We start from the raw sequence: 122,555 nt of genomic DNA, 5'->3' as shown, positions 1-122,555 counted from the left end.
CATTTTTCCCATCTGCAAAGTGGGTGGATGACCTCAGAGCAATCCTTCAGGACAAATTCCTTAGCCATTCAAACCTGGTTCTGGGGAAGGGGTGCAACTCTCCCACCTGTTAAGGGGCTGCTCCCCACCTGGACCAGGCATGTCTATAATGGATGCTAGAAGCTTCCACCAGATGCCTGGTCTTTTTGGACTCCAGGACTCCAGACACAATTTTTTTTCAAGACAAAGCAATATGAAAAACCTGATGAGTTTCTTTCAGAGCTCAAGCTAGATTAATTTACAGCACAAGAATATGGGGCAGTGAGTAACGGGCTACAAACCAGGGCTGCGACCTGTGTTCCCTCAAAGGATACCCAAGCTCGGGGCTCGGATTGTGAACACGTGGAGTTGATGCTTACTCATCTCTTCTGAGCTTCTTGTCTAAAAAGGGGAAACGGGGGCTCAGGTTGGGGAAAGAGCTTGCACAGTAAGTCAGAGTTTCGAGGCATCTTCCTCTATGTTCTGGTGTCTTTTGTCCCCAGATGTCTCAGTTATACCCCCGTCCTCTCTTGTTTCTGCATTCATTTCTCTTTGGCTGTCTCTCCACAAAACTGAGTTTCCCGAGGGCCAGAGAGCAGGGTGTATCCATCTTTGTAGGCCCCTCGTGTTCAGCCTGTCTCACACCCTAGTAAATGTCTATTAAGAGAGACTGATTAGCCATCTTAAGAGGAATGTTAGGAGAATATCCATCCTGTCTCTCACATCTGTGGGCTCCGCAAACGTAATTAAAAGTTTTCACTTCTACCAAAAATCTATTTGCTCCTTTTTATTTTTTTTATTTTTTTCTTTTATTTTATTTTTAAACTTTACATAATTACATAATTGTATTAGTTTTGTATTTGCTCCTTTTTAGAAGAGCCATAGTATAGACATTTAGCCACATTTTCTGTGGAGATCATTGCCTCAAGCGTTTTGGAGCTAGAATGCAGGAATTTTTTAAATGCAAAATCAAATAATACACAAGAAAAGCTAGTCTGTCTGGCTCCCATCCTTGGTTGCTCTCTTCTGTAACCAGCATCCGGCTATACAGACAGAGGGCCGTGGGGAGGGCCCTTGGGCCTCTCCAGCCCCTCTGATTACTGAAACCGGAGCCGCCTGGGGAGGCCAGGGCCTGGCAGCAGCTCTCGCAGGGTCCTGCCTCTCCGTTCACAGAGAACGTGTCTGCGCACGAGCGCTCCCAAGCCACCCTGGAGTCCCTCCAAGGACAGGCCTGGAGGCTGGCCAAGGGGAGGGTGCTCCTGGAAAGGACACATCTCTGGGAAGCAGAACCATGGCATACAGGCACACACACACAGATGCTCACAGGATGGCCAGATCTTCCAAGGTTTCTAGAGAAATTGTAAATCTGGATTTTTACGTGTAATAGCTTAAATTTTAGAACGCTCCCGAAAGCCAAGCCCTAACCAAATGAGCATCCTCACAAACCGTCTCTGAGGGCCACGATATGCAGCCTCTGGTAGAGCCCAGCACATCGCACACACGGCCTAAGCAGGTGAGCTACCAGCCTGCACGAAGCTCATTGGGCTGCACATGCCACGTGTGCTTATCCAGGTGCACATCTTGCGCAGGATCGACAGGAGTCACCCGACATTTGCACACGGGGGGACGGGGGCGCCTGGCGGGCTGCCGTCCATGGGGTCACACAGAGTCGGACACGACTGAAGCAACTTAGCAGCAGCAGCTGTCTCCTAGGACGTCCACTTTCCAGCTAAGGAGACTGAGTGTCAGCGGTCTCCAGGGCCACGTCGCTGGTGGCTGCCTGGTGTTGGCTGCCCACTCACCTCCGGGATGTCTGCGTGCTCAGTTGTGTGCAAATCTGCAGCCAGGCTCCTCCATCCATGGGACTCTCCAGCAAGAATACTGGAGCAGGTTTCATTTCCTTCTCCAGGGGATCGTCCCGACCCAGGGATCGAACCCCACGTCTTCTGTGTCTCCTGCATTGCAGGTGGGTTTTTACCTGCTGAGCCATCAGGGAAGCCTGAACTGGAATGCCGGCTACTCTGCACCCCCCTAAACTCGGCTCTGAGTTCAGGGGCTGTGTGCCGGCTACTCTGCACCCTCGTAAACTCAGCTCTGAGTTCAGGGGCTGTGTGCTGGCTACTCAGCACCCTCCTAAACTCGGCTCTGAGTTCAGGGCTGTGTTCTATTTGTTGTTGCATCCTCATCACCCAACAGACTGTACAAGGTGTTTAATAAACACTTGTGGGATTGCCTACAGGCGCACAAATGCATATAGACGCAAGCGGATGTAAACCCACAGAGTCACGCCCCCTCGCCCCCAGCACCGCCCAGGAAGAGCTTACCGCTGCGGAGCGCTCCCAGAGGCACATGCCCACCCCAGCTCCCACCTCCCAAAACAGGCCTCCCCAGTCCCCCAGCTTTGCCCAAAGCCTTCGCATATTGTTTCCTGGAAATCTTGAGGCGGCTGTGGTGTTCTTTTCCCCTAACTCAGGAGACAACTCAGCAGTTCTGTTTTTCAAAGTCTGGGACTCATAAACCTGGAATCCTTTCTTCGATTTTTCCACTAGAATTTTCCTTGGCTGGGTGCCTCTCCCCAGGGCCCCGGCCAGGAGGTCACACTCAGAGCGCCCTCTGCTGGGCACCGTCCTCCCAACCTAGTGGGCACTTCCAGAGCGGGTACCTGTCCAGTTACAACTGCTTTCCAGATGGGGACACTGAGTCAGGTGGGAGCACTGCCGAGAGGTGCTGGGGGGTGGGGCTGTGGACTCCCTCTAAGCACGTGCCAGGGCGTGCTACTACTAAGCGCTTTGTGATTTTTTTTTTTTTTGGAAAATAATAGAAGAAAGAGCTCCCAGAGCTCAGACATGGCAGAGAAAGGCCCTCCGCTCTCCCCGGGGCCTGCATGTGGAGCAGATGGCAGAGGTTGGGAACCTGTTCAGATTCAACTTCCTCCTTGAGTCCCCACCGTGTTTGGTAGGCGAGGAAATCGAGACACAGAGAGATGCTGGGGGGAGGAGGGGGCAGATTTCTTGAGCATCTGCGGCGTGCTAGCTGTGCTGACAACCTCTCGTTTAATCTTCCCAGCAACCTTGTGAGGTAGGTGGTGGTGCTTCCGTTTTACAGATGAAGACAGAGCTGAGTGAGGTCTCAAGATCAGAAAAGAAGGGGAGAGCTGGGATTGTATCCAAGCCCACTGTTTTTTTGGCCGTGCAGCCTTCTGGATTTTTCCCATTTGGCTCCCGAGGGCCCAAGGCGGGGCCTCTGTGGCTGGGCTCATCAAGGCAAGGTTTCCGTGGCCCTTCTGCTCGTGGAGGGAAGCCCTTCTCCTCAGCCCCTTCCAGAGGGCAGTGTTGGGCACCCTGGGGAGATGGGTTGACCGGCCCCATCAGGCTTCAAGCTGAGAATTCCAGGGCTTGGAGGAGGGTGCTGGCAGCTGTGCCAAGGCCCCTTAACTAACAGGGAAAACAGGATTGGATGTCTTTATAAACTGAACTTGTGAGAGGTTCCAAAGGGTAAGGGTTTTCCTGGAAAAGAAAGCAGGTCCTGGAAGGTTTTTGTTTTGTTTTTCTTCTTAATGGGGCCCTAGTTAATGACTCAAGGAAATGAAGAACACATTTCACCGGGAATTAGTCACTGCCCTTCCCAACCCTCCATCCTGCTGCCCTTTCCAAAGCTTCCAAAACTTCTCACTTCCGGCAGGAAAAAAGCCAGACCCCTTGTTTTGTTCATCTTTGGTCCGGCTTGGCCTTAACCTCTGTGTGTCGCGCTGAAGGAAGCCGCCCAGGGGTCTCTGTGCACTCTTCCTTCCGTTTCCCTGCTCGGCATTTGCTCTCATTACTAAGACTGCATTTTGGCTTGTCCTGATCTCAGCCATTCTTTAAGAGCCAACTAAGAAGCTGCCTTCTTCATGGAGCCTTCTCCACTGTGCCCAGGGGGAACCATCTTGCCTTGTGCTAACGGATGCCGGCAGTAGCCCTCCTAACCATCCGAGACCCTGGGCACACGTGAATGTGTGCTGGGGGGGCGGTGCACCGCCCGGAGGCAGGGAGCTGTAGAAAGAGCCCTGAGATTCTTTATTCTCTCATCGTGTCTGACTCTGCAGCCCCAGGGACTGTAGTCTGCCAGGCTCCTCTGTCCATGGGATTCTCCAGGTATGAATACTGGAGTCGGGTGCCATGCCTTTCTCCAGAGGACCTTCCCAACCCAGGGATCGTCTCATGCATTGGCAGGTGGGTTCTTTACCACTAGCGCCATCTGGGAGGCCCATAGAAAGATCCCTGAGACCTCCTAGTCTTTCATTAGGAGATTACGAATGTGTTGAAGACAGCTGCTTCTCAAGTCAACAGAAAAGAACTTTACGCAGTCTACTTGTAGAGTGTGAGACGTATCTACAGGGGTTTGAGATGCGGAGGCACATGGACTCATCTGACACCCACCGGAGACATTGAGGAGATGAGAGATGAAAGTTGTATCAGACAAGACAAGACAAGGAAGAGACACTGCTGCTCAGATCAGCCTGAACTCCCAAAGTCAGTGTATGCACAGGATGCCATTCCTGTTGACTAGACAAGGGACAGGCACAGGAAGGGCTGACGAGAAGGCCTCTCTGGCCTGTCCAACAGGGGGACGGGTACCATTGATTCTTAGGGCTTCAGAAGGGCTCACCCGTGGGATACAAGATCATGTGGTACTTGTGTAAGGCTGAGAGGTCCTCAGAGCTTGGATGTGCCCACATGAAAGTCAGCTTTAACGCCAGCTTAAGACAGGGCCTTCCCTGGTGGCCCAGGGGTTAAGAATACGTCTTTCGATGCCGGAGACAAGGGTCTATCCCTGGTCAGGGAACTAAGATCCCGCATGTTTCAGGTCAACTAAACCCGTGCGCTGCAGCTGCTGAGCCTGCTCGCTCTAGAGCCGTGGGCCACGCGACAGACACCGGCACGCTGCGACGAAGACAGTGCAGCCAGAGAGAGCCGTCTCACCACAGGACTGTCCAGGACGTCTCTCCTGCTCCCCTTACTCTCCTCTTCTCGCTGCCGACCTTAGCCCTGGAGAGGTCAGAGGTCAGAGGTCAGCTCGCAAACTGGGGAGCGCAGTCTGGAGAAGGGGAGGCGGCGGTCCATGCCCCCATTCCCAGCTATAGTGGTCCCAGCTGCAGCAAGCCCTGACTGGGAGAAAAGACTGGACTTTAAATCAAGTTTGGATTTTGCTTTTGCATGGGACTGATTCAGAGAAGGCGATGGCACCCCACTCCAGTACTCCTGCCTGGAAAATCCCATGGACAGAGGAGCCTGGTGGGCTACAGTCCAAGGGGTCGTGAAGAATCGGACATGACTAAGCGACTTCACTTTCACTTTTCACTTTCCTGCATTGGAGAAGGAAATGGCAACCCACTCCAGTGTTCTTGCCTGGAGAATCCCAGGGACGGGGGAGCCTGGTGGGCTGCCGTCAGTGGGGTCGCACAGAGACGGACACGGCTGACGCGACTTAGCAGCAGCCTCGTGGGACTGATTTTCAGAGTTTGTTGAGTGACTGAAGGGACCACAGGAGTTTCTTATGTCCTGAGAATGAGCAGATGATCAGAAAAGTTGTAGGATGTGTGAATTTTTATCAAAGGTCAGGAAAAGGGCTTCTCTCCCTTCCCTCTGCACACACGTGTAGCGCGGGGTGGGAGACAAAGGGAAGTTGCTTATGATTACGAACTTCAAGCCTTGTTCACTGTGGGTGTTGATCACATTTGCCGTTGTAAATGGGTTGTTGTCTTCCATCGTGTTTTTCTAATTGGTGGTATTTTCTCTATCGCTTCCAAACAACAAAGTCCCTGTGCGCCCCTCAGGTGAAGCCACTTAACCATTGCCTGAACGTTCAGCTGTGTCTCAGGCTTCACATCCTGACCTAGCGGAGATCTGACGGCGCCTCACAGCCACAGGTGGAGGGACTCAGTATCCAAGCACCTTTCCTGCTAGTCACTATGCCTGCCAGTCAAGCTCTGCACATGGCTGGCTTCCTTCTGGAGTCTGGGTTTCCCTCTCTGTGTGTTTCTGTCTTCTTTTAAGGACCACAGTCACATTGCAGGAGAGACCCACCCTCCTCCAGTATGACCTCATCTTACCGGGACTAATGACCCCTGCAACAATCCTATTTCCAACCCTATTTCCACTCTGAGGTGCTGGGTGGGGGAGGATGCCGACGGATCTTTTAGGGGAGACACAGTTCAACCCACCACATCTTTCTTTCTCATTTTCCTAAGTTTGCATTTTCTCCTGCCTCCCCCAGGTGTGTAAACGGCGCCTGCGGCAGCCTGAGCCAAGAACCCCGAGTGAAGCTCGAGTCCTCTGCGCTCAGCAACCCCGTCCCAACACCTTCAGCAAGCTCTTTCAGCCCTAGCTCCAAAAATATCCCGAACCCATCCGCGGCTCTTCATCTCCACCATTCTGGTTGAAGCTGCTTGCACTTCTTGCCAAGACAGCTGCAGTCGCCTGAGCCGGTCTCCCTCCCTGCCCCCTTTTGTCTGAAGCGGTCTTAGCCGCTTTGTTTACTGCTCCCTACTGACAAATCCAAACACCTCACTCCTGCTTACAAAACCCCACTGATCTGCTCCCTCCCTCCTCCGACCTCATTTCCCGTCGCTCGCTTGCTTTGATCCGTAGCCTGCTTGCAGTTCCCTGGGTCACCGGCCTCCTTTCTGGAACGATCTCCTCTAGGTCTTTGTGAGACCACCCCTTCTTGTCTGAGACTCTCAGCTTAAACGTCATCTTATTTAGTGACATCTAAGAGAACTTCCCCAACCGCCCCATCATCAAACCAGTCAATCCAAAAGAAAATCAACCCGGAATATTCACTGAAAGGACTGACGATGAAGCTGAAGCTCCAATCCTTTGGCCACCTGATGCGAAGAACTGACTCATTGGAAAAGATCCTGATGCTGGGAAAGATTGAGGGCAGGAAGAGAAGAGGGTGACAGAGGATGAGATGGTTGGATGGCATCACCGACTCGATGGACATGAGGCTCCAGGAGATGGTGGAGGACAGGGAAGCTGGCGTGCTGCAGTCCCTGGGGTCGCAGAGTCAGACACAACTTAGCGACTGGACAATGACCACAAAGAGAACCCCGACCACCCCATCGAGAGCAGTCACTTGGTTTTTCTCCATTGCTGACCTTTAATTCCCTGCAGAGAATTTAGTAAATAGATTATTTTTCTCATTTATGTGGATATTTATTGTCCTTCTCCCCAGAATTCCTAGGAAAGCAGGGACCTTGTTTATCTTGATTACACCATCTAGAACTGTGTCTGGCACATAGAAATAACTCCGTAAATATTTACTGAATAAATAATCCTGCATAGACGATCTTTGTGTATGAACTTTTTTCTCCCCCTACTTTTGGGAATTTATATAAATAATCCAGCAGGAGGAAGATTACTGGATCAAGGGATGTAAACATATCTTGGCTCTTGGAATGTATCGTCAAATAGGTTTGCCAAGATGTTGGGTCAGTGTTCATTTGTTAGGCATCCTTCTGAATCCCCAGTGCCAAGGCAGTGATTTCTGGTATGCGGGGGAGGCAGGGAGAGAGGGCATGTGCCAGAAATGGGGGTGGGGGCAAGTCGGAGCTGGGGTCGGGGCCTTCGGTGGCCGCAGCAGCAGTGATCAGCCAGCCGGCCGGCCCCTCCCCGGCGCCTGTGTGCAGGGGTGACCGCCTGGCCTTTGCAGGCCAGCCTGGGGCGGGCAGGGCTTTCGGCTGTGTGAATGTGGGTCTTGTGTGGGAGCCATGGTGGGCAGAAGGTACCCCTGCCCTTCAGGGAGGCAGGCCTGGGGAGCTGTGAGGGGTGAGAAGCTGAGGACGCAGAGCGGGGCTCGGACTCAGTTCTGGAGGCCCCTTGCCTAGGCTATTCCTGGGCTGGAGCTTTCCTGCTCGGGACACTGAACACCAGGAAATACGAGTCGCTCTACTAAACACCCGCCTACAGGGACACAGACACCTGTCTCAGGACTTTCACGCACAGCCAGGCCCGTGCGTTTGTGCCTTGCCCGGTCTGGAAGAATTGCTACAGGAGCTAAAGCAGCAGTTGTCTGTAAGATTCTCGAAATACAGGACCAGACGGGCATCATCCAGGCTGGGCCGTTATCAGGCCTCGTCCATATTCCTCATGGGACTGTAAGCTTCCTGAGGGCAGAGACCAAACTTGAGGCAGAATTAGTGCTAATGAGTCAGCCTGTCTGAGTTCTAAATCCCTGCTCCACCACTTACTGGACCAAGCTATTTAACCTCTTTGTCCTTGGTTTATTCCTCTGTACCAAACTCCGGGGGTTGTTTGTGGATTCATTAAGCAGATGAATGTGACCAACACCTCCCAGTCCCTAACACAGCAGGCTCTTGGTGGTAAAAGGGTTAATTGAGGCCCAGACCTGCTCCGGCCACATTCTACAAAGGCGATTTAGTTTTCTTTTAGCATTCCCTACCTCCTCTTTTTTCTCAAGCCCTCTTTCTCTTTGAAGCTCTGTGTTTCTCTTGTCCCCAGAATCCCTCGGAGTTTTCTGCAAGGCCTTGGGCACAATGGTTCTCAACTAAAGTGCTGGCTGATAACAGTTGCTTCTGTTCATGCGGGAATCCCTGACTTTATGGAACAATCTGGAACCGTGTTAGGTCCAAGAACCAGCGCCACAGGCATCACCTGGGGGAGACAGAGTCTCCGGCCACCCCAGACCTACAAAATGAAACTCTGCATTTCACGAGCTCTAGAACAACACTTCTTTAATTTTAATGTACCTATGATATTTTCCTGAAGATGTTTAAAATATAGATTTCGGTACTCCCTTCTAGGGTTTCTGATTCAGTCGGTCTGAGGTGGTGACTGAGAATGCGTATTTCAGCACTTTGAAAATCCTGCTGTAAGACTGCCAGCCTGCGGAGCCAAAGGAATGAAGCTCTAACAGGGAAATCTGACAGACTGGGGACGATGGCGGTAGCAGACCCTCTCTCAGTCTTTCAGAAGCTCGCCAGGCAGTCTTTGCCGGTGGTATCTTCACACAAAGATGCTTTTGATTGTTAATGCCATTACCACGTTTGTTCAAAATTCTACGGCTTAAAAGTTCTCTCACTTGTTTGATCTAATTTCATCCTGCAACAACCCTGTCCATTGGGCCGGCTGAAATGAGAACCTCACTTCCAAAACAGAACAGACGCACAGGAAGCTGTGTGACTTAGAGACCGCAGCCAGCTGGCCCCCACAGGGCAGCTTTTACTTCTTCCCCATGGTAACCACTTCTTTCTCTGTGTCCATCTCTTACACACACACACACACGCTGTAGTCACATGGAACAGGCTGTTGCTTTAGCTGTGTCTGACTCTTTGTGACCCTATGGGTGGTAGCCCGCCAGGCTCCTCTGTGCATGAGATTGTTCAGGCAAGAATACTGGAGTGGGCTGCCATGCCCGCTCCCGACCCAGGAATAGAACCCGTGTCTCTGAAGTCTCCTGCATTAGCAGGTGGGTTCTTTCACACTAGCGCCACCTGGGAAGCCCAGTCAAACGGAGAGGCTGCTGTGATTTCCACACCCAACATCTAATTACGGAGCAAGCCACAATTTGACCTCTGCCTTTAGAGTTGGTAGGAGCTGGCAAGAGGAGGAGAAATGACCACCAACCCTGTCCCCTGGCCACAGCTCCTTTCTCTATTCTCAGAAACGAGGGTTCAGTCCTGACTCTAATTTCCGAAAGCTTCTATGTTTGGAAAAAAGTTTATTAAGCCATATAATTCTTTCCTCAGCTCCCATTTCCTTGTCTTAGTCAGCTTCAACCCCCCTTTCCACCCACCCCCAGCAGTGTCAAAACACTCACACACGTAGACACACACATCTCCAGCCAAATGAAAATCACTCTTTCCAGGACAGTTCTGGTTCCTCTCATCTCATCTGCTAGCGATGTGAGCCCTGGACCCCAGCCCCTGGCTCCGGACTCTGCCCTCCTGCCCCTTTGGCTCAGCCGGTGGGAACAGACCCCAGGTGCTGGTATGGGGAAGCGGAGCCTGGCACTCTGGTCCGGCCCTGATTCCCTTGTGGGATCCTGGGAGAGTCCCTGCTCTTCCCTGGCTTGTTTCCTCCTCTGTGAAACGGGGAGAGCTTGATTAGATGATCTCTAGGGAGGCTTTAACTTTAGGACTTTATGATTCTGTGTAGGAAGCTCACAAAGGAAAAAGCGTCACCTCTACTGGTAACTTAAATTCCTTGAGGCAACGTAGGAGGACCTGCCAACCCAGAGTTCTGCCAGCTGTGTTTTCTCCGCGTGGAAGCTGATTCCAGGATCCATTTTACAAAGCTCTGACGTGTTCCCACTGCCCCAGGACCCTGTACCCAGAGCCCTCATCTGCCTCACCTGCGGTCCCAGCACAGGGACGGCTCGGAGCCTCCAATGAACACACATCGCTGAGACCCAGGGAGGCAGAAGCTTTGCCAGGATTACACAGTGACCACGCTACTCTCCCTTCCTGTGTGGGAAAAAGCAGTCAGCTCAGAGGCTAGAAGCAGGGTCCCTGGAGCCCCAGAGATGCACATCTGAGCCGTGGCCCTGCCACTTGTAAAGGTATGAGACCCGGGGCCAATTACTCAGCCTCCTGTGGCCGCAGCTGTTTCCTTCCTAAAGATGATGACCATCCTCACACGATGGGTGTGAGACGTTGAGAGGATACTCCACGAAATGCAATCGGCAGGATGCCAGGCAAGAACCTTGCTGGTGCATCCCTTGTCGTGGGCCAGGACTGTATTGTCAGCAACTGCAAGTTACACTGAGTGTGCCAGGCCCCGTGCCCATCACTCCATGTGCAAGCTCTGTGTTACCTCACTTACGTCTCACAGAAAGCCTCTCAAGGGGGAACTGTTTTCGGATGTGAACACGGGGGCTTGAGGAAGGAAAGCAGATGTTTTCCTTTCTATCAACGGTCTCTCAGAGCCGCAGGGACGTTGGACATCACTGGGGCCAGCCTCCTACTTTGAATGCTTCTGCGGCATCCCTGGACGGCGGAACTGATGGGGAGCCTGGTCCCCCCTGGAGAGCCTAGTTTATGTTTGAACGGCTCTGGCTCCAAGAAAACGCTTCCTTACAGAGAGCCCCACTCGACTTCTCCGTAACCTCCGCACATCTGCACCGTGGGAACAACGCTGAGCAGAGTCAGAGGCCTCGGGCTGAGCAGCGCCGTGACCACGGCAGCCGCTCTTCTGGGCCCGTTTCCCAGGTGAGAATGAAGGAAGTGGAGGAGGTAAGCTCTAGGTCCTTCCTATTTTGGACATTTTAGGATCCTATAACTCCTGATGGTGTAGGTAATAGACAATGTGTCTGATTATAATGACGGAACCAGTGAAGGAGGGGACACCAAGCTCCAAGGAGCAGATCAGCTTCTGCCAACATGTCTGTCAGGGTGGGCACCACGCCAGCTGAGAAGAATCCAGAAGGTTCTTAGAAACGGAGCTCTCAACTTATCCTCCTGTCCTTAAAACCCTGTCCCTCTTCCCTCCCATCTCTTCCTACCCGCCACCCTCTCTGCTTCATTTTTTCCTTTCTTCCTCCTAACTTCCCTTCTTTCTGAGTCAGAGGCATAAAGGGATAATTGAATCTCAACTCAAAGTTAAAAAGATCAGGCCACTGGTGACAAGGTACTCACATCACATTAAACCCGCAGAATCCATCTGATTTCAGGACTAGGAAAACCCTAGGATGCAGAGTTGCTTTGTATCTCTGAGAACCTTCCAGATTTGGCTGCTAAATTTCCAGCTCTGAGACAGAGGTTTTCAGTCACAAGGTCAATGCATGGACTTGCAGGGGCCTCAGAAATAGCATGCGGATTTGTGTACTATGCGCACACATGCATCTTAAAGAAATTGTTTTTGGCTGCACCTTGCCGAATGCGTGATCTTAGTTCCCAGTCCAGGGATCAAACCCATGCCCCCTGCAGTGGAAGGTGAAATCCTACCCACTGGACTGCCAGGGAGCCCGCGTGTGCATTTTCTAGGAAGAAGGGTCTGAAAGGGAAGAGCCGCCCTGACAGCTGGGCCCTGGTGTCCTTTGGACCCGGCCTGGTCCTCAGAGTCTGATGTCACAGAACATCAGCATCAGACCAAATGAATCTTCACACAAAAAAAGACTGCTCCTTAATCATGTTTGAGCAGAGGATAAAACAAGCACGTAATCCAAATCACGAAAAGTGACCAAATATCCCCCTTTCCCGTCTTACATAAGGGTGACTGCTCCTTCTTTTCCTCCTAATTAGACAACAACCAGTGCCCCCCAATCACAGGATTACCCCTGCTTGCCGGCGGCATCCAACCCGGAGCCAAGTCCACTTCCCTGAGCCCTCCCCAAATAATCCAGCACAAGCCCAAATCCTATAACAAGCTCTTTCTAACATCTTTTGAGAAGCTCTGGAAACTCAGCTTTGTTTAATCACCATCAGCTTCTGCCTGGTTTTCAGCAGTAGCCTAGCTGGTCAGTTTTTACCATCGCCTCATTTTCAATGCTGCAGTTACCGTTGTCCTTCTAACAGATAAGACAGACCACGTCACTGCTCTGCTCCAAACCCTGCCCTCTGCGTAGGATTAGCAGCACCCCATCCGTGACCAGCATGCTCTTGTCCCTGTGACCTCTCTGACCTCAGCTCCACCAGCCTCACCTCTGCCTCATCTGCTCCTGCTACGTTGGCCTCCCTGCTCTCCCCGGAGCACCCCGGCTGAGCTCCTGCCTCAGGCTCGGGCATGTTCCCTCTGCCTGGAACACTCAGTCTTCAGATCACCACGTGGCTCCCTCTTTCACCTTGCTTGAGTCTCACTGCTCCCTGAAGCCCACCCTGACCTCACTGCTCTACTACGACGCAGCCCCTCTCTCCACCACTCCCAGGCTCCTTTGCTCTGCTCTGCTTTTTCTTTTTCTCACAGCTCTTTTATCACCTGATATTCAAACTCAGTCCCCTAATGACTGATCATTATTTACCATGCACCTCCTCTCATTGGAATCCAAGTTCCACAAGGGCAAGGATCTAGGGAACTGGAGCCCAACCTTCGATGACCAGTCAGTACATATTTTTCTGGATGTTGCTGAATAAATTAGCATCACAAGGGCTGGAAAGTAAAACTGAGCATGACTTTGGCTTAGATCCCTCCCCGGGAAATCAGGAGTCAGGCTGCCCGCTTTAAGCTTGGCGGGTTGTCAGTTCCACATATTTTCTTAAGACAGGGTTTCCTAAACTTCAAGTGTATGCATGCCAACCTCATGATTTTTGCCCTAGGAACAACCTAGACTTTTATTTACTTAAAAACTTTTCCTTAAATAGACTTTTTGACAAATACATTTATTTTCAAAGAAAATTTTATATCATGGCTTTGATGTGCTAGTTGTATATTTTTTTCTAACACATGTTAAAATAAGCATATAGCTGTTTACCACCTAAATTGTCTTGCTTACCTCTAGTGGAAAACTGCCTTATGCTTTTTCCTTTAACCAGAAAAGTCCCCCATGTCTCTCCATGTGCCGTATGCTCTGTCGTGTCTGACTCTTTGTGACCCCGTGGACTGTAGACCTTCAGGCTCCTCTGTGGAATTTTCCAGGCAAGAATACTGCAGTGGGTCGCCATTTCCTTCTCCAGGGGATCTTTCTGACTCAGGGATCAAACTCACATCTCCTGTGTCTCCTGCATTGCAGGTGGATTCTTTATCTGCTGAGCCATTGGGGTATTCTTGCCTGGGAAATCCCACAGACAGAGGAGCCTGGCAGGCTGCAGTCCATGTGGTTGCAAAGAGTTGAACATGACGTAGCAGCAAAACAGCAGCATACCTCTTCAGTTCAGTTCAGCTCAGTCACTCAGTCGTGTCCGACTCTGCGACCCCATGAATCTCAGCACGCCAGGCCTCCCTGTCCATCACCAACTCCCAGAGTTCACTCAGACTCACGTCCATCAAGTCAGTGATGCCATCCAGCCATCTCATCCTCTGTCGTCCCCTTCTCCTCCTGCCCCCAATCCCTCCCAGCATCAGGGTCTTTTCCAATGAGTCAGCTCTTCGCATGAGGTGGCCAAAGTACTGGAGTTTCAGCTTCAGCATCAGTCCTTCCAAAGAAATCCCAGGGCTGATCTTCAGAATGGACTGGTTGGATCTCCTTGCAGTCCAAGGGACTCTCAAGAGTCTTCTCCAACACCACAGTTCAAAAGCATCAATTCTTTGGCGCTCAGCCTTATTCACAGTCCAACTCTCACATCCATACATGACCATTGGAAAAACCATAGCCTTGACTAGATGGACCTTTGTTGGCAAAGTAATGTCTCTGCTTTTCAATATGCTATCTAGGTTGGTCATAACTTTCCTTCCAAGGAGAAAGCGTCTTTTAATTTCATGGCTGCAGTCACCATCTGCAGTGATTTTGGAGCCCAGAAAAATAAAGTCTGACACTGTTTCCCCATCTATTTCCCATGCATACCTCTTACCAGCTTCTAATACACTGTGTCTCTCTCTACCTTTCCAAAAGTCCTCCAGAAAGCCTCTGGAAGTTCCTCCAACTCATATGCTCACTCACTTCTCTGAGCTCCCTTTACATTTACAGGAAGACATACATGCCTGACATGTGGACGCTGACATGCCATGCAGTCTTGTCTTCCGTTTCATAACAAAAGATGATAGCGTTTCTTCTTGGGGCTCTGGATAAAAGAGGCATTAAGGTGTTTGACTCCCCTGATGCACAGGCCATCCAAAGGATGAAGAGGCTTGTCCCAAGCCCCTGCCAGGGTTAGAATCCGCCAGCACTTGTTGCAGAGAAGGCAATGGCACCCCACTCCAGTGTTCTTGCCTGGAGAATCCCAGGGACGGGGGAGCCCGGTGGGCTGCCATCTCTGGGGTCACACAGAGTCGGACACGACTGGAGCGACTGAGCAGCAGCAGCAGCAGCAGCAGCACCTGTTGAGTCCTTGGAATGTGTTGGCGGTAAGCCAGGCACAGGACACAGCAGGAGAGAGAGGACCCAGACTTTGCCCACCTGGAGCTAACAGCGAGGCCAGGAGGCTGGCTGCACACCGAGCAAGCAAATAACTGCAAGAGCCTGAGAAGAGGAGTACAGGGTTGAGGAGGGGCCCCAGCTGTGAGAAGGGCCACAAAAGCCTCCAACAGGACGTATGTCTAAGTCCTTAGGAGTTTGCTGAAGAGGGGCTGGTGGGTTCTTCAGCGGAGCCAGGCTCACTCACAAAGGCCTGCTTTGAAGTTTGGAAGTTCAGCTGCTTTGTGAGTTAATTAGGCCGCCGAGGCCGACCTACTTGAAACAGTGCTCAAGGAGAAGGCGGAGACTCTGGGGCCGCGGGGAGGTTACTGCAGAGGTCCTGACGCCCGGCCTTCAGCAAGAAGGTGACCGGAGGCGCCGCAGACCTGCTCTGGGGGCCCCTCACCCCTTGTTGGCAGCGAGTTGGGGCATATTGGACACAAGGGTTGTTTTTGCCAAGGGAGTGCCTTCAACGTGAGTTCTGACATTTACAAAAATAAATCCTTAGTTCCTTGAAGCTGGAAAATCTTAGTTTAACTTACGAGGCACAGTGCAAGGCCTTGTGTAGCTTCGTGAGGCTAACTGGTAAGGCGCGGGTTTCTCAAAAACGGGATGCATTTCAGTCACTGCTGCCATTCCATCCAGGGTTTGTTTCCTTGTGACACTTCAGCGGGGCTGGTTAAACTATAGCTAAGGAAGAAAGACACTCCACCTGCGTCCTGCCTTGCTCTTAGGAAATCAAACCTGACAAGCGATGGGATGGGGCAGTGAAGTGGAAGAGGGAGGTGTTTGGACTGTGAGCAAGCCTTGGGGTTTGGTCTCCCACTCTGGCCCTTACTAGGCTGGGCAAATTGCTTCCTTTTCTGAGCCTCAAATTCCTCATCCTCAAAGCCCTTTGGGTCCTTAGCCTCCAAGTCTTCTTGGAATGGGGGCAATAATAATTCTCGTACTCCATGAGATTCTGGAGACATTAAATGGGAATGAATATGAGCACTCTTCCATAAGATCTAAAGTGCTGTAGAGTATCACTTACAAACGAGCCTGCTGTTAGAAATCCTCATTAATAAATCCGGAAGGGAGGCTCAGAGACCTGGCTGGAGCAAGAGCAGAGGTGTCTGGATTTCCACTAGGTTTCTCCTCAACAGGTGGCTGCCCGGGGGCCTGCCTTCCAGGAGAGCAGGTTCCAGGGGGAAGGAGTAGGCGCTGGGAGGGTGGGGAGGGGAGTAGGGCATCCGCATGGGGTACAGAGAGGCAACAGGAAGGGAGGCGGCCAGGACAAGGCTCCTACCTTCTCAGGTTGCTGAGGGCTTTGAGGGGCGGCCTTCTGCACCTTTCTCAATTTGCCTGTCTTTGTGCAGCTGCTGCTGACCTAGCATAAAATAACACGCTTTTCCGCACATTTTGAAAGCAAAGTCAGGCTTTAATGATCGGTTTTCTGTTCCATGGTATTTTCTTTCAAGCAAAGGCCATGTTTTTGTAAGAAACTACATTTCAGTGGGGCTATTCTTTGTCCCCGGCAAGCATTCCTGAGCGGTAGGTTTCAGGAGGGTTCCAATTTATTGCTTCTGGTGTCCAGTAACCTTGGAATGAGTGTCTGTCTCCAGGCCCCCTGAAGGACATGCTGTTTCGGAGAGTTACTGCTCTTAAATTGTTCTCTAATAAAAGCAAGTGTCCCCCATTCTAAGTAGAATGAACTTTCCAAATAAGACCAGCTGTGAATGTTGGGGGAAAAAAAGAAGAAACTTCAACAACAGGAGTCCATAGTGCAAACTGGATGCAGCTGACCTTTAGGCGTTTTCACAGCCATTTAAAAAGATGTCTTCAGTAAACTCATCTAGATTCGCTAAAAATCTCTGGCACGATGGACACCTGGAGTCTGTAGGCCAATATTCAATCCAGGTCGAGGAATCTAACGGGTAGACGTACCTGCCGAGGAATAATGCAAATGAATCACTTGTGATGGTGGCCACAGATAGAGAAGAGCTGAGTTCAATTGAGCCAAGCTGCTCAGGTGCCCAGGGGTCAGGCTTTTGGCCAAACTCCTCTGAACTGGCATCTCCTTAGGAAGGTCCACAAACCCTGGAGATCATGAGCTGCTCGGGGCTCCCATGGTTAAAGGCATGAACAACATCTGTTTCAATGTCTATTTTTCAAAAAACAGATAATAAAACATGTATCCAAACACTGTCCTCCTTACAAACAGAACAGTCTGAGGACTGAGAGGGCAGATGTGGTAAAGGGGGAGTCGATGAGTGAGCCCAGATTAATCGTCAGACCTGGGCACTCAGTTGGTTTATCGTCAGCAAGACCTCAGCTACCCTGGTGGTTTTGAGGCGTTCTTTGTTTTAAGCTCACATTATTACATGTAGGCTCCTAATGGTCTGTTGGTTAACAGCAGGGCACGAAAGAAACATGTAGCGGGTTTAAGAATAAATTGCACTCAGTTTTGGATGGAAGATCAGAGACTCCAAAATACAGGTGACTTACTTGAAACGGAAGTTGTGTTTTATCTGCAGGGCCTCTTTACCCATGATTAAGTACTGTTTTCTTTTTTCCAGATTGGCGTTGGAGCAGCTTGTCTTTTTAATGAAGGTGATTTCAGCGTCTCTCTCAGCAGCAGCTTCTCCTGAGAGACACACAGCAAGGTTATCACATGTCAGTTTTCAACTCATTTGAGCATTCCTGTTCCTCGTGGCTATTCATTATTCAGTATAAATTTCCATCGACAGGCTAATGGCTATTGGCACTGTCCCTGTGGTTAAGACTTCAGACTCTGGGATCAGGCTCCCCAAGCTAAACCCCGGCTCTGCCACTTCCTAGCTGTGTACCTGAACAAATGAGGCTCAGATTCTTCATCCCCAAAATGGGCTTCACAGTAAAACCTACCCTGCAGAACTGCTGTGAGGTTTATTAAAGAGCTTTTCATTATTTCATTGGAACCAGGAATTAGCAGAACCTTTCCAGAGTTGAGGGGCTTCCCTAGTGGCTCAGCTGGTAAAGAACCCGCCTGCAATGTGGTAGACCTGGGTTTGATCCCTGGCTTGAGAAGATCCCCTGGAGAAGGGAACGGCTACCCACTCCAGAATTCTGGCCTGGAGAATCCCATGAACTATTCCATGGGGTCGCAAAAAGTCAGACATGACTGAGCGATTTTCACTTTCTTTCTTTCAGCCACCTCTAAAGACGTCTTCAATCCTCCCAGTATTCAGGAAATATTCCCTGATGCTCTGTGTCCTAAGTACATATTTTCTCCTCATCCCCATTACACTTGAGTTTCTATCGTCATGTTTCCCTCCACATGCCTGACTTCTCTGCTAGGCTGGAAACTTCTTGAGGCCAGGCCAGGGCATTCATTGCTATATATTCAGGACTGGTATCCAGTTATTAAACTCTGGCTGAGTCATCCTAATTATTAAATCCTGAAAAACTTCTGAAACTGTTGCTAAATAGCACATAATAGAAACTGCACGAGTGGTAAACTTTAATTAGTAAAATAAATTACAGTGTACCCACATTAGTTTAAGCTAATGTTCTGAGGCTCTGCTGGGGACCCTGCATACATGACTTCCCACTGCAGCAACATTCAAGCAAGCTTCCCAGCACTATCTGCTAAGTCAGCCCCTGTCACGGTAAGCTGTGTTACTGTGGGGCGTCTTATTATTTTTAAAAACCTTTTGTTATGGAAAATGTCAAGCATATTCAGAAGGGAGAATAATTAACCTCAGTTTCAACAATCACTCATCTTTTTTTCATTTATATCCTCACCTGTGTTTTAGGAGAAACACCGGTCACAGGATAATAACATCATTATCCTTGAACTACATAGTTGCCCTTGATTCAAAGTAGTTTAGTTCTTATTTTGGCTTCTTTTTAGCAGCACTTCTTGTGTAAGTGGTAAATGTGTGGTGTTTTGCTATTTTATATAAATTAAAAATCTATATATGTTAAAAATGAAGAGCCAGAATGAAAAGATAACAAACTATGCAAAACTTTCTTAACATTTCCTTTTAAATGTCATGAACATGAGTCTTCTGAACGGACAGAACAGAGAAGAAATGATAGCGATAAAGAACTACAGCTTGGGAATCATGATTCTGCACGAAGTTCAGAACAGTCTGGAATATCTTTTGATACTAGGCAATAATTGATACAAAATAAGTAATTTGTATTTCTGGAATGAAAAGAACTTGATTATTTTGGTAAAAATAGGAATGTCTTATTGCTTATGATACGTATGTCGGTTGCAAAAGTGCTTGAAAATTGGGTTGTGAAAAGATCAGAGTGCTAAGCGTGCTTACCTATTTTGTCAAAATGGCAAAATCACGTTACAAATAAAGAACACTTGTGATCATCAGTGAGCCACCGTCACAAATCAACTTCACACAGTGAAACATTTGGAATAGTAAAAGTCAGAAAAAACTGTCAGAGTGTCGATCAAGCAAAGAAAAATTTGGAAAGTATTACTAGAATTTTAAACTCTAGTGTATGATTAAAAATAAACACTTTCAGATTTGAAATACTTGATAGCATTTCAAAAGGAAAAAAGGAATGAGCCGAGCACCACGGCTTAGAGTTAGGGCCCCACTTACAGCGGAATTTCTTACCTGCTGAAATGAGAACACAGCTTTTGAGAAATATACATGAGGTAGTAAAAGTTCAATCATTTCCTAGAAAATCAACTATTGAATATAAAACATGTTTTAAATAACTTAAAAAATTAGAGGCTCTGAAGATGGCTTCATGGGTTTTGTTGAACTCAAAGCACAGAAAGGACAACATATCGAACTGAGAAAAAAGGTGTCAATGAGAAATATTTATAAGAACACCTTATTGGTGCAAATGTAATGTCAGGGAGAAATCTGGGACTTTAGCAAAAATCCTGAAATTTACAGCTGTTTCAGTTTGGCACCTTCTGAGTCAAGCATCTCCGGATAATGCGATGAAAGAAGGCAAACAAGAATCACTTTAAATATTGTTTTCATAAATTTGATATTTACTACCATATACCTAATATACACTAGACGGAATAAAGAAATAGTGTGGAGACTTCAAAAATTGCAATAATAAAAATTGGAAAAATACTGGCATTTTGAAAGGCAGCTAATAGTGCTAAAACTGCAACGGTAGTTTATAAACCGCATCGTCTGATAGAGTCACAGACACAGGAGTAAACACTTAGAAAGTGTGTATATGTATACAAATATACACACATACATATATATACATTAGTGATTTGTGTATGATATTCTAGCAATTATGTCAATATTTAGATATTCAAGACAAAATATTTCAGCCTTAATAAGCTGAAAGATTAATGAATGGCAAAACTGATCATATAAAAATAAGTAAAGGAAATACGAAAATAAAGCAAGAGCTGTTACAAAGTGAAGAATGGTATGCCATTTGACATAAAACAAAACATCAACAGAAAAGCTGATTGTATGAAAGTGTCTTTGTTTTTAGTGACAAAAGCAAAAATGGGTGAACTTTTAAGGTTTTCAAACGTGAATCCTGCAACTTCATCAAGTATGTTTTGTAAAACTCTGAGGGTTGAAGGGGAATAAAAATTAAGAAAATTAGGAAAATTAAACATGACATTTCAATAAATTGTTTTTATAATTTAGCTGATAATCGATATTAAATACCTGGAAATGTTAGGTGGTATCATAAAGATGAGAAACGTTTGAATGTAAGTACTGCTAGTTTAGCAGAACTGAGAAAGGGTTCTGTACTTTGCACAACACTGTCGCTGTTAGCAGAAAGTACTTTTTGAAGCTAGATGTCATGTAATGACTATCAATTCAGTAGAGACGTAACTGGAAAAATTTGATGTGGTTTCTTGTTGCCAAATCAAAGCTCAAACAGAGGCCCCCTACAGTGAGTCAAACAAAATGACAATTTCTAAATAAAACAAACAAACCAACAAAAACTTATTTGGAATTAAATATGATTTAATGAATCATTTGTTTTTACCATTTACATCATTCGACAAGCAATTTAATAATATTTGTAGGTCATCTTACTTAGGGAATAAAAGGGAACATATTTTAAACCATTGTTTTATGTGCTATTTCCATATGAATTCATTTTATTGTATTGGTTACTAGAGCTCATTTAGCCTATCAAGACTCATGTGGCCTCTGAGCCAAGGCTCTGCACTTCATAGATGCTCCTAACTGGTTTTCCTCTTCCAACTCTTGCTCCCTTCAATTGCAGCCAGAATGATTTTTATTTATTTATTTATTTATTTTTTTAATCATGACAGGGACAAAATTAACATGACAGGATACCTCATCTTCAGAAAACGTTCCTTGCCCACCTAAAACCATTTATTAGCTACCCTTTGAACTTCTAGAATAAAATCCAAATTTCTCACCTTGCCTTATAAACCCTGGTACGACCCAGCTCCTGCCCATCTGATTCCCTCTACTCTCGCCTTTAAGAATAGCTAACTCTTAATAGCATTTCCTAAAAGTTGCCATCTGTTATTACTCTGAAGGTATTTCCCTTATTAACTCATGTCTGTTTCAAATATAGCACTTATACTTTCTGATTGTTTATTTTGTCCATTTCCTTTTTAAAAAAAATGTGTCTCCTCGAATAGAATATAAACTTTATGAAGGCAGGAGCTCTGGCTGTGTTATTCAAGCTATATCCTTTGTGTCTAATATAATGCCTGCCACATAGTAAGGACCAAATATTTGTTGAACGAAAGAACTAATGAATGAATTCTTACCAGCTTTGTAGATATCCAGGAGAGTTGCCGTGTACTTAACAAAAGCATTTTCTTCAGTGACAGCTACGATCTCAACTTTATAAGCTGGTAAAAAAAAACACACACACAATAATTTATGCTTATTACAACATTCTATGTCCAATAGAAGCCAGAGTCTGTCAAACAAACAAAAAATGAGGTGTGGCAAGCTCTTATGGGCACCCTGTGGTAAATCTCATTTCTTCCAAGAAGGCTTCCCAGCACTCCTAGCGAGATTCTTCTGGCCATGATTCTAAGGGATCACTCTGCTTAGAGTCAGAGTCACTCTGCCCACTGTTACAGAACAGGCTGATTAGGGTAAGAGCAATATTAAATTTTAAAAAACACACAAAACAAAATAAACCTTAGATGTAAAGTTCCGATTCTGATCTTTCAAGACGAAGAGCCTCTTCCTTCTCTGCATGCCCACAGAGGGGTCCTGTATCTATCACTCTGACCTGTCGTAGGAGTCTCCATGTTTCCTCACCTCCATGCCTTGACGGCTTTTATTGGTTTTGATCTTTGGTTTTTGATAGGACTCTGTTTTCCAACTCATCTTTGCTTGGATTGGCAGCTATTTGATATGATACAGTCTCACTTCCCTTCATTCAGGCATCAATTTTTAACCTATGGTATGTTTGACTTCGCGTCTGAAATGACCAGCTTGAAGAGACCCATCTCTTCTTTGTGACCTGAGAAAAATTCCTCTTGTTCTTGCTTTCTTTGGGGTTAAAGTGAATGACCTAAAATTTTTTGTTCATTTTTGAGATCCTAGCTAGCTAGCAAGAGTCGGACACAACTGAGCGACTTCACTTTCACTTTTCACTTTCATGCATTGGAGAAGGAAATGGCAACCCACTCCAGTGTTCTTGCCTGGAGAATCCCGGGGACGGGGGAGCCTGGTGGGCTGCCATCTATGGGGTTGCACAGAGTTGGACACGACTGAAGCGACTTTGCAGCAGCATCTAGCTAGTAAGACTTAAAGCTCAGTGAACGAACTCAGTGTGGCAGAACCAAAGGCTGTGTAAATTAGTGGCTTAAACAATGTCCTGAATTTCAGATTCTTAATTATTTATAGTAGATAAGGGCAATGAACCTACTGTAGGCATAGGCGGAGTGAAGGACCGTTTAATTTTGTTTCTATTCTGTGATTCCATCATTAACCTGTAGCTCCAAAAAAGCCTGCTAAGCTTTTTCTTGAATGTGGTAAACTAGATCCTGATTGCATGTACTCTCTGTGTTAAAACAGATTTTTTTTTTTTAATTTAAGAGTTAAAATTGTTCTATTATCATGGAAAGAAATAATTTGGATCTAAATTTTAGGGGAAAATTGTTAAAACAATATAGAATTCTCTTCAAGTCTCAGTATATTTTAAAAGTTGCAGTGGATCTTGGCTGCGTTAGGCAAGTTTTTAGCATTTTTTAAAACTCAAGATGAATTTGAAGGAAAGAAAGATCATGAGCCACACAAGAGTCATTCTCATGGCTGTTATTTCCATTAATAGAATTCAGTGTTACCTACTGGAAATAATACTGGAGACCAGAATGTGTCCTGGTTCTATTACTTACTTCCTGCAAACTTTGAGCAAATTATTGCGTCTCTCAGAGCCTCAGTTTCTTCACTGTTACCTCCAAGGAGGCTCATGGGACACCAATGAGAGACCATATACGAAAACAATTGGTAAACAGGAAAGGCTCCGTGAACAGCACTGTGCTTATTTATTTATAAAAACCCTCCTACCAGCTGTCAAGAAAAATTTGAAATAGTGTACTATCTGTTCGTTCTCTTTTTCTTAAAAAAGACAGAAGTAAACATTGGAAGCTATAGGTAGAAAACAAAGGATCTAATTCTATGAGGAGCTTGTGTCTGCAACTCTACTCGGGCGTTTGATTTAGCTCTGAGATCTGGATGACAAGAAGGAGATTCTCCTTTTGAGATGGAGAGAGTCTCAAGTGTGGATTGCAATTGTGATATATTAACAATTATTTAGTACTGACACTTTTACCTTGTCTTTGGAGGGAGTTTGAAAAACACTCAGACCCCCAAACCATCTTTCTTTCTGTCTCTGCTCCATCAACCGGAAGAATGCAGGAGCGAAATCATATACCTCTGCGGCTTCTCACATGTTCTCTTTGACTATGTTTTAGCACTTTTAATTCAATAGAGCCTGGTGGAATAAAATGTTTTGGCTGTGTGTGTACCTCACTCCCATCATTTTTAATGAAAATCATATTTCTTTGCTGAAGGATAAATAACTTTGCATGTTAATGCTGAAAATTGATGACATTTTCCTTCAAGGGAGCACATGGAATGTTGCATCTACGTAATCACTGTGCAAAATTGTAGATCTTCCTAACTGATCAAGTTTTCTTAAAATGTCATGTTTAACGGAACTATATATTAAACTTTCCAACTTACCGTATGCAATCTCTGGTTTACATGCTGTTTCCTTTCTAGTAGCTCCAGAGATTGTCAGGTCCAATTCTGCCTGCATTTGTCCACAGTCAGCTGGATTTTGTGAAAGACGGCATGAGTTAGGTTAACATAAGGAACGGACACCTTTGGGAGTAAACACAGTTTTTCCTCATCTGCCCTGAGACAATCCAATATAATCTTACAAATATCAGATTCCTAAGACCTGTCCCCATTTTCTCCTCTTCCATAAAGTGAAACAATATGCAAAGCAAAACCAAAACCAAAAAAACCAAAATTTTGAACACGGGACTTAGAATGGGTAGTCACTCCACATTGAGCTCTTCGGAAATGTATATGCTTCACTGAAGAAAGGAGGACATTTTCCCATTTTGAGTGTAATCAAAAATCTCTTGAAGGAACCAAACTGATGACTGACTTATGCTGTAAGAGGGAGAAATATGTGCCTAGAAAAAGTGTAGATTTTAAGGATTTTGAAAAACAAAAGAAAACCAAAATCAACTCAGACCCTCATGGAGTCCGCAGTTGATTACTGTTGAGTTCTGGGGCTTTTCTTTGGCCAATAAAGCTGCCTTGATTGGCAAAAAATTGAATGGAGAGCGTCTCTAACTGGGGAGGGCCAGGGGAAGGAGAGAGGAGATAGTGGCTCATTCCAGAGCCGCTGTTCTCTTAAGCAATGGTCCTATTGCACCAAAAAGACCAGGTAAAAGGTAAGAATGTCACATCATGTTGTCTTTCCGATACCCAACAACCGCCTGATAGTGTTTCTCCACACAGTGGGACTATCGGGTTGTTCTGGAGCCGTCGCGATGCAGCCTTACAGTGCTCGAGGAATGACTTTCCACCAGATGAGATTACATTTCTGAGAAATGACAGTTTGTCAAACAGCTCCCCCCAGATTAGCCCCAGATTATGAGTGGCTGCGTTAAACAAGTATACAGCCTGAACACAGTAAACGAAGTTTACCTTCGATACATTTGCACGTTACTCCTTCACAGACTTTCTGAAGCTTGGTGTTCGACGTGCTGTAAAACATGGTGCACTGTTTATCTGTGGCGATGAAAGCGCAGTTAGAAGAGGTGGCCGGCAGACACGCCATTTACCCGTCAGTGAATTTCGGCCATGGCTCCTTCATCACCCACTCCTAACCCTCTTTCTGTAGCTGAGGCCCAGGAAAGTTAAATTATGAACTAACTGCCTGTCCTAACACAGGCCCCTCTACACTCAAAATATTCTCCCTCTCTGTACTTGAAATCTTACTCTTCCATACTCATTTCTGAGAATGAAAGTATTTGGTGTTTCAATGAATGAGAAGAAATAAATTATGTCACACGAGAGTCTATTGAAAGAATTACAATTGGTAATTGTTTAGGCTAGAGCAGAAAAGCATTGTTTTTTCCTATTGTTCAGGAGGAGAAAAGAAACACACACATATGGCTGAGTGTGTGTGTGTAGTTCTTTTTCAAGGAGAGGCTAAGTATCATAATCTATGATTTCAGAAGTAAAACTAGATTGAATGGGTCTCAGAGTTTTGGTTCACTTTAAGAGTTTTGTTACAAGTAGAACTGTCCAAAGTGAAGTTGTCTGCCTTGTGAACCAAAGGGCTCTTCAGAAGTGGAGAGTTATCAGACGTGGCTGAATGACCAAACGCAGAGGTCATTCATCCATCATTTATTGATACATGCTATGTACCTGTGGAGAAGGAAATGGCAACCCACTCCAGTGTTCTTGCCTGGAGAATCCCAGGGACAGGGGAGCCTGGTGGGCTGCAGTCCACGGGGTCGCACAGAGTCGGACACGACTGAAGCGACTTAGCAGCAGCAGCATGTACCTGACCCTGGGGTAGATGCTTGGGACAGAAGGATGAGAATGTTCTGGGGGTGCGCACAAAGACGTGCAAACACATAATCAGGATGCAGCGTGACAAGCGCTGTGCTAGAGCTCTCTGCAAAGTGCTGAGAATGTGGACGGAGGGGACGCTGACTCTGTGGAGACTGGAAATAACAGTAGGGTCAACGGCCTTCTCTTCAACGCAAGAGGAACAGTAAGCACCAAAGACAGACTTGAGGCGAAGAGTGTGAGGGGAGCCGTCGAGTCCACTCGCTATTCTAAGCATGAAGAGCCTGAGGGCCGGAGCAGCGGAGGGACTCGCTCACCCACTGGTTGTCCCAGTGGGGACGTTTGTGTAGAGTGAGCCCCGAGAGAAGAAATGTATACAATCTGCAGGCCTCGAGCGCCTTTCTTCAAATTCCATAATAAATACAGAGCAGTCTTCGGAAGAAACCTTAGAGTTGATTACCTGGTCTGTGGTACTCATACACTGTGAAGGTGGCAGGGCTCAGAAACCCAACTTCAAAAAGTTCAATTATCCGGAATCGAACACAAAGGAACTCGTTGGAAGGAATCTGACAAATTCAAAGATTAAGAAAATCATGAGAGACAAAAGACTCAAAATATTTTAGGCAGCAGCTGTTAAATAGTAATAATAAATGAAAAATGGTGAGAGGTGGAACTTACCGAGTTCAGTTGCAGAATAACATGCCCATCTTTGATTTCGTAGTCAGTTAATAATTGATCCACCTGTTCCACAAGCTAAGGGAACAAAGAGAGGAGCTCAAATTTAACTTCTCGACCTTTCTAAGTGCGTTCACCCAGTGATGGAATGTGAGGCCGTGGGGATGTAATCCACTACTTAAAGACAGTGAAGAGCAGCTCCTCCTCTTGAAAGAGTCTGAACATGTCATCACATGCACGCACATTATTCTGTACGTGCAAGCATAATACTTGCCCCTGAATATTTATATAAATATAAAACTGAATATTTTTCAGTTTCACTTTGAAAAATAAAAACTTAGGTAGATTATCAGTTTGAAAAGAATATTCTGGGAGAGTCTAAGAAAGTGACATAGAATGAATGGAAATAGCTTTGTAAAATAATGCAGTAAATAAAAGCAAGTATCCATAACAATATTTAAGAGAAGACATTTACAGCTTTTAAGTCTTCTGGGTTTGCGTTGACTCCGGTAGGCAGAGAGATATCCATCACCGCATGAGAGGACCCAGATGACGATTCCTCACTGCTGAGCTTGTAGCTGAAATAAAGTAGAGACGAGGACATGAAACAAGTAAATGGATAAGATTCTTGAAGGAAAGCCCCTGTTCCTTGGTAGGCTTTAACTCGCTAATTTGAGTCTCCAAGTATTTGCTTCTTTATGATAACATGTGTTATAATCTCTGAAGTTTAAAGAGACCTCTGCGTCGTCTATCCCAACCCTTTCCTCACTTGATCAGTAACCTCGGTGGGCTACCATTCTGGAGTTGGAGGAGACCATAAAGGCTATTCAGTCCCATCTCTTAATTAGCTAGTTGAGGAGACTGCGGGCGAGAGTAAGGTACTTGTTCAAGGTCGCACGACTAGTTCGCCTCAGGGCTTCCTAAGTCTATTGATTCTCATCCGAATTCTTTCTCTAGCAGAGCATGTTTGAAGAAAAAAATTAACTGTATATTGGCAAGAGACTCGATAAGCATGTTCAGAAACAGACTGGAAGGAACACACTAAAATGTGAGCAGCTACTTCCTCTGGATGATGAGATCATAATGGATTATCTCTTTTCTTTCCCATGTTTTTCTCTATTTTCTAAAATTTTCACAATAGATATTTTATCTTTAAAAAAATGTTTCAAGGACTACCCTTTGTCTCGGAATTGTGCTTGTGGGGAAGCGGAGGAGAAAGGTTGAGGGAGTAACAGGGGCAATTTGATTTATTTTGTTTGTGCTTCTCTGGTATGAAAGAAAAGAATACTGAAATGGGGAATTAGGAAACTTAGGTTTTATCCCAGTTCTTCTGAGAGATTTCTACACATTACTTCCCCTTTCTAGAGCTCATTTTCTTATTTGTAAAATTAATTGTGAAAAAGTATAAACTTGTGCTTTAAAATTATAATTCCAAGACTTCGTTTTGAGAGGCAGAGAGGCCTGTTGCTACAGTTAAGCAGAGTTAATGATAAAAGAGGAGAAGTTGGTGGGGTAGGGACTGGATCGGCGTGTGTCCTGCAAAGGTTGAATTTTAGATTCCTGCCTCAAGATGTGGGAGAGAAAGCTGAACATTTGAGAGTAGAACTTCGGAGAGGAGTCAGGATTAAAGGAAGAGCCTGGGGAGACAGCTTCACAGGGGGAAGGTGAACTGACCTCACCCCGCAAAGTAAGTATGAGTGAGATGGGAGCTGTTATTCCAATTAGTGAGGTGGTAAGGACTCTCTTTCCCCAATCTTATCTTATCTAGCATGCATAAAGCAGACCCCATTACAAGTTTGAGATATCATATTTGCCATAAAAATGTAAATAGTATAAAGTTTAACCCCATTCTTCACCAAATTAATAATTTGGAACAAAATATAAGGCAACGTGTAACTGAAAATATGGCGTCCAGCATCCCCGTGATTGGATGAATGAGTGTCACCGAGAGTGGAGAACTCTGGCTCACAGATGCAAATGCTCTGTCAACACGACGGAAAAGGGCCTCCTGAGTGGAGAGTGTCTGTGAAAAGTTGCTGGAGCCGTGATGACTGGTTGCCATGGCGACTGTTTCAACCATGGAACAGAAACCTTCCTTTCAAGAAGCCTTTGCCTGCTGCCAAAGACAGCAATCCTTCCCAAAGGCATTTTGTTCCAAGAGAAGGAGAGAAGTGAAATCCTTTTTTCTTTTCTTGTGAATACAACAGAGAAGTTGTAAAAAGCTAAATGCACGAAAGAGACCCTCTCAATATAGAAGCTGTGCTGGCATTTTCTTAAACCAGGAGAGTGTGCATTTGAAGGCAAAGAATTTCTCACATGAATAAGCACTACACAGTTACATTTGGAATTTGTCCAACCCAGCTTCAGCATCATAAAGCCAAAAGCATGTTCTACCTGGGTTTTTTTGAACATTCTGTCCCCAGTTTATTTAAAACAAACAAACAAAAGAGAGCGGATACAATACTGAATACCGTATCTCTATTGCTTTCTTTTGTAGACTGACAATCTGGAATGCAAATTAATACGTTTTTGATGCGAGCCCTTTTATGCATAGCAGCATTGTGGAAATACTGGAAGGTGCTTTGGGATCAGGTAGTCCTATATTCTTGCTTTACAGAGAGGCCTGGAGAAGTGAGGTGATTTGCTGACAGTTACCTCAGTCCTTCATGGCAGAAGCTGCCCTCAGGAGTCTAGCTATCCTACCCCAGAACCCTTCCTGTGCTCACTCGGGGTGCCTCCCTGTATCCCACACATTGATTCTCGCTTTGCCCAGAAGGAGTTTGTTCATACCTCCCCGCAACACATTAGGGGCTTAGACAGTGATCACACCCCGTCTGCCACAGGAGAGGCACCTGAAGGAGGGATGGCAGCAGTGGAGTTGCCCGAGAAAGCGTGGCCTCGGCAGGACCTCAGGGAATGAAGAAGGGTGTGGAGGGGGAGCAGAGGGCAGAGCCTGGCCCAGGACGGAAGGCGGGGCTTCACCCGCTGATGAGGGGACCCCGAGAGGAGAGGGACCGGCCTGGGATCACAGACAAGGCTGGGAGACAAGATCCAGCAGCTGAGAAGCAGCGTGCCGTTCCTTAAGGCTGGCGGTCTCAGAAAACGCTGCCTGAAGCAGATGACTCGGAACCTGGACTGGGCGGCGTGCTCTGCCTCTGACTGTGAGAACTTGGCGGTTCCTTCACCTCCTGGCGCCTCAGTTTCTTTACCACTAAAATAAGGGGATTACTATATGGTTCCTAAAATCCTTTTCAGCTCTAATCTACGACATAACTGCATGGGATTTCTAAGTTACCCATTCTGAATGCTTTGCATCATGTGTGATAACAAGTACAAACAGCAAAATACCAGCATAGAAATCACTGTTGTTGAGAATAGGAAGAATTAAGAAAATAGCACAGAACAGGAGGTCCTAAGGGGTGGGAGAAAGAAGAAGGAAGAAGCCTGTGTTCTGGTTCTGGCTCTTCCGCTGCCTGATTCACTCCGTGTGGTCACCAAGGTATATAGGCATATTTTCATAAACATTTTGGGACGGTGGCTTGGTAAGCAAAACAATGGCCCACAGAGGTGTCCATCTCTTAATCCCCAAGCTTGTGAATCTGTTACCTTAAATAGCAAAGGGGACTTGCAGTGTGATCAAGGTAAGGCTCATGAGCCAGGGAGAGTCTCCTGAATATCCAGACAAGTCCAATATGATCACAGGGGTCTTGATAAGGGAAAGAAGCAGGAGAATCAAAGAAAGTGAAATCAGGGGTTTGAGTCAGAGGAAGATACTAAAAGATGCTGTGCTGCTGGCTTTGAAGACAGAGGCTCAGGCCAAGGAAAGCAGGTGTCTCTAGAATCTGGAAAAGGCTCCCCTGGAGCCTCCAGAAGGAACAGGGCCCCAATAACACCTTGATTTGAGGACTTCTGACTTCCAGAATGATAATACATTTGAGTTAAGTCATTGTGTGTGTGTGTGTGTGTGTGTGTGCACTCAGTTGCTCAGCTGTGTCAAACTCTGAGATCCATGGACTTAAGCCTGTCAGGCTCCTCTGTCCATAGACTTTCCCAAGCAAGAATACTGGAGTGAGTTGCCATTTCCTCCTTCAGGGCATCTTCCCAACCCAGGGATTGAACCTGCTTCTCCTACATTGCAAGTGATCTCCTGCCTTGGCAGGTGGATTCTTTCTACCTCTAAGCCACCTGGGAAGCCCCTGTAAGTCATAATATTTATGGTAAATTGTTACTAGTAGCAACTAGTGGTCAAAGCAGGCCTTGGAGTTAGTCGATAAGGGTAATCTCAGCCCTGGCTACCATTAGAAGACCCTGCAGGGGGTGAGGTCGGACAGAGTTCTGCAGAGTTCTAAAAGCTCTCCGGGTGAGTTCAATGTACAACCTGATTTGGGAACCGTGGGCTGGGATTTTGTTGGGCAAACATGATTTTTCTAAGTGAAAGAGTGGAAGTCGCTTCTGAGAGAATGCTTTGCTCTTGTCCTAACACTTATATATCACAATCTACCTTTCTGGAAGGCAAATTAATAATATAGTGTTTGAATTAGAAACAGGCCCAAAAATGGGAGAGAAAAGCGTATATGAGCAAAACAAAACTGTTCCGTAGAGTAAGTAGCTGTTTAAGAATACCTCGTATATTCCACATGAAAAAAAAAAAGTGAACAATTTCACATCTTCCGGACATCTTTATCATTCAAAAAGATTTGGAGAGAGAAAGCTCTGGCAGAAGTGAAGCCCTGAGGTCTACCGTCCCCCCGGCGGACGCGGGCTCACCTGGCGCAGGCCACTATGCGCTTGTATTCTGAGCTGCTGTAGCCGAAGGCTGGCACACGAAACAGACAAACAAAAATAAGAGTAAACTGTTTTAGCTTGTTCTGGAACATGTCAGAGCAGAATCATTAATGAGCACACTTGGAAATTATTTGAGATTTAGAAGTTGGCACTTTTGATGATTTTAATGGAAACTCTGGTTTTAATGGAGCAGTCAACTGGCTCCTGAGAATCCAGGAACTGTGGAAATTATTAGAACAGTTCTCTGCTCTCCAAGAACTTAATAAGGAAGGAGGCATTTAAGGTGGATCTGTGTTGGTAACGTGTCTGGGGAGGTGGCAGGGAGGAAGCGCCCATATCTAGATTCTCTGGTAGTTGGAAATTTCCTGCAGGAACAGGACTCTGAGTCACAAACAGAAGCTATCGGGCAGAGGAAAAGCACACTTCCTGGTCCCAGGGCATGGGTCAAGGAGGGCTGGGGTGTCCACGTGGCCTGGCTTCTAGACTGGGACGGGAGAACCAGCCCATCATAAGAGGGATGTGAGGGCCATGTGTAGAAAAGGTGCGTTAAGAAAGACTCGTTGGTCCTGAGGAGACCAAGCTGAAGATGGAGACAGGGAAGTGTGCATTTGCCAGACTCCTAGGGATGCAGAAAGGGTATGGGATAGAAGCCCAGCAGAGTGGTGAGAGAAACTCAGGGCTTGGGGATGGAACACAGACATAAAACTACTAACAGGAATCCAAGGTTCTGAAAGTAGGCCCTTACTGCCTGTTACATTCTTCTCTTCCTTTTAAAGACTTCATTGAATTTGTTACAATATTGCTTCTGTTTTGGGGTTTTTTCTTTCATGTTTTGGTTCTTTGGCTGGAGGCATGTGGGATCTTAGTTCACTGACCAGGGGCTGAGCCGGCAGCAGGCAAAGCCTTACCCACTGGACTGCCAGGGAAGGCCCTAGTCACATGCTTTTCTCCTTTCGCTTTGATTTTTAATTGATTTTTATTTGGATGACTGCTTTACAACATTGGATTGGCTTCTGCCCTGCAACATGAATCAGCCAGAAGTATCCATGTGTCCTTCCCCTTGAACCTCCCCTCTAGCCCCCACCCCATCCCACTTCTCTAGATCCTCCTCACATCTTTAAAAGTTTTCTTTAGTCAAAAAAATTTCTGGATCAGCAGTGGATACATTTAGCCTAGTTATTGTTAGTATCAGTTTCCAACTGTTATTAATGAGCTACCTCTATTATAATAAATGGCAGCTATGTTTACTCAGATGTCAACCTATTAAAGAATTTGAATGAGAAATTACTTTAGCACGTTTTTCCTAATCAGAGAAACTCTTCGGTATTCTTTATGCTTAGCCAACATTATAGTGTAAATCATGCTGTTTTACCTTCAATTTCCCGGGTTTCAATTTTCAAATGGAAGCTGCAAACTTCCTCCGAGGTGCTGATTTTGTGAACCACAGTTTTTACCTATGTGGGGACAAGTAAACAAGAGGACTGTTTATGATAGGGAGTGGAAAAGGCATTATGGCGGGACTGCGGCCGAAAACGGGGCGCGAGTGTTTTTATCACCCAGTGCACACGGGATCATCACAGACCCATTTTCCCAGCACCTGGACTTCTGGCAAACGCCACAATTTGAAACATAACTGAGAAGCCCAAAGTAAGCTAAAAATGATCTCTCTCCAGGCAGAACCTCGGTCCAAAGTCCACGCAGTCAACTCTGAGCACCTCACTCTGCAGGAAAGCTTTTAAGACTTTCATCCCTGCGCCTGTTCACTCTAATTTTACACAGAACACCACAAGGCCATGAAGTATGGTTTTCTCCAGCCCACAAACCACTGTGGGAACAACAAATTACAGGTGTACACGGAAGGGCAGGGCTGCTGCCAGAAGCAGGTGTAGTGAGGGCGACCGGAGTGACAACAGCTGACCGTGCATCTGCCCACCCGCACGCAGCTTACGAACGGTCTCTGAAGGAATGTACTAAAGACGAGTGCACAATTAAATAACCAGGAGGACGTTAATTTATGCTCAGAACATGCAGTTTGTATCATTTCAGGCCTTTGGCATTTACAGCTTAGTTTTCCTAAGCTGTTTATCTGTGTCTGTGCAGCCTGTGGTTAAAAATAGAAGACACTGAAGGCCGTACATATACACATTAGTCAGCAGTGATGCTGGATAAATGAGATGTGACTGTTACTAACCTCAGTATCCATGTATATACGTGTGAATGTATACATACATACACACGTCATATACATATACATGTAAACATAAATATTGTTCATCTCTATACAACTATGCACATCCACTTATATATGATTTCTAGAAATACACATATAAAGATTAGCAGCCATTTCCAAAAAGAAACTGTGGGGATAGCTATCAAGACAACCAGAAAGAATGGTAAATGACTCTTACCTCAGTTATGGTCACCCAAGCCCAGATTTCTATAACTTTGTGTCAAAGTCTCTTTCTTTTAGACTACTTACTGTAAGCTGACACACAACCTCAATCAAGCTGTTCTCCGCAAAACACTCACATGCACTGTAGCCAAGCCACTGCTTTGTCCGGTACTTAGGACGACGAGGTCATCATTGAGAGGTACCTGGAAAGATTTTTGCATTCAGTACTATTCCTCATGCTTATTTCCTTTGCACAAAAGGCTGTGGAAAGCAACAACTATTTCCAGTTATTTGTATGTTTAAATATGCCTTAAATAATCTAAAATGTGGTAGTTAAAAACATACATACCAGCATCTATATACCGATAGCTACTATTACTGATACGGAACCTAGTTTTTCCAAAGCATCTTTTCCCTTGGGAAATTCTCATTGGCCATCAGGGTTTTTGTTTTTAAAAACCCAGTAGTGGCAAAGGACACAGGGTAGGTTGTTGGGCAGCCTGCAGACCGTATCCCGTTTGGCCACAGTCTGCATGTGTGGCCAGGGTCGTTGGAACCACTGGCAGATTCCCAAGTGGCCTTCTCTCTGACTCTTCTGCCAACCTTTGTGTGTGCTGGTCGCTGCGTCTGGAACACTCTTCACCTCTCTTCGCCCGGCTAACTCCTTCTGATTCTTCCAGATTTACCCTGCCCATTGGATGCATTTGAAAAACGGCCCTCACCTCTCAGCCTGGCTCGGGAGGCTCCCCTCTGTCCTTCCGTGACCCTAGCAAAGGTCTCAGTTTTCACTGCTTGTTGAAACGACTGTCTCCTCTACAGCACAAGGGTGCTTTGTGCTTTACTTTTGGGCCCTCAGCGCCCAGCACAGAGCAGGCGTCCCTGCTTAGGACACGCCTGGCACCCATCTTGGGTTTAAGGGGTGAATGGCTGCATTTGTATAAGAAGGGCAGAACAGATGATCTCGAAGGCCCCATCCAGTTATAAAATATGACTTTAAAAATCCTTTATTTACCTCTATTGGCCTCCCAAGGAAATACTTGTCTGACATCTTATAGTGGTAGAGGTCACCTTTATTCTTGTAAGACACTTTGACATCCATGTTCAAGCGGAGTTTTCTAACCAGGAGTGAATACTCTGTCAGGCCCTCGATGGCATTAATTGTATCCTATCAACAAACAGCAAGGTTCAAAAATAGGTTTACTCATTTACATACCCCCTGTTTACAAATACACTTTCTTACGAGAAGGTGAGTCAGTGTTGTCTGGAGATTAAACTCCGGGTGACTGAGTGGAACTAGTTAAGGGCCCCTGTGAGGAGGGGGAAGAAGAGTCTCCCTCCGCCAGTGAGGATGCTCCTGGCTGCAGGCAAGAAGGCAGTGTGGCTCACATCGGGTTCTCCACGTGTCTTGGGCACGTGACCTCATGCAAGTCATCCTTCCCAGAATGCCTCCAACTCCTTGAACAACTGTGGATTTCCTTCCCATCCTCATATCTACGCTTAACTAGCCCCACAGGGAAGACATAAGGCATCTCCCCCTTCTCATCATTCTGTTCAGTGTTCTTCCCTTCTGCTCCTTAGAGCATTCTTCTCGATTGGTGATACTTCATGTAGAGTTTATCATGGGCTTCCCCCCACTGCGATGTGAGACTCTTGGGGGCAACAGTACATCTTTCTTGGCATCCGCCACATTTAGCAGGTATGCACATGGTAGTTATTCAACAAATATTTGCTGAAGGAATAAATGTGTGTGTGAGTGCTAAGTCACGTCCAGCTCTAAGTCGCGTCCAGCTCTACGCAACCCTGTGAACTGTTCCCTGCCAGCCTCCTCTGCGCATGGGATTCTCTCGGCAAGAACACTGGCATGGATTGCTATGCCCTCCTCCAGGGGATCTTCCTGACGTAGGGATCAAGCCCATGTCTCTATGTCTCTTGCATTGGCAGGCAGGTTCTTTTTACCCTAGCAGGATGAGCTTAATTTTTCTAGATCTTGTCTTCCTCATCTACAGAATGGGGAGATGTGGTTGAATCAGAGAGAGCAGATTTGTGACTGCCTTCTCTCCCATGTCCAAGCAGCCAGTGCTCATCAGTGGGGTCCTCTTTTCTCTAAGCCTCCAGTTGTGCCCATCGCGAAACCCATTTCCTTCCCCTGATTAGAATTAGATGGTCACCAACAGCACCTGAAGGAGCCCTCTAGCTCTACATTTTATATACCTACACACACCCTGTCATTGCCCAGGCATCCGGGGAGCAGGGAAGACGCTAACATTTGAGATAAACTTGAGTGTAGATGTACACTATACAGCGACATGGTAGCTATAATGCAAAATACACATACTCAAGTGAGTTCACACTGGTAGCTAGACAGATAAACATGCGGAAAATCGGCATTCCTCTTACTTTTCACTTAGTATTGTGGAAAGGAACATCGGTGACTTTATTTACGTGGCAGCCACTGTTTCTTATATAGGATTTCATGTAATTCCTGATAACTCTCCTAGCCCTTCATGGTAACTAAGAATCGTAAAGGAAGTTCTGGGCTTGGAGTTTGGAGGTGTGAGTTCTGATGCTGGCTCTGCCGCTAACTGTGAACGAACCTCCTGGCGCTGAGTTTCGCCTCTGCGTGAGAAGGGCATCCATGCAGACGTTCCTTCGGGCCCTGATTCTAGTCATTTATTCACACCTTTAGTGCGCTCATTTGGTGACAGAACCACGGAGGCCGGAAGGAGTGTGGAGTGTGCGGTGTGGGAGGCACTAGGGGCATCTCCAGGAAGGTAACACGAGAGAAAGAAACACCACCTGGGTTGAATAAAAGCCGCCTCCGTATCTCTGCTCTTCCGATAGCCATTTGATGACTGGGTTCACGTAATTCATGTCTTTCAAGTTCAGATTGGTGAGTAAGGCGTAGGCCGTGGTTTCTACCATACGAGCTGTGCCAGTGTTGGGCGCAAAGCTGTCTCTCTGCTGAAGATCATCTTTCCAGAAACGATAAATAGGTGGATTACCTAACACCAACAAATCACACTGGTAAGTATCGTGAAAAATGTGAATTTGGCATAACAGTTCTAGCAGGTTTCTAGAAGTTTCTTCTGGTAGTGGCCTTCTGGTTTCCAAAAGTTTCCTATTCTTTTGTAAGAAGAATTTTCTCAAGGTGACCAATACAAACAAGGTTTCTTAATACAGGGCTGTTTTAATCTATAATGGAAAAGAATTTAAATATGAGCAGATAGACAGACAGACAGATAGATGATAGACAGCTGAATCACTTGGCTGTACACCTGAAACTTACACTGTAAATCAACTATACTTCGATAAAAATAAAACCAAAACAAGGCCATTTGTCTTTATTCATAAACGTCAACATGGAGCATCTACAGGTACCACAGTACTTTTGTAGGGTCGGCTGGAAAGGCAGGGGACCGGAATTGTTAATAGCACCCAGGTTCTGGTCTCTACTCGGCTACTGCTGTGCTGCTGCTAAGTCGCTTCAGTCGTGTCCGACTCTGTGCGACCCCAGAGACGGCAGCCCACCAGGCTCCCCCGTCCCTGGGATTTTCCAGGCAAGAACACTGGAGTGGGTTGCCATTTCCTTCTCCAACGCATGAAAGTGAAAAGTGAAAGTGAAGTCGCTCAGTCGTGTCCGACTCTTGGCGACCCCATGGACTGCAGCCCACCAGGCTCCTCCGTCCATGGATTTTCCAGGCGAGAGTACTGGAGTGGGTGCCATTAACACACCTGTAAACTTGGATGGGCTCTTTCCATTCTGTGAGTCTTTCAGTTCCCTGAAGAATAGATAGTGCTTTCTTCCTTGCGGTGAAACTCAAGGGAGATACCAAATGTAAATGTTTTTATAAACCAGAAAGCACCATGTATATATAGATAGATGCATATATATGTTTATTGTTATTATTATTGACACTACCAAAAAAAATTAGAGAACTTTTCTCCTTGACAGAAAAAAAAAAACTACAGTTTGGAAATTTTGAGCTCACACCCAAACCTTAACTATTCTATCTCCTCCCAATTTAAAACCCTGAAGACAATTTCATGTAGGCAGCGCTTTTCATAAGTCAGTTTCTAGATTATATTTGGTTTTTATTGTTCTGTGCTGTGTGTGCTGTGCTCAGTCGGTCAGTCGTGTCCAGCTCTCTGCGACCTCATGGACTGTAGCCCACCAGGCTCCTCTGTCCATGGGATTTTTCAGGCAACAAGACTGGAGTGGGCTGCCATTTCCTACTCCAGGGGATCTTCCCACCCAGGCATCAAACCCAGGTCTCCTGCATTGGCAGGTGAATTCTTTACCACTGAGCCACTGGGAAGCCTTATGTATCTATATCTACATCTATATCTACATCTATATCTATATCTATATCTATTTGGAGGAGGAAATGGCAAACCCCTCCAATATTCTTGCCTGGAAAATTCCATGGACAGAGAAGCCTGGTGGGCTACAGTCCATGGGGTCGCAAAGAGTCAGACACAACTGAGTGCCTGAGCACAGTGTGTGTATATATGTGTGTGTGTGTGTGTGTGTGTACGCATAAACATATATATGATCTTCCCTGGTGGCTCAGACAGTAAAGAATCTGCCTGCAATTCAGGAGACCTGGGTTCGATCCCTGGGGCAAGATCCCCTAGAGTAGGAAATGGCAACCCGCTCCTGTATGGCTTGCCTTGAGAATTTCATGGACAGAGCACCCTGATGGGCTACATAGTCCATGGTTTGCAAAGAGTCAGATACTACTGAGCAACTAACACACACACAAATATATATACATGTATGTGTATATATATACACACACACACACACATATTCTTTTCAGTATTCTTTCCCTTACGGTTTATCCTAGGATATTGACTATAGTTTCTGTGCTGTCATTAGGACCTTGCTGCTATCCATTCTGCATGTAACAGTTCTTCATCTGCTAACCCCAACCTCCAACTCCACCACTCCAACATCCCCCCCCTCAAAATTCTGATGTATCTGTTTACAACTCAGAATTACCTTGCTTACTTGACTTGAGGAACAAAATGTTTTCCCTCCCTCTTGAAGGCTTTTTTTGGAAGGAAGGTTTTGATTTCTAAAGACAGTTCCAGTTCAAACATTATGTAAACTAATATATTCCCTTCTAGCTCTTAAATTCTATTATTTTATTATTCATTTCTTACAATACCTAGATATTTCTTTTGTGTTATTTGAAAAGTATTATAGAAGTGGTTTTGAAGTATATGTTGAGATTCAGTCATTTTTTAAGTGATGACAGGAGTCAAATTTTGTAGGTGGTGATAAACCTTATGTAGTATTTATTAAACTTGTAGGAAACTTCAGCCAGAAGAGGGCTCAGAAGTACCCAACCATGCCAGTGCTGGTCAAGGCACATTAGCCAATGACCACCGCTCCTCTCTATTTCTTTACTCTTGACCCACAGGAAGCAATGTCTTTATTCTTCAAAATGAAATATATGCCTTTTGGTCAGCCTGGTACAGTATAAGCTAGGTCATGCACTCTTCTGCTCAAAGCCCTCCAATGACTTCCCTTCTCACTTGAAGTGGAAGTTAAGGTTCTGGGGAATCCCATGGCCCCCACAGGACCTTGATATGAATAAGACTCAGGCACTGCTCGCTCTGTGTAGAGGCCAACCCAAACCAGGGAGCATGGCTGGGGTAGTGGAGCAGAAGCTGGGTTTCAGCCTTCATTCGCCCATGCCTTGTAGATTACACAGCTGTATACGGGAGTGCGAGAGCTCCGGTAGCGCCCGGGTCCTGCACGGCGCTCGCTCGCCCTTCCCTTCCCTGACACCCTCCTGCCCTCACCCTCACCTCTGCAGTCACCCTGACCTCCTTGCCTTCCTTGGAGCACCAGGCAAGCTCCTGCCTCAGGCATTTTCCTAAACTGTTTCTCTATCAGGAAATACCCTTCCAGAAAGCCACTGGTTTGCTTTCTCACCTCCTCAGGTCTTGATTCAAATACCGTCTTCTCAATGAGGCTTAAGCCTGACCACCCTGTTTAAAATTACAACCAATCCCCTCACTTTCTCTCCCTTCCTTGCTTTATTTTTCTTCATATCAGTCATCACTAAATAGGTTACTGTATCACTGAATAGTCACTATATGCAATGTTTTAGTTATTAATCATGTTCTCTCATTGAACAGAATATAAATTTCATGAAGGCCTGGACTTTTTTCTTTTTTGTCTGTTGCTTTATCCCCAGAGCCTAGAACAAAGCCTCGAACGTAGGAGGCACTCCATACACATTTTTTGAATTAAGGAATGCATAAATATGTGCTGAATGAGTGACTAAATACATGAATAGTAGGGCTTATTACACTGTATCGTGCTCTCTTTGTTCCTTGAGGGCGGGGATTCTGTCTCACTCTACTTTGCATGCACCCACTTTTCCCAGAATTAGCAGAGGCTACATGTTTATTTGGACCATAAAGAAGGCTGAGCGCCAAAGAATTGACCTTTGAACTGTGGTGTTGGAGAAGTCTCTTGAGAGCCCCTTGGTCAGAAAGAAGATCAAACCAGTCAATCCTAAAGGAAATCAACCCTGAATATTCACTGGAAGGACTGATGCTAAATCTGAAGCTCCAATACTTGGGCCACCTGATGTGAAGAACTGACTCATTGGACAAAACCCTGATGCTGGGAAAGATTGAAGGCAGGAGGAGAAGGAGGCAACAGAGGATGAAATGGTTGGATGGCATTACTGACTCAATGGACATGAGTTTGAGCAAGCTCCAGGAGATAGTGAAGGACAGGGAGGCCTGGTGAGATGCAGGTTTGATCCCTGGGTCATGAAGATCCCCTGGAGGAGGGCAGGGCAACCCACTCCAGTATTCTTGCCTGAAGAATCCCATGGACAGAGGAGCCTGGTGGGCCACAGTCCATGGGGTCACAAAAAGTCAGACATGACTGAATGACTCAACAATGTGCTTATTGGACACTTGATGAACAAATGCCAGAAACGAGTCATACCTTTGACGAAAGCTTTCCTCTTCAGAGCAGAGACAATTGCACGAAACTGCGGGTGTGCTTTATCTCCTAGGGAAAGAGCGTAAGCAGCGATGGCCAGTGTAAAAGCACTCTGGGATGAGAGGGCATTTTCATGCAGAAAGACGTCAGCCTTACTTACAGCCATGCTGATTTTCTGGAAACAAGAGCAGAAGATACCTAAGTTTCTTTGACAAGATTTGACCTACCAACTAATGGGGTCTACCCCCAGGTTGCACCACCCCAGGTTGCAGGCAAGATGAAGGGTAGAAAGGAAAATGACCTAGTGGAAATGGATGGTGTTTCCCTGAGGCAAGTCCTTCTGGGAGAAGGAGCAGAGGGTAACCTGGAAAATGAAAATAAGATTGTCCAAATCGGTTTAAGTTTTTGCTTCTGAAACCTCCCTCCTCGGTAGAGGTTTTTCCATTTAGTTTCTGCTTCCCATGTCAGACCTGGCCTCTGGGAAGAAGCAGCATCAAGTACAGACATGGCTTTCTTCATCCTGCTGCACCCAGCAGAGCTGAGACAGAGTCACATTTTCAGAAGTTCTACTAAAGAAAACCATCAGCAGCAAAAAAACAGCCAAGCTGCCAAAGTGCTTTTTGATCCTAAGGATTCCTGGGAAAATAATCCCTATGCCTCTGCCTGCAGACAACTGAAATAGTTATTTTGGATAAGTGGATGAGGAGGCAGCATGGTGCAATATTTCTGACTCCTCGTCTGGCACCTTCTCGCCAGCTCCATCTGTCTCTCACTCACATACCACCAGGTACTGGCAATGTTACTTGTTGATTATTTTGTCTTGTTGAATATATATATGTACATGCTAAGTTGCTTCAGTCATGTCTGAGTCTTTGCAACCCTATGGACTATGGCCTGCCAGGCTCCTCTGTCCATGGGATTCTCTAGGCGGGAATACTGGAGTGAGCTGCCATGCCCTCCTCCAGGGGATCTTCCCAACCCAGGGATCACAGCCGCATCTCTTGCGTCTCCTGCATTGGCGGGTGGGTTCTGGTCACTAGTGCCACCACGTATACATATGTGTTTGCTGATTGAGAATTATTTGTTGATTGAGAATTGAACCCATGTCTCCTGTGTCTCCTGCATTGCAAGCAGATTCTCTATCACTGAGCCACCGGGAAGCCCCACATGTGTTTATATATATGTGTGTGCGTATACACACACAGGAGATGTAAGAGATGCAGGTTTGATCCCTGGGTCATGAAGATCCCCTGGAGGAGGGCAGGGCAACCCACTCCAGTATTCTTGCCTGAAGAATCCCATGGACAGAGGAGCCTGGCAGGCTATAGGCCATAGGGTCACAAGGAGTCAGATACGACTGAAGTGACTTAGCATGCACGCATGCATATATATATATTTAGGGCTTCCCTGGTGGCTTAGTGCTAAAGGATCCACCTGCTGATGCAGAGATGTGGGTTCAACCCCTGGGTCAGGAAGGTCCCCTGGAGAAGGAAATGGCAACCCACTCCAATATTCTTGCCTGGAGAATCCCATGGACAGAGGAGCCTGGTGGGCCACAGTCCATGGGGTCACAAAGAGTCAGACACGACTTAGCAACTAAACAATAACAATGGCACACACATATAACAATTGTCCTGAACTAAACGAAAAACTGATTTCATTTTGTGGTTCAAGTCCTACCAGTCCCCTTGGGTTTTTCCATCTCGGTTCTGTCAGCTGGTTTGAAGGACAGGTCTAATCTACTTCCCAGATCAGGATCTCACTTCTGTTCATCTTTAGAATCGTCTACGTTGATTCACTTAAGTGGATCCTCTCCTTTCTCCCCTCAGCTTCCAAGCAAATGAACAGCACAGCCCCAGGCAGAAAGCACGGTAGGGGTGTCCTTAGCAGCTCTGAGACCCAGAGCACGTGGGTGCTCAGTACTCCATGTGAGTCGGTCCTTTGGCCACCTGATGCCAAGAGCTGAGTCCTTGGAAAAGACCCTGATGCTGGGAAAGACTGAAGGCAGGAGGAGAAGGGGACGACAGAGGATGAGATGGTTGGATGGCATCACCGACTCAATGGACATGAGTTTGAGTAAGCTCTGGGAGTTAGTGATGGGCAGGGAAGTCTGGTGTGCTGCAGTCCATGGGGTTGCAAAGAGTCGGACAAAACTGAGCAACTGAATTGAACTGAACTGATTCCATGTAATAAAAGAACAGTCCCATACGTAGCGTAAGAGTTAGCAGGGGCAAGAGTAGGATCCCAGGGACATGGGGTCGTCTTCTCATCACAATCAGAAGTCATTTATTCTAATCACAGGTCTATAATTCAGTATCTTGTGACATGCGACAATTAAATTCACCTTCCTTACAGGCCCCGGTTTTCTCAGCTGTCAATGAGTGGGTTGGACTAGACGCTCTTTAGTATCTATCATGCTTCAGAACTCCTTAAATTCTGGAGTTCAGGTTATTTTCAAGCCCCCGCCCTATCCCCCGCTCTGTTCCCCGAATATGGTACAGAAATAGACGATGGGTGTTGGAGAAAGAAAACACTTACCTCCAAGGGGCATATATCAAAAGCCTTTCTAATTCCAATCACAGCAAAGGCTGTGAGATACAAAGTCTTCTCTCGGGCTTCAACAGGCAAGGTCCCCTAAAAACAAGCAATGTTTTAAAAGGAGAGTGAAATGGTGTCTTTCAAACGAAATGACCTGGCTTGACTCCCCACTTTGGCCTCCCCTCCCTCTCTCTCCCTTCATGCGGGCCAGCGGGGCCCCTGGCATCTTCTCAAAGCTCTGAGTTTCACATGCTTTCACTTGCTTCTCTCTCCTCCACCTCTCCACCCTGGAGCTCCACTTCACACCCCTTCACCACGTTCAAGCTCACCTTCTCCTTCAAGACCCTGTTAAAGGGCCACCTCCTCTACAAAGCCCGATTCTTCCTCTGTCCTCCCGTATTTTCTCCTCTTAGGGCAGTGACGTTCCAAGGCAGTGTTTCTAAGACCTCCCAGGAGATGACCTTCTACTCATCTCTCCAGCTTCATTTTGTGCCACTCACCCCTGAGTCCTCTAGGCTCCAGCTCTTTGAATGGACCACCCTCTCTCCACTTCAAGAGGACAGGCATGCTGCTTGCACTACTTGGACCCTTCTGCCTGCCTCCCTCCTCCCTAGCTCCTAGGAACCTGGTCAAATCGTTTTTTCAACTTCCGCAATCTAAGTGAGAGCTCCTGCTTTCAAAGAAACCGTATCGGCCTTTTCTTAGTGTGAATCACACACTTGAAATCACTTAAGGTCTGACTTTTCTGCTAGATGGTAACAATCGCCGTGGCCTCAGTGACCATACCTGTTTTGTTCACTATTATATCCCTACTAGGTAGCACTTTGTACACATTCTGTACATATTTATTGAATAAATAAATGAACACATAAACTTAAATCTTGATTAGAGTTGTTAGTATCTGTACCCTGCTCTCCCTACCAGTGTGTGAGCTCCTTTGTGGCACAGGTGCTCTCTGATCCATTCTTCCCACTCTTCCTCCCTCAGGGTTCCCCAAAGAGGCCCTAGCACATTTCAGGTGCTCCGTGAATGGTTGTTGAATGGATATGAACAGCTGGATAGATGTGTAGGATTAAAAAAAAAAATTGTTGTAGTATCTTCCTTTTCAAATAGCACCTAGATGATGTCAGCTGCCCTCACTTCTCGTGGGAGTCCTAATCGGTCCTAATTATGGGACCCCGGTCAGCCGGGAAGGCCGCTTGTGACATGAAAGGGATTGGATTGGGGCAGGCAAAATAAATAAATAAAGGAAAGCTGTTGGATCCTAAAAAATACATTCTAGGAGTAGAAGATGCTGTAGCAGTATTTTGGAGAGATTTTGCAATTTAAACATGTAAGTGGATTCCAATATGAAACAACACTTTGTGGTACTTCTTAATAAATTGACTCTAACCTTCTTTTTAACAGAGTGTACGTAGGATCCCTTCCATCTTTCACAACAACAAATTACAGCCTTGACCTGTGAGAAGGCCTTGAAGTTCAAGTGCAGACTTTGTACCGAGTGTTTGTAGACAAAAGGGCCCGTTTACCCCTCTGAGCTCCAGCGCTTGTGCTCTGCAACCCACGAACGCCTGTGACACCAGATGCCCACGATCCTACTCATCTGACCTATTTTGAATTATCTGAATAACAGGATGAGAAGACCTTTCAAATTCTTTGCCTGTACTCAAGAGAAGTTTCTTGCAGGATTGCATATATTTTCCCCTTCTAAAAATGAATAAGAACACAACTCAGACTTTTAAATCCAAGTATTGTTCATCTGTGCATTTGGTTTCCTTACCTGTAACTTTACAGGTTGATAGTCGGAATTTTCCTTGAATGATCCATTTTCCAGCTGACATTTCTCAAGCAGCCACAATAAAGAATTACAAATCGAATTTTGGTTCTGATCTACATATTTACTTATTTGTCCAAGTACTCTTAGAGCAAAAGCTGTTAACCTTTGGGATGAAAATCAAATAAATAAACATTTAGACACTGAAGCCCTTTGGGCTTTCAACCTGCAGTGTGTTTTCGTTCATACAGTGTTTATTCTTGAAAAGAAAAACATTTCAAAACACGCAATTCTGAAGTAAGATGTTACTATTTCAAAACATCAGGAAAGGTATCAGGAAGATCTCCAAAAACAACCGAAGGTAAGCAACACATCTTCTGTGAGGGCAGCATTGTTAGCCTGCGTACAAGCTGAAAACTGATGCCTGATGATACAACAATTATTCTCTAACGTTGGATAGCGTTCAAACAAATAGAGTCAAAGCACTGACTCACAAACATGAGATACTGAGGAGCAAAATTATAAAATTCTAGATTGTAAAATTTGTACAAGCTATCTGATCTCAATCCCCATCTGAGGTCTGAATTCTCTTCCCTAATACCCGTGGGGGTGTTTATCTCGCTTCCCCTTGAGTCACACCATTGATGGAGAACTCGCTACCTCTCAAGGAAGCTTTATTTATTATGATTACTTAGTCGAAAAACAAGTTCAGGAGACTTCTCCGGTGGTCCAGTGGTTAGAATCCACCTGACAAGTTCAATTCCTGGCCCGGAAGATCCCACATTCCTCGGGACTGCTGAGCCCGCCTGCCCTACGGCCCGTGCTCAGCAGCAAGAGGGGCACCAACAGCGAGAAGCCCCGTGCCTCAGCTAGAGAGCAGCTCCCGCCCCCTGCGCTCTACGAAGCCCGCGCAGAGTGCGACGACTGGCAATGCCCCAAACAAACCAGCTCAGTCTCTACTAACTCCCGCAGAGACTGTCCAAGGGGATGGACCTCATGACCCCAGGTGCCTCTTATACCTCCTCTCCTCCTCTCTGATTCCTTCATTCAGCAGCCCAGGGGCCAGAAACCCCCGAGACTCAGACCACTTCACTCTCTCCCTTACTTTAAAATTTTGTTTTCCTTTTTCTTTTTAAAATGAATATTATTCTCTTTAATTTTTTATCTTCCCTGTATTTCTAAAAAAATTTTTTGGGGGTATTCAGGTGTTGGCCATATATATATATATATATATATATATAAATCTTTGTCTATATTCAAATGGGTCTATATTCAAATTCCCCTTTGTCTATATTCAAATTCCCCTTCTCCTTTGCTTGTTGCTTCTCTTCTTTTCATGGCTATTTGTAAAGCCTCCTCAGACAGCCACTTTAATGCAGAGTTCCAAAGAATAGCATGGAGAGATAATAAAGCCTTCCTCAGTGATCAATGCAAAGAAATAGAGGAAAACAACAGAATGGGAAAGACTAGAGATCTCTTCAAGAAAATTAGAGATACCAAGGGAACATTTCATGCAAAGATGGGCTCAATAAAGGACAGAAATGGTATGGACCTAACAGAAGCAGAAGATATTAAGAAGAGGTGGCAAGAATACACAGAAGAACTGTACAAAAAAGGTCTTCACGACCCAGATAATCACGATGGTGTGATCACTCACTTAGAGCCAGACATCCGGGAATGTGAAGTCAAGTGGGTCTTAGGAAGCATCACTACGAACAAAGCTAGTGGAGATGATGGAATTCCAGTTGAGCTATTTCAAATCCTAGAAGATGATGCTATGAAAGTGCTGTACTCAATATGCCAGCACATTTGGAAAACTCAGCAGTGTCCACAGGACTGGAAAAGGTCAGTTTTTATTCCAGTCTCAAAGAAAAGCAATGCCAAAGAATGCTCAAACTACTACAAAATTGCACTCATCTCACATGCTAGTTAAGTAATGCTCAAAATTCTCCAAGCCAGGCTTCAACAATACGTGATCCATGAACTTCCAGATGTTCAAGCTGGGTTTAGAAAAGGCTGAGGAACCAGAGATCAAATTGCCAACATCCGCTGGATCATGGAAAAAGCAAGAGAGTTCCAGAAAAACATCTATTTCTGCTTTATTGACTATGCCAAAGCCTTTGACTGTGTGGATCAAAACATACTGTAGAAAATTCTTCAAGAGATGGGAATACCAGACCACCTGACCTGCCTCTTGAGAAATCTGTATGCAGGTCAGGAAGCAACAGTTAGAACTGGACATGGAACAACAGACTGGTTCCAAATAGGAAAAGGAGTACGTCAAGGCTTTTTCTTGTCACCCTGCTTATTTAACTTCTATGCAGAGTACATCATGAGAAACGCTGGGCTGGATGAAGCACAAGCTGGAATCAAGATTGCCAGGAGAAATATCAATAACCTCAGATATGCAGATGACACCACCCTTATGGCAGAAAGTGAAGAAGAACTGAAGAGCGTCTTGATGAAAATCAAAGAAGAGAGTGAAAAAGTTGGCTTAAAGCTAAACATTCAGAAAACTAAGCTCACGGCATCCAGTCCCATCACTTCATGGCAAATAGATGGGGAAACAGCGGAAGCAGTGGCTGAGTTTACTTTTTGGGGCTCGAAAATCACTGCAGATGGTGACTGCAGCCATGAAATTAAAAGACACTTACTCCTTGGAAGGAAAGTTATGACCAACCTAGATAGCATATTAAAAAGCAGAGACATTACTTTGTCAACAAAGGTCCATCTAGTCAAGGCTATGGTTTTTCCAGTAGTCATGTATGGATGTGAGAGTTGGACTATAAAGAAAGCTGAGCACCAAAGAATTGATGCTTTTGAACTGTGGTGTTGGAGAAGACTCTTGAGAGTACCTCGGACTGCAAGGAGATCCAACCAGTCCATCCTAAAGGAGATCAGTCCTGGGTGTTCATTGGAAGGGTTGATGCTGAAGCTGAAACTCCAATATTTTGGCCACCTGATGAAGAGCCAACTCACTGGAAAAGACCCTGATGCTGGGAAAAATTGAAGACAAAAGGAGAAGGGTGCGACAGAAGATGAGATAATTACATAGCATGACCAACTCGGTGGACAGGAATTTCGGCAAATTCCAGGAGATAGTGAAGGACAGAGAAGCCTGGAGTGCTGCAGTTCATAGGGTCCCAAAGAATTGGACACGACTTAGCAATTGAATAGCAACAACAGAAACAATTCAGATTTACTAACTGAGAATGTCTTTCCCTCAAATCATCAGAATTTTGGAAGGTATAGTGCCCCCACTGAATAAGTACTTGCTCAGCACCTCCAGTACCAGGCACCAGGAATACTTGAAACTGCCTCTGTGGAGCTTACATTCTAGTGACCAGACAGACAATAAGGAGATAAGGAGAGTGTTAGGGATACATTTTTAGGAGAATAGGAGGAAGTAAAGTAAATGATGTACTGGAATGGGATGTAATTTTAGATAGAATGATTACTAGAGCCCTCACTGAGGAGGTGACTCTTGGTAAAGGCTTGAGGGAGAGGGGGGAGCCTGCCTCGCTGACACCTGGCAGAGAGTGTTCCCCAGACGAGAGGGAACAGGGCACAGTCAGTGCAAAGGCTCTGAGGTGGAAGCATGGTCAGCACATTCAAGGAACAGCAAGAAGGCCAGTGGGGCTCGGGTGGGGTGAAAGAGAGTAGCGGGGGACGTGGTCAGAGAGGTGAGGTGTCGCTAGATCACGTGGGGTCTTGTAGATCATAGTAAGAAGTCTGGGTTTTACCCTGGGTAAGACGGGACACTTCCGAACGGTTTTGAGTGATGTGACCACACTTATGCTCTAACAGACTCACTCTGGCTGCTGCGCTGAGTACAGACTGAAGAGGAGACAGGGTTAAGGCTGAGAGACCAGAGGCCGCTACGGTCATAACCCAAGTCAGAGATGAGAATGGCTTGGACCCGGGTGGCATGTTGGTGTTAGTGAGAAGTAGTCAAGTTCAGGGCTTCCCTGGTGGCTCTGAGGTAAAGAATCCACCTGCCAATGCAGGAGACACGGGTTCAGTCCCTGATTCAGAAAGATCCCCTGGAGAAGCCCATGGCAACCCACTCCAGTACTCTTGCCTGGGAAATCCCATGGACAGAGGAGCCCTAAGGGCTACAGTCCACGGAGTCACAAAGGGTCTGATGGGAACTAGTGACTAAGCGACGCAACAGCCGTCAGGTTCAGGATGTACTTTGCAGGTGCAGCCAAAAGTATTTGCTGGGTCAGATGAGGCTTGCAAGTGAAAGATGACTAGGCGTCTCAGCCTGAGCCGCTGGACGGAGCGCCCATTAGAGTTGTTATTCTCTAGTTCACTACTGTGTGAAAACACAAGGCAAAACGTTCCACTTACCAAGTGCTAGCACTGCCACCCTTCCACACGCTGTAGGAATAGTCGGCATTTCTGAAGGACATGATGCTCAGCATCCCTAAGAGGCAGCAGGAAAAGAGCACAGAGCTTCAGTGACCCCGTCTCCACTCAGCGCAGTGTGAGCCCCTGGGAAAGGCAAGCTTCCTCCCGTGTTGGGCAGCGAACGTATGCTTCGTGGCCAACACTGAGCTTCTCAAAGGAGGTATATGCATCGCTTGAGCTGGGAGTTATCAAGCAGAACATTCTGAGCTCATTCAAGAAGGAAGGAAGTGCTCTGCAGAGTTTGGAATCCAGGTGTCTTGTCTCGCATCCAGGCGTTTCAGTAAGTTAAGCCAAAACGCTGCAGCAAACGGTATTTATTTGTGTAACAGAGTCCGCCTCATGGTTTTTTTTTTTTTTGGCGGAAGTGTTTTTACAACTAAGGTTTTGTGTAATTCATAACTTAAATATTAGTTTAATCAAATTTTAGCTTAAAAAAATCACAAGATTTTAATGTACAATATGTGAAACAGATTTTCTTTTACCTTCTTTTAATTTTGTCTTCAGGTTCTGTTTTTGAGTTAATGAGTTCGTAGAAAAGATGTTCCAATTATGTCCCGCCTCCAGGTAGTGATAAACATAGAACACTGGGACCACGCTCATCAGCTCCGCCTCTGCGTTGCCTTTGGGGAGGCGGGTAAGACTATCAATGCCTTCCTGACTCAGGACTGCAGACATGATCTCGCCTATAAGCAGTCCTGAAACAAACAAGCACACAAACAAAAAATCAAAGTAGATACGCTCAGCTTTTACCAGCTTCTGAGTAAGGGTACATTTTCAGTGGCGATAAGAGCAACCGTCCTTATTCTTTCCTTTTTAATCTAAGCAGTTGAATTTCTTCTCAGAACTGGGGAGAGGGAAAAATATCTGATTAGACAGTTGTATTTAAAGAAACACCAGGCCTAAACATACCACCGTGACATGGAGGTAAGATGGTGTATGTAATACAGTGGCCGGATTATAGCCTACTGGAAAAGGCAAGTTAGTTGCCATTCAAAGTGATAAGGCCACCCCTTTCGCCTCCCTTTCCTGCTTCCTCCCGCTTCTTCTTTCAACCTGGCTTCCTTTCCTCCCTTGAAATCTCTGATTCTTGTATTTAAGGGCTTCCCTGGTGGCGCAGAGGTTAAAGCGCCTGCCTGCAATGTGGGAGACCTGGGTTCGATCCCTGGGTCGGGGAGATCCCCTGGAGAAGGAAATGGCAACCCACTCCAGTATTGTTGCCTGGAGAATCCCATGGACGGAGGAGCTTGGTGGGCTAGAGTCCATGGGTTGCAAAGAGTCGGACACGACTGAGCGACTTCACTTTCACTTTCAACGTGATAGCTTTAGATATCATAAACCCTATGAATCAATCACTTCCCCAGTGCAAAGCCAAGAGTCTGAACTGTGAACGCTCTGTGAATGCCATGAGGGCTCTGTCTATATCTCATCGTGAGACCTGGGAAAACCACTCTCTTATATATCCAACAACAGGGTGGGGCATGCTTAGAAAGGTCCTTTCCAGTACTAACATTCTGTGATTCCAAGCTTTTATCTGAGATAAAATGTAGTCAGGACATTCTATTCTTGTGATGATAAGTCCTTGAATTTTTAAAGGCTGGAGGCCAGGGATAAAGCCCACTAAAAACACCAATGCTACAAATGGCCCAGAGCTGCTTTCCTGGGGCCATTTGCAGGGCATGCAACTGTTTCTGGACTAAGACTGCCCACTTGGATCATAGAAAGTCCTTTAAATCTGGACGCAGCTGCACTCTCATGTTAGAGAAGTCTTTGGGCCAGTGACAGCCCCCACCCTCCATCATGGGAGCATGAATCTCCATGAAATCAAGCCCCTGGAAGAAGAGAGCTGAAAGTGAGCTTGGGGAAGTGAAGGTGAGGGCAGGAACAGGGCACTCCCAGAGCCCCCGTTGGATATGCAACTGAGTAGAGAAGAGGAGAAATGGGAAAGTCATGAGAATACTTGACTTTTGTTTGAAACACAGTGAAATAAGAAATAAAAATGGCACTGGTTAATTTACCTTTTATACTCACAGTTCTTTTGACTTTTGTTTTGGGGACCATATTTAATGGTATCCTGTATGGGAACTCCTTTCGCCTGCTAATGATGCCTGAAAAAAAAAAAGACTCTTTTATAATCACAGTATTAAAATTTAAAAGGGAAGTTAAAAATAATCAAAGATTTTGATCAAACCCTAGGCTTACATAATCTCATTAAATAAAGCATTAAAGTTGACTTCAAACTTCCTGGTCATTACAGGATAGGAAATAAATAGGTTATGTAAATCTTTTTCACCAGTAAGAGGGAGCATGCCATTTTGTCCAAAGAGAGAAAATTGTTCTCGGAACTGAAATCTAAAAATAACTAACATATAATCCTTAGTCAAGGAAATGTGAAGATTAATTCCATTGGGAAGCATGCCCTGAAATCCTTTCCACCTTTTCCTCTCCATCTAACTTAGACACTTTTTCTCTCTGTACAATTTTATTTTTTTAGTCGCTTCTGTCGTGTCTGACCCTTTGCGACCATATGGACTGTAGCCCTCCAGGCTCCTCTGTCTGTGGGATTTCCCAGGCAATACCTATGGCTGATTCATGTTGAGGTTTGACATAAAACAACAAAATGCTGTAAAGCAATTATCCTTCAATTTAAAAAAATAAATTAAAAAAGGAGAAAGAATACTGGAGTGGGTAGCCATTCCATTCTCCAGGGGATCTTCCCGAGCCAGGGATCAAATCCCAGTCTCCTGTGTTGCAGGCAGATTCTCTACTGTCTGAGCCACCAGGGAAGCCCCCAAGTTTAAGCATGCCTGTGTCAGAGCATTTTCTACTGCAATCAGTGGCTTATCTCATAGAAATGGTAGTATTTGTCATCCTACTGATAGAGAACCAAGCACACGACTGAGCTCTTTGTGTGCTTTTTATAATGGATCCTCACAGCAACCCTGTGTACTGGGTCTATTCTTATTCTTTTAATTTTGTAGATGAGAAAATGAGGCTTAGAAAGCAAGTTGCTCAAGGTCACAGAGCTAGCACAGATGAAGCTGCATCTGAGCTCAGGAGGTTTTACTGCAGAGTCCGTAGTAGTCACGGCAAAGAGACTTCTCCACTTGTCCGGCTAAGAAAGCAGTTTGAGGGCTGGAACCATCTTGAATGCTATAGTCCCAAGCACTTAGTCCCTGGGACATGGCAGATGCTAAAGAAAATAAAGCGACATTTTATAATTTAATAGCCAAACCGCCTGGCGAAAGAGATAAGAACAGGAATGTTCTTCAGGTAAGTTTTAACCTTTGATAAATGCCAAGGATATAATGTTAAAGTAACACTGAGTGAGGGGCATTTGCGAGTATCTCATTGTGGTTGAAAGAGCATTGAGTTCACAAAGAGCTCATTCCAGAATGTGACACTGGGCAAGACAGAACCTTGCTATGCCTTGGCTTGCTCACCAGTGAAACAGAAATAATAATATTTTCCTCAAAGGGTTTTTGTGAAGATAAAAATAATAAGAACAAAGAGCCTGGCAAAGAGTTTGTGCTCCTTTTACAGTACTTATGACAGTAGCTTGTTTGAGATTATTTAGATTTGATTCTCCACGATTTTTTTCCATTGATATCTGCCCTTGACTATTTCAGTTCTCGTTAGCAACTCTTCTACCAAATGGAAAAGGCACAGAAGAGAAAACTAAATATTAGGGAAGTCAATTTTACTCCTGTCAGAGGTCATAAAAAAGATCCATCAAGGCATCACATATAAAGGCAGATTCCAGAGAGATTAAAACATGTAAAAGTTAAATCTGTAAAGCCAAGGGGACAAAATACACAACAGTGTTCTTGTGAGCTAAGATATATGACTGTAAAGTGAAATTATAATGAATCTGACTATATCAGAATAAAGGGTTCCTGTTCAAAACCCACTGAAGTTCGTTACTGCTCAAAGAAGTACACTGGAGACAAAAACCAACCAGAAATAGACGGGAAAACCCGAGTGGAAAATAGAGAAAATGCAAAAGATAGGAATAGGTGATTCACAGATGGGAAGCCCAAGTGGCCAGCGAGCATTTGAATAGATGTTTAGATATCATCGTATTCAGAAGAGTTATAGATTAAACAATAATGAGCTACTGCTTTATGCCCCTCAAAAGTGGCACATTTTAGAGGTGAGTGGGCGTGGAATGAAAAGAATCCTCATGCAGTGCTGGTGGAGGTGTAAATAGTAGAGCCATTCTGAGGAGCAGTGTGACAGAAGGAAATGATATTCTATATGCATATGCCCTTTGACCCAGCAGTTCAACTCTGAGAAACAGACCAGATAAATGCTCACACAGATCTGTAAAGGGGGATGAAAAAGGATGTTCACTGCAGCACTGTTGATGGTGGTGGGGAATCTGTCAGCAGGAGGTGGATGAGCAAAGTGGTGGTGGAATCAGAACCAAGCAGAGCCCTGCAGACCCCCGCTCCCAACCAAGTACAAAAGAGTAGTTGATGATCAAGACAATGGTCACAGACTAAGTGTCCGATGCACGTTCCTGAACTGTTTTACAGATACTGTGACTAGAACCAGAGGGTAAAAAACTGTGTGATGGCCAGATTGTAGCCATGACCTAAGCGGCTCCATCTTGAGCAGTCTTGAATGTCTGGCTAGCACAATTCCAAGATCTGGCTTCAAGAGAATGGGATTAACATTATTGTTCATAATAAACTATATCTTGTGGGCATCAAGATAACTGTAGCTTGCTCTGCCCATATATGTAAGCAGGCAACTAAGATTGTCATCAGAGATGCTACAGACTCATGTTGACATATTTCACTCTGAGAATACGGTGCTCTGTGTCAGCATGGAGAAACTACAGAAGATGGGCCGTCACCCCTGATCCCATAGAAATGGAATGATATTTGACAATAGGGAATTGACAGCAGTTCTTATGCCCCTTTCCTGTTTGCCCATTTGTGTCCCCCTCTAACTTTAAAGGAACCTATTAACAACTATAGGAATGACATCACTAGGCTGCTTAACCTAACTCCTAAATTGTGCTCTCCTAAATGAGTTGGTGATGGACAGGGAGGCCTGGCATGCTGCAATTCATGGGATTGCAGAGTTGGACACGACTGAGCGACTGAACTGAACTGAAATGCACACCATGCCTTGCCTAACCTATTGATTCTTGCCTAACCTGTGGATAAAAAGAACCAAGAATGAAGAATAAGCAGTTTAGAGACTGACCAGCTCCACAGGGAACTCCACTCAATATTCTGTAATAACCTAAATGGGAAAATAATTTGAAAAGGATACATATATATGTGTCACTGAATCCCTTTGCTGTACACTTGAAACTGACACAACATTGTTAATCAATTATACTCCAATATGAAACAAAATTTTTTTTTTTTTAAAGAATGACTAGCTCTCTACACCTAGACAAATGATGTGGGTGAGATAACATCTCCAGAAAGAGTCAGCCAGTCTGCATACAGTGGAGAATGATGCAGAACTCAACCTCCTGCCTCCGTGATTCACTGACACTCTGCCCCCTTCTCCTTTAAAAACTGCCATTGTTTAGTAGGTAAGTTGTGTCTGACTCTGACTCTTTTGAGACTCCGTGGACTGTAGCCCACCAGGCTCCTCTGTCCCATGAGATTTTCCAGGAAAGAATACTGGAGTGGGTTGCCATTTCCTTCTCCAGGGAATCTTCCCATCCCAGGGATCGAACCTGCATCTCCTGCACTGCAGGTGGATTCTTTACCACTGAGCCATCTATGAAGCCCAAAAAACTGTCATAGCTGAGCAGAATCTTTGGAGTTGGTCTTTCAGGCATGAGTATACTTTCTTGCCAGATTGCCAGCTTTTCTGATTAAAACATCTTTCCTTTCTGTTGACATTTGCCTCTCAAAATATTGCCTTTTGAGCAGCAAGCAGCTGAACTTGAGTTTGGTAACAGAATATACTCTGAAATACTGTGTAAGAAGCAGTGAATCAAATGTATGCATAGCAATAGAAATACTAGTTTAAAACAAAGTACTGAGTTTAAAAACGTAACTAGAACAGGATCTATAGCACACCACCTTTCATATGTTGAAAAAAACCAAACACACACGAAATAACCTTACTTCCTTACTCAAAGACATATACCAAGCATATCAGAGTGGGGGCATGTGAAGAAAGGGAAGTGGTTGCGGGGGTCAGGAATGAGGAAATAAAGCACGGGAGGGCCCTGTCCAGACCGATGGTGACAACGTGCTGGGACTGAGGGGGCTGAAGAGCTGAACTCTTTGCACCCAAGGTAAGAATTGGGGAGAAAGCTTGTCAGGCAGATAAAGCAGGAACCAAAGGCTAGGCTAGTCTTGTGTTATGAGTTTCTGTGTTTAGTCTCTTTTTAAGCTGATGTCACATAATTTTAATTTCTACTACTTTGCAATTTGTTTTGATGCCTCATTCTCTCTCATTGGTATTTTCCTCAGATTTCCTTGACCATTATTGTCTGTTTACTTTTCCAAAGTTTTTTTAGCCTTTAAAAAAAAAACAACCTCTCTAAAGTATCATGTGCGCACGTGTGCTCAGTCGCTTGTTCAGTTGCATCTGTGCAGCCCTGTGGACTGTAGCCCACCAGGTTCCTCTGCCCCGGGATTCTCCAGGCGAGAGTGCTGGAGTGGGCTGACGTGCTCTTCTCCAGGGGATCTTCCCAACCCAGGAATGAATCCACGTCTCCTGTATCTCCTGTATTGCACGTGAATTCTTCACTGCTGAGCCACCAGGGAAGCCCATAAGGTATCATACTGGTATACCAACTCCAGTATATACAGATTAGAAGTGTTTAATAAAATCTTTGAAATAAACTGGAAAGAACTGATAGTCATCTTTACCCTTTTTAGCACTCTGGAAAGTAATAAAAGGTGCGTGAATCCAAGTTGTCTAAAATAACAAGGGAAAAAAGTCACATGACGAGATTGGAAAGAAGCATAGATTCTTTTTTTAACCAAGATTTTTGATGGAGAGATCTACTCCCAGATAAAAGATCGCTGCCATCTTGTGGTCCTCAGGTTCACACCTAGGATGGGTAGGCAGGGCTGCTTTGGAAAGCTGTTTGCAGTAACGTGAGTGTGGTGGGCGTAAGCGTGAAGAGGAAAAGAAGATAAAGGAAGCATTGGCTCTGAGGTGTGACGTGACCACATGAGGCCAGAGCCTCAGAATGTTCGGGGCACGGCCCTAAGGCAGCAGGTCCCTGGCGATCTGGCCTCAGAGAGCTCCTCTAACCTTCCATTCTCCCAGAGGAGGCTGGTGTGGAGAGAAATCCGCTCCCAACCGCCCCCTCCCCACCAGCAACTCTCCCCATAGATCCTTCACAGGGTGGAAGGAAATTTGTGTGGAGATAAAATTAGAGAAAAGTTTGCATGAAGTCATCCTTATTCAATTTGGGCTGATTTGAAATGTAAATATTAATTCTTTGCTTTGCCAGAGGAAATATCACTCTAAGTATAGTGGTCTTGATTTATTTAAAACAAACAAACAAACAAACAAACTTTTTTTCCCTATTGCTGTATCCCTGAAAGAAAAGAAAAATGATACAATGCAATAATAGGCAAATTTTAACCATTTATTAAGAACTACAGCAGTCTGTCTTTTTTGGTGAAAAGAACTGTTAACTGAGAACATTCTAAATTTCATAAATACCTGTGTATTTAGGCTTTGATTAAGTGCTCAAATGCTTGCACAGTTCTAACTTTCATTTAGAATATCTTAGTTGGAGGGAAAGCAAGGAAGCAGGAACAATGAGGAATGGCTTTATTAAGTAATCAGCATTACTGTGTTTTCAAATAAGCATGTTAAATTTAAGAACGTAAATGACTTTTTCTTGGGTGTTCTTTAGATTGATGGTTCTATAAGAAAATATCATCGTGAAGGATAAAATGACTGATGTATAAGGGAAGTCAGGCTGCTGTTACTATTTCAATGTTTTGCGTTTAAAACTAACGGGGTTATTTGGGGAATTCCCTGGCAGTCCAGTGGTTGGGGGTCGGTACTCTCACTGCCTGGGTTTGATCCCTAGTCTGGGAAGTAAGCTCTCCAAACCCAGCCAAGTGCGGCCAAAAACAAACCAAAACCGCAACCAATGGGGTTTTCCTTTGTTTTAAATCCATCCAGATTCCAGCACGGCTGCCAGAAATGACAGCAAACCAAGAAGGGGACACTTCTGATTCTGGACATTTAACATTTTAAAAACCATGTTTCAGGTCACACATCTCTCTTGAGCAAAAGACAACATACAAAATACAAAACCATCTTGCCTACCATAGACACCCTGTGGGTCCAGAGTAACACCAGCATAGCTTTCCCTTTTGACACCTTCTGGCTAAAATAAAGGCAAAAAACATCCAGTTAAGAACAGAACTAAACGTATACGACTTGAATGCTTGGGTCAACGTGACTGTTTTTCCAATTAAAATTTTTTTTTATTTATTGGATGTTTTGGACAAGGCAAAATATGCTTTAATACTTATATGCATACATCCAGGAACCAAAGTTTCTGGCTATGTGCATGATAATCAGAGCAAACACTGAAATAGAAGTTATTATATGTGTCAGGTAACTGATCTAAGTGCTCTGTATGTATTAGCTCATCTAACCTCAAAAATACTCTATGAAGTAAGTGCTATTATTACTCCCATATGACATATGAGGAAATTGACAACCAGAGAGATCAAGAAACTTATCCGGTGTCACACTGCTAGGGGGTAGTGGAGCCGGGATTCAAGCTCAGGCAGTGTGGCTCCAGGATCTGTGCATGGAACACCATGCAAAATGCACAGAACGCAGAACATGCCTTGCACAAAATAAGGTGATGTATGCTCACTGAAGTGAATTTCACGACTGAAAACAGAACTCCGAGAATGAAGACCTAGGAAGGCCCAGTTGTGTCGTTAAGATTCTTGTCAAGAATAACATGAAAACATGTGACTTAATAGCATTTAAGAATGATGGCATTTAAGAAATGATAGTTTTCTTCCCCTTTTTTAACCTGTTTACTCATTTACAAAATGGAAAATTTTGACTATAAATTCTAAACTGTAAGTTCGTAAGTCCTGTCTTAGTTATTGCTGTAGCTCCAGTACTTAGCATAATGTCTGGCACAGATTTCAAAACATTTTCCAAAAGCGTTGGGGGAAAAAATACTTCAAAAAACGAAATACCAAAATGTTAAAATTGGATGTTTCTGGTTGTAGGGGTTATTGGTGATTTTAATTTTCCTCTCTGTAGTTTTTTGGTATTTCATGCTTTCTACAGTGAGCAAGTATCATTGTTTTATTTAAATTTTAAAAACATAATTTCAGACTTAAAAGTTACAAGAGCAGTCTAAAAATATCTGAGATAACCTCCACCCAGATTCCCCCACATGTTAACATTTTATTATGTTTGTGTTATCATTTTCTCTTTCTGTCTCTCTTTCTGAATCACTTAAACATGAGTTGCTGATAACTTCTTTTTCCAGAAAGAAAAAAGTATTTATGAAAGAATTTTTAAAAAGCATATTTTTCTTACCACCACTCGTAGTGTTTTTACTAAGATTTCATTTCCAACCGAAGTCTCCAGTGAGAAGCTGAGGTTGTGGAGGCCGACTTCCAGAGGAAGCACAGTGAAGGTGACCAAGTGGTTGGAGGAACCCTCGATTTTCTGGGGCACACACTTGGAGAATCTTCTCCCCTGAGAGTCAGTGACTGGGGTTCCTGATGAACAGATCCCCTCCACAGGATGCATTTTAACACAGAACTGAAATATCACCAGTGAACAATGATTTCAAAACACTTTATGATAAGGAAAGCACGCCCTGACTATGTTCGTCTGGACACAAATTCTCCCTGGTACCTGTCAAATAATCCCTCATATTCTAAGGCGGTAGAGAAAGTTCATTTCAGACTTTCTAAAACATGCATACCAGTTGCTGCTTGGTGGATTACAGTCCATAGGATCACAAAAAGTCAGACGTGACTGAGCACACACGCATTCAGCAAATGTTGTCACGATAGCATTTGTTACACCATCTCTTTACATGTTTATAATTCCGAGAGTGGGAACCCGGGCTCAGGTACGCTGTGTGTGTTATTCATCTTTGTATCTTACAGCTCAGCCTTTCGTGTTCAGTAAGTGGTTTTATGAAATACTAGAACTCTATCTCCTGGCATTCGAGGCCCTGACTAATATGTCCCCCCTAGCTTTTCCAATCTTGCTTCTCATTAACTTCCCAATTGTATCCCATTATACATCCACACTGTGGCTCCAGGAAGATCTAAGCTCAAATCTTGGCTCTGCCACGTTCTGTGTGCCAAGAGCACATGACCCTCCACTTCTTCAGCTTTGTAATGGGGAGAATAATGATACCTACTGACTTACAGCTCAAATAGTGAACATTTTCCACCTGCTCTCCAAAATCTAATGACCTGACAGATTATCCCCAAAAGAATAAATCTGTATGATCCAGAATAAATCAAGCAGGTACACAAGAAGGCGTACCAACATTCAACAACTAATTTTGAGGAATTTCTCAAAAACGGCAAGTTCGTTTTTCCTCTTAACTATCTTCCTGGGAAACACAACAACCAGGGTGGCTGAGGCAGGAGTTAAAAGAGGACTTTAGGGTCACCTGAAGCCAATGATTCCCTCAGGAGATCATGGATAGGGTAGGTAAGAACAGATAAGAAGAGACATTTGATAATTCAACATGAATTCATTATAAAAACTCTTAGTAAATGAGATAAGAAAAGAACTTCTGAAACCAATACAAATTATCAAAAACAAAAAGCAAAAACTTTGGCAGTGGTTCTGCTTTCGGAAATAACCAAGTATTTCCTCCTAGATAACTATTCTGAAAATAAAATTATGAGCTCTAGACAAAACATGTATTTAAAAAAAAACTATCTGAAGTCACTAGAGATTGGAAGACAAGGTGACCCTCAGAAGAAAGGAAGGACATTGGGTAAGGGTCCTGATTTTTTAGTTTTAACCTGAGGGCTAAAGGCAAAGGAGAAAAAGAAAGGCATACCCATTCGAATGCAGAGTTCCAAAGAATAGCATGGAGAGATAAGAAAGCCTTCCTCAGCGATCAATGCAAAGAAATAGAGGAAAACAAGAGAAAGAAAAGACTAGAAATCTCTTCAAGAAAATTAGAGATACCAAGGGAACATTTCATGCAAAGATGGGCTCAATAAAGGACAGAAATGGTATGGACCTAACAGAAGCAGAAGATATTAAGAAGAGGTGGCAAGAATACACAGAAGAACTGTACAAAAAAGATCTTCACGACCTAGATAATCATGATGGTGTGATCACTCACCTAGAGCCAGACATCCTGGAATGCAAAGTCAAGTGGGCCTTAGAAAGCATCACTACGAACAAAGCTAGTGGAGGTGATGGAATTCCAGTGGAGCTATTTCAAATCCTGAAAGATGATGCTGTGAAAGTGCTGCACTCAATATGCCAGCAAATTTGGAAAACTCAGCAGTGGCCACAGGACTGGAAAAGGTCAGTTTTTATTCCAATCCCAAACAATGCTAAAGAATGCTCAAACTACTGCACAATTGCACTCATCTCACACACTAGCAAAGTAATGCTCAAAGTTCTCCAAGCCAGGAGAATACTGTTCTTCAACAGTACATGAACTGTGAACTTCCAAATGTTCAGATGGATTTAGAAAAGGCAGAGGAACCAGAGATCAAATTGCCAACATCCACTGGATCATGGAAAAAGCAAGAGAGTTCCAGAAAAACATCTACTTCTGCTTTATTGACTATGCCAAAGCCTTTGACTGTGTGGATCACAACAAACTTTGGAAAATACTTAAAGAGATGGGAATACCAGACCACCTGACCTGCCTCCTTAGAAATCTGTCTGCAGGTCAAGAATCAACAGTTAGAACTGGACACGGAACAACAGACTGATTCCAAATCAGGAAAGGAGTATGTCAAGGATTTTTCTCGTCACCCTGCTTATTTAACTTATATACATTGTACATCATGAGAAATGCTGGACTGGATGAAGCACAAGCTGGAATCAAGATTGCTGGGAGAAATATCAATAACCTCAGAAACACAGATGACATCACCCTTACAGCAGAAAGTGAAGAACTAAAGAGCCTCTTGATGAAAGTGAAAGTGGAGAGTGAAAATGTTGGCTTAAAACTCAACATTCAGAAAACTAAGGTCATGGCATCCGGTCCCATTACCTCATAGCAAATAGATGGGGAAACAATGGAAACAGTGGGAGACCTTATTTTTTTGGGCTCCACAATCACTGCAGATGGTGACTGCAGCTGTTGGGAGCCACATTAGGCATTACTGACAAAATGGAGGCACGGTCCCAACCCCCCCTCCTCATCTCGCAGGCATGGCCCCGGGATGAGGGAGTTAGGCCTTGTGATTCTGACTTGTTCTTTCCTTTCTTTGGTTGAGTTGGCTGGAAAGAATGTTAAGGTGCTTGAGAGAAGCATGAAAAAGCACAAAGCCTTCTGCAGTTGTGCCCAGGAAATAATCTATAAAGTAACCATTGACATATGTTCAAGGATCCTTACAAAGAGTGTTCTAGGATAGCACAGTAGGCCGCAGCTTGAGGCCATAGGAAGGATTGTTATCTGAGACCTATTTGTGAGGGAAAGGTTTATGGCAAAAGAAATTTGCTGAGCTTAGGGTTTAGGAATAATTAAGAATAGCTATATGCAGGTCAGGAAGCAACAGTTAGAACTGGACATGGAACAACAGACTGGTTCCAAATAGGAAAAGGAGTACGTCAAGGCTGTATATTGTCACCCTGCTTGTTTAACTTATGTGCAGAGTACATTATGAGAAATGCTGGGCTGGAAGAAGCACAAGCTGGAATCAAGATTGCCGGGAGAAATATCAATAACCTCAGATATGCAGATGACACCACCCTTATGGCAGAAAGTGAAGAGGAACTAAAAAGCCTCTTGATGAAAGTGAAAGTGAAAGTGGAGAGTGAAAAAGTTGGCTTAAAGCTCAACATTCAGAAAACTAATATCATGGCATCGGTCCCATCACTTCATGGGAAATAGATGGGGAAACAGTGGAAACAGTGTCAGACTTTATTGTTTTGGGCTCCAAAATCACTACAGATGGTGACTGCCACTATGAAATTAAGACGCTTACTCCTTGGAAGGAAAGTTATGACCAACCTAGATAGCATATTCAAAAGCAAAGACATTATTTTACCAACAAAGTTCCATCTAGTCAAAACTATGGTTTTTCCAATAGTCAGGTATGGATGAGAGAGTTGGATTATAAAGAAACCTGAGTGCCGAAGAATTGATGCTTTTGAACTGTGGTGTTGGAGAAGACTCTTGAGAGTCCCTTGGACTGCAAGGAGATCCAACCAGTCCATCCTAAAGGAGATCAGTCCTGGGTGTTCATTGGAAGGACTGATGTTGAAGCTGAAACTCCAATACTTTGGCCACCTGATGCACAGAGCTGACTCATTTGAAAAGATCCTGATGCTGGGAAAGATTGAAGGCAGGAGGAGAAGGGGACGACAGAGGGCTGAGATGACTGGATGGCATCATTGACTCGATGGACATGAGTTTGAGCAAACTCCAGGAGATAGTGAAGGACAGGGAAGCTGGCATAGTGCAGTCCATGGGGTCGCAAAGAGTTGGACATGACTGAGCAACTCAACTGAACTGAACTTAAGGGACTGATGGTGGCTGCCCTCAGGTCCAGTTCAGTTCAGTCACTCAGTCATGTCCGACTCTTCTTCTTCACTTTCTGCCATAAGGGTGGTGTCATCTGCATATCTGAGGTTATTGATATTTCTCCCAGCAATCTTGATTCCAGCTTGTGCTTCATCCAGTCCAGCATTTCTCATGATGTACAATGCATATAAGTTAAATAAGCAGGGTGACGAGAAAAATCCTTGACATACTGCTTTCCTGATTTGGAATCAGTCTGTTGTTCCATGTCCAGTTCTAACTGTTGCTTCCTGACCTGCAGACAGATTTCTAAGGAGGCAGATCATGTAGTCTGGTGTTCCCATCTCTTTAAGTATTTTCCAAAATTTGTTGTGATCCACACAGTCAAAGGCTTTAGCATAGTCAATAAAGCAGAAGTAGATGTTTTTCTGGAACTCTCTTGCTTTTTTGATGATCCAACAGATGTTGGCAATTTGATCTCTGGTTCCTCTGTCTTTTCTAAATCCAGCTTGAACAGTTGGAAGTTCACGGTTCCTGTACTGTTGATGCCTGGCTTGAAGACTTTTGAGCATTACTTTGCTAGCGTGTGAGATGAGTGCAATTGTGTGATAGTTTGAGCATTCTTTGGCATTGCTTTTCTTTGAGATTGGAATGAAAACTGATTGTTTCCAGTCCTGTGGCCACCGCTCAGTTTTCCAAATTTGCTGGCATATTGAGTGCAGCAGTTTCATAGCTTCATCTTTTTGGATTTGAAACAGCTCCACTGGAATTCCATTGCCTTCACTAGCTTTGTTTGTAGTGGTGCTTCCTAAGGCCCAGTTGACTTTGCTTGCATTCCAGGATGACTGGCTCTCGGTGAGTGATCACACCATAGTGGTTATCTGGGTCATGAATATCTTTTTTTTGTATAGTTCTGTGTATTCTTGCCACCTCCTCTTAATATCTTCTGTTTCTCTTAGGTCCATACCATTTCTGTCCTTTATTGTGCCCATCTTTGCATGAAATATTCCCTTGGTATCTCTAATTTTCTTGAATAGAACTCTAGTCTTTTCATGCTATTGTTTTCCTCTATTGGTTTGCATTGATCGCTGAGGAAGGCTTTCTTATCTCTCCATGCTATTCTTTGGAACTCTGCATTTAGATGGGTATATCTTTCTCTTTCTCCTTTGCCTTTTTCTTCTTCTTTTTTCACCTATTTGTAAGCCTCCTCAGACAAGCATTTTTGCATTTCTTTTTCTTGGGGATGGTCTTGATCACCGCCTCCTATACAATGTCATGAACATTCGTCCATAGTTCTTCAGGCACTCTGTCTATGAGATGTAATCTCTTGAATCTATTTGTCACTTCCACTGTATAATTGTAAGGGATTTGATTTAGGTCATACCTGAATGGTCTAGGGGTTTTCCATAGTTTTTTCAATTTAAGTCTGAATTTGGCAATAAGGAGTTCATGATCTGAGCTGCAGTCAGCTCCTGGTCTTGTTTTTGCTAACTGTATAGAGCTTGTCCATCTTTGACTGCAAAGAATATAATCAATCTGATTTCCGTTGACTATCTGGTGATGTCCATGTGTGGAATCTTCTCTTGTGTTGTTGGAAGAGCATGTTTGCTAAAACCAGTGCGTTCTTTTTGCAAAATTCTGTTAGACTTTGCCCTGCTTCATTCTGTACTTCAAGGCCAAATTTGCCTGTTACTCCAGGCATTTCTTGCCTTACTACCTTTGCATTCCATTCCCCTATAATGAAAAGGACATCTTTTTTGGGTGTTAGTTCTAGAAGGTCTTGAAGGTCCTCATAGAACTGTTCAACTTCAGCTTCTTCAGCATAACTGGTTGGACATAGACTTGGAGTACTGTGATACGAATGGTTTGCCTTAGCAATGAACAGAGATCATTCTGTCATTTTTGAGATTGCATCCGAGTACTGCATTTTGGACTCTTTTGTTGACTCTGATGGCTACTCCATTTCTTCTAAGGGATTCTTGCCCACAGTAGTAGACATAATGGTCATCTGAGTTAAATTCACCCATTCCAGTCCATTTTTTGGAAGGAATAATGCTAAAGCTGAAACTCCAGTACTTTGGCCACCTCATGTGAAGAGTTGACTCATTGGAAAAGACTCTGATGCTGGGAGGGGTTGGGGGCAAGAGGAGAAGGGGACGACAGAGGATGAGATGGCTGGATGGCATCACTGACTCAATGGACGTGAGTCTGAGTGAGCTCTGGGAGTTGGTGATGGACAGGGAGGCCTAGCGTGCTGTGATTCATGGGATCACAAAGAGTCGGACACGACTGAGTGACTGAACTGAACTGAACTGAACTGAGTCCATTTTAGTTCTCTGATTCCTAGAATGTCGACGTTCACTCTTGCCATCTCCTGTTTGACCACTTCCAATTTGCCTTGATTCATGGACCTAACATTCCAGGTTCATATGCAATATTGCTCTTTACAGTGTCGGACTTTACTTCCAACACCAGGCATACCACAACTGGGTGTTGTTTTGCTTTGGCTCCGTCTCTTCATTCTTTCTGGTGTTATTTTTCTCCACTGACCTCCAGTTGCATATTGTGCACCTACCAACCTGGGGAGTTCATCTTTCAGTGTCCTATCTTTTTGCATTTTCATACTGTTCATGGGGTTCTCTCAAGGCAAGAATAGTGAAGTGGTTTGCTATTCCCTTCCCCAGTGGACCATGTTTAGTCAGAACTCTCCACCATGACCCATCCATCTTGGGTGGCCCTACACAGCATGGCTCATCGTTTCACTGAGTTAGACAAGCTGTGGTCCATGTGATCAGATTGGTTAGTTTTCTGTGATTGTGGTTTTCATTCTGTCTGCCCTCTGATGGAGAAGGATAAGAGGCTTATGGAAGCTTCCTGATGGGGAGACCAACTGAGAGGGAAACTGGGTCTTGTTCTGATGGGTGGGGCCATGCTCAGTAAATCTTTAATCCAATTTTCTGTTGATGGGCAGGGCTGTGTTCCCTCCCTGTTGTTTGATCTGAGGACAAACTATGGTGGAGGTGATGAAGCGACCTCCTTCAAAAGGCCCCAAGCACTGCTGCCCTCAGTGCCCCAACCCTGCAGCAGGCCACTGCCGACCCACCCCTCCACCGGAGACTCCCGGACATTCATGGGCAAGTCCCTTGAGAAGTAGCTGAACCTCTGTTCAGTTCAGTTCAGTTCAGTCGCTCAGTCATGTCTGACTCTTTGCGACCCCATGAATCGCAGCACGCCAGGTCTCCCTGTCCATTACCAACTCCCGGAGTTCACTCAGACTCATGTCCATCGAGTCAGTGATGCCATCCAGCCATCTCATCCTCTGTCATCCCCTTCTCCTCCTGCCCCAAATCCCTCCCAGCATCAGAGTCTTTTCCAATGAGTCAACTCTTCGCATGAGGTCGCCAAAGTACTGGAGTTTCAGCTTTAGCATTTCATTCCTTCCAAAGAACACCCAAGGCTGATCTCCTTCAGAATAGACTGGTTGGATCTCCTTGCAGTCCAAGGGACTCTCAAGAGTCTTCTCCTTGAGAACCCCTGTTAGAACCTACCATCTTATTGGCTTGAAGAACCCAGGGACAGAGTATAGCACAGCCACCACAGTGGAAAAATGAAGGAGTTCCAAGTTGTGTATAAACTTTACTCAAACCTGGCCAACCCTTGAATTATGCACAGCACAGTCTCCAAGCATCCTAGCTAAAGGTTAAAAGAACTGGACTGAGATTGCCAAATTTGGGATTGATTAAGCCAACTGCAACCCAAGATGAAAGCTCTTCAGCGGACTGCAATAGAATCGTGTCTCTACATCATTTCATTAAAAAAAGCCCAAATTAGCATGACTGCACTCATGTCACAAGCTAGCAAAGTAATGCTCAAAATTCTCCAAGCCAGGCTTCAACAATACATGAACCGTGAACTTCCAGATATTCAAGCCAGTTTTAGAAAAGGCAGAGGAACCAGAGATCAGATTGCCAACATCCGCTGGATCATGGAAAAAGCAAGAGAGTTCCAGAAAAACAATCTATTCTGCTTTATTGACTACGCCAAAGCCTTTGACTGTGTGGATCACAATAAACTGTGGAAAATTCTGAAAGAGATGGGAATACCAGACCACCTGATCTGCTTCTTGAGAAATCGGTATGCAGGTCAGGAGGCAACAGTTAGAACTGGACATGGAACAACAGACTGGTTCCAAATAGGAAACGGAGTACATTAAGGCTGTATATTGTCACCCTACTTATTTAACTTATGTGCAGAGTACATCATGAGAAATGCTGGGCTGGAAGAAGCACAAGCTGGAATCAAGATTGCCGGGAGAAATATCAATAACCTCAGATATGCAGATGACACCACCCTTATGGCAGAAAGTGAAGAGGAACTAAAAAGCCTCTTGATGAAAGTGAAAGTGAAAGTGGAGAGTGAAAAAGTTGGCTTAAAGCTCAACATTCAGAAAACTAATATCATGGCATCGGTCCCATCACTTCATGGGAAATAGATGGGGAAACAGTGGAAACAGTGTCAGACTTTATTGTTTTGGGCTCCAAAATCACTACAGATGGTGACTGCCACTATGAAATTAAGACGCTTACTCCTTGGAAGGAAAGTTATGACCAACCTAGATAGCATATTCAAAAGCAAAGACATTATTTTACCAACAAAGTTCCATCTAGTCAAAACTATGGTTTTTCCAATAGTCAGGTATGGATGAGAGAGTTGGATTATAAAGAAACCTGAGTGCCAAAGAATTGATGCTTTTGAACTGTGGTGTTGGAGAAGACTCTTGAGAGTCCCTTGGACTGCAAGGAGATCCAACCAGTCCATCCTAAAGGAGATCAGTCCTGGGTGTTCATTGGAAGGACTGATGTTGAAGCTGAAACTCCAATACTTTGGCCACCTGATGCACAGAGCTGACTCATTTGAAAAGATCCTGATGCTGGGAAAGATTGAAGGCAGGAGGAGAAGGGGACGACAGAGGATGAGATGGCTGGATGGCATCACTGACTTGATGGACGTGAGTCTGAGTGAACTCCGGGAGTTGGTGATGGACAGGGAGGCCTGGCGTGCTTCGATTCATGGGGTCGCAAAGAGTCGGACACGACTGAGCGACTGAACTGAACCAAAGATATTGTGGATGTTCTTGTTTCTTGTTTTGATGTGACGAAGAATGCACTGACAATTTAAAAAAGAAATAAAAGATGGCAATACCATGAGATGTGTCTGGTTATAATCATGTCATCGCAGTTTGCATTGCTCTTTGAGCAGTAGTGCAGTGCAATGAAAGCACTACACGTGGTCTGTGTCACAGCTACCAAACCCTGCTATGGATAGTACACACAGATGAGTGTAGCTTTAAACTTTACTCATGGACACGGAAATTTGAATTTCATATAATTCTGATGTGCCATGAAATATTCTTCTTTTTCCCGCCCCCCTCCCCCCAAACTTTTAGAGATGTGAAAAACATTCTTAGCTTATCTGCCATAGAAGAGGAGGGAGCAGGCCAGTTTTGGCCCACAGGCCACAGACTGCTGACCTCTGACCTAGCACATGAAGCAAAAGAATGAAGAGATGTAAAATATTCAATATTGTAAGCAGGTCAGTTTCCCTTACAGTCAGTTCAGTCACTCAGTTATGTCCGACTCTTTGCGACCCCATGAACCGCAGCACGCCAGGCTTCCCTGTCCATCACCAACTCTCAGAGCTTGCTCAAACTCATGTCCATCGAGTTGGTGATGCCATCCAACCGTCTCATCCTCTGCCGTCCCCTTCTCCTCCTGCCTTCAATCTTTCCCAGCATCAGAGTTTTTTCCCGGCATCAGTTTCCGTTACAGTAATTTCTAAATTCAGGATGTGCCTGCTAAGTCGTTTCAGTTGTGTCCAGCTCTTTGTGACCCTATGCATGGTAGCTGGCCGGGCTCCTCTCTCCATGGGTTGCCATGCCCTCCTGCAGGGGACCTTCCTGACTCAAGGATCAAACCTGAGTCTTTTAAGTCTCCTGCACTGGCAGGCAAGTTCTTTACCTCTGGCACCACCTGGGAAGCCCAAATTCAGGATAATACCTACCAAAACCCAAATACATTGTTAACTAAATCAGCAAGCAATTACTTGACATTTAGAATCTTATAATCAGGAAACTTAAAATAATTCAGTTTCAGTGTATGTACATATTTTTGTTGTATCAGAGTATGATTAATTGAGAGAAAACATTCAAGCTTAAAACGTATAACTTTAGGAGAGTGGAATGGAAATATAAGTTCACAGATAAAAGGAATGGTATATAATCTGTTGTTAATGAGTTTATTTGCATATTTTAAAATGGATTGTTATGGTATTTAGGTTCTGCTCTATAAAAGTTTGATATGATAGTTTTATTTTTAAAATATCAATACTTAAGTGTTTCCAACGGAGAAGGCAATGGCACCCCACTCCAGTACTCTTGCCTGGAAAATCCCATGGACGGAGGAGCCTGGTAGGCTGCAGTCCATGGGATCGCCAGGAGTTGGACAAGACTGAGTGACTTCACTTTCACTTTTCACTTTCATGCACTGGAGAAGGAAATGGCAACCCACTCCAGTGTTCTTGCCTGGAGAATCCCAGGGACGGGGGAGCCTGGTGGGCTGCCATCTCTGGGGTCGCACAGAGTCAGACACGACTGAAGTGACTTAGCACCAGCAGCAGAGTTTCCAAAGTTATAGATTTGCATATTCTTTGAATTTATGATGAATAATTTTAGATGCCAATTTAAAACGTGCCAATGGGGTACATTTTTTTCTGAAAAAAATTTAGGGAGGTATAAGCAAAATTTTTGGAGGCCACTGGAATACTTATGTCTAAGAATGAAATCACAGCTTTTTTTTTTTTTAATAAAGTCAGATGTTCAGACTGCATCGAGTTCCTGTATAAAGTCTTGCGAATGTGATTTTTCAAGTGAAATCAGTCAGCCTAATGCATAATTCTGTTTAGAAATGTGTTGGCAAAAAGAAGACAAATGGTGGATCTGACCAAGGTTGGAGTTTTTCACAGAGTGTACCCAGAGCAAAAGAAGATAAAGAGAGCTGGCATGTTTTTAATCAGTGAGATTACAATGATGGCTTATGAATTCTAACCTGAATGAGGAGTGAAGTAAAGGCTTTAGCATGAGAGGGCTGCTGCTGCTAAGTCACTTCAGCCGTGTCTGACTCTGTGTGACCCCGTAGACCGTAGCCCACCAGGCTCCCCCGTCCCTGGGATTCTCCAGGCAAGAACACTGGAGTGGGGTGCCATTGCCTTCTCCAGTGCATGAAAGTGAAAAGTGAAAATGAAGTCACTCAGTCGTGTCCGACTCTTAGCAACCCCACGGACTGCAGCCTACCAGGCTCCCCCATCCATGGGATTTTCCAGGCAAGAGTACTGGAGTGGGGCGCCATCACTTCTCCTGAGAGGGCTAATGAAGAATAAAAGTAGTGAAGTCCATGAGTTGGAAGTTTCAGCAGCGCTGTTGCTGTAGAACAGTACCTACAAAGTATCAAGTTCATGAGTCACGACAGGCAGGAGGTTGTGTCATAGGTGAGAGGTTTGAAATAAAGTTTTCCAAGGGGAAGGCAAGATGTGCAAAGTGAAGAGTGGGAATGGCCCAAAGAGGACAGGAAAGGGTTGTTAGAGGCAAAATCAGGAAACTCAAAGTCCAGGGTGAAGGATGAACCAAAGTGAGCCTGCACAGCATGCCGATTATCTTAGGACTCGTGTTCTTCATTAACAGGAATTGTATGAATAATTTTAACTTTTCTTCTTCCCTTCACTGAGTTTTTATTTTTTGTGTACATGGTAATTCCATTAATAGAATTCTCAGAAGACTAGGGACATCTTCATTTTTTCCCATTTATTTGAACATACCATAAATATTTACTTACCTGAATTCCAGATGTTCTATAGTTGTAAACAGTTCCACTCAGTTGGATCTGTTCCCCTCGTACAACAGAATATGGTATATTCATTTCCAGGAAGACGCTTTTGAACACTTTTGCTTTCAGAGTATTAGCAACACATATACCTTCAGCCCAAGTAAAAGCAAAGTTGAAGCGAATTAGGGAATTCCCATAATACCTTATCAGTACTAAAATGTCTCAGATTTGCTTTGCTTCAAGGAAAAATGAATGCCAGATCATGTTTTTTCTCTGCCCTATTATCCTTATGGAATTTTCCTTGAATTTTCTATGCACTGATTTTTAAAAACTGAGCTGTAATTGACATATAACATTACAGTAGCTTCAGGTGTACGACACAGTGATTCGATATCTGTGCACATTGTAAATGATCACCACGATAAGTCTAGGGAACATCCACGACCATACGCACTACACAATGTTTTTCTTGCGGTGAGAAAGTTTAAGGTCTATTCTTATATCATTGATCTTCATTCAGTAATTCTGGTATTAACAGAAAACTGTGTTTGTCCAAAAAGTATTTAATTCTATTCAAGGAGTGAGAATGATTACTAACTAAAGCACCAAATCTCTTTTTTAGATACTCATTATAGGTTCCATTTAACAGGCATCAAATTTTGGTTGTGGAAGCCAAGATTTATAAGAACACAAAACAGCAAGCGAACAAACAAGCCGGGCCTGAGGTTATTTATAAAGTATCTGCACTAAATCACCACAGAAGGGGACTAGGCCAGGAGAGAAATCCTGTATTTGTATCTAACTCTACTCCATCTTCTAGTCACTGAGAATAAAACAAGAAAAGTGGGGGCTTCACCTCAGTCTTGATAAAATGATGACTCATAGAAGAAAGAAGAGGAAACGGATACAGTCCAAGATGTGAGCGCTTCTAAGCCTCCTTGTAATACATTATAAATAGACTTTAATAAGCGGCCCCCTTAAGTTCTGGATAAACCAAAAAGATCGTAATTTTAAAAACCCTGCGCTTTGCCAAATCAAATCACTTCTCACGTAAATATATAACTTCAATTTGCTTACCGCTATTTGAAATTCCAACACCTTGAATTTCCCAGGTAGTTAGAGAATCAGGTAGCACAAACTGCAATTGGTTCCTGAAAGTTAAAATGTTGATATTCAAATACAATGGGACATTCACTAACCAAAATTGACAACTTGCAGAATTTTTGCCTCATACTACTTTAGAAGAAAGAAAAAAAAAAATCACACCAGAACAAAATCACAACAGGTATTAAGGAGAAATCAAGCAAGAAAAATATATCCAGTGACTCTTATACTTGTTCCATATTTTTACATATTTTACTGGTATGGTGAGAATTCAAACTCGGAAGGATACCTTTGAAACACTGCAAAACATACAGTTCAAAGAAAAAATTACATTTATCATGTTGTTTAGTTGCTAAGTCGTGTCTCACTCTTTTGTGACCCCATGGGCTGTGTATTGTGTGGGGTGTTCTAAAATAGGGAAGCAAACTACTAATGTACCTTAAAACTGCCCACCACAAAGCTGACGTAACTAAAAATTTCTGATGAAGCTCAAGCTTGTACTCGTTCAAAAAACAACGATTGTGCATCAACTTTGTGTCAAGCATAGCACTAAATACTGAGTATACAGCACTCACTGATACTGTTCTCTCTCAAGCAGTTAGTTCACAGTCTATATTCAGTAAATAAATTGTACCAATAAAACAAAAAAAGTTCAGAGGCAGTGTGCATTGATTCAACACATTCGTTTTAGGGCCTCTGCAAGCTGGACCCTATGCCAGGTATTGGATAAAAAACTGGTCTGAATTTAGTCCTTACTCTGGAAGTATTTACATTTTAATGTGATAGGTAGTTGGGTAAACAGGACCTTATTATCCTGCGTGATATGTGTAACAGGGTTCATTGAAGGGGTAATACATTCAGTCATTAGGTGGGGGAACAGTGGTAGAAAGGCTTAGGAAGGGAAATGCAAGCCAAGGGGCAAAGTCAGATGAAGTGGACAACACTGTGGAGGAGGAATCTGCGGGACAAGGGTAGAGACCAGGGGACCCAGAAGAAGTCGGATGTCAGGCCCAGAACTCACTGCCTTGACTGCTCCTTGGAAAGTCTGTGCTTTGAGATCCCGTCCATCCCCGCTCCTGGCCACCTGAGGAAGGGTGATGTGCAGGGAAGCAGCACTGTCTCCAGTGCCTGGTACAGAGTAGGCAGTCCATAAGCAAGTGTTGAACAGGGACTTTAACAAGAGCAGAACCTTGCTCCCTAGTAATCAATGTTTGTTTTGTAGTTACAGGTATTTCAGGATGAAAACAGCTGTGTGATACAGCGTAAGGCACACAGCTGTGCTCGGCAAAGACTAATTTAAATGGAATGACGTTGAGTGGGATAGGACCCTTCTTCCCCAAGAGCTGACCTTGCCGTGGAGCTAATTCTCAGAGCAAACCACATGTTAAAAAAAAAAAGTAAAATAAAATTCGACCCAGTGGTGGTATGATCTTAACTCCTAAATAAACTGTTGGGAAATGGGTAGCTTCCAGATTTTTGGTTATATTTTCCCATATTTTTCAGAGGAATGTCAAAGAAATATAATACCTTTTCGGGACACGATGAACTTCCCATAGCCAGCTTTCTGGAAAATAGCTTCTTATTTCTGGTTTGGTTACTGGTAAAAGAGACTTTATATCTGGGGGGAAAGTATATATGATTATGGAAAAACAGCAAAAATTCTACCTAGGGCTGAATTTTTAAATGTAGACATTAATCAATAGCTTAAGTATTTTCTGAAAGGTCAGTGAAACATTTTGTTTAGCAGTTTCAAAATAGAACAATAAAGGCCTTAGGATTTCTCCACTAGCAGCACTGACAAAATGAATAAAGCATAAAAATATACTTAATAAATTTTTTTCTAAATTGCTAAATGTTTCACGTTCTGAAAATTGTACAGAATACTAACTAGTCTATGAAGTCTGCTCCTATCTATTGCAGGGATTTCCTGGTGATCCAGTGGCTACGAGTCTGGGCTCCTGAGGCAGGGGACCTGGGTTTGACCCCTGGTCAGGGAACTAGATCCCACATGCCATAACTAAGACCCAGTGCAGCCAAATAAATAAATAAGTAAAATTTTAAAAAGTTATTTACATTTAAAAATTGCAACAATTGTTATTATTTTATAAAATAGGGAAGTTTATGTGATTCTTTGCCTTACTGCAGACATTTATTTATATTTCCTTTAATAAAAATGAGCAGAATATCTGCTTATGTCCAAGATGTTCTGATAGGGACTAGAGTTACTTCTCTGCCTTAAAAAAAAACTAGAAAACCAGACACAATAGCTTGCTTTCAGATATTAGAGCTTAAGTGAGCCAGATCAGGGATCCCTCAGGGAAGGGAGACAGATTAGGTAAACCCCCAAATTATCCAGATTTACTATCTGGAGGCAGTTTACAGGCTTCAGAGCAGGGAGAGAAACCCATACAGACCCCAGCGGAGTTGCAACACCAGGCGTGAGATTTGGGAGGCTAAGCTGTCTAGAACAAGGAACAGAGGCGGGAACTGGAGAGGCTGAATTCCAGGCAACTGATGCCAACCCAGATGGTTAGAGTTGAAGACCTGGACCTCGAGAAAGGGATATGCACTAGATTGTTCATACAAAATACTGCGCGTAATAAGCAAAAGTCTGAAAACAGCTTACATCTATCTAATGACTTGGTTTCAACAAATGGCCACAGGAGTTTATTTCTGCAGAAATAAACCCACTCAGAACGATAACGTTTAAGATGTACTGTTAAGCAAAACAGTCAAGCAGGGTCTATCGTTCCGTTTTTGTTTGTTTTGACTGTATGTGAATGAATTGAAAGTCCTAAAAGTTCTGAAAACCTGTTAATTCTGAAGATGTATATGGTGGTTTCAATTGAAATATGATTTCAACTTGTACGTAAGTACATTTGACTTAATGCTACACTTTGAAATCTTCTGCTATACTTGGTCAGTATAGGTACAAACGGGATTTTAATGGTTGTAATATCACAGAATCATGAAATTGTAGAACCCAAAGGCATATTAGATATCATCTGGCCCAAGTTTCTTGCTTTAAAAATGAGGAGAGTGAGGCTCAGAGAGGATGAAAAACCATTCACGTTTATGGGCTGAGTCAGCTTCAGACCTGTCTGGGTCTTAACTACAGACGAGAGCGCTCTGCTCTGTTCTGTATTCACCTCTTCTGATTCCCCAAAGTGACAACAATTTTTTTCTTAAGAGCATTCACAAGTTATCTTTTCTACTTTCCATTTTAAGTAGAGCATGAACACTGCCTTTTTTGGCAGCATAAAGTGACATCAAATTTTCCATATTTTCCAATAGAAAATGCCAAACTTACGCAGCCTTCCTAGTTGCATATTTTTGTGATGCTCATCAGCCCGGAACTGGCTTGCGATGGCACAACAGCTCTTGAAAGCTTTGATACATATGGGGCCTGCCTGAATCCGAGCGGCTCGCTGCTCACAGGTTTCATCATCATTCCGATGGGCTCCATCGTAACAACATTTCTTCACCCATGCGTTTCTGTATTTAGCAGCTGAAATGATCATAATTCAAATGCCCTTGATTATGCATAGAGTCAAACATCTCATGCTTAGAAGGGCTCTCAAGGGATACCCGGTTTCTGCTGCCACAGGACCCCTGGCCCACAACAGTCGCGGCTGGTGGACTGTCCAGCCTCCTTGTGGAACTACCATAGGAATGGGGAGAGTGTGGCCTCATGAAACAGTCCATTGTCCATTCTGATGCACACTAAATGTTTAAGGGCTTCCTGCAACTAACTGAAGTACTGGCTTTTGAAATGAGCACCTTGGATTCAGCGCCCTTTTGAATAAAGTAAGTTAATCTGAGAAGTTTGCAAAACATTTGAAGATAGTTATCACTATACAAGTATGTTCTTCAAGCTAAATATCCTGTTTTTTTCAAACGTTTCTTGTAGTTTGTACACCTTCACCAGTGGCATCATCCTTCATCATAAATGCTTGGATTAACCAATATCTCTCTTTTGATATCATTAAAACTCAGAATGAAAGCCAGAATTAAAATGACTCATATATAAATGCAAAGTATTATTGTATTACTATAAACATCCTTATTGGTTGAGCTCAGGTCACTGGCTCCTGGTTCAGTGTTCTTTCTATTGTATCATTGCCAATTATCATATCTCTGTTTAAATAATACTTAAAAATAATTTCTGTTGGGCTTATTCCTCCCAATAATCCAACTTATTCTTAAGTATTAAAAGCATGCAATAGAAAGATGGTAACAATAACCCTGTATACGAGACAGCAAAAGAGACACTGATGTATAGAACAGTCTTTTGGACTCTGTAGGAGAGGGAGAGGGTGGGATGATTTGGGAGAATGGCATTGAAATATGTATAATATCATATATGAAACGAGTCGCCAGTCCAGGTTCGATGCACGACATTGGATGCTTGGGGCTGGTGCACTGGGACGACCCAGAGGGATGGTATGGGGAGGGAGGAGGGAGGAGGATTCAGGATGGGGAACACATGTATACCTGTGGCAGGTTCATTTTGATATATGGCAAAACCAATACAATATTGTAAAGTGAAATAAAAAAAATAAAAAATAAATAAAAGTATGCAAGAAGAGATAGACATCTAGGTATATCTCAAAGTTAATTAAACCATGGATTTTGTTAGAATAAAATGGAAGAATGTAATTTTAGTCACTAGATGAAGTTTGCAGAGAGGAAATATTTGTAACAAATAAAAGTTAATCTTTTATATTTTAGATATAGAAATAACAAAGACTTGTTTCCCTTGGATTAAGGTTCTGGCGAATGACCTGTTGGGCTTGTTTAGATGAGTCTTCCGAGGGAGACGAGCTAGGTGTCTGTATACAGCTTCCTTTTCACCCATTCATCGGAACGAGGAGAAATTAAATGATGTTTAATTTTTCCCAGCTTTTGAATTATATGATCATAACCTTTTGACAATCACATGAAATCTTTATAATACCTTCTTCCTCTATCTTCTTTTTCAGCATTCTCTTTGGCCTGAGAATTTCCTTACAAGGTTCATCTGTTTTAAAAAGATAAAGAAAAAAAGGAGGGGGGAAAGAGATAAAAATCTCAAAAAACACAAAATTCCATGAAATTATTTTTTTTTAAACATTTACATAACTCATTCAACAAATACTGAGAACCTGGTTTTGACCAAGCTCTGCACACTCACATCTCAGTGTGACTTGTTTTTGGAGGGGCCTACAATCTGTCGTTACACATTTTGACTTGTTTGATCCGAGTTTGGTTTTAGATCCTATAACCCTTTTGGTTCACTCATTACAAGGAAATACCTGAGCCCTTAGGAGTGAGCCAAGTTTTTGTTAGCTATGCTATTTTATAACCTCAGAGATGCAGATGACACCACCCTTATGGCAGAAAGTGAAGAGGAACTCAAAAGCCTCTTGATGAAGGTGAAAGTGGAGAGTGAAAAAGTTGGCTTAAAGCTCAACATTCAGAAAGCGAAGATCATGGCATCCGGTCCCATCACTTCATGGGAAATAGATGGGGAAACAGTGGAAACAGTGTCAGACTTTATTTTGGGGGGCTCCAAATCACTGCAGATGGTGACTGCAGCCATGAAATTAAAAGACGCTTACTCCTTGGAAGGAAAGTTATGACCAACCTAGATAGCATATTGAAAATCAGAGACATTACTTTGCCAACAAAGATTCGTCTAGTCAAGGCTATGGTTTTTCCTGTGGTCATGTATGGATGTGAGAGTTGGACTGTGAAGAAGGCTGAGAGCCGAAGAATTGATGCTTTTGAACTGTGGTGTTGGAGAAGACTCTTGAGAGTCCCTTGGACTGCAAGGAGATCCAACCAGTCCATTCTGAAGGAGATCAGCCCTGGGATTTCTTTGGAAGGAATGATGCTGAAGCTGAAACTCCAGTACTTTGGCCACCTCATGTGAAGAGTTGACTCATTGGAAAAGACTCTGATGCTGGGAGGGATTGGGGGCAGGAGGAGAAGGGGACGACAGAGGATGAGATGGCTGGATGGCATCACTGACTCGATGGACGTGAACTGAGTGAACTCTGGGAGTTGGTGATGGACAGGGAGGCCTGGCGTGCTGCGATTCATGGGGTCGCAAAGAGTCGGACACGACTGAGTGACTGATCTGATCTGATCTGATGCTATTTTAATTATCTTCTGTGCTTATTTTATTATAAATAATAGTATCAAGTATAATGATGAACAGTTTTAAAACCACAGAAATAAAACGATTAAGGTGTGGTCCTTGCCCTTAAAGAGTTCCCAGTGCAGTGACCGAAACCAGATGGGTCACTAAGTCTAAGGCTGTATAGTGGAGTTGGTGATGGACAGGGAGGCCCGGCGTGCTGCGGTTCATGGGGTCGCAAAGAGTCGGACACGACTGAACTGAACTGAACTGAACTGAGTGATGTACTTCTATTAAATTACTTATAAATAGATCTAGCCCTATAGTAGTCCCCCGATTAAAGCAGAGGAAATGATCAATTCTATATGAGGAAGAGGTTGCATAGAGGAGAGGATTCTTCCACTAGCTTCTGCAGGCTAATAAAAGGGAAAGCAGTCCTAATAATGTAAAATAGGCTAGCGCCACCCATAGCTACACTTGGTTCTCTACGGCATAAACCTAAGGTCACGTAGAGTGGGTGAGAAACAGCTGCAAAGAGCCGGGGAGAAGACCACAGAGGGCCTGGAGTATTACAGAAAAGAATTTGTGCTTTATCTTGAAGTCTAGTGAAACCGTTTATACAGAGGAGTTACCTAGTCACGTCACCGTAAGATCAGTGTAGTGAATTATTCTGGAGGAGGCACAACAACGATGTCTGGGAGGCAAATTGTTCATGTAAATTCCAGTAACCAGTTTGAAGAATAAACAAAAAGCGGTGTGTTTTACCGTTTTCTCGGGTGTCATCTGCGTTTGCGTTGGTGAGGAAAGTGAGTCCAGCTAGGTAGAACACCTCTGCATTGTCTCGGCCACCGCCTGCCCCACAGCCCAGGTCACCCTTCTCTAAAGTTTGAAATACCTATTCAGAGGTACTTAGTTAATTTAATAATTCTTAGCACAATTCCTAAAGGGCAAAATAGTAAGCCTAATCAGATATGGAGATCATTCTTCTGAAAAACTAAAGGTACAGACTGTTACATGACTCTAACAAATCTGTGAAATGCACAGGCCTATCGTTTATCAAATGGCCAAAGACCGAATTTCCCAACTTCCTTCCTTTAGTTTGTTCTTTTGTTTTCAAAAATACATGCCTATTCAAAATGAAATCAAGAACTAAGTTTTAAGCTTTGATGAGACGATGCTTTGAAATCGACCCATGCTGTTTTGTACATAGAGTGCATACTGTAATCAATATAATGTCCAAAAAAGAATAAATGAGTGAACGTATGAATAAGTGAATTAATAAGCTAGCTTTTAAATCACTGAAAGAAAAAAAACAGCACAATCTCTCGTATTTTGGGAAAGAGGGCGCTAGGTTCTAAGTGAATGAGAATTTGTTTGGGGGAAGGCTTTTCCCAGTTTTAATTTTGACTCCAAATAATTTTTCCTTTCTGAATATTTTTAACTTAATAGTTTCTCAGTTCTTTCTTCCTTCTTCAAAGAAATTCAAGTCTAGAAAATAGTAGCAGAGCATAGGGGAGGTAAGGGCTTCCCTGGTGGCTCAGCTGGTACAGAACCTGCCAGCAAAGCGGGAGACCTGGGTTCAATCCCTGGGTCGGGAAGATCCCCTGGAGAAGGGAAAGGCTACCCACTCCAGTATTCTGGCCTAGAGAATTCTGTGGACTGTATAGTCCATGGGGTGGAAAAGAGTCGGACACGACTGAACAACTTTCACTTCACATAGGGGAGGTAAATGGGAACTTAGAGAAAAAGTCCGCCTGCAATGCAGGAGACTCTGGTTCGATTCCTGGGTTGGGAAGATCCCCTGGGAAAAGGATAGGCTACCCACTCCAGTATTCTTATGCTTCCCTTGTGGCTTAGCTGGTAAAGAGTTCGCCTGCAATGCAGGAGACCTGGATTTGATCCCTGGGTTAGGAAGATCCCCTGGAGAAGGAAAAGGCCACCCACTCCAGTACTCGGGCCTGGAGAATTCCATGGGCTGTATAGTCCATGGGGTCACAAAGAGTCAGACGCAACTGAGCAATTTTCACTTTCACTTTCAGAGTAAATGAATAATTTTCAGATTTCTGGGCCACAGATTTTAATGAGTTAAAAAAAAGAAACAAAAGCCAAAATCCCCCAGAGGTTGCCTATTCATTCTTCCCTGGTGCTGCTACTGTAAAGTCCCCTGCTCCCAAATCTCCAAACCTACCAATCAGGGGTACTCTGGCCCCATGATCACTACTATCATCATCATATGCTTTTAAAGTGCTTAACTCCAAACTTGGAAAAATAAAAAAGGATAGACCTGGGCTTTAGAGACTAACGTGAGGATGGCTTACCTTCCCAAGAGCCCCTGTTCTGAGAAGATTGTATCAGTAGAAAAGCAAGTCTAGTCTTCATTTAGTTCTTTCCCCACAACTTACCCTAATGGCCCCATTTGTGAAGCACTGCCTAGGGCCACCCCAGGAATGAAGGCCACACACTACTTAACTCTTTCCAGGGGTCTCTTGGCTGTCCTTTGCACTCCAAATATAGCACTGTCCACTGCTGTTAAAGCCACCCAGGAATCCAACTCAGTTTCCATATTAAGAGATACACGTTGGCCAGGGGAATATGCATCTGTCTCTGGAGACAGATGAACCTAAAGGTCATTTGGAAAAGAAAATAATCATTTGTACAACACAAAACTTCACAGATAGCTGCATTTGCAGCCCCTTTATTCAGGAGAAAATCTGACTGGGACTTATAATTTGTGGCTTACCTCAAGCTGGTTGCCACACTTTTCCTCAATATTCAACCAGACTGAGTCGGACACTAATTCTGCAGTCTGCTCTCCTGTAACGATGTAATAGACCAGGAGGCGAGCGGAAGGGACCATGTCCTGCGTCACCGGGATGTTTATGCTTTGATAAGCTGAATCCGAAAGTTTGTCCCTTGTGCCAAAGTGAACAATTTTGCCCTTGGATAAAATCTAAAAATAAACAGCAGCAGAAATGGGAATTACAAAACATAACCTTTGCTTTAGGATAGAGCTTGGGAGTGGGAGTAGAAATTATGTTAAAGAAAAAGAAAGTTAACATTGCAAGGGCCTACAATGTGCCAGGAACTTCATGTTCAATTAACTCTTTTAGTTTCCATGATAACCAGAAGGATGGGAATACTGTCTCCACTGTGCAGATGAAGGGGTGCAGTTCAGGAATTAACTAAATGTCATTTAAATTTTCTCCTTAAAACTGTTGAAAAGAAAGTCATCATCACTTGTTTGGCCCGAACATCAGAATAATTAATCCCATTTCTTTGGTAATTGTCATGAAGCCTATAACATTTTTTGTACATTCTTTCCTAGCTTTCACTGACAGCCTTGACTGATACCTCTGTTTAATGTAAGTGATGTAATAAGGATATTCCTGGAGCAGGTTTGAAATGACTCAACCCTTAAGAGCAGGATTTGGGTCCCTCCTGTATTACACTGAAATGTATGTATTTTAAACGTGTCTACGTATGCAATCTGTGGCCATGAAGTAGAGCAGAGGTAATGTGGGAATTTAATCAGGCTCTCTCTGCTGAGGAATCGCACTCTCTTTGGTGAAAGGCACGTCACACAGAGAATCAGAGGTTCCCAGTTCTGATCACAACCTTTCTCTTCCAAGTTGAATGACTGTGGTGAGTCTCAAGTCCTTTGTCCCTCAGTTTCCTCTTCTGTGAAATAGTCATGAAAATCATGCTCTGTCTCAAAGGCTTTTGAAAAACTGACTATTCATTTAGGTGATGTTCTTGGAAGTGCTTTGTGAGAACATATGTCAGGGATCATTCTAACACTTCTCTGTAAGCAAAGGACAATCAGGTAAATTGTAAGTATAATTGTAAGTATAATCACTATTATACTTACCAAGAAATTGTAGTGAGTTATTTTGTCAATATACGGACTTCTGGGTGTAACAACAATATTCAGATGTTCTCCCACAAGCAAATGTTTATAGTTTTCTGTCCAGTCAATATAAAGGTAGCTTTGGCTGAGAGATGAATACGCTACTGCTCGGTAATCTTCACTGGCCTGATTTTCTTCGGGAAGATCTAGATCCTCGGTCTTGATCTGAAAAGGAAAAAAAAAGTTAAACAAAGATACATGGACTGTGATGTAAAGGTATGTTTTCTGTGAAACATACCTTTTAAATTCCTTTCTTTGCTTTATACATTTCTAAATTTCACAACACCAATTGCTAAAGAAAAAGAAATCCACTCCTCCAATGTGTTTGTACAGCTGTGGTATCAAATAACTTTACAAAGGCTCTGGACAGCAGCTGGGATGATATGGGACTGTGAGTTATGGTGGGAAAGTCTGGTGCAGTGAAAACAGAATGATGCTCATGGAGCAAATATTGGCATCCTTCTTGAAGTGTCTTGGCAAGCTTGGGGTTCTTTTCTTATGGGTTACAGGGGTAGCAGTGGGCAGGTCCCGAGGACTGGGGACAGGAGTTATGAATGGACATCACACAGACTTTCTGGCCCAGTTTCACTGTGAAGTCGTGGCACAGACAAGGGCTTACAAACTCAGAGTGGAGCAGGAATGATATCATGGCAGTGATATCGGCCTTTGACAGCAGAGGGGTTAATATCTGGGGTGAGATATACATTGGTTTGCATTCAAGGGCCATCATTTATTAAGTCTGGATAAGTTATTTAACCACAAGAGAGGTAAGCCTCTGTTTCCTCAGCAGCAAAATGGCAAAGACAATATTCTCTGATTCCGAGAGCTGATTAAATGGGTATTGAGTGTGTTCTACATAAAGCTCTTAGTATGACGTCTGGCACCTCATACGGGCTCAGCAGACGACAGTGAATCTGTGCCGCTGACATGCTGTCGATGTCGTTGACACACATTACTAAGTTATTTTTTATCTGGAGTTGGGAACCTAAATGTTATTTGCTGGGAGACGAGACTATTAAGTGAACTTTCAGATACAGTGATTCACATAGCTAGAAAAAAAGAGAGGTTTCCACACTTGACCCCTTTGTGGCCCTGAAGAGAGACGAAAGGCTGTGAAGCGGGAAAGAGAGACTTTCTATCACTAATTTTCACTGCTATTCCTATTTCATGCTTCTAGATTTTAATACAGTCTTACTAATGCAAGAGAAAATAATTCACCAGAAATAAAAAACTGATAAATTTATCTTCCTAAAGGACCATTCAATTAATTTGAAGATTGCCTCTGGTGCTTTTTTTTTTTTTTTTCCTTTGGTTGCAAAATTGTGGAACTGTTCACTGGACTCATGTCTAAAATCTGCCACATTTTTTTCTGCACATTGGCCAAAACACACAGTCAAAAGTACACACTGTCCTAGAAAATTTAACAGGAGAATTCAGCTCACATTGAACTCCAGCACCGTCACTTCAGATGGGAGATTCACCACAAAAGAAGCTACTCCATCACTGGAACGTGTTACACTTTTCTTCGACTCCAAGTCAGTTATCTCTTGGTTCACGTCGAGCGTTTTTGCGCTCAGGGTCACCGGGATCCCTCCTACCAAATGGTCAAATGAATCCTTAACTTGCACCTGTTTGCCAGAACAGTCCAAATTCATTTCCACAGCTCATCACTTCTTTTAAAGCAAAACAGTTCTGAAATAATTTTCCTTTCTCCTCACCAGTGTATAAATTACTCATATTCAATTCAGTAAAGAGAAACATGTTCTCATTTTATATATAAAAGGGTCTAATGTTATTTAGTTAAATCATTCTTGAATGGATTCCCCTGTATATCAAGAAGACTCAGAATATAAACACTGTATTAGGCCTGCCAAGTAGATGAGATAAGGACTCCTGTTATTTAATTTCTGTTTCTTCAATTGGTTGAGAACTAGATAAAAGAGAAAATGAAGCAATCACTTCTGGGAATTAATCTCTTAGATATGAGAAATAATAGTTTAGGGCTTAGCCACTCAGTTGTGTCCGACTCTTTGCAACCCATGGACTGTAGCCCACCAGGCTTCTCTGTCCATGGGGTTTCTCCAAGCAAGAATACTGGAGTGGGTTGCATGCTCTTCTCCAGGGGATCTTCCCCCCCAGGAATCAAGCTGGGGTCTCCTGCATTTCAGGAAGATTCTTTATCAGCTGAACTACCAGAGAAGCCCCATGAGGAACAATAAATACATTTTTTTCTCCATAAACTCTACCTCTCATTGCCATGCATATGCTAAATTCATATAGAATTTCCACAAAGGTATAGTTTACATTATTTATTTTTATATGTGATGTGAAATATATAAAGATATATAGTATATAAATATATTTTATATAAAGATAAATATAATATATAGACATTTAAAAATAATCAATATGTTCTATATAGTGACATTTTTATGATCATTGTATATATTATTATACTCTATAGTAAATTATAAAATTATGATATGCATTATATAGTAACATGTTATATATTATTAAATATGTTGTATATGTATTAAGAAGTTATAAGCATGTCCAAAGGTTGCTTGGGGTCTGGTGAATCTTTTTCTCTTAAAAGCCAGTGATCTACAGTTTTCTAAAGGATAGGGAATAAAAATATTCATTTTATAAATATAATAAAACATAGTATATGTAATAGCGTGTATTTTATATAATATATAATCAGATATAGAATACTAAATACAATAAAATATAATTACAAAGTCAGATAAATGTTTTAGCTCCATACTATCAGCATTTTAAAAAGAAAAAGAAGAAGGAGAGAAAATATTGAAAAGGAGAAAAAAAAAACAAAAACCAGAGAGAAAAGAGTCAGGGACAGACAGAAAAGTGTCGAGGTGGAGAGAGACAGGGAATGATACAGAGAGATGCGCTCCGACGGCGTCGTGTACAAAGAGAAGGCAGAGTAGAGAGCGCAGCAGTGCACCCTCAGACCGTGGGAAATAAACACAGAGACAAAGGGCTTTATTCTCAAGAAATGATATCTCTGTCTTAAGACTTTTTGAGAACGTGTTGCCAAATAATTTTAAATGTTAGTATTTTTTGAACCATAGACATATGGAGTTTTATTTATAATACATATCGTTAATGTAAGGCTCATTTAGGGAATACCTAACACAGGCTATCCTGCTAAATGCCGATACTGTCCTAAGGTTTGATATTATTCCCAAGAGAGAAGCCGGCTGGCAGTTTCCCACTGCTGACTACACTGTCAGAGAGGCAGATCTCACGCACAGGTTGAGCTCCCTCTGTGCTTTGCCTCTCCCTTATCCTTCCTTTGCTTGTCATCCCCCCATATTTTTAGAGAAAGATAATCACATTCAGCAGTACCCCCACCCCCAACGTAACCTTGACAGAATATGGAATCCCAGGCTTCACAAAAAGAGGGGTAGCAACCAAATTCAGTTTGTAGGGAGAAAGGACATATTTGATGCCAGGAATTTCTGCTTCTTCAGAAAATCCACCTAAAGAAATGACAAAAATTTATTAGAAGTGTACTGATCTGTGTGGGGAGCTATGTCGGTCTCCATGTGTCTCCACAGACCCATTCATTCATTCATTCATTCACTCCATTCCTGCACTCATTCATTTACCAACAGCAAGTAGACACGGGTCTTGGTTCAGAGGGGCAGTGCAGAGAAGAGTTAGACCCTCCTCAGGAGTTTCCAAAGCCTTATGCTCAGGGCTTCTGTGTAGAGATGGCCCTTGTGGAAGTAGCGCAGTGGGATCGGACTGAGGAGAAATCTGAGGAGGGGACGCCACTTTTCACCAGTTGCTTGAGTTTCATTTAAATACATAGAAGGCATTAAGGAGAGAAGAAAGGGTCGGCCAGAGACTAAGCCTTACAGGGAGGTCATCTTTAGGGAGCAGGGATATAGAGAGAATTGGAGAAAACATAAAAAAATAGCTTCAGGTAGAGAGAACCCAGAGGGTCTACTGGCAAGACCCAATGGTGTTACCCTTCAGCTAAAACTTGTATATAATAAGTTATCAGAATAATATACAGAGCTCTAGTATCCCTAACTTCTTTCCAGGATTATATCCCTGATACTCCCACATATGGGCTTCCCAGGTAAGCGCTAGTGGTAAAGAACCCGCCTGCAAATGCAGGAGATAGAAGAGACATGGTTTTGAACCCTGGGTCAGGAAGAGCCCCTGGAGGAGGGCATGGCAACCCACTCCAGTATGCTGGCCTGGAGAATCCCATGGACAGAGGAGCCTGATGGGCTTCAGTGCGTGGGACCGCAAAGTGTTGGACACGACTGAAGTGACTTAGCGTGCACATATGCACCCCTACATATATATCCTATACTTCAGCCAACGAGTAATCTGCTATTCTCAGCGGTCACCCTTGGCACGTCCCCTCTCTGAAGAGTGCCCCACTTCACCCTGCCTGTCACCCCTTCCTCAAAAGCCTACTGGTCTTTCAAGACACGGCCCGTCAGCTCCAGGACACCTTTGTTGCTTGCTCAGCGTCATCTAGGAGCTCGCCTGCTTCTGAAGGTCAGTAGCATTAAGCACTTTGCTCGGAGCACACGTGGAATCCCTTCTGGTGAAAGAGTTCTTTGTTTTTCTTTAAGCTGATGCGTGTTTGCAAGCCGCTTGAGTACTGAAATCTGCATCATTAACATTCGTAAGCCTGCACATTCAGCAGCACTCTTTGCATATCTAATAAATATTGCTTAAACTGAATTTATTTTAAATAAGTTGAGAAAAATAGCAGTAAGAAAGAAGCATTAAAATAATGTCAACAATATAGAGAGGGCAGGGAGTCTAAAGTCATCATCATTCTCCCGCATGTACTGATAATCTGATGTATGCAAAGCGCTTAATACCTCTGTAACTACCTCAGTTCTTCATTCTGCTACCCTGGAAGGACAAATTTAAAGAGGTAGAAGGATTATTTCTAGTAATTTTCTGGTGGACTCTTTAGGGTTTTCTATGTAGAGGATCATGTCATCTGCAAATAGTGAGAGTTTTACTTCTTCTTTTCCAATTTGGATTCCTTTTATTTCTTTTTCTGCTCTGATTGCTGTGGCCAAAACTTCCAAAACTATGTTGAATAGTAATGGTGAAAGTGGGCACCCTTGTCTTGTTCCTGACTTTAGAGGAAATGCTTTCAATTTTTCACCATTGAGGATAATGTTTGCTGTGGGTTTGTCATATATAGCTTTTATTATGTTGAGGTATGTTCCTTCTATTCCTGCTTTCTGGAGAGTTTTTATCATAAATGGATGTTGAATTTTGTCAAAGGCTTTCTCTGCATCTATTGAGATAATCATATGGTTTTTATTTTTCAATTTGTTAATGTGGTGTATTACATTGATTGATTTGCGGATATTGAAGAATCCTTGCATCCCTGGGATAAAGCCCACTTGATCATGGTGTATGATCTTTTTAATGTGTTGTTGGATTCTGATTGCTAGAATTTTGTTAAGGATTTTTGCATCTATGTTTATCAGTGATATTGGCCTGTAGTTTTCTTTTTTTGTGGCATCTTTGTCAGGTTTTGGTATTAGGGTGATGGTGGCCTCATAGAATGAGTTTGGAAGTTTACCTTCCTCTGCAATTTTCTGGAAGAGTTTGAGCAGGATAGGTGTTACTACAAAGCCACAGTCATCAAGACAGTATGGTACTGGCACAAAGACAGAAATATTGATCAATGGAACAAAATAGAAAGCCCAGAGATAAATCCACGCACATATGGACACCTTATCTTCGACAAAGGAGGCAAGAATATACAATGGATTAAAGACAATCTCTTTAACAAGTGGTGCTGGGAAATCTGGTCAACCACTTGTAAAAGAATGAAACTGGACCACTTTCTAACACCATACACAAAAATAAACTCAAAATGGATTAAAGATCTAAACGTAAGACCAGAAACTATAAAACTCCTAGAGGAGAACATAGGCAAAACACTCTCTGACATACATCACAGCAGGATCCTCTATGACCCACCTCCCAGAATATTGGAAATAAAAAGCAAAAATAAACAAATGGGACCTAATTAACCTTAAAAGCTTCTGCACATCAAAGGAAACTATTAGCAAGGTGAAAAGACAGCCTTCAGAATGGGAGAAAATAATAGCAAATGAAGCAACCGACAAACAACTAATCTCAAAAATATACAAGCAACTCCTACAGCTCAACTCCAGAAAATAAACGACCCAATCAAAAAATGGGCCAAAGAACTAAATAGACATTTCTCCAAAAAAGACATACAGATGGCTAACAAACACATGAAAAGATGCTCAACATCACTCATTATCAGAGAAATGCAAATCAAAACCACTATGAGGTACCATTTCACACCAGTCAGAATGGCTGCGATCAAAAGTCTACAAATAATAAATGCTGGAGAGGGTGTGGAGAAAGGGAACCCTCTTACACTGTTGGTGGGAATGCAAACTAGTACAGCCACTATGGAGAACAGTGTGGAGATTCCTTAAAAAACTGGAAATAGAACTGCCTTATGATCCAGCAACCCCACTGCTGGGCATACATACTGAGGAAACCAGAAGGGAAAGAGACACGTGTACCCCAATGTTCATCGATAATAGCCAAGACATGGAAGCAACCTAGATGTCCATCAGCAGATGAATGGATAAGAAAGCTGTGGTACATATACACAATGGAGTATTACTCAGCCATTAAAAAGAATACATTTGAATCAGTTCTAATGAGGTGGATGAAACTGGAGCCTATTATACAGAGTGAAGTAAGCCAGAAGGAAAAACATAAATACAGTATACTAACGCAATATATGGAATTTAGAAAGATGGTAACAATTACCCGGTGTATGAGACAGACAAAAAAGAGACACTGATGTATAGAACAGTCTTATGGACTCTGTGGGAGAGGGAGAGGGTGGGAAGATTTGAGAGAATGGCAATGAAACATGTAAAATATCATGTAGGAAACGAGTTGCCAGTCCAGGTTCGATGCATGATGCTGGATGCTTGGGGCTGGTGCACTGGGACGGCCCAGAGGGATGGTATGGGGAGGAGGAGGGAGGAGGGTTCGGGATGGGGAACACATGTATACCTGTGGCGGATTCATTTTGATATTTGGCAAAACTAATACAATTATGTAAAGTTTAAAAATAAAATAAAATTGGAAGAATAAAAAAAAATAAATAAAATAAAATACAAAAAAAAAAAAAAAAAAAAAATAAAAAAAAAAAAAAAAAAAAAGGGTAGAAGGAGACTTAGGAATCTTCTAGTGTAACAGTCATTTTATTTTTTAAAAAAATGGACTTAGTGTGTTTAAATTATTTGTTCATGGGGGTTCAATATAGACCTGCAAATATAAGGTACATTAGTAATCAAGATATATCAGAAGTAAGACAAAGTAATCCAACTGGGGGTAATAATTATTAACTATTAAAACCATTGGAGTGAGGGTTAAGAGTACTAGACAAGACATTAAGAATGCTAAGGAAAGAAAATAGGTGGTGAGGAGGAGAGAAAGAAGAAGGGGGAAGACGGGGAGGAAGAGGAGGAGGGGAAGATGGAGACAGGGGGGGGGGGGGGGAGAACTAGGAGGGGAGGAGGGGTGGGGAGGAGGGGAGGACAAGGAGAAAGGGGGAAGGAGGTGCTGGTGAGAGTGCTCTGCGTACACTGACGCTTTCATTCCCGCCGTAACACTGAGGGGCATATACCGTTACTGGACTCATGTTAGAAACATTACCTCCAGTTTTGGATAGAATTACTATTCCAGAAGAAAAGGGCTTTATGATGTACTTTGTTCAACTCTATCATCATACAGCTAAGTGGATAAAACTGTGGTAGTCGTGGTAACTTTCCTTTGCATGGTACTTCACCAAATGTCTTTACACACATAATCTCTTTGGTTTTGATTCCTCCTGGGTGAGAAAACTGAGGTGCCAGATGTTCAAGCCAGACAGGCTGTGAGCCACTTGGACTGTTAAATGGGCGGGTGTCATCCCTTCTTGACATCAAGACAGTAGAGACCCAGTGGCTAGGGAGTGACAAAGCTACACTCCAATCCCAGTTTTAATGATGGAAAAGTAAAATTTAACTATGAAAGGAAGTAAAATGTGAAAGAATGTACTAATTATTTATACCTTTTTTTTTTTAAGTGTACATCATACATTTATTACCAACAACCCTCTCAACTCCAAAATTGGGCACAGGGATTAAAAATAAAAATTCATTGCACTACTTAGTAAAGCATTACTAGTAACTTTCATAAAAATGTACAAACTTTGTTAAAAATTTATCAAGCCTTCAAATGATTTGGTTACAGATATTTATAATACATACATTTAAAACTATATGTTAACTGATACAATGGAGTATGATTTGAGGAAATGACTCAGCAAATGATTCCAAAATACACCCCTGTGAGCTTTCCATAATCTGACACAAACAGCAAAATAAGGTAACCAAATGTACCAACAGGGGGAAAATAGCTTTCTAATAAAGGCCTAAAGATATCTGTGAAAAATATTCTCATGAGTTGGTAGATCTCATTTAAAATATTATAAGAGGCCCAAATATAAGAATCTTAACAAATCACATTTCAGAGAGTGTATAAAATCTAAATAGGCTTTCACATTTTCTAGATTTTTCTTGAAAAAATTCAGGACAGAAAATCCTAATGAGATCTTGATACCTGGAGGCCTTGTTTTTTGTTTTTTCTTTTTGGGGAAGAGGGGGTGCTAAAAACAAACAAAGGTGGTATTTCATGCAAAGGAAAACAGAAATTGCATGAAATATTTATACCTTTAATATGCTGTCTAAATATTTCCCAAGAGAAAGTCCCTTCTCTGGTGCGTGCTAAGTTGCTTCGGTCATATCCAACTCTTTGTGAGCCCATGGACTACAGTCCGCCAGGCTTCTCTGTCCATGGGATTCTTCAGGCAAGACTACTGGAGTGGGTTGAAATGCCCTCCTCCAGGGAATCTTCTCTGGTGGCTCAGTCAGTGGTAAAGAATCTGCCTGCCAACGCAGGAGACACAGGAGCTGCAGGTTCAAGCCCTGGGTCAGGAAGGTCCCCTGGAGAAGGAAATGGCAACCCACTCCACTATTCTTGCCTGGAAAATTCCATGGACAGAGGAGCCTGGTGGGCTGCAGTTCGTGGAGCTGTAAAAGAGTCGGACACGACTTCGCAAATAAACGACAACAAATATTTGCCAAGAGAAAGTTTAGGAGGGAAAACAAGCTTACCTGTAGACTCTATGATTGTCACACCGATATAGAGGTACTTGTTGTTTAAATCTTCTAGACTTTCATAGGACAATTCTTTAACTGCTGTTTCAGAGTTAAATGTGACTTGAGCCATTCCGTTTATCAACTTTTTAAAGGGGGAAAATAAACAAATTATTTCAGAGGAGAATTTATAAGCAAAAAGTGAATAAAATATGCCTTTACTAGCCTCTCAATCAAAGACAAAGACGAAAGCTTTAGCACTAACGCGAGTAACTGAGTCCACAGTTAAGCCCAGAGTGTTATCTTCTAATCTATTTGTTTAGAGTTATAGATGTGGAAGAATCTTAAACATCATTTGGTTCCACAGGTCTTTTTGTACTAGCTGGCAAAGATGACTTCTTCCCATCACTGAGTCATCATCATCTTTCTAGGCCTCTCAGCCTACTTTTGCTCTTAACTGAGAGTTTATGGGATTTTATGATATTTACTCTGTACTTTACTGCTTGCATATTAAGACACTAATTTAAAAACGCACAGTGGATAATGGGATATAGGGTTATCCACGATATGTTAATCGCTAAGTTGTGTCCGACTCCTTGCCACCCCACAGACTGCAGCCTGCCAGGCTCCTCTGTCCATGGGATTCTCCAGGCAAGAATACTGGAGTGGGTTCCCATTCCTTCTCCAGGGGATCTTCCCGACCCAGAGATCGAACCCTGGTCAGATTTTTACTGTCTGAGCCACCAGCAAAGCATATGATATTATTTAATTATTAACCACAACAGTAAGACAGATTTTGCCTTATTTTTTCTTCTAAAATCGAGTACTTCGAGGCCAGGGATTTTTGTCTTATGTAGCTTTAAACCTCAGTGTTTAACATAGAATCTTGCATTAAAAAAGAGGTGTTTATATCTTAAATAAAACTGTACTTTGAAAGAGCAAGGGCTCAGTAACTGGTGATAGAAGCTCTGTGAAAGTGTAGCTGCTGCTGCGAAGTCGCTTCAGTCGTGTCTGACTCTGTGCGACCCCATAGACGGCAGCCCACCAGGCTCCTCCATCCATGGGATTCTCCAGGCAAGGGCACTGGAGTGGGTGCCACTGCCTTCTCTGCTGTGAAAGTGCAGCAGTGGACAAAATGACCTGAGCCCTTACCATCCAGGGCGACGCAGAGAGCACTGAGCTGGGGCGAGGGCCACAGGGCACTCTGAGCTCCAGCAGCCACTGGGCCTTGACTGTGGCCAACAGCTTCTCAGCAAGCTCACGGTTAATTCACTCACTTACAAATTTTTATAGAGCTCCTGCACAATTTGCCAGCAACCAAGCTGGCTCTAGGCATATAGTGGGAATGATTCAGACCCCCAAAGAGTTTTGTGTAGAGAACGATAGAGTAAATAAAGCATTACTAACTGTAATGGTTTTTCAACCTCAGCACTATTGACATTTTGCACAGGGTAATTCGTTGTTGGGGGAGCACTGCTCTGAAGGAGTTTCACAACATCCCTGGCCTCGACCCACGAAATGCTCGTGTGACACTCTTGCCCAGTTGTGACAACCACAAATGTCTCTGGACATTACCAAATGCCTCCTTGGGGGTAAAAATCACCCTTGGTTGAAAACCACTGCAATATAAAGTGTGAAACACGCTCCACCGAGAGCGACTCAAGGCCTGAGGCGGCAGGATGGGTGATGACGTGGAGACAAAGAACGGGACGGCTTAGCCAGGCAGAGAAGAGGCAGCAGGTGACAACGGGAAAGGGCATTCCCTGGCCGAAGGAGCAGCTCTGCAGACACCTGGAGGCGAGGGAGACTTGGGGGAGTTTGCAAAACTGGGGTGACCAGCGCAAGGGGGAAGAAAGGGAGAGATGGGCCGGCAGGGGGCTTGGTGACAAGGAAACAGAACTTTATCCTCAGGATAGTGAGAAGTCAATGGAAGGTTTTTAAGCTTCAATTTCCACACCTACACGAAACAGTACCGTGGGCTAGATGATACAGAAGTGACTTTCCAGCTCTAGCGTTCATGACGGATCTTTAGGTACAAGTGAATCTCTTACCGATGTGCTTTGCATTGCTTTTTGCATCATTTCTTTTTGATTATCTTCTAAGTTGTCTCTTATTCCAAAAGTGATATAAACGTCAGCCTCGTTGACGACTTTATTATAAAAATATCTGTCAAACAATCATACCATAAAACTGTTCTGCTAACACGGTTACAATCATAAAATCCAGATAAAATATAACAATTTAAAATCACATAAAGCATTTGACATACTTTAAAGTGCCTTTCCATCCACTATTATATTTCATCCTCATAAAGCCACCATAATAAAGCCAAAGTACAGATTTTTATTACTATGTGCTAGATGAAATAAACTGATTTTGAGGAGATCAAAAGAGTCAGGTCTGGGCTTCTTTCTTACAAAACACATCACTTCCTCAATGATTTTGATAACAGTGGAGAACTGCTCTTTATTTTCTTTTACATCTTTTAAAGCAGCATGCCCAGTCTCACAGTTATATAAGTTCTTTTTAAAAACTCTAACTGCATATTTCCTTTTTCAGTTTAGAATTAAAACAATGATAAAGAAAACTTCCTGTATAGCAACATGATAGCAAGATCTTACTCTTGTTATTCGTAGTTTGAACAAAAAAAGTAAGTCTCTCCGTTAAAAGAAGTCCATTTCTATAATTCTCTGTCAAGTGAGCTTTTACAGTGGCTTAGATTAAGTGACAAACACTCTATCTGAGGAATAAACACTAGAAAGAGAGGCAGTATATGGTAGCCTTTGAGGGCATGGGTTCTGGAACAAGAGAGACCATGTGATTTATTAGCTGTATGATCTTGGGCATATTACTTAACATTTACGTACCTTCGGTTTTCTGTTTGTAATGTGGGGATAGTAATTGTATCTATCACACAGAGTTTTGTAAAGATTAAATGAGCTGATACATACAGAATGCTTTGAAAAGTGCCTGACATATATAGTTACATAAATCGGTTATTGTTTTTAATAATTATACTAGGTCATTTTTAAATGGTAGGTCGCTTATAAAAATAACCCCAATTCTCCACCTGCCCATGTGTCTACTGCCTTTGCAGCTCTTTGCCTGCAAATGGTGTGAAGGGAGGCTGTTTCCTTCAGGCTGGTGCTGTAATTTGCTTTGGACAAAAGAATGTGGTGGAAGTGACGGTGTGTTAGTCCCGAAGTGTAAACCTCAAAAGGACTTTTATGCTCCCATTTTCTCTCTTCGAGCATTGCTGCTGCTACAAGCTAGCCCATTGGTTGATGAGAAACACACATGGGCCAGTCATCCTTGCAGCTTCAGTCAACTGCCAGTTAACTGTCAGACATCTGAATAAGACCTCCCTAGGCCAGCCAGCCCCCAGCTGACCTGCCAATTGACTGCTCATGTGGGTGAGCCCCACTGACACCAGCCTGGCCCAGACAGCAGAACTGCCCAGCTGACTCGTAAGTAGCTGTGGTGTTAAGGCACTGGGTCCCAAAGTAGTTATCAGCATTAGCTGGCGGATGAAGCCATTAAAAATGATAAGAAGTTAAAGCTTCATGTCTCAGTCCCAGTATCCTAAGGCAGGCTGCCTCCTAAACATACACACTGAACTTACGTTTTTAGGATTTTTTTTTTTTGGCTGGTGAATAATCAACCAGACTAAAATCAGAATCAGCTAAAATCAGGATGAGCAAATAAACTCATAGGCGTGACGATGAGCAAATAAACCATAGGCGTGATGTCTTCTCAGTTAGGTAGTTTCAAAGTCATGCCAGACATTGCCACTAAATCACAGATCTCAGCGATATATAAATGTATCAACTCACCACACAGTACACCTTAACCTTTCCCAATGTCATAGGTCAATTATATCTCAATAAAACTGGGGGTAAAAATCAAAGATCTCACTCTGGGCAAATGTCACCAAAGTTAGCATTCAGTTTAACTGAAAACTCTGAAAACAAAACAAAACACTTTCTTACCTTGCTCTTATAGTAATTTCAAAATTAGTAAAGTCCTTATAACCAATGAAATTACTTTTTGGTTCTATTGAGATAGAAAAATGTGGCAACACTGAAAATAAAAACAAAGAAGCAACGTTACCACTTGAATTAGAGTAGTCTTTAAAGCATAGCAACCAACTGTATCTCTGGAATAGCTGGATAAGCCGTGACATCAGCGCAGCATCCACCTTGTCATCACCAATAGCAGGATCTCGGGAAGCCTCCTGTTCCACCAATCAGAGGTTAGTTCATACGCTACGTGCTAGAAGAACTTGACTTAAACTTTGATTTCAGCACTTACAGGCAACTGACTACTTCCTCCGCTAGAGGATGGGCTCCTTGAAACAAAAAAGACTATTCTCTTTATTTTTGCGTGTCTCCTCCCTCAACCTTCTCATGAGCCATAAATAGAGCATGTGTTCAACAAATGTTTATTAAATTGAAAATGGAAAAAGAAATTTCTTGCTTGTTTAACATTTCCATTTTTTGTCTAATAGATTAAATCCACCCAGTCTCCAAATTCCAACATAAAACTCTCCCTTTAGTCAAAAGCGAGAGCTTACAATTAGCTACAAGAAAAAAGCTTCATGCAAAATTAAAAATTAGGACCGAAAGGAAGGAGGAGTTTTTTCCCTGTCTCTTTGGTATTCTGATTGCCCAAGAGAAAACAATTTCACCTGTCCAAAAAAGCACGGTCTTCTCTTTGTTCTAACACAGCCTGTGTAGTAAGGTTTACAGATTCTATTAACCTGCACAACACCTAACAGAAATTGGGTGATTGAATGACCTTGATATTGTAGATAAAGACTGTCACATGAGAGTAAGTGAGATGGAGTCAGATATGGCTTATATGTTTTCTAGATGGTGAAAGGGCCTTCCTGCATAACACAAACAGTAAAGAATCTGCCTGCAATGTGGGAGGAAAGAGAAGTCAAAGAGCAATGCAATCTGTTGCTCTGGGCTGCATTCCTATGTTATTAAAGATCAAGGCAGATATGTTCTCTCCAAGATATGATGTAGAGGAAAATATTTCATCGTTTCATCCAGCACCCACCATGTAGCCTGCACAGTCCTACCAAGACGGACACACCCATGAACACGACAGACAAACCTTACCCTCAATGAGCTCATAGTCGAGCAGGGAAGACAAGCATAAGCAAAGAATTACACAAACACTTAGGACCGTTATGAAAGCTGATATTTATAAGTGAGTACAGGGAGTCCTTCCCAGGAAAGAGAATTCAGGGAAAACATCACTGGATAAATGGTTTTTCAACCGAGACTTGAAGGTGAGTAGGAGTTGGCTAGGTGAGAGGGAGGGGGAGGGGGTTGTAGGCAGATCATATGCAAAGTCACCATTACTGGAGTGGCATAAACGAGGCTGAGGAGGGGATGGCAATGAGGAGGTGTTGGGGACTTCAATAATGAAATAACACGACGACAAGAATAGCTTCAAAGCAGAGATAACAGCTGGGGGTTGAGGGTGGGTTTGCAGTAGTCCATGAGGGAGCCTGGTGATAAAATAAATGTGTGGCTCCAGATAATAAGAGGTGGATAAATTTTAGATATGTACAAGAAGCAGCAAAAACACTTGGAGGAAAGGGGACCAGTTAGGATTATATGTTGTTTAGAGCCTGTAATCTTTAAAGTTGAGCTTCATCATAGTAAATTTGTTTTGTCACAGTTTGTTAATTGTTAAAATTCACATGTTTATTCGCCACATTATTATGAGTCTATTGGGAGAATTAAAATATGACTTCAAGCAAAATAAAGTTTTTTATTACAGAAACTTCTGATACAGAAACTCTGTATCAGAGCACACAGATACTCTAGTAAACAACTACAAGAAATGGGAAGGTTAAGCAGTTTATACGTTTAATTATTAACCCATTAACATGACTGATTTCAAAGTAAGACTATCTGACATTTTTGGATCAATGTATTAGGAATTTCTGAGTCAGCAGGAAAACAACACTGGACTCGGGTAAGGAATCCAGATGTTCCTGTTCTGTCACTGACAGGTTGGGATGAAGTGAGTAAATCACCTGTCAGTCTAACCAGGTTCCGCTCACCTCAACTCTGGTTGCTTCTCCTAAAAGCCTAATTCTGGAAAGGACCTGAACCAGTCGAGCTCCCCGGGGGCTGGGTCTCTTGGAGCTCTATGATGAGGAAGACAAGTCCAGAGGGCTGGTGTGCTTGTTTAAGGCCAACAGGGCAGCTACACCCAGAGCTTAGGCATTCAGACAATGCCCATCCTCCCACCGCCTCCATCAGTACTTCTAACCATACCAGCAAGCAGCCTCATCTTCATCTGGGAGTGATTTTACATTAAGTTCATTCGTGAAAAGAATTATTGCAAAAATGCTAACTCTACATAGGTAAACTTTTAATCATCAGAAATTACCATATTCTTTAATTTCAAAATATGCGGTTCCAGTTGTTGAAAAGTCTTCTTTATATTTAGCTCGAATGGTCCACACACCGTATCTATGGAAGCAAAATATTTAAAATTATGGAAGTCATGAAATGTGCCTGTTACGTTGAGCGGCTAGTGATACAAAAGTGACCAATAGAGACAAGACCCCTGTCCTCAAGAAGTTTATAGTCTAGTGGGGAGTAAAGGCAAGTAAATTAATAAAGAATTACTTACAAAATTGAGACAAGTGCCATGAAGAAAATAAGACAGTAAAATGAGGAGAGAGAAAAGAAAAAGGAAGAGAGGGACTGCATCGATGTTGCATCCAAGGTAGCCTCTTAGAAAAGAGAGCATTTAACCCACGTCCTAAAGGATGAGAGGAAGCCAGCTTTGTGAAGAGTAAGACAAAGCACATTTTAAGCAGAGGGGATGACCTGTGAAAAGGTACTGGGGTAGGAAAGCAATGGTCGCAGGAGGCTATCATGGCTGATGCATACTCTGGCATGATCTACCACTTGGCATAAGATGGAGGTGGAGAAATGATAAGAGTTATACAATAATTGGCTCAATTCTTCGCTATTATGGAATATTTTCAAGGAGGTACACAATTTTAAAATTACCCAAATTACGTAAATCCCCCAATTTCATCCAAATTTCTAGAAGATCTTCAGTACAGTTAATTAACTGTGAACTCCCTTCTAGAGGGCAGAGCAAAAACGACCATAAGAAGATTTTAAAGTGATATTGCAGTCATTTTTATACGCACTTATTCGTCCTTCTTTAAGTTTGTGGGAGACAGGGACTATGAATTTTTTATTTCTATTTTAAATTTCTCATTCCCGTTGTACTTTGCATTTCCAGGGAATGTGTTCACTAAATTTTTATTGCATTGGGTTCTGTTTAAACATGTTCTTAATCCTCTAGCATGAGACCAAATGGAGGAAATAACTTTACTAAGATCCTCCCTCTTGAAATCTGTCTTCTGGTGGTCTATGCAGTAAAGACTACAGAAGACCAATATTTCTATTGGTCATAGCAAGGCATGGGACAAAACCAGCCTTTTAGACTGATAGTCTATTAGATTCCTTGAAGGGTGGAAGGTTGATGGTTTTGATAGAAAAAGGCCTGGGAACTATTTTTTTGATTCTTCCAAATTTTAATTTCTATCTGTAAGGTGAGAAGTATTGGGAGTGGTTTGTTTGTTTTGCCAGAACCCGAGCCTAGCTTTTCATTAGACCTGAAAAGACTTTGTACATCTTCATTTCTCTCACACTTACTTTTTGTTAACACTAGGTGGCTCCATTTGATTGGTTATCTACCTCACGACCAAAAGGTCCAGATGTCTGTTCTACAGAAAACTTTATTAAAAACACAACAAAAAACTTTAAAATACTTAGGATTAGATGGAATCTTGAAGTCAGGAAAAGAAATAATTCCAGTATAATCATTTTCTTCTACCATGTCAACTTCTGATCCTTCAGGATCCTTTGAATAAAAACAGACAATTTCCAAGCATATAAATCACGTTTTAAAAATTAACTGATTACGTTGTCTTTGATTGATAGAAATATTTACTAACAAATATCCATGTCTTCAAATTAAATATGAAGGGGGAAAACCATTTAAATGTTGTGAAAGACAAATACGGCTCATTTAAGGCATTTCCTCCTTTTTTGACTTTTTTCCATCTCCTGCCTCACTTAAAAAAAAACAAACAAACAAAAAAAGTAAATCAGTGTCCAGGGTATCCTCGTCTCAATTATCTAGAAGAGATTCAACTTTCTATTGTATGGCTAAAAAAAGACCTATGACAAAAACTGATGTTATAATGAATCAAATAATATACACTTATCTATAAAGTGGAATCTAAATTTTGTATGTGTTCATTTGGAACTTTCCAAAGCAAATATGCTGTAAAATTCATTTATTAGCTAGAAATTTGAAAGTTTACAGGCTATATCAATAATTATCAACCACAATCTTGGAACATACTGCTGCTGCTGCTGCTGCTAAGTCGCTTCAGTAGTGTCCGACTCTGTGCGACCCCATAGACAGCAGCCCAACAGGCTCCCCCGTCCCTGGGATTCTCCAGGCAAGAACACTGGAGTGGGTTGCCATTTCCTTCTCCAATGCATGAAAGTGAAAAGTGAAAGTGAAGTCACTCAGCCGTGTCCGACTCTAGCAACCCCAGGACTGCAGCCTACCAGGCTCCTCCGTCCACGGGACTTTCCAGGCAAAAGTACTGGAGTGGGGTGCCATTGCCTTCTCCTTGGAACACACTAATGCTTCTCAAATAATTCATTATAAAATACTCAGATGTGAAAGTTTATGAAAGTTTCCATAATTTTTGTAAGTTATAAAGGATTCAAGGTTATTCCTGTACAGCCCTCTTTTTCACTCGTGTTCTGTTAAGATTTTTGGTTTTTTGGTTCCTTGAGTAGGAGAAAAAGGGGCTGCAACCTGCAGTGGGGACCTACTGTTAATAGGTGAGCAGTTATTTCCTCCCAAAAATGTGTAGGGTTTTGATGTGAACTGGGAAGACCATGGGCATTTATTGCACACAGCTGTTATGTACATCATGGCTCATGAAAGGCTGATAATTGCTGATCTTTATCTCATGGGGTTAGCACTGTTTTCCATGTGCTAGTGTCTGTTACTTACTAAACTCTAAACTCCTCAAGCATAAGTGCCACAGGCTGTAATTCTTTACCTTGTATTGTGCAAATCAAAAATATCATACTTAATAGACATTCAACTAATTCTTAGTTGAATCGATGGATTAATTCACTAAGTTGAATTCTTAGTGATTGAGGGGTGGTCTTTAAGAAATGTATCATGAAGGATATATTTAGTTCAAAACCATAACTTTCTGAGATTTTCATTTTCATGGTATTTTTACATATTGTAAAGGAATAACCCTACAACGTGATACACATAGAAGGTGTTCAACAGCCATTTCTGAACATTGAATAAACCAGTATGGTGTCAGGACAGGGTTATGGAGCAAAGTGTCTTGTCCTGATGAAAATTTAAATAATTTAAAAAATTTTTTATATAAAATTATTATTTAAATAAACATACTTACTATGAAAGTTAAGACCGTTTCTCTTTTGGCTGGCTTCAGGTCATCATTCAGTGAATAAACTCTAACCTTTACTGTAAGAATAATTGATATCATCAATAACTTTGTGAAGCGACAGTATTTTGATATTTGCAATAATCATCCTTAAAAGAGATAAGCCTCATCTTAAAGATTCAATACATAATCATATATGGAAATTCATATTTAAAAGAAAGAAAAAGTTAGCTTGTAGACAAATACATCACTAAAAATTTTTTCTTTTATTGAGAATCCTTTTCAGTTCAGTTCAGTTCGGTCACTCAGTCATGTTCGACTCTTTTCAACCCTGTGGACTGCAGCACACCAGGCTTCCCTGTCCATCACCAACTCTCGGAATTTGCTCAAACTCATGTCCATCGAATCGGTGATGCCATCCAACCACCTCATCCTCTGTTGTCCCCTTCTCCTCCTGCCCTCAATCTTTCCCAGCACATCACTAAAATTTTTTTCTTTTAAAGAGAATCCTTTTGCATTCCTTTAAAGAGCTACTTCTATTTAAAGTATTTTTTTAAAGACATTAAAGATATAAAGCATTTTTTAAAGATTTTTAAATTCTTCTTTAAAGAATTTAAAGAACAGTTCACTTTATTAAAATTTATTTGCATATATCTTTGGGGGAACAAATATATAGTACAAAATTAGTTATATCTGTAATTAGGCCAGTATTTATAAAAAATTTCATAGTAGCAAAATAGTGATGTCTACCCTATGGTTATATTGAGCTTAGTCACTCAGTCATGTCTGACTCCTGTGACCCCATGGACTGTAGCCCATCAGGCTCCTCTGTCCACGAGGATTCTCCAGGCAAGAATACTGGAGCGGGTTGCCATGCACTCCTCCAGGGGATCTTTCCACCCAACCTGGGATCGAACCCAGGTCTCCTGCACTGCAGTCCAATTCTTTACTATCTGAGCCACCAGGGAAGCCCAAGAATACTGGAGTGGTTATACTGGGAGTATAATAAATCATCTCAGAATTGAAGATTTTAATGAAAAATTAGGTGGTTTGTTTCAGACTATACACTCTTACAACAAGGCCCCAAATTGTCTCTTACTGTTGCTAAGGATAGTTTTGAATTGTACAGTTTTGTTACATTTATTGAGCCAGATCCTACAATTATTCCTTCGTTGTTAAAAGAATAATGGCAGGGAGCTCAGTAACAATGAGTTCCCTTCCACTTCTTCCTGTCAGATCCCCACCTTTTAAACGAATACGTCTGCTTAGCTTTTAACTCTTAGCTGCTTGAACACGCTGGTTTAATTCCTTCCAATGACATGTTATAATTTCTCTAGGGTTTTTCTGATGCTCAAATCATTTCACGACCAAAACTTTAACCACAAACGGTTAAACGTTTGTGGACGGACGTCATAAACCTTTAAAGGGTCAGTATTATGCAAAGCTCTACCTAAGAAGCCACATATTAAGCTCTCTAAAATTGATTTCACTAAGACCATAAGATCAAAATGAAATGCTCAGAAAATCCCTCTGCGCTGCTGTCCCCTCACGCCTGTCTCTCAGCTCGAGTCCCCTCTCCTGCCTTATGAACATACCTGGTCCAGCCCTGAGCATCACCGAGCTGCTGCCAGAGGCAGTGTGCCGCAGAAGTTAAGAGTTTGGGCCCTAAAATCCAAAGCTTTGGTTTCATTCCTATCTCTGCCACTTTCCAACGTGACCCAGAACAGGATACTTAATCCCTCTTACCCTTCGGCCCCACATCTGTAACACAGGACTGCTAGTGTCTGCTTCATGGCACGCGAGACTAAATGAGACAAAGCTTTGCATAACCCAGCGCATAACAACGAACCATGAATGCTTATTATTTTTATTTTATTTTTATTATTTCTGTAGCTACTACTTGTCCACTTCCTAACTCAGTTTGTGCTAGGTTAGAAAATTAATCTTGTCTTCATAGCGATGGTATACCAAAGGCAAGTTCAATACATGCTTTTTGTACCAAAGGTATAGCTTATAGACGTTTAAAATATATATTGAATGCCTTCTATGTGCAGACACTATGCTAGGCACCGAGATATGATGGTGGCAAATCAGATGTGGAATTGCTCTAATGGAGTGGAGTAGAGAGGCAAACACAAGATCCCACAACTGTAAACTTCTAGGGGTGGGAAATGCTGCCAAGGACACTGCCCGGCTTTCTGAGGCCAACAGAGGGAGCTTTGACGCAGAGAAGGCTGCCCTCTGTGTGATGGCACGGAAGAGGTGAGTGGAAGTTCAGAGGGCGAGGAAGGCGATGAATGTTCCGGGGAGAGGCTCACAGGCCTTACTACGGATGGGAAAATGGTGCAAGAAAGCAACTGTACGGACGTCAGATTGGCTGCTGTCCACAGACGAGAGCCGGCACGGTGGGTGATGAGGCAGGAGGGGCGGGCAGGACACAGGCTGTGTGAAACTGGAAGCATTTTGGTCAATATTCTAAAATCCTTCATCCTGTAAAGCCTTGAAGATCTAAGCCTCTATCCTAAAGATACTTATATGAAAAATCCCTCCAGGATCTTCAGATTAAAATGTGAGGACTGGGACATTAGAGCTATAAATAGCAAGATGTAATTAATTTCTAAAAGAATTACTTTTCAGTAATTCTTTTTTCTTCTGTGTTAATAAGGCTTTGTGCTATTCCATAGATTAAATGATAATGGAAAATACTTTCCTGATGCTTACTCTGGGGTAGGCAGTGTTTGAAGTGCTTTATACATATGAATTCACCAAACTCTCACAACTCTGAGAGGTAAGTTCTATTACTATCTCCACTATACAGATGAGGAAAACGGGACTCAGAAAGATTAACTCACACAAGGTCATGGAGCTAATAAGAGCCCCAACTGTGATTTGAACCCAGACAATTTGGCTCCTGAGTCTGCTGTTCACAACTATATTTCACTACCTCTCATTAATGAGTCAAAATTTAGAGGGAGGTGCTCTGGTTTTCTGTATGATCTATTCTAAGATAGAATAGGTCTTAGAGAGATCTTAGAGATCTCTCATCTCTATTCTAAGATGCTGCTGCTGCTAAGTCGCTTCAGTTGTGTCCGACTCTGCGACCCCATAGACTGCAGCCCACCAGGCTCCCCCGTCCCTGGGATTCTCCAGTCAAGAACATTGGAGTGGGTTGTCATTTCCTTCTCCATTCTAAGATGAAGACACTACATATTTTTATGGTAAAGTTCTGATAAAGAAATAATAAATGGGGCTGTTCTTAAGGGAAAACTTGAGAGCTAACAGAAGTCCCAGAGTCTGGGTATCAGGCTGCTTGATGGACAAAGATGAGGACCCTAGGGACTTGCCTGGAGGGCAGTGGTTAGGACTGCATGCTTCCATTGCGAGGGGCACAGGTTCAATCCCTGGTCAGGGAACTAATGTCCTGCATGCCACGGGGCACAGCCAAAAATTAAACAAGAAAAAGAAATATGAGAACCCTAAATGGTAAGTAGTGTCAACAAGACCCAATTAAAGAAGCATCCTCTAATATGGGAACAGGGCAAGGGTGAGGGTATATTTGTTTCAAGGTATGATGTTTAAAAAGGGCTCAAACTTTATGGGCAGAGACTATCTCAATGAACACCAAGTCATCTTCTTGGAGTCAATAGGATGCTATTCTGGCAACGATATTATGTCCAAGCTGGAAGCGATACCCCAACCTTTCTAGGCCTTTTCTTTCTGAGCTGGTCATGACAGGAGATCCTGCTGAAAAGGCAATGGTGCAGGCCCATTCCACTCCATTCTGTCATCAGCATCAGTCAACATGTAGCAAGCATGTGCTACCTGAAAGGTTTTCAACAAAACTGGCTGGTCTGGCCTCTCGTCCTCTTTCCTTCACCAATAATGCCATTATTGAAACTCCGGAACCTCCCCCTTCCATGTACTCTTATAATTCCATCCTGATTTGCTCAAAAGTTAATTTTGGCAACAGGGAGTGATGGAGGAATTGAAGATTTTGCAGATACGTGAACATATGTGGGCAGCATTCACACTTTTCTGTGTTTTGTTTTTCGTTCACTGGGAGTAAATCCAGCCACTCACCAGTCAGAGGTTTGATGGGCTACCCTGTCCTTTCCCCCTCTAACAGATAAACCACTAATACAAACCCGTGTTCTAATAGGAACTTTCTTTAGGTAGATCTCCTTAGAAAATTAATATCCATTTATTTATGTGACTTCACTTACTTTTTGCTGAATCATCTGATACCCTAGGGTTTGATTTGTTTTCTGAATTTGAGAATTAGCTGCAAAGTAATAGAATGTTTTTATGATCACTACTTTATAACAAATTATTTTCACATTGCCAAAATTATATTTGCAGTTACCTCTTATAGCTTGTTTAATAATAAAACCTAACACTACATCTCATAATTCTTAAATAGCTTTTTTCCTACGTGGGAACAACTGACAGGGTAGATAATGTACTTGTTGACTTTTGTGATTTCCATATGAATCTGAGATTTATATTTAAAATTTAAAACTAAATTCCATATAATTATTTAACAATTTCCATATGAATTTAAAATTAAAATTATATTTATAAGTAGAAATCACTGGGGATTGAGACTCTTTTGATCAAGTTGGAAGCCTGTCTCCACTTAAACTCAAGCGTTAAAGCTCACAGTGATACTGGCCTGTCATCTTATTTTGTGGTGTCCCTGTCTGCTTTTGTCATCTCAGTGCTGGTGGCCTCATAGAATGAGCTTGGCAGTGTTCATGCTGCTGTATTTAGATAGATAACCAGCGAGGACCTATCGCATGGCCCAGGGACCTCTGCTCAACAGTCTGTAATAACCTAAAAGTGAAACTAATGTGATACAGTATATGTACAGATGGATCACTTTGCTATACACCTGAAGCTAACACAGCTTTGTAAACCAGTTTGACTCCAATGCAAAACAAACATTAAAAATAAATGATTCTTCCCCACATCCAGAGTTCAGTTTAAACAAATGCCGTCATCCATTATCCAGTTGCTCCAGCTTGAAGGATAAAGCTCTACAGTACGGTGTCAGTGCCCGTCCCACTGCTCCCCAGAGAAAGAGGCGTCTCACACTCTACCTGACTGGTGTGGGGTGTACACAGGTTTGTCTGTGTGAATGAAGAGGAATCCATTGTCGTAGGTTACTGGCATTTTTTTTGCTTTTGAAAAATGCTTTGATGTAACTTCCAGATACACATGTGAAACGGAGCTTTGTCTTTCAGACAACTGTTTGGGTTGTATCTGTAAAAGAAAATGTTGATGGCAAAGAGTATAATAATTCCAAAGTTATAAAGCATGTTATTTAAAAAGTAGTATAGGAGCCAAAGTAGTAAATAAATTTTGCTCCAAGCCCTTCAGTATCAAACATCATAATCAACATTCAGCTTTAAGTAATTAAAAATTTTTGGTTCTATGCTTCCCAAATTTTATACACATTTTTAAAACTACTACTATGAAAGTGTTAGCTGCTCAGTCGTGTCTGACTCTTTGTGATCCCACGGACTGTAGCCCACCAGGCTCCTCTGTCCATGGGATTCTCCAGGCAAGAATAGACCCAGGGATCAAAGCTGGGTCTCCTGCATTGTGGGCAGATCCTTTACCATCTGAACCACAGCTCTCCTAACAAGCTTTAACCTCTTCATTTTGCTGGGTTAGTCCGTATTCTCCATTCCCTCTCTTCAACATCCTGACTGGTGTTCAGGACACTGTATTATATTTACATCCTCTGTTCCCACGGTTGAGCAGTACACTTTCCAGTTTGAGATAAAAGCTAATTAATACAACCAACCATGGTGAATTAGATATATGAGAGTACTATAAACGTTTGGAAAAGCAGTAAGAATCTATAAAGATTCTGCACTCAGATTGCTTTGCGAGTACCTAAGTTTTTTCTCTACTTCAAGGAAATAGAAAGTGCAGAACAGATGATTCGTTAAAGGTGTGACCCATTATGAATAAGGCTGGCTGCGGCAAGTGGACCCAAGGAAAGACCTTGGCACAACATCAAACCATTAGCAAATAAAGATATATTGTAATGTTGAGATAAATTTAAATGCTTAAGATATGCATCAGTTTTTATGATTTCCCCACCCTAATTTATTTTCCAAATTAGCCATTTAAGTTAGCACTGATCAATAGCGTTTTCTGTGGTGAGGGGAATGTCCTAAAACTACGCTGCTCAGTACAGGCCCTCTGTAGCTATTTAAGCACTAGAAACATGGCTAGTATGAGTGATGAACTGAATTTTTTATATTAGTTACATTTGATTGATTTAAATTTAAAGATAACAGCCACATGTTTGTGACTAATGGCAGCAGATAAAAGTGCCTTCTTTGGGGAAATGAATTTTATTTCCTCATAAACCTAATAAGTGGACCTGTTTGCTAAAAGGTTAGAGCACTTATCATCAAGGACATGAAGCAAAGAATTCCTACGTTTGGTTAGAATTTATTTAGATCAGTGTTTCTGAAATTTGAGTAATATATAGAACTCTTTTAAAGGATAAAATATTCTGGAGGACTCTCAAGTGTTGACTTTTTGTTATTTATAAAAATAAAGAAATATTTTCAGTACAGTGTTAAATATGTACAGACCTAAAAGCATAATATTCTTGTGCTTATCACTTTTGTATAATTATAAAATCTAAACATTTATAAAATAAACTCAAAATGGTAAATATCAACGTAATTCTAACTTTCAGCTCTTTATAAAATTTCAGTTTAATCTCTTTTTAAAGAACTCACGTTAAAGAAACACTGGTCTAATAAGCCTCAGAGGCCCTTCCAAGTCTAGAAGTCTTTGATTTTTTGGTTCTTTATTTTTGAATTTATATCAGAATTTAAAACAATATTTTTCACTTGGATAAAGAAACAGTAAATATGAAAGTTATTTTTAGTTATCAGAGTTCTTAATAAGAAATGAATTACGAGCAATTCTCTAACCAAACTATACAACAATATCTTAATCCCTCAGTTGTGTCCAACTCTTTCTGACCCCATGGATTGTAGCCCGCCAGGCTCTTCTGTCCATGAAATTCTCCAGGCAAGAATACCTGAGTGGGTTACCATTCCCTTCTCCAGGGGATCTTCCCGATCCAGGGATCGAAATTCAGTCTCCTGCACTGCAGGCAGATTCTTTTACCGTCTGAGCCGCCAGGGAAGCCCAATAGAAGGAAAATTTATTTGATACAGGTTGTTCTTTCTATTAACTATGGTTATACATAAGAGCTATTCACTTTAGTAATCAATAATTCATTAGTTTTAGAAGTTTTGATTGTAGGATATTGGAGTTTAAACAAATAGCATCCAGGGATTTTTGTAGGCAATGCATGACAGATCAATATGCGTGTTCATATCGGTCTGTTTCTTTGCATTAGTAATTTTCACAGTAAACGAGTACTTTCCATTCATTTCCAAATCTGTTCACATTGGTGTTAGTCTCTCAGTCGTGTCCGACTCCTTGCAACCGCACAGACTGTAGCCCCTCGGCTCCTCTGTCCAGGAGAATACTGGAGTGAGTTGCCATCTCCTTCTCCATATGCTCACATTAGGACTTTATTTTCCAATAAGAATGTTAAAGTTTTCATACACTACTTAAAAAGCAGATACAACTCTCCTATTTAGAATTTTCTTTTCCACGCATATCATCATTAGTGACTGACATCATCTAGGAATCACACAGCGGTAGTTTGGTATAAATGACGAAATCTCTGTTATCAATATTCAAACTGGATACACATTTTATTGAGAATATTCTGTATGTATAAAGAAACTGAAGGATAAATACATACTGTTAAGGTAGCCGAATTTTGGAATTTATTTTCTGCAGATAAAGTAACATGGCCTGAAGAGTAAGTAACTTTTTTGTCAGGAAAGCTTTTGATTGAGACTGTTGCATCAAATTCTTCAGTGTATCCATAAGCTTGAATTACAACATTTTCATATGCTCCAACATGGAATACTTTTGGTGCTGAAATGACATACCTGTTGAAATAAGAAAGAGAAGGATAAGTATTTTTATATGACATTTTTGTTATATTTCTGACTTTTTATCTCACTTGATAGATTAGATTACAATGGGCACTTTTTCTCAACTTGAAATGATATTTTAAATTAACATTTATTTGCTATCTACAATCATTTCAGCACAGTTTCCAAGAAAAAAATAGCTTGGAATTAAGACTTTAGAAATAGAGCTGGTGACTTTGTTAACCTCTAGAAAGGTAGTGATAACACCTTCCCTGAGCGTCTATAGCAAAGGAAAACTTTTAATGATAAATAGGTTCAATATTTTTGCCCGACGCAGAAAAAAGCAACATAGGTACCAGAGATTGAATTCCAGCTCTGCCATCTGCTGGCTGAGTGACCATGGTAAAATCACTAACCCTCTCTGAAGAGTTAAATAATATACCTTAATTATTACCTCTTTTGTTGTTTAGCCACTAAATGGTGTCTGACTCTTTGCAGCCCCATAGACTATAGCCCGCCAGGCTCCTCTGTCCATGGTATTTCCCAGGCAAGAATACTGGGTGGGTTTTGCCATCTCCTACTTTGAGGGATCTTCCCAAACCAGGCACTGAACCCGCGTCTCCTGCACTGGCAGGCTGACGCTTTACCGCTGAGCCAGCGCAGAAGCCAGTCACCTTCACCAGGGTGCCAAGGAGGAAATAGGAATATCTATCTGAAAGCATCTAGCATACTTCAGTTCAGTTCAGTCGCTCAGTCGTGCCCGACTCTTTGCGACCCCATGAATTGCAGCACACCAGGCCTCCCTGTCCATCACCAACTCCCGGAGTTCACTCAAACTCATGTCCATCGAGTTGGTGATGCCATCCAGCCATCTCATCCTCTGTCGTCCCTGTCTCCTCCTGCCCCAAATCCCTCCCAGCATCAGAGTCTTTTCCAATGAGTCAACTCTTCGCATGAGGTGGCCAAAGTACTGGAGTTTCAGCTTCAGCATCATTCCCTCCAAAGAACACCCAGGACTGGTTGGATCTCCTTGCAGTTCAAGGGACTCTCAAGAGTCTTATCCAACACCACAGTTCAAAAGCATCAATTCTTCAGCGCTCCGCTTTCTTCACAGTCCAACTCTCACATCCATACGTGACCACTGGGAAAACCATAGCCTTGACTAGACGGACCTTTGTTGGCAAAGTAATGTCTCTGCTTTTGAATATGCTATCTAGGTTGGTCATAACTTTCCTTCCAAGGAGGAAGCATGCTTAGTATTCAATAAATGTTTGCTGAATTGTTGAAAGGAAATACTCTTATAACTATTATGTTATTCTAGTGGGTGAATCCGAGAAGGCGATGGCACCCCACTCCAGTACTCTTGCCTGGAAAAATCCCATTAACGGAGGAGCCTGGTGGGCTGCAGTCCATGGGGTCGCTAAAAGTCGGACATGACTGAGCGACTTCACTTTCACTTCTCACTTTCATGCATTGGAGAAGGAAATGGCAACCCACTCCAGTGTTCTTGCCTGGAGAATCCCAGGGACGGGGAGCCTGGTGGGCTGCCGTCTGTGGGGTCACACAGAGTCGGACACAACTGAAGCGACTTAGCAGCAGCAGCAGCAGTGGGTGGATGAAGAAATGAACAGAATAACAGTGAGCCAGGAAATGCATTTAGAAATGGAAGTAGTAATGGAGGTCCTTGCAGAACAGATGATAACAGTCATACAACATAATGATAAGAACAAAAAGTGAGAAATGAGAGGCTGTATGAGGGCTTTACGTACAACTCCTAATCTTTACAGCAGGCCAGTGACGTAGATGTCATTATTATTCCTATTTCACAAGTGACCAGAGGTTAAGTGGACCAAGGTCACACAGCTTATAAGTGGACGAGGCAGGTCTTCATGTTCAGGCCTCACTCTATTATGTGCATAACTGAGGTCAAGGTTATAAACTATGTTTGCAAACGGTGGGCTGTTCCCTCAGTTTTATATTTTATGTGATGTATCAAGAATGGACGTGAATCAATATAAGGTTTTGAAATAGAAATCTTAAAATGGGTGAATTTTCATAGTTTTATTAAAAGAAAACTTACAAATATAAACAAGGTTATTAATTGTATATTGTAAAAGTTTCTAATTGGAACAGTGAGAGCTACCCATGCTATTAATAGAAAAAGAAGTGTGTTTCAACCCAAAAGGTGATTGAATAATTCAAGCAGCTCATTAGGGCTAGAGGGCACAGGCCAGCGGGCAGAATTATTGCAGATTCCTCACAACACTATGGGCTTCCCCAGTGGCTTGGCGGTAAAGAACCCGCCTGCCAATGCACGAGACGTAAGAGGCGTGGGTTTGATCTCTGAGCTGAGAAGATCCCTTGGACAAGGGCATGGCGACCCGCTCAGTGTTCTTGCCTGGAGAATCCCACAGACAGAGGAGCCTGGTGGGCTGCAGTCCGAGGGGTCAGGGAGTTGGACACGACTGAAGCAACGTAGCACACATGTGCGCACAACACTGACGTTTCAAAAGGCTTCAAAATCAGCAAGTCTCTAATAACAATGAAACTAATTTGGAAGCAAATAAACACTTTAAAAGCACCTGGTAATTCTTCTACATGACAAGTAATTTGGAACCATTTACAGAAAAATTGTAAAAGAATCTCCAGTTTTCCAACCATCTTCTCAGTTTCCCATGTATTTATGCAGGAACATCAGAAAACAAGAAATGTTCAGGTTTGATGATACTAAGATACATTTACTGAAACCTCACTCAGTTCTAGGCACTATTTTAAGCACTATGCACACACATATGTATTTATTTACGTATATACGTCACTGTGCTGTGACGACCATCCTATGAAAAAGACCTTATTATTACTCTGCTTTTACAGAGGAGGAAGCTGGTAGTTAACTTGCCCAAGATCACACAGCTATTAAATTACAGAATTAGGAACTGAACCTGAGGAACCTGTTTCCTGAACTAACACTTTCAAGTGCTAGACTAAATTGAATTTATCGAGAGTTTTTCAAGAGAAGTTTAGTCGGCAGGGGTGGGGGAAAGCTGTTTTAATTTCGGCATTGGGCTTCCCTGGTGGCTCAGTGGTAAAGAATCTGCCTGCCAATGCAGGAGACATGGGTTCGATCCAGGAAGATCCCACTTGCCAAAGAGCAGCTAAGCCTGTGTGCCAGAACTATTGAGCCTGTGCTCTCGCGCTCAGGAGCCCAGGAGCCATGACTACGGAAGGCTGAGTTCCCGAAAGCCCGTGCTCTACAGCAAGAGGAGCCACGGCAAGGAGAAGCCTGAGCACCATAACTAGAGAGTGGCCCTTGCTTGCCACACCTGGAGAAAAGCCACGAGGCAACACAGACACAGCACAACCGAAGTAAATAAATAAGTAACAGTGAACTGTGGGACATTCTGAAAGACATGGCAAATGGATGGAGAAACAGTGGAAACAGTGTCAGACTTTATTTTTGGGGGCTCCAAAATCACTGCCGACGGTGACTGCAGCCATGAAATTAAAAGACACTTGCTCCTTGGGAGGAGAGTTATGACCAACCTAGACAGCATATTAAAAAGCAGAGACGTTATTTTGCAAACAAAGGTCCATCTAGTCAAGGCTATGGTTTTTCCAGTAGTCAGGTATGGATATGAGAGTTGGACTATAAAGAAAGCTGAGCGCCAAAGAATTGATGGTTTTGAACTGTGGTGTTGGAGAAGACTCTTGAGAGTCCTTTGGTCTGCAAGGAGATCAAACCAGTCCATCCTAAAGGAAATCAGTCCTGAATATTCATTGGAAGGAACGATGCTAAAGCTGAAACTCCAATACTTTGGCCACCTGATGTGCAGAACTGACTCATTTGAAAAGACCCTGATGCTGGGAAAGATTGAAGACAGGAAGAGAAGAGGACGACAGAGGATGAGATGGTTGGATGGCATCACTGACTCAATGGACATGAGTTTGAGTAAATTCCGGGAGGTGATGGACAGGGAGGCCTAGCATGCTGCAGTCCATGGGGTCCCAAAGAGTTGGACATGACTGAGCAACTGAACTGAACTGAAATAAAAGTTATTTTTCAAATTGTTGTTATTATAAGTTTTCAGAGAAAGCAATGGCACCCCACTCCAGTACTCTTGCCTGGAAAATCCCATGGATGGAGGAGCCTTGTAGGCTGCAGTCCAAGAGTCAGACACGACTAGGTGAATTCACTTTCACTTTCATGCATCGGAGAAGGAAATGGCAACCCACTCCAGTGTTCTTGCCTGGAGAATCCCAGGGACGGGGGAGCCTGGTGGGCTGCCGTCTATGGGGTCACACAGAGTCAGGCACGACTGAAGCGACTTAGCAGCAGCAGCATTAGAAGTTTTATATTTTTCAGTTTACTATTGTTTTCATTCTGATTGTCTGTGTGGTAGTAGTGGTGAAATTAAAGAATAATGCATGTTTGCTGTTGTTCTTGTTCAGTCACCCGGTCGTGTCAGACTCTGTGGCCCCGTGGACTGCAGTACGCCAGGCCTCCCCGTCCTTCACCATTTCCTGGAGTTTGCCCAAGTTCATGTTCATTGCGTCGGTGATGCCGTCCAGCCATCTCAGCCTCTGATGCCCTCTTTTCCTTCTGCCCTCAATCTTTCCCAGCATCAGGGACTTTTCCAGTGAGTCGTCCATTCACATCAGATAACCAACATACTCTAGCTTCAGCTTCAGCATCAGTCCTTCCAGGGAATATTCAGGGTTGATCTCCCTTAAGATTGACTGGTTTGACCTCCTTACTGTCCAAGGAACTTTCAGCTAATTCATGTAATTCATGTTCACAAGTCCCTAAAAGATAGCTCTGCAACCATCTACGCATATGTATTTTGATCCTTACTGATGTAGTGCTAACACAATCTATCATATAAAGTATTTTGCATTTTTCTTATTTTCTTTCAATAGTTGTAGAGAACATGGCCACTGAGCTTGCAAAGAGGCACAAATGATAGCTTGGCCTCTATCTGGAATGTTCTCTCCCCAAATGTTTGCCTGATTTGCTGTGTTACTTCCTGCAAGCTCTGCTCGAGTGTCGCCTCCGTAGAGAATGTTCCCTGTCTACACTTTCGTATGGTGCCCAATCATTTTTTTATCCTCTTATTGTCCTTTTTATTTTTTTCTTCCTGGTACCAATAGCCACCTGACCTTATTCATTCATTCACTGGTTTGTTCATTGAGTCATTTTCCCCTCCTTCTTGAATGCAAGCTCTATACCATCTACTGTTGGGTTGGCCAAAAAGTTCATTTGGCTTTCCCCCAAGAAGCCGAACGAAATTTTCGGCCAACCCGATACATCCTCAGTGCCAAGTTCTCGACAAGTTTTAGCTGAATCAATCAATTAAATTTACTGACTCCCATGTTCTGTATAGTATACTGTTACTTTTTCAGAGAAACAGAATGTGCTTATTAAGGGTCAGTACAGTGTAGTTGAAAATTCAGTATCATGAGACCTAGGTTCTAGTCCTAGTTCCACCACGAATCTGCAGCCATTTAATCCAATCTCTCTGAACTTCAGTTGGCTGTCTTTTAAGATGGAATAACAGAATCTAGGAAATGGGGTGGCCATGTGAGATTAGGGGTGGGAGAGTGCTAAAATTCATGACATCTCAGGTATACATTGATATTTATTGTGTATTTTACGTGTGTACATTTATGACAAAATGGAAAAAATCTGAAGTAATAAAGAGGAGTCCTTAATACAGATTCTACTTCTGTTTGTTTTAGTGGTGTGACCTTTGGCAAATTACTGCCTCTGTCTGGATTTATACTTACATTTGATACAGGTTTGATTAGATACTCTCCAGTTCCTTTTCAATACTAAGATGTTATTTCTAGATATGAGATCAATATTTTAAGACCTAGTTTTAAATACAATTGTTTCAATAATAATTTTCAACAAACTATCGTGTGTAATTTGTGAAGCATGCGCTCATAAATTTAGAAGTAATTACATCAATAGATTTCAAACCATAGTATTAGAATTGACCCCCAAGTAACACTTGCTTTACTATGTAGAGTACACAGAAAACACAGGAAAATTCTACACCAAATAGAAATAAGCAGTGAATGCAAGAAAGTTTGCAATCTTGAATTTAGTTGTGCTTTTTTAAAAGAAGAATTTGATCACTCACGCATGTAAAGTTTTATAAATAACAATCCCCTAATGGACATATCGGAGAAGGCAATGGCACACCACTCCAGTACGCTTGCCTGGAAAATCCCATGGACGGAGGAGCCTGGAAGGCTGCAGTCCATGGGGTTGCTGAGGGTCAGACACGACTGAGCGACTTCACTTTCACTTTTCACTTTCATGCATTGGAGAAGGAAACTCACTCCAGGGTTCTTGCCTGGAGAATCCCAGGGACGGTGGAGCCTGGTGGGCTGCCGTCTATGGGGTTGCACATAGTCGGACATGACTGAAGTGACTTAGCAGCAGCAGCAGCAATGGACATATACACACTGCTATATTTAAAATGGTTAACCAATAAACTCCTGCGTGGAATTCTGCTCAAAGTTATGTGGCAGTCAGGATGAGAAGGGTGTTTGGGGGAGAATGGATACATGTATATATATGGCCGAGTGCCTTCACTGTTCATCTGAAATGAGCCCAATATTGCTAATACGCGATACCCCTATACAAAATTTAAAGTTAAAAAAACACACACACACACAAAACCAACCTGTAAAACTGTCCCATTGTTAGCCACACATCAAATCAAAATGCTGCATGATTTTCTTATTCAGAGCTGAGACTACTGGTGTTCCCAGAAGTAGAAAGTAATGTACAAATTCACACAGTCTGTTGTATTTGATTTTTCACTCATCGCCTTGATAAGATGCACTGAAAAATGAAGGTAGTTTCTTTTACTTACGTTTGTTCCTGGCCCCAACTTTTCCCCAGGAAGATTAAAAAACAAAGTATGCTCCACAGGCCCATGCTGGAGGCAGTGGTAAACCATCGATATGATCTTCCTGAAGTTACTCTCCTTTTTAAAGAAACCGAGATTGAAGAACTTGGGTAAGTTGGTTTACTGGTTAATTATTAATGTCAAGAAGAGGGACTTCTGAGCAGGAAAAGTAAAATTGGAATGGAAACACTCTTTAATGCCCAGGTATAAAAGTAGAAGATTTTTATGGGAAGATATTTTATACAGATTTACACCTAGAGAATTTATTTTGATTAATACAAATAAAGGAGTCTAACATAAAAGTTTGGCACTGCAATGAATGCCTCAAAGTTAAAAATCAGTAAGTTGACTGTCTTTTGTCTCTTGACCAGGCAATTGCTCTGAAAGTTTTATCATGAGAGCATGCCTCTGGAGACGTTCTGATGGAGACCCACCGGGATTCAGTTTCACATGAAGGTGATTTTAGAATGGGCCTGGTTTAGAAGGGCTTGTGAGCTATCTTTCTAGAGAAGACTTGAATGGCAGCGTCACTGGCGTTGGAAATGGCAGAAGAAGACAGATCTGCAAAGGAATAAGTCCTTGGTCCGTTCAGTTCAGTTCAGTCAGTTCAGTTGCTCAGTCATGTCCGACTCTTTTCGAGCCCATGGACTGCAGCATGCCAGGCCTCCCTGTCCATCTGTCCCAGTCTAGAAAAGAAGCTGAATGTTAGGTGGAGAAAAGATTGTGACTGGCAATGAAAATATTCTGCTGAGGTTGCTGTATCATTTTCTACAAAATATATGATGAATCAAATACTTGTTTTTAGCAGGGAATGGATATCCTCAATATCTATTAATTCAGACACCACAAATTCAAAATTTGCATTCATTCAGGCACAGAATATCTTTCTTTTCTAAAAAATAAACTTATGCTATACTTTTCAATGAGGTTTTAATCATTTTCATATAAGAGCTTAAAGAAAACAAAGCTTCCTATGATATGAGTCTTGTACTTAATTTAGAAAAAAAATTTTAAGATTTTTATGACGCTGGAAAGTGAAAGTGTTAGTTGCTCAGTCGTGACTGACTCTTCGAGACCCCATGGACTGTAGTCCACCAGGCTCCTCTGTCCATGGAATTTTCCAGGCAAGAAAACTGGAGTGGGTAGCAATTCCCTTCTCCAGGGGATCTTCCTGACCCAGGGATCAAACCGGGGTCTTCCGCATTGCAGGCCGACTCTTTACTGTCTGAGCCACCGGGAAGCCTTATGATGCTTGCTAGAAAGTTTTTATTTACTACTTTCCTTCTACTAGCACTGATGTCCAGCTTACTATGTAATAAGTACTCTATTTCAAAGTAGTGAAACAGATTTCTCTAAACAGTTTTCTATAATTCATATGCTTTATGTTCACATTGGTGACCCTTCTTTTGAATTAATAAGGTTCTATTTCACCAACACTTTGTACTGAATTCACTGGGAAAAGGTGCACAAAGGAGAATCTGATGCACAAAGTTCACTACCAGCGTCTCTGACATAGATCACTGAAATGGCGAAGACCTGCCACTAGTGTCTGACCTCGGAGAAGGAAACGGCAACCCACTCTGGTATTCTTGCCTGAAGAATCCCATGGACGGAGACGCCATGGGGTTGCAAGAGTCTGACACGACTTAGAGACTAAACCACCACCATTATCTGACCTATTTGTTTCAGAAGGAAATCTGTAAAATAATTAAACTGGGTTGCGAAAGATGGGGCAAGTTAAAACAAACAAAATACTTTTGCCATCATTTTCGGGAAAAGATCTTCAGGAGAAAGCGAGAACATTCAAATGACCATAGATATATCTGAAGTGAAGGAAATTTATTTGCTTGTATTATGGAGTCAATATTGATCAGTGATATTAGTCACTTACCATTGGCATGTTTCTCTGGTAGAAAACATTTAAAAAACAGTGGATTTCACAGGTTCTCAATAGAACTAGAATTCAACTGCTTACAGATTTCCAATTGCCTTCAACTAAAATGTTTTCATATGCCTTACAAACATGGCTCAAAGATGGATTCTTCTTTACATTTTAAAATGTTGACCTCTGGAGGAGTCCTTGGTTTTTATACAGATGTGTGGATGGTGCTCAGTCGTGTCCAACTTGTTGAGACCCTGTGACTATAGCCCGCCAGGCTTCCCTGTCCCTGGGATTTTCCTGGCAAGAATACTGGAGTGGGTTGCCATTTTCCACTTCAGGGGATCTTTCTGACCCAGGGATCAAACCCACGTCTCTTGCACTGGCCGGCAGATTTTTCACCACTGCACCACCTGGGCTTCCTTTTTATGTACAGATAATCCGTCTCTAAAGAGGAGAAACCAGGTCTGGAAGGAACTTTGGTGGTCTCTTGACCTTCCTGCTAATGCTACCTCAATTTGACCCTCAGATGGACCCGACATGACCTCACTTAGCTCACAAGGCCTCTCTTAATCTGAGTCTTGCTTGATTCTCCAGCCTCTATGCACCTCTTCTTCACTGCAGCCAAGTAGCTGAATTACTTATTCTCTGAAGTCACCATGACATGAAAATGCTCCTAGCAGGGTAGTAAACAGTCAGTCAAGTACTATTACTATTATGCTTAACCTATTTATACCTTCACTTAGGTATCTCTTCCATGGCAACCCACTCCAGTACTCTTGACTGGAGAATCCCATGGACAGAGAAGCCTGGTAGGCTACAGTCCACGGGGTCGCAAAGAGTCGGACACGACTTATCGACTTCACTTTCACTTTCAGAAACGAGGGTTAAATACGGGTCACTGCTACTGGCACTGCAGGATGCAGCTCACTCGGAATCTACATACGTGCTTGCCCGTAACACCAGTGAGGAAAGGAATCTTGGGGTATACACCACAGCTAGCTGTGGAACCTTATGAGTAAATGCCTCTCATTGGTTACTTGCCTTCCAAAATATTTAAACAAATTTGAAAAGACATTTAGCTACAAAAAGTTTATTGAAAAGAGTCTTACAGGGAAGTCTAATGTGGGAACTAGTTAGAATGGAGGTGCTCCAGGCGAGTAGAAGGCATGGCCCTGCTCTCTGCTCAGGGGCACTCCCAGACGGCCCTAGGAGGCTCCATGGGAACCCGAGGGTCCCTGGACACTTGGTTTAAAAACACTCTTCCAAGTGTTCCTGTTTCACTTGGCCCATTCCTTATTTCCCCAGTCTCTTAATAAATCCCCACAACCACCTTGAAATTAGTTTTCAGTTGATCAGGCCAAAGGAGAAACCAGCATCTCTCTCCTTGAGTCCAAGATTCACTGCTTAGCTATGACGTGAAATTCCTCTCTCAAGTGACCTGGGCTATCAACATCACACCCTCTAAAACCCTCTTTTTTTTCTCAATCTTGTACGTCTATCCCACATCCAAGACTCTGATATCCCAACATTGAATCAGGAATTCACCCCAGCCTGCAGGAAACCTTATTAGAGGGTAACAGGAAAATAAACACTCTTGGTTTATATCCCAGAAAACTTTCACACATTTGCCTCAAACACTAGTATAGGAATGCACTATTATTTGCAATAGTAAAATCTTGGGAGCAACCTAAAGCAACGTTAACAATGATAAATATATGACTGTGTATTCATACCATGCGATGCAGTGTTGGCTGGGATGGCACAAAACGCATAATAACATTTATACTTACACAAACATAAGAACATACAGGGGCTTTCCAGGTGGCTCAGTGGTGAAGAATCTGCTTGCCAATGCAGGAAACGCAGGAGACGTGAGGTCAACCCCTGATTCTAGAAGGTCCCCTGGAGGAGGAAATGGAAACCCACTCCAGTATTCTTGCTTGGAAAATTTCATGGACAGAGGAGCCTGGTGGGCTACAGTCCATAAGGTCACGAAGAGTCTAATATGACTGAGCAATTGAGCATGCATGCATGCATGCAATGACATACACATATGTGTGAAATGCATGTATGCTAAGTTGCTTTAGTCGTGTCTGACTCTCTGTGACCCCATGGACTGTGGCCCTCCAGGCTCCTCTGTCCATGGGATTCTCCAGGCAAGAATACTGGAGTGGGTTGCCATGCCCTCTTCCAGGGATCTTCCCGACCCGGGGATTGAACCTGCGTCTCTTAGTCTCCTGCATTGGCAGGCGGGTTCTTTACTGCTAGTGCCACTTGGGAAGTGAAAGGTAAATACTAAATTGGAATAGTTGTTATGTCTGTGAAGGGAAGGAGAAATTTGTGATAGGAAAGAAGTATATGCTTCCACTGCATCTATTACCTTTTCTTTTAAAGGAACTTCTGAAGCCAGTATGGCAATATCTTCCAAATAATTCAGTAAAGTTTAGTGGTAGTTTTACGGGTGTATAGGTGAGTCGCTGTATTTTTCCAAACATTTTAAATATTTCATTGAGAAAGAAGTATGGCCTGCAGTGAGGCAGGCTTGAATTCAAACCCTGGCTCTGTCTGATTAGCTATGTGATTTATCTATAAAATCAAAACAGTAAAACCCCATACTGCTGATGGGAGAATGAAATGAAATATGTATAAAGCTCTTAGCACACAGCATGAACCTGAAAATAGTCTCTATTATTTACTACTAGTGTAAGATACAGTCATGATCTTCTACTTTAAAAATATATATGTGTGTGTGTGTGTATAGGATCACACCAATCTGTCTTTAAATACAGTTCTACCCTCTGACAGCAGCCAGTCAGAACTGGCTATCAGGATGAAAAATCTCTTTATCATTGGGCCCAGCAGAATTTTGCCCCCACTTCCTTTCTGGTTTGTTCATTTGCTGTCAAGTAAAGATCTGAGATTAGATGACTGAACTCTTGAAGTCCAAATAACTGCTACTTCCTGAGAGTCTGACATTCTGACTTAGTGAGTGAAAGAGCACAAAAAGTCCCCAACAGAACAGAAACTTTTTTAGAAGATTTAGAATTTTTTCCTCTTGTTTATGGCGTTGATTGCCATTAGCAGATTACATGTACCCTCCTCCTTTTATCTCATAAGCTGTAAAAGATATACACTTGGAAAGATCCTCCTGTCACTGTATCAAAGATATTGGCTGAAGCGTTTTTCTTACTGCCCAGGAATAGGTCTAGTGATTAAGAAGAAAGCTTATAAATGTTAATTCGCAATTTCAAGAAGGGCTACAAACTCCACTGCATTTTACCAGGTGCTATATGAAATTCAGACATGGAGAGTACGCTTTGAACCTTTAAAGAGATCATCCAAAAAATGACAGCACAATAGATACCAATTATTAACTCCATGTCACAGGTGTTGTAATAATTAACTTACATAAACTGTTTCTAATCTTCACAACCACTCTGAAAGGTACTGTGACCTCAGCTGACCCATGAGTAGACAGTGATTCCCCAGAGAAACACAGTGATTCGCCTCAAGGAACACATCTCGTAACTTGCAGAGACGGGGATTTGACTGTGTTGGGATCAGTGGGGAAAAGAAGAGAGACAGCAAGCCCTGCTGAAGTCTGTCTTTCTCTTTGACACGGTCTTCAGCCACCTGGGCTTCCCAGATGGCGATAGGATCTGGAAGATCCCCTGGAGGAGGGCATGGCAACCCACTCCAGTATTCTTGCCTGGAGAATCCCCTGGACAGAGGAGCCTGGTGGGCCATGGTCCATAGGGTTGCAAAGAGTGAGGCGTGACAGAAGTGACTTAGCACACACACCAACTTTTTTGTCTGGGATTGAGTCTCTGTTTTATAGACTCTTTAAGGATTTGTAGCCTTCTCCATTGGGAGAAGGCGATGGCACCCCACTCCAGTACTCCTGCCTGGAAAATCCCATGGACGGAGGAGCCTGGTAGGCTGCAATCCATGGGGTCGCACAGAGTCAGACACGACTGAGCGACTTAGCAGCAGCAGCAGAGCCTACTCCACGCATTTGATTCTCATTTAGATACCACTGTACATTCTAGGTGAGGGTTCAAAAGTACGAGTGGGGAAGAGATGGGACCTAAGTGAAGCACTGCTCCGGGTCTCCCTCATAGGGCGTCAGGTGGAGACTGGCTGGAGGGGCAGCCAGGCAGATGACGTACCGGGGAGATTAGTAGCAGAGGCTAAGCAGGGAAGAACCAAGAGCAGCGAGATGAGCCATGTCAGAGGAAGTTTAAATCCAAGGGGGGATGATTTAGCGTTTAAGTTCCCAAATGGTAACTGAAGAAAGATAAAGAAGAAAGCTGTTGCTCAAACTATTTTTGTACATCTCCAGAGTGGTGGAGTGAAATAACACTCGGGTTCCTAACTCAGTAATAGGGGAAGATTTCTGAGGACAGAATGTAGAGGAAGTGGAAAGTAATGAGGCCCAAAGAGAAAGTCAATCATTCTGTTTGTGATAGAATGCAGTTAAGCACGTTTCTTCAGAGGAAACGAAAAGAGACAAAAGAAGGTGCCCACTCTCCATGTGTGTCTCAGTTTTACAACCTCATTGAAGCTATTTTTTCTATATGTTAGACCTTGTGAAGAATGAAGCTCAGGCCATTAACCTCTTGTTGGCTGCACCGTCACACACTTGTTTCAGATAATATACTTCTTGTTCAACATGAGTTCTCTTATCTAATTCTAGTGCCTGTAATGCACTGGTACTCATCCACTCATCCAGTGGCTAGACGTGGTAGCCAGTCTCCAGGATGGCCCCAGTGTCCCTGCCTCCC

At 43.0% G+C, this 122,555-nt stretch overlaps 1 protein-coding gene across 1 annotated transcript; it reads right to left on the bottom strand.

Annotated features, from left to right (window-relative positions):
- Window positions 1–16,402: 16,402 nt before the first annotated feature.
- C5 (complement C5) lies at window positions 16,403–115,977 on the bottom strand. The gene is made up of 41 exons (XM_005889490.3): window positions 115,854–115,977; window positions 108,792–108,984; window positions 106,081–106,243; window positions 100,991–101,061; window positions 99,299–99,390; window positions 97,894–97,976; window positions 95,469–95,559; window positions 93,531–93,645; window positions 91,498–91,624; window positions 85,652–85,767; window positions 83,707–83,892; window positions 82,226–82,429; window positions 81,098–81,307; window positions 80,828–80,977; window positions 79,123–79,252; window positions 77,194–77,256; window positions 75,547–75,744; window positions 73,764–73,854; window positions 72,210–72,283; window positions 71,142–71,281; window positions 59,106–59,333; window positions 57,858–57,918; window positions 51,596–51,685; window positions 50,063–50,275; window positions 49,521–49,596; window positions 45,174–45,333; window positions 43,394–43,489; window positions 40,859–41,030; window positions 36,679–36,884; window positions 34,895–35,047; window positions 34,020–34,085; window positions 32,863–32,944; window positions 31,473–31,521; window positions 27,181–27,283; window positions 26,709–26,783; window positions 26,491–26,596; window positions 25,158–25,241; window positions 24,177–24,266; window positions 21,740–21,823; window positions 17,491–17,629; window positions 16,403–16,929 (listed from the first exon to the last, which is right to left on the bottom strand). The coding sequence occupies exons 1-41, from the start codon at window positions 115,916–115,918 to the stop codon at window positions 16,791–16,793; spliced, it is 5,034 nt and encodes a 1,677-aa protein (XP_005889552.2). The 5' UTR covers window positions 115,919–115,977; the 3' UTR covers window positions 16,403–16,790.
- Window positions 115,978–122,555: the final 6,578 nt, after the last annotated feature.

The sequence above is a fragment of the Bos mutus genome, chromosome 8, assembly GCF_027580195.1.
Source record: "Bos mutus isolate GX-2022 chromosome 8, NWIPB_WYAK_1.1, whole genome shotgun sequence".
In the NCBI taxonomy this organism is placed as follows: Eukaryota; Metazoa; Chordata; class Mammalia; order Artiodactyla; family Bovidae; genus Bos; species Bos mutus.
The sequence above is the reverse complement of the archived record's forward strand: the minus strand, read 5'-3'. Positions and strand labels throughout refer to the sequence as shown.

Bases quoted from the DNA above. Each gene is read 5' to 3' on its own strand.
- C5 (XM_005889490.3), bottom strand. From the start codon at position 115,918: ATGGGCCTGTGGAGCATACTTTGTTTTTTAATCTTCCTGGGGAAAAGT. The intron at 95,560-97,893 runs GTAATTTCTGAT...TTTTATTTTCAG, and splicing joins TTTTGAAATTAAAGAATATG to TGTTGCCACATTTTTCTATC. The intron at 27,284-31,472 runs GTGAGCCCGCGT...ACTTTATTTCAG, and splicing joins CGCATAGTGGCCTGCGCCAG to CTACAAGCTCAGCAGTGAGG.